The sequence below is a fragment of a genome, unplaced genomic scaffold (genome assembly GCF_019419815.1).
Source record: "Pyrus x bretschneideri cultivar Hongxiangsu unplaced genomic scaffold, Pyrus_bretschneideri_v1 Contig14, whole genome shotgun sequence".
Taxonomy (NCBI): domain Eukaryota; kingdom Viridiplantae; phylum Streptophyta; class Magnoliopsida; order Rosales; family Rosaceae; genus Pyrus; species Pyrus x bretschneideri.
The window spans coordinates 1,950,976-2,073,738 of record NW_025999435.1 but is presented as its reverse complement, the minus strand read 5'-3'; the positions used below and the strand labels follow the sequence as shown (position 1 = coordinate 2,073,738).

At 38.0% G+C, this 122,763-nt stretch overlaps 9 protein-coding genes, 2 long non-coding RNA genes and 2 pseudogenes across 33 annotated transcripts; 5 read left to right on the top strand and 8 right to left on the bottom strand.

Annotated features, from left to right (window-relative positions):
* Positions 1-3,512: 3,512 nt before the first annotated feature.
* On the bottom strand, positions 3,513-25,266 carry LOC103960392 (uncharacterized WD repeat-containing protein C2A9.03). Of its 9 annotated transcripts, none has more exons than XM_048579718.1 (10): positions 24,916-25,266; positions 24,285-24,387; positions 7,789-7,956; positions 7,592-7,678; positions 7,139-7,273; positions 6,807-6,917; positions 5,554-5,645; positions 5,365-5,470; positions 4,592-4,678; positions 3,513-4,189 (listed from the first exon to the last, which is right to left on the bottom strand). In XM_048579718.1, the coding sequence occupies exons 2-10, from the start codon at positions 24,372-24,374 to the stop codon at positions 3,776-3,778; spliced, it is 1,290 nt and encodes a 429-aa protein (XP_048435675.1). In that variant the 5' UTR covers positions 24,375-24,387; positions 24,916-25,266; the 3' UTR covers positions 3,513-3,775. The 9 variants fall into 9 exon arrangements, with proteins under 9 accessions (XP_048435675.1, XP_048435677.1, XP_048435676.1 ...); XM_048579720.1 differs by having other exon boundaries at positions 24,285-24,361; XM_048579719.1 differs by having other exon boundaries at positions 24,920-25,266.
* Positions 17,166-19,531, bottom strand: LOC103960393 (annotated as a pseudogene).
* An 8,953-nt stretch (positions 25,267-34,219) lies between the features above and the next one.
* On the bottom strand, positions 34,220-37,730 carry LOC103960399 (protein WHAT'S THIS FACTOR 1, chloroplastic). The gene is given in 4 exon segments (XM_018650689.2): positions 34,220-34,736; positions 35,050-35,252; positions 35,945-37,125; positions 37,127-37,730. Coding segments are annotated over 2 exon segments (1,452 nt in total). The 5' UTR covers positions 37,541-37,730; the 3' UTR covers positions 34,220-34,736; positions 35,050-35,252; positions 35,945-36,087.
* Positions 37,731-54,050: 16,320 nt separating this feature from the next.
* On the bottom strand, positions 54,051-57,051 carry LOC103960385. The gene is made up of 3 exons (XM_009372856.3): positions 56,320-57,051; positions 55,153-55,975; positions 54,051-54,698 (listed from the first exon to the last, which is right to left on the bottom strand). The coding sequence occupies exons 1-2, from the start codon at positions 56,436-56,438 to the stop codon at positions 55,186-55,188; spliced, it is 909 nt and encodes a 302-aa protein (XP_009371131.2). The 5' UTR covers positions 56,439-57,051; the 3' UTR covers positions 54,051-54,698; positions 55,153-55,185.
* A 2,615-nt stretch (positions 57,052-59,666) lies between these two features.
* On the bottom strand, positions 59,667-65,747 carry LOC103960386. Of its 4 annotated transcripts, XM_018650686.2 has the most exons (4): positions 65,448-65,747; positions 64,452-64,552; positions 63,670-63,822; positions 59,667-62,508 (listed from the first exon to the last, which is right to left on the bottom strand). In XM_018650686.2, exon 4 carries the CDS (start codon positions 62,446-62,448, stop codon positions 59,683-59,685), a length of 2,766 nt encoding a protein of 921 aa, XP_018506202.2. In that variant the 5' UTR covers positions 62,449-62,508; positions 63,670-63,822; positions 64,452-64,552; positions 65,448-65,747; the 3' UTR covers positions 59,667-59,682. The 4 variants fall into 4 exon arrangements, with proteins under 4 accessions (XP_018506202.2, XP_018506203.2, XP_048435655.1 ...); XM_018650687.2 differs by lacking the exon at positions 63,670-63,822; XM_048579698.1 differs by lacking the exons at positions 63,670-63,822; positions 64,452-64,552.
* A 2,430-nt stretch (positions 65,748-68,177) lies between these two features.
* Positions 68,178-69,373, bottom strand: LOC103960425. The gene has a single exon (XM_009372896.3). The coding sequence runs from the start codon at positions 69,146-69,148 to the stop codon at positions 68,390-68,392; it is 759 nt and encodes a 252-aa protein (XP_009371171.2). The 5' UTR covers positions 69,149-69,373; the 3' UTR covers positions 68,178-68,389.
* A 4,808-nt stretch (positions 69,374-74,181) lies between these two features.
* Positions 74,182-96,405, top strand: LOC103960383 (sec-independent protein translocase protein TatB). 9 transcript variants are annotated; one of them, XM_048579695.1, is made up of 8 exons: positions 74,182-74,410; positions 76,106-76,208; positions 83,646-83,728; positions 83,959-84,080; positions 84,187-84,325; positions 84,409-84,470; positions 84,547-84,745; positions 85,361-85,862. In XM_048579695.1, the coding sequence occupies exons 3-8, from the start codon at positions 83,668-83,670 to the stop codon at positions 85,474-85,476; spliced, it is 699 nt and encodes a 232-aa protein (XP_048435652.1). In that variant the 5' UTR covers positions 74,182-74,410; positions 76,106-76,208; positions 83,646-83,667; the 3' UTR covers positions 85,477-85,862. The 9 variants fall into 9 exon arrangements, with proteins under 9 accessions (XP_048435652.1, XP_048435648.1, XP_048435649.1 ...); XM_048579691.1 differs by lacking the exon at positions 74,182-74,410 and adding an exon at positions 75,035-75,187; XM_048579692.1 differs by lacking the exons at positions 74,182-74,410; positions 76,106-76,208 and adding exons at positions 83,073-83,392; positions 96,308-96,405 and having other exon boundaries at positions 85,361-85,484.
* On the top strand, positions 87,851-90,372 carry LOC103960382 (probable aldo-keto reductase 2). Of its 2 annotated transcripts, XM_048579687.1 has the most exons (6): positions 87,869-88,084; positions 88,460-88,660; positions 89,036-89,208; positions 89,278-89,380; positions 89,555-89,639; positions 89,887-90,075. In XM_048579687.1, the coding sequence occupies exons 1-6, from the start codon at positions 87,869-87,871 to the stop codon at positions 89,922-89,924; spliced, it is 816 nt and encodes a 271-aa protein (XP_048435644.1). In that variant the 3' UTR covers positions 89,925-90,075. The 2 variants fall into 2 exon arrangements, with proteins under 2 accessions (XP_009371118.2, XP_048435644.1); XM_009372843.3 differs by lacking the exon at positions 89,555-89,639 and having other exon boundaries at positions 87,851-88,084; positions 89,887-90,372.
* Positions 91,634-95,301, top strand: LOC103960424 (IN2-2 protein-like). Its single transcript, XM_018650662.2, has 6 exons — positions 91,634-91,960; positions 92,383-92,586; positions 92,691-92,863; positions 92,952-92,996; positions 94,534-94,610; positions 95,105-95,301. The coding sequence occupies exons 1-6, from the start codon at positions 91,736-91,738 to the stop codon at positions 95,299-95,301; spliced, it is 921 nt and encodes a 306-aa protein (XP_018506178.2). The 5' UTR covers positions 91,634-91,735.
* Positions 96,406-96,894: 489 nt separating the features above from the next.
* On the bottom strand, positions 96,895-97,628 carry LOC125475148. The gene is made up of 2 exons (XR_007256519.1): positions 97,328-97,628; positions 96,895-97,185 (listed from the first exon to the last, which is right to left on the bottom strand). It is a non-coding gene; the product is annotated as an uncharacterized LOC125475148 (long non-coding RNA).
* A 4,679-nt stretch (positions 97,629-102,307) lies between these two features.
* LOC103960377 (probable aldo-keto reductase 2) lies at positions 102,308-105,449 on the top strand. Of its 3 annotated transcripts, none has more exons than XM_048579685.1 (6): positions 102,308-102,671; positions 103,533-103,733; positions 104,105-104,277; positions 104,357-104,459; positions 104,631-104,718; positions 104,966-105,142. In XM_048579685.1, exons 1-6 carry the CDS (start codon positions 102,456-102,458, stop codon positions 105,001-105,003), a joined length of 819 nt encoding a protein of 272 aa, XP_048435642.1. In that variant the 5' UTR covers positions 102,308-102,455; the 3' UTR covers positions 105,004-105,142. The 3 variants fall into 3 exon arrangements, with proteins under 3 accessions (XP_048435642.1, XP_048435643.1, XP_009371115.2); XM_048579686.1 differs by having other exon boundaries at positions 102,311-102,671; positions 104,634-104,718; XM_009372840.3 differs by lacking the exon at positions 104,631-104,718 and having other exon boundaries at positions 102,312-102,671; positions 104,966-105,449.
* Positions 105,450-106,035: 586 nt separating this feature from the next.
* On the bottom strand, positions 106,036-109,891 carry LOC108866178. Its single transcript, XR_007256594.1, has 3 exons — positions 109,839-109,891; positions 109,401-109,738; positions 106,036-106,221 (listed from the first exon to the last, which is right to left on the bottom strand). It is a non-coding gene; the product is annotated as an uncharacterized LOC108866178 (long non-coding RNA).
* An 8,847-nt stretch (positions 109,892-118,738) lies between these two features.
* On the top strand, positions 118,739-120,592 carry LOC103960378 (annotated as a pseudogene).
* Positions 120,593-122,763: the final 2,171 nt, after the last annotated feature.

The window sequence follows — 122,763 nt, the reverse complement described above, 5'->3', positions numbered from 1 at the left end:
TTTGCATTGTATGTAAGTGGGATAGACCTTACCAATATGTAAATTATGTTTTAAGTGTTTTGGTTGTATAAGTTATACAGTTACGTCTTAAAATTATGTGTCAATCCTAGACCTATCTTGAAATCGGGACATGACATTGTATCAAAAAGAACGTTACACCATTTTCAAAGGAGATGTCAAATATGTCAAATAGGATAAAAAGACATTCAAGTGTTCTCCAATGGATATGTCATATATGATGTGGCATATGAGTCATTTGACTTCTTACTTTCTAGCTGTCTTTTTTTACATCAAACAAAGAAAGAGTCAAATAATTTAATTTATTTTTTTTAGGGGTTTTTTGATATGGGTCCAAAGTAACTAAAAATTGGACCTATTTTAAAAGTTAAAAGTCACTAAAAATTGGACCTATTTCAAAAATGGCCTATAAAATTGGACCTATTTCAAATTTTCCCAATTTTTTAATGCAGAGTCATGTTAACAACCAATAGAATAAAAACTAAAATAATTTTGATTTTTTCAATAGTTAATATAACACTAGGTCAATAAAATAATAAAATAAATATTTGACACATGCATTCGAAAAAAAGAGGATTTAGTACTTGTATTCAATTTGCCACATCAGTCATCAAATAAAATTTTGACATATTATATTTGACATCTCTTTTGAAGATACTTTTAGGAAGGTGTAGCCAAATTTGGATTTGATAGGACTTGATAGTATTTTAATAAGACTTTAAAATCCGGGTTTAGTCAATTAGATTTTAAAAGATTTTGAAATCCATGTATAGTCAAATTAAGATTTTAAATGATTTTAAAGAATACATCCAAATTCATAGTCGATTATGATTTTAAAAAGTCCATAAGAGTCCAGGTGCAATGAAAAATTATCTCAAAGATTTGCAAGGATTTTAGTGAATGATGGATTTTGATGGATTTGAGGGTGGGTGGTATAGATACCAAAACCTTAAATAATCCAAGCTCCACCCATAAGATTTCATTTCTCCTCTATTAAGGCCATTTCCAACCAAATGGTCCAGAGGACTGAAAATAGCCCGAAAACTGCCTCCAACCGAGGGCTAGGACGGAGGGCTCGTGGGCCCCATAGAATCTAAAAGGGCCCAAGGGCTGACCCAATCCAGCTAGCCAGCTTGCTCGGGGCTAGCCATAAATTTAAGAATTGTTGTCGGATATAACCGACAACATTGTTATTATTCTTGTCGGTTATATCCGATAGGAATTCTTAAACAAATTTTTTAATCCAACGGCTAGCTGACGTCAACTAACTATTATTTTTTATTTTTATTTTTTTTACAATTTTTTTTTCCTATAACTTCTATTTTTAATTTTTTTTTATAACCTCTATTTTACAAAATTTGTTTCATATTTTTTTTAAATTCCATTTTTTTCCTATAACTTCTATTTTACAAAATTTGTTTCATATTTTTTTAAAATTCTATTTTTTTTTCCTATAACTTCTTAAGCCATTGTACAACATTAAATTAAATTAAGTAACATGAAACAACATTAAACAATATGAAAAAACATTAAATAACATTAACCAACATAAAAAAAAACATTTAACAACATGAAACCTAAACAACATTTTTTAAAACATTTAACAACATAAAACTTGAACGCCTACTCCATGCTTCTTCTGGCCCAAAGATGTGCAACAAGATCCTGTCGTAAGTACTTGTTTATGGCACAGAAACGTATCATTCCATAGCCCCTCAAGTACTTATTTACAGAGATACTACCAGTTCTTGGATTGAAAGGCAAATTAGGCCCATCATATATTTATAGAGATACTACCAGCCCACTCGCCTCCTCACTTTGCATCGCTGTCAGTGTCACAGTCGAGGGAACGAGTAAATCAAGATCTAATGGTTAAAACATTCGGAGTAACATCCAAGAATTTTTGTTCCATCGACAATCTTAACTAGATATTGGAGCTGTCACATCCCGACCTGGGGTCCACCACATCCCAGGCCCGACCCGAAATGTCCACTATGATCCCGAATCGAGCTATGCTGGGCGACGCGTCTTGATTTCGGTCGGGGTGTGTCAGGAGCAGTGGGGTTCCTCTGTATTTTTACTACAAGAGAACCTTGGCTTCCAGTTCCATTGTGACAGTGCAGAGATGACTCACACTAGTCTTACTCTTACAGATAGATTTGCAGTTTCATCAATTTCATAACCTTACCCTTTTTACATTTCATTGGCACCACAATGAATTAGAGCATGACACCGGATCACGGAGATCAAAGAGAACCCACAAGTGAATACTTGAAGATAAACAACTCGTCACTCTAAGGAATCCACCAAAGAGATAAGAGTTTATGGATAGGAAGAAAAACACTCTTCACTAAACCAAGTTTAAAAGTAATTCCTAATTTCTGAATAATTGTATTTCCATACATAAGTAGTGGTTTTAAATAGTTAGGCATGGAACAACCTTCGACCTTCCATGAAGAGGTTACCAAGCATAAACTTAATGTAAGACTAATCATGAACTTAAATGAAAATATGAACCATTTTAAAATTAAATATGATGAATGCACCATGATAATTAGATGAGTCCAAATTCGATGTCAGAGCATCTTGAAGAGATGCTGCTAAATAACCAAAATTCTATTTTTTGGAAAAACGATATAGTATCTACACTAAGAAGGGTGGAGGAGTAATGTGGTTTAAATTAAAGAGTCAAATTAAAAAAAAAAAAAAAAAAAAAAAAAAAAAAGAAAACACGTAACTTCATAAAAGAATCTCTCTTATGGCAAACTGAGCACTCACTTTTTAAATTTATAGAGTAACTGTTCATCAGCTAAATATTAAAAAAATAATAAGACTCTAGCCTTGAGTTAGGAGAAAAAAAAGAGAAAGAAGATTGTTTTAGAAAATAAGTGGGTTGAGTTTGAATTATTAATAGTAAAATATTCAAAGTTCGTTAAAATATAGAGTGTTGCTATAAATGAAAAGTTGAGTTGAGTAGCTAAATTAATTTTTTAACATTGTTCATTATCTTGTTTAATGAAGATTTAGAGCTTCTCTTGGATGTGCTCTTAAACAATGCAATCCAAGAATTATACTGTAGAACTCTAATCATTCATGATTAGTTAAATGATAGAAAAAGAGAGTATAAAATTACGAGCATGTAGCATTAAGATTAAGAGTTCGTTTGGAAACGCTTTTAAAATAACTTAAAACATTTAAAATAAAAACGCTTAAAAGTACAAAAAATGTTTCATATGTATAGTACAAAAAATAAAAAATAAAAATAAAAACAGTTAACAAACAAATTTTACAATATCACATATTGTATTTCGGCCTTATCTTCAATAATTCGAGACAACTGAATAATTCAGAAAATGAACGACAAAGATGAAAAATTGTTGTATTTCACGATTATTTTCCAGACCACTAAGCGGTCCGGAACCCTTGAACAAAATTGTTGTATTTCACTCTGCTATAGGAGAGAAAAAGGCACAAGGAACAGTGAAAAGAAAAGATTAGGAAAAAGCAAAAAATGGGTTTATCAGGAAATGGTTTAACAAACAAGGGTTTCACATCACTGTACAAATTCTAAATTCTAATCAATCATTGGCTTATTCCAACTTTAAACTTGGTTTATCAAACTAACCTACACACAAAAGAAAAAGTTAAAACAAAGAGTTCAGAAAAAGTAAACCGCAACTTCATAGCACTCTTTCTGCTTTTAACTTCTGAGAAAATCACATTGCCAACACTGATGGACAGCCCTTCGCCAAAAGGATCAAAAATAGGAATCCAGATATCCGTACGTATGCCTTCTGTTATACTGTAGCAAGCTGGCGTATGTTCGGTCCCAGATTCCTATATACAAAGACTCGTCATCGGGACTCATTGATACACCGGATATCTCCCCAAAGAAATCAATCTCTTGCCGCACTTCGTAATCTGCCTTTGTGCTATATATATGCACAAAATCTGCAGGTTCCGCGACCACCATGAACTGACCATCTGATGAAAAGCGAATTGACCTAGCAGCACCCAAGTTATTCTTCAGAACGGCAACTGGCAATGAAAGCTTTCTTATGTCCCAGACTCGGGAAGTCTTGTCCTGGTTTCCGGTGGCAAATATGCGACCATCAGGATGCCATGCTGACGCAAAAGAGTAATCCAGATGACCAACGACCTTAGCAATAGTCTGGAATGACAAAAAAAAAAAAACAGAGTTGTATAGAGTTAGAAAATGGTTCCCATCTTTGAAAATAAAACCTGGAAAATGTTTTTAGATGTAAATTGGGAATTTAGAAGCACAACTGCTCTGCTAACACGAAGTTAAGGTGTACTAAAAAATAAACAAAAAGTAGATTATGCTGAACAATTATAAAAGCAACTGTGTAAGCAAAAATCTGTTAAACGTATCAAAGATAACACTTGTATTGGTATTTTTCCAACATTAACCATTTCCTCAAAGTCTACATGTCTCGCGTTCAATTTTCAAACAGTTTACCTCATCTTATTAGCAATAATATTTCTATGGAAAGAAACGCAACAAAATAAGTTGCAGACAAGAGTATCATGACAAGGAAAAAGATCTTGGTACCTTCCCATTCTGCGAATCCATCAGCAATGCATCTACATGATCACCAACAACCGCAACAAGCCTACGATCTGGGCTTATTGATGTATGCTGCAAATAAGGTCAGCTCCACGTTTAAAAAAAGAGTTATGGGAGGAATAACCACAGAAACCAACACGTTAAGCAATTGCGGATCACTTCCAGTTTACAAGCACTTAAGTATATTGCACTCTTCTATTTCAAAGAGGTAATTTGTATGAAGTCTGCAAAATATTTTCAATACTAGGACTGGTTCAATCAACATTTTGTGCTTTTAAGGAGAGGGTCAATGAAGAAAAATTTTGGCAAGTGGCATCGACCTTAGTTGGAGAGGAAAATTGTTACTATGTCATTAGCTGAAAAGGAAAATTGCTTCAATTTATCTATAAAAGAACGAAATGTCCATCAAGCTAAACCAAAATATGAAATTAGTCTGCAACCTACACCAGTCACCACTTTCCTTTTATTTTAAAAATTGTCCTTGTCCTCAGCACAACCAATTGAACAAAATAAAACTGATTTGAAAGCTTGGCTTCCTAGTTGACATCTCAAATTTCCAAATATATCAGAAATAATACTCTTGAACGCACAACTTATCCTTCTAATATTAATATCTAGGGAGGTTGGAGTCAATGAAAATCACAGAAAGTGAAAGGGTAAAGACAAATATGTAGATTCTTAGTACAGAAATAGAAAAAGGCGGGTAAGTTTATCTGACCAAAACCATCAATATGAATTAAGTTCTTAGGATGACTCACATTCACTGGCCAAGGGAAACGAAAGTGATTCAAAAGCTGAAACTTCTCCATGTCGTATTCTCTTATGCCGCAGTCATTATTGGATGCCATGAAATGCATTCCACCCCTGAAAAAGCGTTTCGATATCAAGTTGTGTTTTATTAAAAGAAACAATTCAGACAAACAGAATTTCAGAACTAGCTAAAATACCCCAATCTATCATATATTTCAACAGCATTTGTGATGGCATTTTCATCATGTGTGGTCCGGGTACAGAAACTTACTCCTTGTTTATCAAGAGACTGCAGATAAAGACAGAAAAATATGATTTATTACTTTAACAGAACATTAACCAGAAAAATAAGAATAAAGCGCTAGTTTGCATCTGATAATGAAAAATATAGAATTACAAGAAACAAATTACATCCAACAAGAAATGAGCGCCTACAATGCCATCAGTAGCAACCACATTAGTTGAACTTAATCATTTCATTAACAATCCATTGCGGAAACCAAAGATATGAATGCACAAAGAAAGGACTAGGTCAAACCATTCTTACTAGTAGTACAACAAAAGAGCTACAAAACTGCTTTGCTTATCCAAAAACTGAGCTCGGTGCGGATCCTAGTACACCGGATTAGATATGCACCTTCCTAATCAAATTCCTAACCAGCATTTGTTCCAGGTTCAAGTCCGGAAGGTGTCTCTCAAGTTGCCTATCCAAGAACAGCTTCCATTACCCTCAACCTCAAGACTATTCCAAAAAGTTTTCACATACCTCAACAATTACAAACACTTGCTGGCACACTGTCACTAATATCCAATATTAGTCGGTTCTTACATTTCATTTAACTTAAATTCAGTCAAATATTTTACAAGATATTTAGACAATTCCCTGTCCATAATAGAATCTCAGCTTCTACATGCAACAATCTTGCGTACAAAATGGTACTCACACTCAACACAACATGTAAAAAATAACTATTAACCACCCCTTTCACAAAGTTAATAATATTATTACAAAATTCATTTTTGTTTTCCTAGGTAGAAAGTATTAATTTCAAGACAGAAATTACGAGCACCAAACAACATAGCTCATAATATAAAAACCAAGCTATTCATGTCTGACTCCCCTGAAAGCCGCTATTGCCAGTTGTTCTGATTGGTAAAGGACAAACTAAACTGGAGTTAAAACTCTGGTAGCGAGGTCATATCTCTACCCATAAAAAAAAAAAGTAATTTTCCAAGATCAAATACAGTAACCAAATTTCCAGCCAGCTAATGGCATTAGCTCTTTTCTTGACAAGTCAATGGCAAAGAAAAATCATCAGAATGGCAGGATCCCAGACAGGTCTAATTGTCAGATTTACCAAACGATACGTCTAATGTGGAAATACTTAACTCTCATCAAACAGACATGCACTGTCAACACGCTATTGAGATGTAAACATTAGAAACTCACTTTACAAGTAAGCTCTCCTTGAAAGCCACCAGCAACAAGAAAATTGTCCTTGACTGCCAGTGTGCTTATCTGAGTCTGCATAAAACCCTCCAATAAACTTCCTGCATGTTTCTGCAAGACCATAGAACTTGGCAAACTTAAACTATGGGCATAAGTAGAGGACAAATAGCAATTATAAGGAACACTTCAACGTATGTAACATAAATGGGAGGGGGAGGGAGAGAGCATAAACCAACAAAAGCTGAAAAAAAATGAAAAACAACCCATTTGATTACTTTATTTTCTTTCAAAGAAACTAGATCATACACATTATGTACAGGAGGTTGTACTACCTCTGTTGGGGCAACATGTCCTGCAAAATTTAGAACCTCAGACAAATTCCCAGATAGAGATGACCAATGCATGACTGAAAAGTTGGACATGAGGTAGACATCATGCTTTGAAGTGGCCCAAACCAAATTTCTCAGCTGCATGTAAAAATCAATAAAGAATGTCAAGTAGGATATAAAGGTAAACTTCATGAACATTATCGTGCAAAAGTTTTATGAACATTAGCTTGCGAAAACAGCTAAAAGGAGTGGATAACTTTATCTTGTTAGAACAAAAAAAAGTACCATTTAACTAAAGCAAAATTATCTAAGGCAATAAGTTCATGCACACAAAACCCATGAGAGAGAGAGAGAGAGAGAGAGAGAGAGAGAGAGAGAGAGAGAGCGGGATTAGTGAAGTATACGATCAAAAAATGTAAAAATGATAAACAGCTATGGCATTACAAGTCCACAAACCTGGAAATGAAGGATTGTAGGTTTAACCAGTCTTGTATTATGGAAGAAGTCATAGTAGTTTCCACCTTTCTGCATTTGTTTGCACTCCTGGTCAAAGTTAACACATATTATTAGTGACGTCTGCTAACTTCAATAGTGACTTGCTAATTGGGGAAATGAAATGAAATGAAGAAAAAGCTCGAGAACAAGAAGAAAACCTTGTCCACAGCTTCCCCAGATAAAGGGATGTTCTCATAATTCTTGTACTGTTCTAGCCTCGTCAATCTGTATTTTTCCCTTGTTATGTTCAATCTGTCCCATGGAATACCTTGAATGTCCTTTCCCTTTCTCGCTTGTGCAGATGACGTATCTGACACTTTGGTAAGCTGCTCAAACTCAAGAACAAAGGAATTTCAAGTCCATTTAGTACAACAGGAAAAAAAACAAAGGATTGAACAATGGGAGCCAGGAGTTGATGGAAACAAACCATGTCATATTCATCAAGACCCATATCTCCACCTTGATTTTCTTCCTCCACATCCTCGACAAAATCAGACATGTCCCCTTCATCCGCCATATAATCGAATTGATAGCCCTGCTGGTAAGACATGCTCTATCTGCATTCAAGTTCACAATTTCAACATCTTCAATACAATTCCAGCACACTTTATAATCACCAAACACACCCTGACATGATTGATCATAATTCATTTCCCACACAAACATATGTACCGATATATATATAAATAAATAAATAAATAACCGAAAAGAAAAACCCAATTCCCATGAAATGAACAAACAAGAACATATAGATATGTATAGAAGAATCTACATATGTTATTGAAAGTCTACAGTTCCTCTGACATCTATAAAGATCTTAAAAATCTACATACCACCAAAGAAAACAAATTTATGGGAAACCCAAGTACTACTTCTAACAAAATATTAATAAAATTTGCAATACTTTCATCACATACACACAAACACAAACACCCCAACCAGAAAGAACATGACTTTGAAAACCATGTCTGAGCGTTTTCAAATCAAACTATTCAAAACAATAAAAGCAACAACAACAACAAACTAAAATTGAATAATAATAATTCAAACTAAAATTGAAACTCTAGGTCAAAAATTGGGGGAAAAAAAAATTAAAATTGATAGAGACTAGCAGAAGGGAAGAAAGAAAAAGCACCTGCCTGAAAAACTGAGATTTGGGCTTTTCTTTTTTGCAAGGGAAATGAATGGATTTCAATCAATCAATCAATCAATCAGGCAACAGCTACCCAGTTGTTGGCATGATTTGAATTGCAAAGCCTGGAAAGAAAACTACACAAATGGGAAAAGAAAACGCTCCTCCTTCAACCCCTCTTTCTCTCTCTGCGTGCGTGTGTCAATTGTGTCGATTGCGTCAAAACTGTATCAAATTGTGTGTGAATGAGAGAGGAGAGAGAAACAGATGAGAGAGAGGGCGAGAGATAACGATGGAAAAATAATAATTTGATATTTTCAGTCGGGGCGATGGATGGATGGATGGACTGCGAAGATATAAATGTCACGTGTCCATTTGTCGGCAGGAAACCCCATTTGCACGCTGCTTAGTGCAAAGCTCCTCACTCATTTGGCAAGCATGCTTCTTTGTGAAAGGTGAAGTGAAATCATACGGGAGGTTTGAGAGGGTTCAAAGATCAAAAGAGAGATGGGGACTTCGACCATGAAAAGAGTTGCCCACTCCATACTTCAACGTGCTACCACTCAATTCTTCTTTTCTTTACTTTTTGTAATTCACTTGTTTGTGTTCTTTTATTTGTGTATGACTCGTACGTTTAAAGGACTTCAGTGTGATTTGTCCATTTTTTTCAGTCACTCTATTTGATGACGACTTCTTGTTGTTGTATAGCTTGTTTATGGGAAGATGTGGTGCGTTCAATGGCAGAGCGGCTTCGATTCATGGTGATTGTTATGATTTAGGGTTATGGATTCATTTAGGTCTCGTTTGGAGGGTTAGATGAGATGAGATAAGCTATGGTCAATTAAAATAGACTTGAGTTCAGTCTGTTGTTTGTTGTGTCAAAATGTGAGATTGACAGAATATGAGTTATAAATCCACAATAGAATAAGTATCTAATATATTATTATATATGCGTTACAAGTCATGTCTTATAAGTTCCTACCAATCCAATCACATCTCTAAGGCTCAATCTCATCCAATCCACCAAACAGGCCCTTAAGGTTTTGGTTGTTTTGAGCTATATAGGCTCAGATGTGGGTTTATGTCAAATTTTTTGGTGTTATGGGTTTTCTAATTGTTAGTTTAGTCATTTGGAGTTATTGTTTTTACAATTACGTTGAAATTTTTGTCTTATACATGTCTTTGATGTACTTATTATTGAAATTGTTTTAATGAATATCGTTATTTCTTTAAAGAAAAAAAAATCACTAGTAAATTGATCAGTAATTAAGTGATCAAAGGTTTCGACACTTGACTCATCAAGTTGACTGAGAAAAGTCACCCGTCCCACACAAATTACATGTGAAACTTGAATTACCAGATAAAATGGAATTACCATAAGTGATACATGTTAGGATCTAAATCAAATGTATTATGTCCAAAACATCAAGTAAGTTGGTAAGTAGAACCATGAAAAGAGTTGCCCACTCCATACTTCAACGTGTTACTACTCAATTCTTCTTTTCTTTACCTTTTGTAATTAACTTGTTTGTATTCTTTCATTTGTGTATGACTCATAGGTTTGAAGGATTTTAAAGTGATTTGTCTATTTATTTTTAGTCATTTTGTTTGATTACGACTTCTTGTTGTTATTACGCAATGCGCAGTTGGATTATGAGAGAGTGACTTTTGCCCATATCCTCTCTTTGTTGTACAAGTTGTATATGGGATGATGTAGTGTGTACAATGGCAGAGCGACTCCCATTCATGGTGATATGGATTCGAGTCTAATCCGTTGTTTGTTGTGTCAAAATGTGAGATAGACAAAACTGAACATAATGGGTTGTGAATCCACAATAGAATGGGTTATCTAACATATTTCTATACATGAGTTACAAGTAATGTCTTATTATATGTCTTTGCTGGTCTAATCATATCCCTAAGACCCAATCTCATCCAGCCCACTAAAGGGCCCTTAGTGTTTTCGTTGTTTTGAGCTACATAGGCTCGGATGCGGGTTTATGTTAATTTTTTTGGTGCTATAGGTTTTCTGATTGTTAGTTTAGTCCTTTGAAGTTATTGCTTTTACAATTATGTTAAAATTTGTATCTTGTACACGTCTTTGATGTACTTATTATTGAAATTGTTTTAATGAATATCGTTATTTCTTAAAAAAAAAAAAATTCACTAATAAATTGGTTAGTAATTAAGCTAATTGAGAAAAGTCGCAGATCTCACACAAATTACATGTGTAACTTGAATTACCAAGATAAGATGGAATTACCATAAGTGATACATGTCAACATTTGAAATTACCGTAGGCTAATCTCAATTGGTTAATTTCATAAATTAAGATAGTATATTTGACAGAGGATCATCGCCGGATCCTCTTTGTAAGGATCCCAGAGATCCTCCAATCACATTCGTTCATCGTATATCGTGCGGTTAGTTTTCACCAAGTATTGTTTATATTCAATTTTAAATAAAAAAACTATAATGATTTCTGACTGCACGATGTATGATGAACGGATGTGATTAAATAATCATTGGGATCCTCTCTCATTATATTTAATGTTAAGATCTTAGATTTAAATCAGGATCTATTCAAATGTAATGGGTCCAAAACATCAAGTAAGTTGGTAAGTAGAATTTGCTTTAGGGAAAATTCCGAAGACTGATGATGCAAGAAAATGGACTCGTCGCCTATACGTCATTGTCTGTTTGTTGTGTCCATAAATGAACCTTGATAAGTTGATAGATCACAAAATGTATCTATAATAATAAATATTATCTTAATTGGAATTTCCCCATATTATATACTTTTTTTTTTGTTTGAATAAATAAATTATCAAGGTTTTTTTTTTTTTTTTTGTACTTAATCTGATTTAGGTGATTAAAATAAGGAAATCCAACGCGAATGGTTTCAGTAAATATCTTAGAGCTTGTTTGAATAATGCTTTTAAATGACTGAAATTATCCTGTTTGAAGTCAATTCTTAGTAAATATGCAAGTTAATTCTAGAAAGACACTCGGAATGCGTGTTACAAGAAACACATAACTAGTGCTTCTTGCAAAAAACACTAAGGATGCGTTTGTTGCACTAGACTATCTTGGACTGGACTGGCTTCAGGAACGAAGCTGAATTGACTTAGTGAAACGTTTGGTGTAGTATCGGACTAAGAAACAGAACAACTATTAAATTTAGATACTATATTCTTTAATCTCTATTTATTAATATTTTATTATTAATCGATCATTTTACTTGTTTCTAGAAACACCTATCTAATGACCAGTATTTTTTGTTCCAAGCATATCACTCCAACCCATTCCTTTTTCCTCCGCAACTCTCTCCCTCCCCTCTCCCTCTTTTCATTTGGTTCATCATTTTCTAGAATTCTCTTCCATTCTCTGTAAACATCTCTATATTTTCCTCCGTCTATCTCCCTCCCATCCCCTCTTTTCCACCGTCCACTCTCTCCCTAACCTCTCCCTTTTTTCCTTATGGAGATGATTCATCAGAGCTCACAACCCAACTCCTCCTCTGATTTTCTGGTGATTTTGTGTTTTTGTTTTGAATTCAGGAGATTCGTCTGCATGTGTTTTTGGGGGAATTTTAGATGTTGAATTTTAAGATTTAGGCATTGGGTGGGGGGTGGGTTTCGAATCTGGATAAGGGTAAGGGAGTAGGAGTTGCAAACGACAAAGGTGTGCAAACGATGTTGGAGACAGGATTAGCAATCCCGTGGTTTTTGGGGGATCTCACTAGGACGACTTAGCAAAGCTCTTAGTTAGAACAAGTCCGACTTAATCCCATTTAAGTTTAGTCCAGCTTGCACCAAACACGGGATTAATAGCCTTAGCAAAGTAGTCCAATTCAGTGAACTTTAACGAGGGCAAATAAACACGTCTTGTATGCTTTGAAACTAGAAACATTTTCTCAAAATGCGTTTTCAAAATTTAAAAACACTTTCCAGACGGGCCACTTAGTATGATAGTCTATGTCGTATTCATTTTCACTTGTAAGTGAGAGATTTTATATTCGATTCTCGTCAAAAATAAATTTAAACCACATTATTCAAAAATAGACACGTGTCTTAGTTTTATCAGTTTCTTACCAATGTGATGGAAAGATAAAAGAGTAAGAGTAGGGAATTCAATCAGATAATCAATGGGACTACGACTCACATCACACATAAGGACTTGTATCTAGGCTCACTTGGTTTGTATTTCGGCCCTACCCACCCTCTTTTAATCTCACTCAAAGTGTCCTGTCCGGCCGGGTGGCCCACACAACGTGACGTTCGGGACAAGGACTTTCTCCATTATCTTTGACGGTTCTCGATGCTAATGAAAAAAGAGGTTGATTGTCTGGTTTTTCATTTTCACACTATTCTCATGCTATTTTATTTGTGTGATCATGGTTAAAACACGTTAATATTTTAATTCTTATTACTTTTTGTTTTATTATTTTTATAAAAAATTAATATAAAATATTGACATGATTTAACCGTGAGCACATATCATAGGAATGCATGAAAAAAGTATGGAAATGAAAAGACAGACAATTCACCTCCAATGAAAAACACTTTAAAAAGAACAAATTATAGAAATGAACCCCTTTCGTTATGTAATGTTGACGTCAGGTACGATAATAGTCGAGTGCAAATATAGTTGGATCCATGGATTTTTAACGATGGGCTGTTAAGCCCTCCTCTCCCGCGCGTTTTGATCTGTCTCCCATTTCCCGAGTTTAGCCATCAGCCCGATTGGAATAGATATACACAGCTCCTCTATCCTACTCTAGTGAGCTTTATATTATATCTCTTTCCCCGACCATCGATGCTCCTCCTGTGGGCAAGTCATCAAAGTCATGAAGAAGTGATGGGCTTGATCTTCCGGTATCGGTATCAAATCCATGAGTTATTTTTGGTTAAAATAATCCTGAATATGCTAATTAGAGTGTGGTAAGTGAACTTATATTTTCTTTCCTTCTCCTGTTCCCCATATATAAAAGGTGAGTAACAAAGCCTCTAACATTTGAGGGATGCCGTGCAATCATAAAACTACTTTACATGGGCATAATATGCGCCTATCAAGAATTAAGAACATTTTTATTCAAAGACTATATCAAAGGAATGTCAAATACTCCATTTATGACTAAAAGACATGTCATAATTCACATGGCAACTGATTCATTTCAATCCTTACTTTTTAGCTGTCTTTTTTTTTTTACAGCAAACAAAGATGAAGTGAAATGCTTTTAATTTATATTTTTAATGCATAAGTCTCATTTACAACCAATAGGATGAAAATTAAAATCAATTTGAATTATTTTTTAATAGTTAACGTAACTATGAATGGGGCCTAATATATTACTAAATAAATTTTAACACATCAATTGAAAAAGAAGATTTAATAACATCTATATAAATTCAATTGCCACATCAGTCATCGAGTATTGACATATTACATTTAACATCTCGTTGCATGTGATCCAATATCTTAGTGAATAAAATGTTGAGTTGCTACTTATACATCTCGGGTTCAAAACTCCAGTCCAGCAAATTGTTTGATTCAACGGAAGAAATTGCATAATTGTGGATTAGGATGACGACTCTATTGTTTAATCTACAAAGTTTATGAAAGTCAAAAGCATGACCATTCAATTAGAGAATACCTTCAAACCGAGGGTTCCAAACGAAAAAGGAACGTGTTTTGCAAAGTGTAGATTAAAAATTGTTGATGCCAAAAGTCTGATCAACGGTCACGCAGCCTAAACACATTCTAACTGGTTAGAGGACACTCAGTTTGAATGTCTTCATCCTGTTTCACTAACTGCAGACTTCTGAACAGTAGCGAGACGGGATGAAGACTGTTTGGTATATAAGAAAATATAATATCACATGGAAGAAGCCCAAAAATAGTCAACCGAATGCCACTCTCGTATGAACACCCTGCCATCCTCCTTCCCCAGCATAGTGCTGCGGGTGCGGGACTAGCTGCTCCACCCTACATTCCTCATAGTCTTCATGAAATCTGCTCCTCGTACCAATCATAGAATTTAAAGGTCTCCCTTGACGCGCACCTAAGTGCAGGACTCCTTTTAGGTGCCACTCTTGACCCAGCATGGCAGCACCCACCATTGGTCTAGTATTAAGAGCAACTCCAGCCCATGCCCAATGGACTGGCACCAAGTGAAGAAAATGGACTGGCACCAAGTGAATCTGCTCCAGCCCGTGCAATTGACTGGCACCCAGCCCGTGCCAGTCAATAGCCCAGCCCAAAATGGACAGACCCAGGAGCCGGTCTGTGTTGTTGGCGCGTGCAACACACGCGGTGCCCAGGCGCGTAGCCGACAGGCTTTGCAGGCGCTGGGGCCTGCGTGCAGGTCCACTTGCTCTCATCCGGGTGAGGTCTACGTGGCCTCCTCAGAGCCGTTGGATTTCCAACGGCTAGTTTTGTAGGCCGTTGGATTTCCAACGGTAAAAAAAATTTGAATTTGAATTTTAAATTGGACCGTCCGATCACAGATCAACGGTCCACGTTTATTTCACCAAAAAAAAAAAAAAAAAAGTCCCAACGGTCAGAAATTTAACCGTTGGCCACATGGCATCGTGTTGGCTGTTGGATTTGATTATTTTTCAAATCCAACGGTCCCGATTAATTACAACATTAAAATTTATTAAAAATTAATTAAAAAATGTCAAAATTTTTTAAAAAAATACAGAAAAATTTTAAAAAATTAATTTTTTTTTCTATAAATACCTAACCCTCATCTTCCACCTTACACCACATTTCAATATTTTCTACACTTTCTACACTTTCTACATTTGAATATTTTGTACACTTTGAGAGAAAAAAATGACTTCGTGGAAGCTCAGTGAAGATGTTACGTTGTGTGAATGTTGGGTTCGCACTACTCATGACCCGATTACGGGTAATGAGATGGATAAGCGAGAAATGTGGAGTAAAATTACGAAATCGTTCAACGATGTACATGGAAAAGATGCCAGATCTAGTCAAGGTCTTCAAGGTCGTTGGAAAAAACTCAACGCATCCTTTACTTGTTGGAAAAACGCCCTCTCTCATGCTTCTGGTAATTTGTGTAGTGGGACAAGTTTAGCGGATGAGGTAACAATATTTTTATTTATTTATATGCATTCCACCCACATCAATATTTTAATTTATTTAATTTCTTATGTAATTTTTATGTCATATGCATTCCACAATACTTATGTAATTTTTACGTAATTTTTTGCTCAGGAAGAAGACCTAGAACATGAAAAGCATCATCTTTTTGCACAAAATATGGATCATGGTTGCAAACATCACTCATGATTTTAGCGAACAAACTTCGTTGCATTCTAAAACGACGTCTAAAAACATGATCAGGGTAAACGCTGTTGGGAATAAAATAATCTTCCAAGAGATCTTTATCTCATCTTTCCCTTCTTCTATCGATGTTTGCCGCACGTCCGGGTTTGGCTATCTGACCCATAGCTTGCATGATACGGCGGGAATGTGAGGCCCTCCGCCTTCTATGGTGATCATCGTCATCCTCCTCCATTGCGAAGGCCTCATCTCCACCTCCACCTTGGTCAAGATTGACCAATTCTTCCTGTTGTGCCAACAACCTTTTCTGCTGCTCTTGCAACTGTTTATACGCTCTCCTTGAAGAAGACATTGTAAGAACTCAAGATTTGAAAACGATAAAGAAGAATTCTGAGCTAAAAAAAAGAATTGAGTTTAGTGTGAGGATGGATGTAGGGATGTAGGGTTTATATAGACAAAAAAAAAGAAGATGAGGTTCTGGACAATGCCACGTGGCACTATGTGATTGGTTGAAAATCTTAGCGGAAATCTATTCAAAAAATAGTACGTTCGGATAATGACACATGGCGTGACGAGATTGGTTAAAAATCCTATTCGAAATTAAAACTATTTTTTTTTATTATTTTATAAAAAAATTATTTAATATTTTAAATGGACTGGGTGCCAGCGCATTTTGTAGGGGTGGAGATCGTTTGTGCCAGCGCATTTTTAGACTAAGTGCCAGCACATTTTTTTTTTGGGTGGAGATGCTTTGGCCTTGAGTCTGTTACTGTTCAATTAAGTGGATAAATGGGCTGGGTGCTGGCGCAAAGTGGATAGGGGTGGAGTTGCTCTAATGTCCAATATTACCATCACAAGTGAATCAGTTTGGCAGTTGCTTCAGTAGGTATATTGCCTCACTGTACCTGAGTTAAGGATATAAGTTATGTCAGCATGCGGAACGGTACCTTTTCCCTTTCCCACGAGTTTTCCATAGATGTTTATGAGAGCTTACGGAAAAATAGTGTGTATATGTGCTTGATGAGTTCTAGTTTTGGCAGCAATGACGAGTTCTTGTGTTGGCCAACAACAATTTGTTGTGTTTCGTAGTAATGAAATAATGTATCAACTATTTCATTCACAGATGTTAATCAAACATTAGGAGTAACAGCATCGTTGAAATATATCACAGTGACTTGAATCAACGTAAAAAATGAAAGGTAATTCCATGATTCATACCTATGCTCATGCTCGCGAAAGGAAATTCCAAGTGAAACCACTTTTTGAGTTGACATACATAGCAGAACGGCACGAAGGTAATGGAGCCATTGATGCAGAGGTTGAGAACCGAGAAGCTGCAGTGGATATACACGAATCAGCAATCTTTATGCATATGTTGCCTCCATGAAGAGCTTGATCAATTATCTGTGCCACTTCTTGGCCTGCAAGGGCAAAAACATTTAATAAGGTAAGGGCAACAAAGGAGTCCAACACTTTCGCAAAGACACAAACAACAACTCTTCATAAGCAAGCAGGCCATCTCTGAGAAAATTGTAATGAAATTATGCACTTGTAAGTTAGAGACTTGACTTTTCCCAAATCCACCAGTAGGTCAGGAAGAAAAGCCTCTGCATAGAACCAAATCCCGGTTACTGTGGTAACAGAATTAGAAAAATGTTTGACCCGTATCTGTCCACATAGTAGGGCTCGTATTATGTAGTCATCGAAAGCCAATTCATCAATTCATCATTTTAGGAGCATAAACTAGGATACAACCAAATTTAGAATGATCCATAGAACACGCTCCATTTTATCAAAGATGATAATTTAATACATTGAAAAGATTAGGGTTACACCTTCAGTTTCCAAACTACTAGAGAAGACCAAGTAAAATGATTACTGATTACTCATCTAGGAAAACTTTTAAACAAAACAGTTATAATTCCTGGAATAAAATAAGAGAATATGAAAAGCACACTCAGCACAAACTTAGATACCTTAAATTAAGCTTCAATTATGTAGGTTGCCTACAATCTGCTTCTTCCATAAGCCAATTTTATTAACAGGAAAGTGAAGTGAAGTGGTTTTGAATTAAGTAAACTTTTCAACTCAGGATAATGTAAGGTATTTCAGAAAAATTACCCTTCAGGTGAAGGGCCATTTGCTTCATATATATAGATACAGACCGTGAGACTTCATTTTTACAGTCATTCATATCACTGCCATAATACTATCCTCGCACTTTGATTATTTTCGGGTAAGATCTGAACAATTGACATTCTCTTCTACCAAGGTTCCATTTGTTGCTTCCTGCCATCATGAACAGAATGAGCATCAACAGTCCAAAACTGCCCCTTCTCCCTGTAGTCAATTGTCTCACCCTTCTTATCACCATCATCATCCCCACAAAAATCTTCAGGCTCAAACAAACTCTGAAAACCATCATCATAGTCGTCGTCATCATCATCATCATCGGACTCAAAGTCATCAGTAGAGCCACCAATCTCAGTGTTGTTAATCCTAGCTTTCTTCCTCTCTCTTCTTAGTCTCTTGCTATCTCTGACCAACTGCATCAACTTTTCCTTTATCACCAAAGTCTCTTTCTTCTCCAACAGTGCACCCTTGTCATCAAAACCCTCCACTAAAAACACTGAATCTCTCTGCCCTTTCAAGCTCACATAGAATAACTCCGGGTGCCGTATGATCATCCCTCTCAACTTGTTGGACAGCACAAAATCATTCCTAAAATGAGTCAAGTGGTCTATCAAAATTCTCTTTTCAACCGTCAACCCAAGCACTTCTCACACCACCAAACAAGCTCTCTTCTCTGCCTCAATCGACTCTTTAGGCAAGTCCGAGATGGGGGTATTGTATGGGCACACATCCGGAATTTCTTTGAATTTGAGCAAAAAATCTTGGTGATGCCTCTTCAACTTTAGACCCTTTCGGAGCGTCAACTGCTTGAGTTTCAAAGGTCGGTCTACTATTAGCTCACATGACTGAACTTCTGGAGATGGTAAAGGCTTTGCAGCTGGGGTTAGACGGACACAGAGTTGTGATGATTTAGTTGCATTGGATGGCAAGGGAGCTGTTGGGATCGAGAAGAATTCAAAAATAGTAGGGTATCGATGAATCATTGAGAGAATGGATCGTGGCTTCGATAGGGAAAGGTAGGCTCGACACTCATTGAGAATATGAATCGGAATATAGCATTTCGGTTTGGAAAGAAGCAGTGTTTGTAGCTTTTGGACAATACGTATCTTGTTTTGCTTCACAACATGCTTGTCCAGTGAAGGACTGCGGACAGTTTTGACAGACAAGCAAGAAACTGAAAAAGGGATATTTTCTGAGATCCCATTGTTTTTATAATTCCTCTTGATTGTACCTAATAAGCAAGGAGGATGCCGAGGGAGGAAGCTGGATCTGAGAGATGTGATGGGTAAATCCCTTTGCAACGAGAAAGGCAAAGACAACTCCATATTTCACTCACAATCTTTACACCCTACACAATACACGTGTGGTGACATTATATGGGGTACAACAATACCATCTGGCTCACTATCCACACGAGGGTTTCCACCCTTAGTGGTTTCTTATGAGCGAGATGAAGCAAAACTATACACACGAGGGTTTCCACCCTTAGTGCCTTCTGTTATACTGTAGCAAGCTGGCGTATGTTTGGTCCCAGATTCCTATATACAAAGACTCGTCATCGGGACTCACTGATACACCGGATATCTCCCCAAAGAAATCAATCTCTTGCCGCACGTTGTAATCTGCCTTTGTGCTATATATATGCACAAAATCTGCAGGTTCCGCGACCACCATGAACTGACCATCTGATGAAAAGCGAATTGACCTAGCAGCACCCAAGTTATTCTTCAGAACGGCAACTGGCAATGAAAGATTCCTTATGTCCCAGACTCGGGAAGTCTTGTCCTGGTTTCCGGTGGCAAATATGCGACCATCAGGATGCCATGCTGACGCAAAAGAGTAATCCAGATGACCAACGACCTTAGCAATAGTCTGAAATGACAAAAAAAAAAAAAAAAAAAAAAAGAAAAAAAAAAGCAAAGTTGTATATGTTTAGTAAACTGTTCCCATCTTTGAAAATAAAACCTGGAAAATGCTTTTAGGTGTAAATTTGGAATTTAGAAGCACAACTGCTCTGCTAACACGAAGTTAAGGTATACTAAAAAATAAACAAAAAGTAGATATCTCCACGCTGAACAATTATAAAAACAACTGTGTAAGCAAAAATCTGTTATCGTATTAAAGATTACACTTGTATTGGTATTTTTCCACCATTAACCATTTCCTCAAAGTCTACATGTCTCGCGTTCAATTTTCAAACGGTTTACCTCATCTTATTAGCAAAAATATTTCTATGGAAAGAAACGCAACAAAATAAGTTGCAGACAAGAGTATCATGATCAGAAAAAAGATCTTGGTACCTTCCCATTCTGCGAATCCATGAGCAATGCATCTACATGATCACCAACAACCGCAACAAGCCTACGATCTGGGCTTATTGATGTATGCTGCAAATAAGGTCAGCTCCACGTTAAGAAAAGGAGATATGGGAGGAATAACCACAGAAACCAACACATTAATTCCAGTTTAAGCAATTGCAGATCACTTCCAGTTTACAAGCACTTAAGTATATTGCACTCTTCTATTTCAAAGAGGTAATTTGTTTGAAGTCTGCAAAATATTTTCAATACTAGGATTGGCTCAATCAACATTTTGTTCTTTTAAGGAGACGGTCAATGAAGAAAAATTTTGGCAAGTGGTATCGACCTTAGTTGGAGAGGAAAATTGTTCCTATGTCATTAGCTGAAAAGGAAAATTGCTTCAATTTATCTATAAAAGAACAAAATGTCCATGAAGCTAAACCAAAATATGAAATTAGTCTGTGACCTACACCAGTCACCAATTTCCTTTTATTTTAAAAATTGTCCTTGTCCTCAGCACAACCAATTGAACAAAACAAAACTGATTTGAAAGCTTGGCTTCCTAGTTGACATCTCAACAATTTCCAAATATATCAGAAATAATACTCTTCAATGCACAACTTAACCCTCTAATATTAATATCTAGGGAGGTTGGAGTCAATGAAAATCACAGAAAGTGAAAGTGTAAAGACAAATATGTAGATTCTTAGTATAGAAATAGAAAAAGGCGGGTAAGTTTATCTGACAGAAACCATCAATATGAATGAAGTTCTTAGGATGACTCACATTCACTGGCCAAGGGAAACGAAAGTGATTCAAAAGCTGAAACTTCTCCATGTCATATTCTCTTATGCCGCAGTCATTATTGGATGCCATGAAATGCATTCCAGCCCTGAAAAAGCATTTCTATTTCAAGTTGTGTTTTGTTAAAAGAAAAAATTCAGATGAACAGATTTTCAGAACTAGCTAAAATACCCCAATCTATCGTATATTTCAACAGCATTTGTGATGGCAGTGCCATCATGTGTGGTCTGGGTACAGAAACTTACTCCTTGTTTATCAAGAGACTGCAGATAAAGACAGAAAAATATGATTTAATACTTTAACTGAACATTAACCAGAAAAATAATCCTTTAACAGACTAAAGCACTAGTTTGCATCTGATAATGAAAAATATAGAATTACAAGAAACAAATAATATCCAACAAGAAATGAGCGCCTAAAATGCCATCAGTAGCTACCACATCAGTTGAACTTAATCATTTCATTAACAAACCATTGCGGAAACCAAAGATATGAATTCACAAAGAAAGGACCAGGTCAATCCATTCTTACTAGTAGTACAACAAAAGAGCAACAACACTGCTTTCCTTATCCAAAAACTGAGTTCAGTGTGGATCCTAGAACACCGGATTAGTTATGTACTTTCCTAATCTAATTCCTAACCAGCATTTGTTCCAGGTTCAAGTCCGGGAAGGTGTCTTTATGTTGCCTATCAAAGCACAGCTTCCATTACCCTCAACCTCAAGACTATTCCAAAAAGTTTTCACATACGTCAACAAACACTTACCAGCACACTCTCACTGATATCCAATATTAGTCGGTTCTTACATTTCATTTAACTTAAATTCGGTCAAATATTTTACAAGATATTTAGACAATTCCCTGTCCATAATAGAATCTCAGCTCCTACATGCAACAATTTTACATACAAAATGGTATTCACACTCAACACAATGTGTAAAAAATAAATATTAACCACCCCCACCCCCCTTTTTCTCCTTTTTCTCCTCTTTCTTTCTTCCCCTTCAAGCATGTTAATTGAACAAATTGTTTTTTTAAACATTTTGGGCAAACACCCTAATACCATCTTTGCCTACCAAAGCATGGCTAAAAATTTTCAACCAGAATGCTACCTAATAAAACTAAGCTAAATCTTATTCAGCTTTGAACTCTTAAGGGGAACATCTGTATCCCTTCCAAGCTCCAAAACTTCCCCTCCTTCAACATGTGAAGTACTTATAAGGTAGTTTGACCAAATTGGTGCTTTTATCCAGATATCAAAACAAGGAAAAGAGCTGTAGTCCAGCTTCAAAACAAGGTGCTTTTGATTTAGTACAAGAAATTCTTGCAAGTACCATTGCGTCAAAGTTCAAATAGGATTATTTAAATAACCTTTCACAAAGTTAATAATATTGTTACAAAATTCATTTTTGTTTTCCTAGGTAGAAAGTATTAATTTCAAGACAGAAATTATGAGCGCCACACATCATAGCTCATAATATAAAAACCAAGCTATTCATGTCTACCAAAAAAAAGTCATTTTCCAAGATCATATACAGTAACCAAATTTCCAGCCAGCTAATGGCATTAGCTCTTTTCTTGACAAGTCAATGGCAAAGCAAAGTCGTCAGAATGGCAGGATCCCAGACAAGTCTAATTGTCAGATTTACCAAACAATACGTCTAATGTGGAAATACTTAACTCTCATCAAACAGACATGCACTGTCAACACGCTATTGAGATGTAAACATTAGAAACTCACTTTACAAGTAAGCTCTCCTTGAAAGCCACCAGCAACAAGAAAATTGTCCTTGACTGCCAGTGTGCTTATCTGAGTCTGGATAAAACCCTCCAATAAACTTCCTGCATGTTTCTGCAAGACCATAGAACTTGGCAAACTTAAACTATGGACATAAGTAGAGGACAAATAGCAATTATACGGAACACTTCAACGTATGTAACATAAATGGGAGGGGGAGGTAGAGAGCATAAACCAACAAAAGCTGAAAAAAAAAATGAAAAACAATCCATTTGATTACTTTATTTTCTTTCAAAGAAACTAGATCATACACATTATGTACAGGAGGTTGTACTACCTCTGTTGGGGCAACATGTCCTGCAAAATTGAGAACCTCAGACAAATTCCCAGATAGAGATGACCAATGCATGACTGAAAAGTTGGACATGAGGTAGACATCATGCTTTGAAGAGGCCCAAACCAAATTTCTCAGCTGCATGTAAAAATCAATAAAGAATGTCAAGTAGGATATAAAGGTAAACTTCATGAACATTATCGTGCAAAAGTTTTATGAACATTAGCTTGCAAAAACAGCTAAAAGGAGTGGATAACTTTATCTTGTTAGAATAAAAAAAAGTATCATTTAACTAAAGCAAAATTATCTAAGGCAATAAGTTCATACACACAAAACCCATGAGAGAGAGAGAGAGAGAGACAGAGCGGGATTAGTGGTGAAGTATACCATCAAAAAATGTAAAAATAATAAACAGCTATGGCATTACAAGTCCACAAACCTGGAAATGAAGGATTGTAGGTTTAATCAGTCTTGTATTATGGAAGAAGTCATAGTAGTTTCCACCTTTCTGCATTTGTTTGCACTCCTAGTCAAAGTTAACACACCTTATTAGTGACGTCTGCTAACTTCAATAGTGACTTGCTAATTGGGGAAATGAAATGAAATGAAGAAAATGCTCGAGAACAAGAAGAAAACCTTGTCCACAGTTTCCCCAGATAAAGGGATGTTCTCATAATTCTTGTAATGTTCTAGCCTCGTCAATCTGTATTTTTCCCTTGTTATGCCCAATTTATCCCATGGAATACCTTGAATGTCCCTTCCCTTTCTCGCTTGTGCAGATGACGTATCTGACACTTCGGTAAGCTGCTCAAACTCAAGAACAAGGAATTTCAAGTCCATGTAGTACAACAGGAAAAAACAAAGCATTGAACAATGGGAGCCAAAAGTTGATGGAAACAAACCATGTCATATTCATCAAGACCCATATCTCCACCTTGATTTTCTTCCTCCACATCCTTGACAAAATCAGACATGTCCCCTTCATCCGCCATATAATCCAGTACACTTTATAATCACCAAACACACCCACAGACTTGATGATTGATCATAATTCATTTCCCACATAAACATATGTACCGATATAAAAAACCGAAAAGCAAAACCCAATTCCCATGAAATGAAGAAACAAGAACATATAGATATGGCAACATAACAGATAGAAGAATCTATACATGTTATTGAAAGTCTACAGTTTCTCTGACATCTATAAAAATCTAAAAAAAAACTACATACCGCCAAAGAAAACAAATTATGGGAAACCCAACTACAAATTCTAACAAATATTAATAAAATTTGCATATACTTTCATCACATACACAACACAAACACCCCAACCAGAAAGGACATGACTTTGAAACCATGTCTGAGCGTTTTCAAATCAAACTATTCAAAACAATAAAAGCAACAACAACAACAACAACAAAAAACTAAAATTGAACAATAATGATTGAAACCCAGAAACCCTAGGTCAAAAATTGGGGGAAAAAAGTTAAAATTGAGAGAGATTAGCAGAAGGGAGGAAAGAAAAAGCACCTGCCTGAAAAACTGAGATTTGGGCTTTTCTTTTTTGCAAAGGAAATGAATGGATTTCAATCAATCAATTAATCAGGCAACAGCTACCCAGTTGTTGCCATTATTTGAATTGCAAAGCCTGGAAAGAAAACTGCAGAAAAGGGCCAAAAAAAAAAACGCGCCTCCTTCAACCCCTCTTTCTCTCTTCTCTCTCTCTGCGTGCATGTGTCAATTGTGTCGATTGCGTCAAAACTGTATCAAATTGTGTGTGTGAATGACAGAGGAGAGAGAGACAGATGAGAGAGAGGCAGGGCAAATTGTGTGTGTGAATGATGGAGGAGAGAGAAACAGATGAGAGAGAGGGAGGTAAATTCTCTGCCCTCCGTGTGCTCCTATTTTGTATGATCACAGTTAAGCTACATTAATTATATATATATATATTTAATAGAGATAATAAGACAAAAATAAATAGTAATATAAAATGTTAATGTGAATTAACTGTGGCCATATAAACAGGAGACCACGAGAAGTGGGAGGGCAGAGAATCTGCTTCTGAGAGAGAGGGCGAGAGATAACGATGGAAAAATAATAATTTGATAAGGAGCAGGATTCTCTACTTCTAATATCTCTACCTTCTCATCCCCTCCTATTTGAACGGTCACGGTTAAGCCACGCCAACATCTTATATTGATTTTTTTTTATAGAGATAATAAAACAAAAAACAATGTGTGAGAGGAGGGGATGGAAGGGGGTGAGAATAGGAGGGTAGAGAATTCTCCTCCTTTTCAATGGCGGTGATGGATGGATGGATGGATGGATGGATGGATGGATGGATGGATGGACCGTGAAGATATAAATGTCACGTGTTCATTTGTCGGCAGGAAACCCTATTTGCACGCTGATAAGAGCAACTCCACTGTTGCTAAGACCCCTGGGGCTATGCACTATTTAATCCAACGAGTGAACGGTAACTATCATTAATGAACAGTAACGGTATTTTGCATTTCCACCCCTACACTAAATAGCCATAACAATGGATAATAAAATATTAGTATTTTATTTATTTATAAAATAATACAAAATAATTTTATTTGTAATTTTGGATAAGATTTTTAATCGTTCTCATTACGCCACGTGTCATTATCTGAAAAGACAATTATTGGTGATGAATTTTTTATCCAATGTCTTCGTGCCATGTGTCGTTATCTTTTCAGAATCGTTGAGGATAGATTTCCGATAAGATTTTTAACAAATGACAGCATGCCACGTGGCATTATCTACAACCTAATCCTTTTTGAATTCTCCATATAATCCACCATCCATCCTTAGAAATCTCACACCAATTTTCTCAAGATCTTTATCATTATTCATAGTTTCTGCTTCCTTCTTCACCAAAATTAAAATTTGTATCATTATTCATAGTTTCTGCTTCATTCTTACAATGTCTTCTTCTTCAAGGATGATGTGGGAAATCGATCAACAAAAGGAAGAATTGTTTAACCAATCAGAAGGAATGTTCGATCTCCAGGTGCCCAAAATGAGATGAAAGAGGATGAGGAGCGTAGAATGAGAGATGTCAAAGCAAAAATGGCCAAAGCCTCACATTCCCATTGAGTTATCCAAGTTGTGGCTCAGATCTGTAGGCCCAGCCATTCCGCAAACCTTAATAGAAGCAGGCAACAACGAGGTATGGATCTCTTGGATGATTATTTTGTCTGTAACAATGCATTTCCTGATACACACTTTAGACATCGTTTTAGAATGGAACGACATTTGTTCAACAAAATCATGATTGTTGTTTGCAACCATGATTCTTACTTTGTGCAAAAGAATGATGCTTTTGGTGTTATGGGTCTCCTTCCTGAGCAAAAAATTAATGTTGCCTTGCGGATGCTTGCATATAGAGTATCTGCAGACCAAGTGGATGAGATAGCGAGGATGGGGAAATTAACTATTCTTAAGTCCTTAATGAGGTTTTGTCGAGCAATCGAATCTATCTGCACCGTAGAGTACCTCTAGAGACCTACTGAGATGAACTTGCAAAGGCTTCTGAAGAAGGGCGAGATGCGAGGTTTTCCTAGGATGATTGGAAGCATCGACTGTATGCATTGGACCTAGGAAAACTGTCCAAGTGCATGACAAGACGCTTTTAGGGACAGAAAATGAGCAAAAAAATATCATTTTTTAGGCAGTGGCATCTTTTGATACATGGATTTGGCACACCTTTTTCGGGTTCTGGGAGCTCAAAATGACCTCAATGCCCTTGCCCAATCCCCAATGTTCAACGAAGTCCTGCAAGGAAAAGCACCAAAAGTCACGTACTGGGTCAACAGACATAAATAGTACAGGCCATACTATCTAGCAGACGACATTTACCTAAGGTGGTCATCATTTATCAAAACAGTGTCATGTCCGCAAGTGCAAAGGAAAAACACTTTGCAAGCTGTTAAGAGGGATGCATGAAGGTTGTGGAGCGTTGTTTTGGTATCCTCCAAGCTCGTTGGACGATTGTCAGGGGTGTTGCCAAAATGTTTGATTTAGAGTCGCTTCGATCCATCATGATGACGTGCATCATTCTTCACAACATAATTATGGAAAATGAGTACAATTATGATGCCGTTGATGAATATGAGCCAGACACAATGAATGTCACATCCCGGCCCGGGGGGGACCACTTCCCGGGCCCGCTCCATTACCGTAGCACGATATTGTCCGCTTTGGGCTTACCATTCCCTCACGGTTTTGTTTTTGGGAACTCACGAGCAACTTCCCAGTGGGTCACCCATCATGGGATTGCTTTAGCCCCTTCTCGCTTAACTTCGGAGTTCCTACAGAACCCGAAGCCAGTGAGCTCCCAAAAGGCCTCGTGCTAGGTAGGGATGAGAATATACATTTAAGGATCACTCCCCTGGGCGATGTGGGATGTCACAATCCACCCCCCTTAGGGGACCCGACGTCCTCGTCGGCACACACGCGACCAGGGTAAGGCTCTGATACCAAATTGTCACATCCCGGCCCGGGGAGGGACCACTTCCCGGGCCCGCTCCATTACCGTAGCACGATATTGTCCGCTTTGGGCTTACCATTCCCTCACGGTTTTGTTTTTGGGAACTCACGAGCAACTTCCCAGTGGGTCACCCATCATGGGATTGCTCTAGCCCCTTCTCGCTTAACTTCGGAGTTCCTACAGAACCCGAAGCCAGTGAGCTCCAAAAGGCCTCGTGCTAGGTAGGGATGAGAATATACATTTAAGAATCACTCCCCTGGGCGATGTGGGATGTCACAATGAATAATTCTAGAAGACAAATATATTGTGCTCATGACGTTAACGAAGAACCCATGCAACACGAGCCATTAGAAAGGGATGGACATTACAATGAAAGACTCATTCGACGATATACTGCACTTCAGGAGCCTTACATGCACAATGCCCGGCAAATTGACTTGATAGAGCACTAGTGGGAATTGAAACAAACTCAAGATACTTAAGTTCATTTAGTGTGTTTGTTTTTATTTGGTGTGTTTGTTTAATTTTATTTGGTGTGTTTTTTTTTTTATAGTTCATTTAGTGAGTTTTTTTATAATTTGGTATGTTTATGTAATTTTATTTGGTGTGTTTTTTTTTAATTCATTTAGTGAGTTTTTTTTATTATTTAGTATGTTTATGTAATTTTATTTGGTGTGTTTTTGTCATTTGAAAAAAGATTCTCTTAGTATAAATAAATTACCAAATTAAATAAATTTACTCTTACTTTAAATAAAATACTAAATTCAATAAATTGGAAACAACATAAAGTACTCTATTCAATAAATAATAAATTACAACCCAAAGTGATTAAAAAATTATGGGCTCCGATTACAAACAAAGTGATTGGAAAATTATGGACTCGTGAATGGATCATCATCACCTAACCAATTTGCGGTGCTAGGATGATCTTCTCTTGTCGTGCTAGGACTATCTCCTCTTGCTCTCGCTTCTCTTGCACGCCTCATTTGCACTACGTCCGCTTTCTCCGACTTCCAAAAATATTTAGAATTCGGAGACTTCCTCTATGAAGGCGTGTTCATAATGTCACGATCTCGTTGAGCCATTATTTCTTCTCTAACATGTTCCCTTTCTTGCCTAAGTAGCTCTCTTTCTCTCTCATTAGCTTGAAATTCTCTTTCAACAGCTGCAGCTTTTGGCTCCTCTCTAGCCTTATCAGCCTTAAATTTAGCCATTTCCCGCGCCAAAGTCAATTCACCTTAGCGAACAAGTTTTTCTATATACTTTGCATAATCATTCTTGGAAGCACTTCATTTTCTCTTTGAAGGCTTCTTACCTTGAGGCCTAATTGGATAACGGGTCGACCCCGACGCTTGTTCAAGGGGCATTTCAGGCACTTCTTCTGCGTTATCTTCATGAACATGTGAGGCATGATCTGGCGTAGAGTGTAGAGGGGTGCTGTTCAAGAAAACTTCTAGACAGACAGGCATAACTCTGAATTTAGGACAATCTTTTGACAATATTCCATCATTCCCACCGATTAAATGCTTTGTTTTTGCTTTTGGTTTTGGCATTATACCAAGCTTGTGCTTGAAGTGCCTACACAATACGGGAGAATAAATAATTATAATCAAAGTAGGTAATGTAAATTTGGGTATAATACAAACAAACAAATAATATATTGTTACCTGATCCGCTAAATTTTTCCCACTTCGAAGATTACTACTAGCTTGTGCCAATACCTCTCTTCACATACTAAACGATTGGCTGAGTATTCTCCAACGACTAGACATCGATTCTTTGGTTCTTTTCCCACCAATTTTCTCAAGATAATTAGCATGAATAAGACTCCACATTTCTCACAACTGCATCTCATTACCCGTAATAGGGTCATAAGTAACTTCAACCAAGCTAGTACACAACGTTACATCTTCAATAAGCATCTAATCCGTACCTGCATCATTGGTCATTTTGTTGGAAAAAAATTGGATTGAAACTTTGAGAGAAAGATAGGAATGTGGTTGAAACTAGTTGACAAAATATGAAATTGTGGTGTAAGGTAGAAGATAATGAGAAGGTATTTATAGAAAAGTAAAATTTTTTTTTTTTAATTTTTCAAATTTTATTTTCTGGATTTTTATTAATTTTTTTAATTTTTTATTCGCATAATTAATCTCTGCCTTTGGATTAAAAAAAAAATTGAATTCCAACACTCCAGATTATGCTACATGGCACAACGGTAAGATTTCAGAATTTTAAACTTTTTTTTTATTAATTTATAAAGCCGAATAACGTAGACCGTTGATCTTAGATCCAACGGCTGAAATTGAATACACTTTTAATTTTTTTTAACCATTGGAAATCCAACGGTCCATAAAATGTTGTGATTGAAATCCAAGGGATGTGGGGAAACCACGTGGCCTTCCCAACGGTAACATCTCAGAAAAGTGTCGAGGACCCCAGCTCTGAATTTGTGTCGGCCGACACTCACTTGAAGCGCACGCGCCTGATGCAAAAAAGAGACAACACGTGGTTGATGTTACCCTGACATTAGCCTTGCATCATACCCACTCCGGGCTCTCAGGCCAGCGATTCCCCACGGGCCTCTCGCTCGGGGCCCTTTTCATCCATATGCTACTGTGGGCTAGAGCATGCAGCTCGGGCCATTGGGTTGATGTGGGAGCCTGTCCATCTGGCTATTACCCACTGTGGAAGTGCTCTAAGTGCTAAGCTCCTCGCTCATTTGGCAAGCATGGTTTTTTTTTTTTTTGTGAAAGGTGAAGTGAAATCATAAGGGGGGTTTGAGAGGGTGCGAAGATCAAATGAGAGATGGGGACTCGACCATGAAAAGAGTTGCCCACTCCATACTTCAACGTGCTACCACTCAATTCTTATTTTCTTTACTTTTTGTAATTCACTTGTTTGTATTCTTTCATTTGTGTATGATTCGTGTGTTTGAAGGACTTCAATGTGATTTGTCCATTTATTTTTAGTCACTCTATTTGATGACAACTTCTTGTTGTTGTTATGCAATTCTTTTCTGTTATTAGGCATAGTCGGATCATTGGAGATTGACCATTCTTCATTTTCTCTTTGTTTTAGAGGTTGTTTATGGGAAGATGCGGTGCATTCAATGACAGAGCGGCTTCGATTCATGGTGATTGTTTTGATTTAGGGTTATGGATTCATTTAGGTCTCGTTTGGTGGGCTTGATGAGATAAGTTATGATCAATTAAAATGGACTTGAGTTCAGTATGTTATTTGTTGTGTCAAAATGTGAGATTGACAAAACTGGACATTATGAGTTATAAATCCACAATAGAGTAAGTATCCAAGGGCTTGTTTGGTATCCTATTTGAAAATTTTTATAATTTTCTCAAAACATTTCTTAAGAATTTTTCTTGAAAACAATTTTCTTTAAAACTCAAAAATCTTATAACTTAAACTGGACAAAGAGATCCAAAAAGATGGGGTCAAGAGAGAAAGAGGAGAGAGAAGGAAAAAGAGTAAGAGATGATTGGAGGAAAGAGAAAGAAGTGAGAGGATCGGATGAGATAGAAAGGAAGAGGAGTGCGAAAAAGAACCGGGAGAATAAAGAGAACGGATTGAAGGAGAGACGAAAAAAGTAAAAAAAAAAAAAAAAAAAAAAAAAGAGAAGGGGGAGAGAGAAAGAAGAAAAGAGAGAAATATAGTTTTGGAGTGAGGGGGAGGAGGGAGAGAAAAGAAATGAGTGAGTTTAAGTTTAAAAACTCTAAAAACTCACTTTTTGTGTTTTTTTTTAGAGAATATACTATATTTTTGAGTTAGTTTTGAGTTCAGTTTTTGAAAATATTCATACCAAACAAATTTTTAAGGCCTAAAACTTGAAAATTGTTTTTGAGTTAAAAAGTTGGATTCAGGTAGAGTACCAAACAGACTCTAACATATCATTATACATGAGTTACAAGTCATGTCTTACAAGTTCCTACCAATCCAATCATATGTTTAAGGCTCAATCTCATCCAGTCCATCTAACGGGCCCTTAAGGTTTTGGTTGTTTTGAGCTATATGGGCTTAGATGTGGGTTTATGTCAAATTTTTTGGTGTTTTGGGTTTTCTAATGGTTAGTTTAGTCATTTGGAGTTATTGCTTTTACAATTATGTTGAAATTTGTATCTTGTACACGTGTTTTTTTGTATTTATTATTGAAATTGTTTTAATGAATATCATTATTTCTTTAAAGAAAAAAAAAATCACTTGTAAATTGATTAGTAATTAGGTGATCAAAGGTTTTGACACTTGACTCGTCAAGTTGACTGAGAAAAGTCACATGTCCCACACAAATTACATGTGAAACCTGAATTACCAGATAAAATGGAATTACCATAAGTGATACATGTTAGGATCTAAATCAAATGTATTATGTCCAAAACATGAAGTAAGTTGGTAAGTAGAGCCATGAAAAGAGTTGCCCACTCCATACTTCAACTTGCTACCACTCAATTCTTCTTTTCTTTACCTTTTGTAATTAACTTGTTTGTATTCTTTCATTTGTTATACTATGTTTGAAGGATTTTAATGTGATTTGTCTACTTATTTTTAGTCATTTTGTTTGATGACGACTTCTTGTTGTCATTACGCAACTCCTTTTTGTTATTATTCGCAGTCGGATTATGGGAGATTGACTTTTTCCCATATCCTCTCTTTGTTCTACAAGCTGTATATGGGTAAATGCAGTGTGTTCAGTGGCAAAGCGACTTCGATTCATGGTGATAGTTATGTTTTAGGGTTATGGATTCATTTAGACCCCGTTTGGTGGGCTGGATGAGGTAGGTTGTGGTCAATCAAAATGGACTTAAGTTTAATCCGTTGTTTGTTGTGTCAAAATGTAAGATGGACAGAACTGGACATGATGGGTTATGAATCCACTATAGAGTAGGTTATCTAACATATTCTTCTACATGAGTTACAAGTCATGTCTTATATGTCTCTGCAAATCCAATCTTATCTCTAAGGCCTAATCTCATCCAGCCTACCAAAAGGCCCTTGGGGTTTTGGTTGTTTTGAGCTATGTAGGCTTGGATGTGGGTTTATGTCAAATTTTTTGGTGTTACGGGTTTTCTGATTGTTAGTTTAGTCCTTTGAAGTTATTCTTTTACAATTATGTTAAAATTTGTGTCTTGTACATGTTTTTAATGTACTTATTATTGAAATTGTTTTAATGAATATCGTTATTTCTTTAAAAAATAATAAAATTCACTAATAAATTGGTCAGTAATTAAGCTGACTGAGCAAAGTCGCAGGTCTCACACAAATTACACGTGTAACTTGAATTACCAAGATAAGATGAAATTATCATAAATGATACATGTTAGCATTTGACATTACCGTATCCTAATCTCGATTGTTTAATTTCATCAATTAAGATATTATATTTAACATTAAGGTTTTAGATTTGAATCAGGATCTAAATCAAATGTATTAGTCCAAAAGATTCAAGTAAGTTGGTAAATAGAATCTGCTTAGGGGAAATTCCAGGGGCCCAAGATGCAAGAAATGACCCGTCGCTGATATGTCAGTGTATGTGAAAAGTGAGTAACATAGCCTTTACTATTTACATGATGCCGTCCAATCAAACAACAACTCCACATGGGCCTTAATTCGCTCATATGAAGAAATAAGACATCAAGTATTCTCCAAGTGGAGATGTCATATGTCATAAATAAAGTGGCAATTAAGTCATTTGACTTCTTACTTTATATTTGTCTTTTATTACAACAAACAAAGATGGAGTTAAATGCTTTTATTTTTATATTTTTAATGCATGAGTCTCATAGACCACCAATAGGATGAAAACTAAAATCAATTTTAATTTTTTTAAAAGTTAACGTAACCTCCTATGGGCCTAATATATTACTAAAATAAATTTCAACACATTCGTTGAAAAAGAAGATTTAACATTTATATCTAATTGCCAAATTAGTCATCAAATATTGACATATTATATATTTGACATCTCGTTAAATATGATTCAATATCCTAATAAATAATGTGTTAAGTTTCTACTACCTATACATCTCGGGTTCAAAACTCCAGTCCAACATAATGTTTGATTCAATGAAAGAAATTGAATAATTGTGGATTACGATGACGACTCTATTGTTTAATCTACAAAGTTTATGAAAGTCAAAAGCATGACCATTCAATTAGGGAATGGTCATGCTCATTTAATCAAAATTTCCACGTAACAAGGGTTATATTTGAAATAATTTCCATTCAAAAAGTTGTATGAACAAAAAATTTAAAACGCAGTAGTTGAGTATACCTTCAAACCGAGGGTTCCTAACGAAAAGGAACGTGTTTTGCAAATAGTGTAGATTAAAAATTGTTGATGCCAAAAGTTTGATCAACGGTCACGCAGCCTACACACATTCAAACTGGTTAGAGGTCACTCGGTTTGAATGTCTTCATCCCGTTTCACTAACTGCGGACTTCTGAACAGTAGCGAAACGGGATGAATACTATTTGGTATATAAGAAAAATATAATATCACATGGAAGAAGCCCAAAAATAGTCAACCAAATGCCACTCTCCGTATGAACAACCTGCCATCCTCCTTCCCCAGCATAGTGCTGCGGGTGCGGGACTAGCTGCTCCACCCCACATACCTCATATTCTTCATGAAATCTGCTCCTCGTACCAATCATAGAATTTAAAGGTCTCCCTTGATGCGCACCTAAGTGCAGGACTCCTTTTAGGTGCCACTCTTGAACCAGCATGGCAGCACCCACCATTGGTCTAGTATTAATGTCCAATATTTCCATCACAAGTGAATCAATTTAGCAGTTGCTTCAGTAGATATATTGCCTCACTGTACCTGAGTTAAGGATATAAGTTCTGTCAGCGTGCGGAACAGCACCTTTTCCCTTTCCCACGAGTTTTCCATAGATGTTTACGAGAGCTTACAGAAAAATAGAGTATATATATGCTTGACGTGTTCTAGTTTTGGCAGTAATGATGAGTTCTCGTGTTGGCCAACAACAATTTACTGTGTTTCGTAGTAATGAAATAATGTATCAACTATTTCATTCACAGATGTTAATCAAACATTAGGAGTAACAGCATCGTTGAAATATGTCACAGTGACTTGAATCAACGTAAAAAATGAAAGGTAATTCCATGATTCATACCTATGCTCATGCCCGCGAAAGGAAATTCCAAGTGAAACCACCTTTTGAGTTGACATACATAGCAGAACAGCACGAAGGTAATGGAGCCATTGATGCAGAGGTTGAGAACCAAGAAGCTGCAGTGGATATACATGAATCAGCTATCTTTATGCATATGTTACCTCCATGAAGAGCGTGATTAATTATCTGTGCCACTTCTTGGCCTGCAAGGGAAAAAACATTTAATAAGGTAAGGGCAACAAAGGAGTCCAACACTTTTGCAAAGACACAAACAACAACTCTTCATAAGCAAGCAGGCCATCTCTGAGAAAATTTGTGGTGAAATTATGCACTTGTAAGTTAGAGACTTGACTTTTCCCAAATCCACCAGTAGGTCAGGAAGAAAAGCCTCTGCATAGAACCAAATCCCGGTTACTGTGGTAACAGAATTAGAAAAATGTTTGACCCGTATCTGTCCACATAGTCGGGCTCGTACTATGTAGTCATCGAAAGCCAATTCATCATTTTAGGAGCAAAAACTAGGATACAACCAAATTTAGAATGATCCATAGAACAAGCTCCATTTTATCAAATATGATAATCTAATACATTGAAAAGATTAGGGTTACACCTTCAGTTTCGAAACTACTAGAGAAGACCAAGTAAAATGATTACTGATTACTCATCTAGGAAAACTTTTAAACAAAACAGTTATAATTCCTCGAATAAAATAAGAGAATATGAAAAGCACATTCAGCACAAACTTAGATACCTTAAATTAAGCTTCAATTATGTAGGTTGCCTACAATCTGCTTCTTCCATAAGCCAAATTTATTAACAGGAAAGTGAAGTGAAGTGGTTTTGAATTAAGTAAACTTTTCAACTCAGGATAATGTAAGGTATTTCAGAAAATTACCCTTTAGGTGAAGGGCCATTTGCTTCATATATATAGATACAGATCGTGAGACTTCATTTTTACAGTCATTCATATCACCGCCATAATACTATCCTCGCACTATGATTATTTTCGGGTAAGATCTGAACAATTGACATTCTCTTCTACCAAGGTTCCATTTGTTGCTTCCTGCCATCATGAACAGAATGAGCATCAACAGTCCAAAACTGCCCCTTCTCCCTGTAGTCAATTGTCTCACCCTTCTTATCACCATCATTATCCCCATAAAAATCTTCAGGCTCAAACAAACTCTGAAAACCATCATCATAGTCATCGTCATCATCATCATCATCAGACTCAAAGTCATCAGTAGAGCCACCAATCTCAGTGTTGTTAATCCTAGCTTTCTTCCTCTCTCTTCTTAGTCTCTTGCTATCTCTGACCAACTGCATCAACTTTTCCTTAATCACCAAAGTCTCTTTCTTCTCCAACAGTGCACCCTTGTCATCAAAACCCTCCACTAAAAACACTGAATCTCTCTGCCCTTTCAAGCTCACATAGAATAACTCCGGGTGCCGTATGATCATCCCTCTCAACTTGTTGGACAGCACAAAATCATTCCTAAAATGAGTCAAGTGGTCTATCAAAGTTCTCTTTTCAACCGTCATCCCTAGCACTTCTCTCACCACCAAACAAGCTCTCTTCTCTGCCTCAATTGACTCTTTAGGCAAGTCCGAGATGGGGGTATTGTATGGGCACACATCTGGAATTTCTTTGAATTTGAGCAAAAAATCCTGGTGACGCCTCTTCAAATTTAGACCCTTTCGGAGCGTCAACTGCTTGAATTTCAAAGGTCTGTCTACTATTAGCTCACGTGACTGAACTTCTGGAGATGGTAAAGGCTTTGCCAAGTCTTGGTCCCAGGAGACAAGCTCAAGTGCACGGCCATAGGAGGTGTCAACAGTCTTGAATTTATTTGGATAGTCATTGCATAGACGAGAGCGAAAATTAGGGGGAAGACCAAGATCTGGAGCTAGGTGAACCAACTTTGACAGAAGTAGTCGATGATGAGAAGAGAGCATAAGAAGTTTCTGGAGTTTTGTGGCCAAGGAGTCAGAGATGGCTGATTTGAGACTTAATTCCTCAGCAGCAAGGGCTGCTGCAGCTGGGGTTAGACGGACACAGAGTTGTGATAATGATTTAGCTTGCATTGGATGGCAAGGGAGCTGTTGGGATCGAGAAGAGTTCAAAAATAGTAGGGTATCGATGAATCATTGAGAGAATGGATCGTGGCTTTGATAGGGAAAGGTAGGCTCGACACTTATTGAGAATATGAATTGGAATATAGCATTTTGGTTTGGAAAGAAGCAGTGTTTGTAGCTTTTGGACAAAACGTATCTTGTTTTGCTTCACAACATGCTTGTCTAGTGAAGGACTGCGGACAGTTTTGACAGACACGCAAGAAACTGAAAAAGGGATATTTTCTGAGATCCTATTGTTTTTATAATTCCTCTTGACTGTGCCTAATAAGCAAGGAGGATTCCGAGGGAGGAAGCTGGATCTGAGAGAAGTGATGGGTAAATCCCTATGCAACGAGAAAGGCAAAGACAACTCCATATTTCACTCACAATCTTTACACCCTACACAATACACATGTGTGGTGACATTATATAGGGTACAACAATACCATCTGGCTCACTATCCACACAAGGGTCACATTAAACGTTTCCAGCCTTAGTGGTTTCTTATGAGCAAGATGAAGCAAATCTGTCACAAAGAAGCACAACCATCCAACTATCCAACTATCCTGTAAAAAAAAACAAATTTAAGTCACATAATCATGTAAAAGGTTCAAAATACATGCATCAGCCCTAAGTTTAGCCACACAGACAAGCAAACACAATTTCAACCAAAGTGCAAAGCAGTGTTCTTAGGAAACTGATATCTATAAGCGGAAAAAGGAACCTGCATGTCCCATATTCAGAAGGAGAAGACATTGTACATCTATGACTAGCAAAATTAGCAGTATCAATTTGCCAGTTTGACTCAACCTAACCACCAGAAGACAGAATTCTTCTCCATAAAGGAATCCTACCTAACTATCCGAATCGACAATGTTTTCCATTGTGTATGAAACAAACACTAGGTTTCTCTGCAGAAAAATTGAACTTTCCGCTGGGTCTTAAGCAAACACCCAGCCATGACCTAGTCATCGAATTCTCATTCTCCAGTTATACAATCACGGATAAAAAAAAGATGGTTCAACAACAAAAACCCTACCAAATAAAAACCAAAACAATAATGATATCGTATCACCAAATGACAGAGGGCAAGTCTTGGTGCAACGAAAAGGTTGCTCCTTTGTGACCGAAAGGTCATGGGTCCGAGTCGTGAAAACAGCCTTTTTGCAAGCAAGGGTAAGGTTGTGTACAATAGACGTTCCTCCGACCCTCGCAAAGCGAGGAGCCTTGTTGAGTTGTGATCGCCCCCTTTTTTTTATCACCAAATGACACAACGACATACATATATACGCATCAACAGGGAAGAGGCGCCAGAGGGAGCGATCGCATCACAACTCACAAGAACATTAAAAAGAATTCAACCAAAAAGAAAGAACTATCATGCAAAAAATAAAAACATGAGATAAGAAAAATAATCATTTGTTCAGAGATTGAGATTGATTACGAACTTATGCAAAATTGAGAGAAAAGCACAGATTTGGCCTTAATCAAAAGGGTTCTTCACACATAAGAAATCAAAAGAAACAAAATTTCTGGTACACAACAACGGTAGAAAGTGGTTTATCCATTCCAATCCAATCCTACATGCCAAACGAGGACTAAGATAACCCACAAAGAAAATATATCAGTGTTTTCAAATGGAAGAATAAAAAAATTGAAATAATAACAATAATATTAATAACCAAACACTGGAAAAAAGAAGGTGGGAGTAAGAGGAAGGAGCAAACACTTGCCTGGAAAACAGAGGGTCGGGAGGGAAGGAAATGAAGGAATTGCAATCCAGGCAGCTAGCTAATCCAATTGCTGTTATGATTTGCAGAGTCTGGAGATAAGTAAAAGACGAAAGGGAACGCTACTCTCTTTTTCTCTCCTCCGCCGTCTCTCTTTCTCTCTCTCTGCGCGGCTCCGCCGTCTCTCCTTTCTCTCTGTGCGTGCGTGCGTGTGTACTGTGTGTGTGAGAGAGGAAGGAGATAAAGTTCAGATGAGGCCCATTTGCACGGATGATACTTAGGTGCTGTCCGGGTAGTACTCACTTTACTCACCGAGCTATGTGGTCCAACAGGAATACAACATCTGTCATTTGAAATTCTCTCCCACACCCCTGCTATCTTAGTAACCAAACAGCCTCAAATAACCAAGCATTCATCTTTTCTTGTTCCTTTCTTTCCATGGCCGATCTACCATGACAGACCACCTAAACCAAAATAATAATCTTCTTCCCATGGCAGATGTAAACCAAAATGATAAAATTCAACAATCGTCGACTCCACCCAGCAGTGAATGCCACCGTCTTCTGCGGCGGTGAGGATGACGAGTTGGGGCTTCTCGCTTGGTGGTGAACAAGGACTCTACGCCGGGTTTGCGAGTGAGGTCGAGACCGTCGCCAGTGCGAGGTTGTTGAATCCTAGAATATGGGGCTTGCAGGATAATGGCAGAGCCTGACGAGGCCGCGGTGGCCGGTTATGAGTATCGTCATTAATTTGTTCGAGCGGAAGGAAGACGAAGCGGCGAAGAAGATTTATGTTTGGTAACAGTTTTAAGGGTGAGGTTGTGTTTGGTTACAAAGATAGAAAAGAATAGGGAGATGACATGTTATATTTTTATTGGGCCATAGAAATTGGTGTGTAAAATGGGTACTGACTTGTCAGTAGCCAAGTATTTTCCCATGGGCACGCTCTTCGCTCCTCGCTCCTCGTATTAGCCATGTTTATGTGTCAAAGTAAAATGTTAATTTACTTTTACCATTGGGTTTTCTACAGTAGGCACTGTTCCAATTAAATCGGTTTCACTCTAAAATTAGACATGATAAACAAGATGTATTTGTCATGTTTGTGTTAATCCGTCATTTTGATGTATCACATCACATCAACCCATTAAGCTAATGGGTGACGAAATTCAAACTCAAACATGACTTCTTAGATAACAGATGACATGACTTAAACTGTGACACACATTAGAAATTATGTTTTTTTTGGCAAATGGAACTTGAAATCTCAAGACAAACGACTAACGCCAAACAACAATCAACAAGACGTTATATCCAACTATAATCTTCTAATCATGCACTATAAAAACCATTTGTCTTTCTAAAATTCAAGAATTAGTGATGGAGTGGTCGGAATGAGCTTGATAGAGGGATATAAAATTATTAAAAGATGCATGCATTTAATGGGATGAAACAAGTACCCATGGGTAATACTAACCCATGTCATGCTAACTGGTCATGTAAGATATTGTTTAGCCTACTAAAAACTACAACTAAATCAACTATAGTATTAAAACTTGGGGATCGCCAACAATATTTACACGTATTCCATATAGCTACCATTTGACGGTTAGATATAATTCTTGTGAATATATATTTAATATAATCATCATTTGATGTTTAAATATAATTCATGTGAATATAAATATTTAATGCAATCACCATCTGACTATCGAGATGATAATTGTATTTTATGCATAAAAGTATTGTACCCAAATCCTACCGTTTGATTTCTTTTGAATTTGACAAAAATCCATAAGGAAAATAAAGCAAACCAAACAAAAGTTCAACGATCGGGTGTTAGTGAGTGACTTGGTTTGGGTCGTTTAGAGCTAGACATTATTATATTTTCATTTGCATATTTCAACTTTGTTCAACGATCTGATCTGAATACCTTTAATAACCGACGGTGGGGATCGACCGAATATAGCGTTTAAGTTCGATTGGCGATGATTGAACATCTGAAAAAGAATTCAGCATGGTAGAATGAGGAATGACAAATTGTTCAAACGTGGAACATCAACCAGGATAAGCAAATGTAAACAAAAACAAACAAGACTATCCAAACCTGAGCCACTTGCATACAGTGTTGCCATTATTTGCAAAGTGAATCAACTGCAACTCTTTCAGGAACCTATGGAGCACTAAATTTTCAACTCCATTTGCAGCTGAATTTATTTGGAACACTTGGTTGCAAAGACGTGCAATGGACCAAAGATCGTTGAGCAACAAAATTTGAACTTAAACAGCTCGATAACACAGAACCTGATGTTGAAAAACGGAAAAAGCATTGCAAATTCACTGTTTAACTTTAATGGAAATGGAGTTAGAGAGAGGGGGAGGACTCTCAGGTGATGAATAGTTCTCTGATCAAGTACAACGGCTTGTTCTACATGATCTTGATTAGGATCTTCGACGTTTAGAGACTAAACAGGTAAACCGTAAATCCTAGGCCCAAAACAAGGTCATTTAGGCTCTAGGGATAATTAAGGTAAACTTTAGCAGGTTTGAGGGGGTTTAGGCTCTCTTCTGGCAATTCCATACACAGCTGTTAATCAAATATAGATGGTTAAAACATAGTTTAAACATGTCGACGTGAGTTCTGCTACTCAAATATGCTTATGCTGCCGCTCAAGAAAGAGAGTGAAAACCACTTTTGAGTAGAGATGCGAAGCACAGAGGCAGGAAAGCAATGGAGTTCAGACGTTGGGAATTGAGTTGCTTCACGGACATACGGGGATCAACTATATGCATTTTAACACTGGTCTACCGTTGCTTCCGTCAAGAGCTTCATCAGTTATCCGTGCCACTTCACTGTCCCGAAAGGGTACGAAATCCTTTAAAGCTTTTGCATACAACAAAGCAACACCACTTGGTAAGCAAGCAAGCCATCTCAATCCGAGAAACTTTGTTGTCAAATTATGCACTTGTTAGTTGGATACTTGATTATACCCAAACATACCAGTATAAATCTAGGCAAATCAAGCTCTCCATTAAGGAAGAGAAGTCGCTTTGAACCAAAAAGAGACTATAGCTATAGGTCAAAGTTCAAAAGAAGACATAAGAACGCTGATTGCTAAATTATAGTCTAAATCTGTTCAAAAACTTGACAAAAGAATCAAAAGAGAGCTTCCCTTTTTTGAACCAAAAAGACAGGGTACATAAAATAGAATGCATACCCCAACAAAGAATTCGACATTCTAAAGGATCAATAGTTCATGGTCGTCCAAATACACCCCCAAAAGAGGCGAATCCACAGTGGGACCAAGGTGGTCCAGGATCCTTCAAAGGCCCAAAAAACACCCATGAAGGTCCTTCGGGGACCCTCCAAATGTTTCGATAGGGGAACCAACTTACGTCTAGGGTTCAGGCCATGCCCAGACAGTTTGTTTATTTTGTTAAACGACATATAGTTAGTCCAATCAAAATTCTGGTGCATGATGCATCCATGGAGGAGGCGTGAAGTTGCAATAGCTTTCCCGCAAGGAAGAAAACTCATGCTGAAACTCATATTTTCTTGGTTCTACGTCGTAGTTTCTTGCTTCATTTTACTAACTTTAATGCACCGTTTCACATGACGACCCTCACTCAATATGGGCCAGCATTAAATGGACTTAAAGGGTGATAAAGCCTAAGTTGAGACTAATGAACTAATCAGGGGTTCTCACAAGGGGAGCAGAGGAACTTGCAAGGTGAACAAAGTAACTATGCTCCCATGTGACAGACAGGGTATGACCTAGTAAGATACCCTCCATTTAGTAACTAGATGAATCTTTAACTTGTGGAGTATCATTACGATTTGGTATGAGATGAGAAAATACAGAATTTTTGTGGAAATTTTAGATAGCTCTTGGTGGTTGACTTTTGCAGGGGAGAAATTATTAAGGATGTGCCACTCAAGAGGACGCAAGAAGGGACGTAGGAAGAGTTATAATCATGTTTTTTTTCTCATAAGCAGGGAGATTATTTGACCTTGCGGAAGCCTTTCCATGGTAATGATGTTTCAAATTTCCTTGTGTGAATAATTTTTCGTAGTGAAATCTGAAGAAAAGCTCCGTGGTAACTAGGGGTGGGTGATGATTGAACGTTTTGTTTCAAGTCAATTACATGGTAAGAGAAATAAAAGATTATCAACCAAGAAAAAGAAAAATTAACAAAAATGCATAAATTCTTACCATTACAACAAACTATTATATTCATATTCTTCAAAATATATTTTTGTGAGTGAAGCTTGACTCGTTTTTTGAGCACCTAGGAGTTCGCCTCACTACATGTGTCGAGCCCGCCTCATCTTGTGTGCCTGAATTCGCCTTGTTCTGCATGTGAGGTGTCTGTAGTGTTTTGCATGCCAGAACCTGCATCTTTTTGCATACACAACGCCAGCCTCGTTTTTCATATGCAGGGTTGTCCTTGATTTGTGCAACGTATCCCACCTCGTTTTCCGTGCGCAGAGATTACCTTGTTTTGCATGCTAGAAGCCCACCCTGTTTTCTGTGAGCGGACACTGCCTTATTTTGTGTGCCATGGTTTGCCTCGTTCTGCGTGAGATGAGTCTGCCTCGTTTTGTGTGTGTTCGCCTAACACCCATGATACTGCAAAATTATCATGTACCAAAATTATAATAGATTTTGCTCGGAAAAATATATTTTGAAGAACATGAATATAATAGTTTGTTGTAGTGGTTATGGGTGGTTCGGTATGGGATCATGTACCAAAAATAGGATTTCGAATCCCGAACCAATCATTTTAGGGACATAAATTAGAAGACTAATCTCATACCGAAATTTCGGTATTTCAAGACGGATCAGGACAAAATGTTGAGTTTTGGGCTTTTGAACTTTTGTGCTGAAACTTGAGATTTTGAAGAATCATATGTTTTCAAGGACACATTTTAAAGAATCCCATGGAAGCTAATCATAAGGTGCAAGGTTCAGAGATACATTCTCATTTCATAAACTAAGGGTTGAAATTAATTACAACTGTAATTAAAAAATATTTATATGTATTTGCGGTTCGGTATAGGAATCCTGAACAAATGAATAAGTAATACCAAATCCTGTATCGAATGGTTCGAGATCGGTTCGGTATGACGTCCCAGAATTTCGAGAATTTCGGTTTGGGACTTTTTTGGTTTGAGATTGGGATTTTTTTGGTTTGGTTCAGGAATTTTCGGAAATTTTTTCCAGCCCTAAGTACATGTTCATGAAGGATGGCCGTGTTTAGAAATATTTAGAAATCTTTGGGCAGACAAATATCTTGAATATGGAAACGAAGATCCAGCCTAGTTCAAAAGCTAGGAAGGACAAGACTCTCGACCAAATATGAGAGAGAGGCTTGGTTTATTAGCCGAGTTCATGGTTTGAGGGGAAAAGCCCTGGAACCAGAGAAGTTTCCTGCGTTCTTCACGAAGCTTATGGAGAGAAGTTACCAGAGAGAAAAGAAAGGTTTTCTGTGTTATTTGGTTGCTAGTCTTAAGTTTGTACCTTGTTGCATTTAATAACTCGATGCAGCTTGAGCTCAGCATCGACGTTCAAGCTTTTAAGCTCACTTGAAGTCGACTCGTATAAAAAGCAAGTCAAGTTAAGAACCAAGTCAAGTCTAACCTGAGCTTGAAAGTGAACCAAACTTAAACAATATTTGCGGTTTGACTAAGCTCGTCTCCGGTCGTACGAGGAACTTGATTTGTAGGTTATAGGTGTTTCGTTGTTCCTCAAAGAAAACCAAGTCTTGGGCCTACGAGTCAATAGGGCCCAGTAGGAGAGCCGAGGAAATGAAAATGAAATAAAATAAAAATAAAAATAAAATAAAATAAAAATTATATTTAAAATGGCAAACCGACTCTATGGCCTTGTATAAAAGCAAAACTAGGTAATTCCTGCAGAAATTATATACCCTCGTTTGATTGTCAGCTAAGTTATATCAACATATATACATGGCGAAGAAATCAGCTCCAGAAGAAAATGGAAGCATGAAGAGAAAGAAGAATATCGTTAAGGAGGAGGAGTACCTGATCGGAAACGGAAGCGGTTATTTCTCGGAGCTTGAAAAAGACGCGGCGGAGCAACTCATACAACTCAGCGGATCACTGTCAACGTCAGACAACAACGTTACCGGCGGCAAAGAAGAAAGCGATGCCAAAAGTGGTCTAGCTGCTGCTCGTGGCGGTGACTGTGACGGTGACCGAGATCGTGATGGTCAGGTATGTTCCTCGAAATATAGAACAATATTTGGAGAGGATGAGGTCGAACAAGAAGAAGAAGAAGAAGATGATGGTGAATTAGATATAAGTTTGGGGTCAAGGAGGAAGACGAAGAGATGTCGATCGATGGCGGAGCTGTACAAGTTGACCAATCCTCTTAATCTTATCAATGTCGTAAATAATCGAAAAAGGAGTCGTGTGCACGTACCTAAATGATATGTAGTATATCATTTACATGTTTAATTTTATGTAATTAAGTTGTAATTAAGGGTATGTTAATTGTAGTGTTGTGTGAATTTCGATTAATTTTCTGTTGAATTTGGGATCTGGCCATGTCAATTGAACATGAGTGGAAATGCTCTAAATGCGATCAATCGATATATATTTTCAAATTTAATAATATCTTTATTGAGGTGTATTGTTCCATATATAGTACGTTTGATCGCCTTGATCAAGGGCCACTGTGTATCATAAACATTGTTCATCTGTGCAGAAACAAAAAGTAAATGCAGCAGATTCAGACATGTTTATTTGGGTAAATTGATTGAGGTTGATCGGTTTTGTTCCAAGACTATTTATCTTTTTAGAAAGACTCGACAAAACAAGCGATATTCATAGTAATTAAATTCATATGAACTACGAGGAGAGGAATTCAAACTTGGCTAATCTAAGGTCTACATCCAAATCGAAAGTACTGTTTGTCGTTTGTATCATCATTCACCCCCACCAAAAAGAACCAGCAGGATGATCCAAACCGGGAGTCTGAATTAATCCTCCTGACTAGCCAAGATTCAGGTATTGTACTTTCGCTGTATATTATGTGTCATATGAATCTCCTATCGAAATTATGTTCACGCATGTATCATTTCCGTCCCTAACATATATATCATATGTTTACTGGTACGAGGAATGAAAGAGTAAGTGGATTTCATGCGCACTGATGAAATTAGGTATGCATATTTCAACCAGGTTTCATACCTAAGGAGCGGTTGTTTATCTCATATATGTACAACTAGGTATCAGTATTATTATTTGCGTATCGTTGTTCCCATATATATATATATATATATAGACACACACACACACACACACATACCAGCTCAAGTGCCTAAACATGGCAGAAGTAAATAATACTGAGAAATTGCTTAAGAAGACAAGACCCCAAGAGTAAATTACAAGCACACGGAAAATGGTGGAGGGCCAAGTCAAACCCAGTTATTTCTTAGAAAACAAGCTGCTACCTCCCAACTGTTAAACGAATGGAGTTGGTAGAAACTGGTTATATGTTATAACTTATAACCAATATATTAATGAACGAATGAAATCACCAAACTGCATGTTTGACTGCTGAGTCATCACTCATGATCAGAAGGCAAATCAAGATTTTATGTAAATTGTCAATTTCTGTAGTTGTATTGAATATTTAATTACATGATTTTAAATTTTTCTTGTCAATGTGTTTATACCTGATTTTGCACTATTGGGACACATGTTTGGAGCCATTAGATCAAAGGAAGAAATGATGTTTAATTACTTTTCGAGATATTATTGTGGTTTTAATAATCATAGTATTATCTGAGGTGTTATTGGAAATTATTTGAAAGTTCTAGACGGATGTAGGATTGTTTAAGGATTAGGATTGGTCTTTGGATGAGATTTGAATTAATTGTTTAAGGATCATGAGTGGTTTTTGGATGAGATAAGAATTAGTTGCGTAGTAATAGGATCAGAATCCTAGTTCGAGTCGAAGAAGGTGAGATTCGGCAATGATAGAGTTTCGGTGGGAGCATGATTTGTGAGGAAATCAGCTAAAGCATAGTATTTCTCCACTGAATCAAAGTTAGTAAATTTGTCATTTCCCTTCCTCTACTCGACCATGAGACTGTTAAATCAGCTAAAGCATCATCAAAAAGGATAACTAAACGCGCCAAAGATGATATGTGTAGTGTAACATCAATCAAAACTAAAAGGAACGGTTTTTTGTGTTTCGACTTGTTACGCTAACCTTCAGGTACAACCTAGCCACAGGCTACAGCTAGAAAATCCATCTTCCTCCGTACGTCAACTGCTTTTTGTGCTTACGTTTGTCTCGTTTTTTGCTTGTGTTTCAGTTCAGCAGCTAAAGTGTCAATTTGGTATGGTAGCAAGTCGAATGCTCAACTGTGGGAACTATGATACTGGAAGCTACATGGGGGGATTAAAGTCAGTAGTGTTTTCTTCATTCGTACGAGTACAGTATTTCAAGGAGATAAATGGCAATGCGCTGAATTAAAAGTTCCGATACTGGTTCCTCAGTGTACAGTTTGCACTCATCTAATTTATCTCCTGCTCAACAGTACGTATCTGGTAACTTGTACTCAAGGTAATCAACATTTTTATCATCTTATTGAGGACAATTTACACCTCCGACGAGCTCCCTGGAGTGATTACATAGCTGATAGCTGAATTATGGGATTGAGGGGGCGGCAACACCTAATTATACAGTGCTGGGCTTGAGAAAATATGCGAGTATTTCTCTGGAAATAGGCAGTTAGAAAAAGACATCTCTAAGCAGGAGCCGGTGTACCTACTGCCTGCTATGGAAATAGGTAGAAATAAGAGGAAGCTTGTTGATTGTTCGAGGAACGCATTGCAACTCATTATTTAACAAAAAAAAAAAAAACCTATCGTCGATCCCAAAATAAGTCCGTATCAAGCATAACCTAGAAGTTTATTTTACTCCGAAACTGTTCATGAAACATTTGAAGAAAACAAAATGTCCAAGATAAGATATAACAAAATGCACTTCTACTAAAAAAAATCTCAGAAAAGTGTGTTAAATAGAAATTTAGAGTGCAAACATGAGAGGGGAGAGAGAATATCAATCAACTTAGGGAAAAAGGACTTCATTTCTGGTTCACCATGAATATTTTTTGCAGCTATATATTTGTTTTTCTGCAGAGGTTGCGAAACCCCAGGATAGACCATAGCGATAAATTAATAAATGATCAAGCACCACAACAGAAACAAACCCAGTTAAAGTTTTAGCCATTGCAGCAATACCGGTTACGGAACAAGAAAGCATGAGGCCAGATGGTTCATAAAATTTAGTAAACTCAGAAGCAACCGGCCAAGAACCGTTTGACCCAGCAAAACAATAGAGAAGGGTAGGAGGAAACTTATTCGATGTCTCGTCTCCTGGATTATACCAGATGATACTAGATTCTTAACTCTTGATGTATTAGAGAATCTTGGTAAGGTTCTGGTGATTCTCAACATAAGTCTGGTGAGGCAAAGGAAAACCAAAATTTCATGGAAGTTAGTTGGCACATAAGAGCCTTTCATTTTCAATTACTTCTCTTTATTATTCTGAGAAACTAAACTTAAACTAATTGGGAATAGTAATTCAAGTTTAAAACGAAAAAAACGTAGGGCTGGTCTAGTGGCTAGGATTGTCGAGGTGAACGAGTTTTCATTTTGACAGAATTAAACATGAAAGAAACTTAATTCTTCTAAGTTCTAATCCTAACATTTTTGCGGCGATAGAGAAGGAATAAGTTTCCTCGGTCGATGTTCAAGTTAGACACAATTTGTTTTCATTTCTTCCTTCAACATAGCTTGGATATAGCGAGTTACCATTCCAATCCAGTCCTAGACACCAAGCGTGACCATGCCCTTGCCATTAATAGAAACATTTCTTAGCTACTTCAGTATTTCTAAACATGCGACCGTGCCAACAGTCCAAATAAGAAATAAAATCGTCCAACGTCTCATTATTCACAGGTGATGATTTTTTAGGCAAGCAATATCCAATAAGTTGTATTCTTCACAAAAATTTATACTTTCTTTTGGCTGATCGATCTCCTTGTTGAATTATAAGTCTATAGCTGATTAAGTATTAGAAATAAGGTGAGTTTTAATGTGTGTATTCACTTGAGCATATCTGCCAAGTGTAAGGTTAAATGATGTAAGGCCATGAGTGCCATGTGGTATTTGATCCATGTAATTAGGTTGATGAGTGACTAAGATTAAAAGTAGTGTTTTTGTGTGGTCCTAAAGCTAAGGCCATCAATTAAATGTAAAGCAGTGTGAGTGCGCATTGTGTGTGCTGTACAAAGATTATTCCTCTGCAATACTTTTGCAAGAGAGAACAGAAAGAAAACTTTTTCGGTTCAGCTTCCTCTGTCTTTTTGTTCTTGCTTCTGTTCAGCCTTCTGGAAATTAAACTCAGCGAAACCAAAGTAACACTAACATGGCCTCAGAGCCTTGTTTCGATTAGATCTGGGCGTGTTTTCTGTGAGCTCAAACATCACCGTTTCTGGACTCGGTGAAGTTTGCCGGAGCTTATCTGTAATCTAAGAACTACGTGTTTCTGGATTCACACAAGCTCACGATGGCTGGATCTGGGAGTGCTGAAGTGAGGACCCCGATCTTCTCCGGTGAGAACTACGAGTTCTGGAGAATCAAAATGGTTACAATTTTCAAGTCATATGGACTGTGGAATCTGGTGGAAAATGGGATTCCGGTTTCTGATTCGAAGAAGAAGAAAGCTAAGACTGATGAAGATACAGATGTTGATGCTGACGATGATGAGAAAATGGCTGCAATCTTCATGAAAGATGCAAAAGCTCTCGGAATCATTCAAAACGCAGTCTCTGACCAGATTTTCCCTCGAATCGCAAACGCAGACTCAGCAAAAATGGCATGGGATCTGTTATATGGCGAATATCACGGTGGGGATCAGGTAAGATCTGTGAAACTCCAGAACCTTAGACGAGAGTTTGAATACACTAGAATGCGTGATGATGAATCCTTGACTGGGTATCTTACTCGTTTAAATGATTTGATAAATCAAATGAAGACGTTTGGTGAAATTCTGTCAAATGAGAGATTAGTTCAGAAGGTGTTAATCAGTCTCACTAAGATATATGATCCTATATGCTTAGTGATAGAAAACACCAAATGTTTAGAATCTGTTGAACTGCAAGAGGTACTAGCTATATTGAAGAGTCAAGAGCAGAGGTTTGATTTGCATTCCTCAGATGTAGCTGAGAGAGCATTTTCTTCTCTTACTGTTAGTTCAAAAGGGCAGAATCGAAGTTATGCTCAGTCTAGTACTTTTAAACCACAGAAAAATTGGAATCAAAAGGGTAAGAAATGGGATTCGAAACCAAAGTTTCAGCAGAAATCATTCACAAATGTTGCACAGAATAGTACTTCCTCACAGGTTATGGGTCAAGAGGGTGTAAAACCTCAGTGTAAGGTCTGTTCAAAGTTTCATTATGGTGAATGTAGATATAAGGGGAAATCCAGGTGCCATAACTGTGATAGATTTGGTCATTGGGCCAGAGAGTGTACTGTTGGAAAGTCTGTTCCAAAGGCAAACTGTGCAAGCCAAATGGAAGTAACAGGAAACTTATTTTTTGTAAATTCTGCAGTTGCTGAGACTAAGGTTAATGGAGATTGGTACATAGATAGTGGCTGCAGTAATCATATGACAGGAAATGTTGATCTTCTTGTTGATGTGAATACAAATGTTGCAGGGAAAGTTCAAATGCCAACAGGAGGGTTAGTTAATGTGGCAGGAATGGGATCACTGGAAATTGAGACTAATAGAGGAAGAAAATACATTCGAGAAGTCATGTACCTACCTGGGTTGAAAGAGAATCTATTAAGTGTAGGACAAATGGATGAGCACGGATATTATCTTGTGTTTGGTGGACATATGTGTACTGTTTTTGATGGTCCTTCTCTGAAATGTCAAATTATCTGTGTAAAAATGAAAGAAAACAGGTGCTATCCTCTATCTCTACAGCCTGAGAAACAACTTGTGTTGAAGACCAGTTTTGCTCATTGTTCTCTGACTTGGCACAGAAGATTAGGCCACCTACACTTTGGTGGAATCAAGAAATTGAAGGATAATGACATGGTTCATGGATTACCATATCTGGATGAGTATGACAAAGTGTGTGAAGGCTGTCAATATGGTAAGCAACACAGAGAAAGGTTTCCTAGTGGTCAAGCACAAAGAGCTAGTGCTCCACTTGAATTGGTTCATGTAGATCTGTGTGGACCAATGAGAATCGAGTCTACTGGAGGAAACAAGTACTTCATGTTGCTTGTAGATGATGCAACCAGGATGATATGGGTGTATTTCCTTAGATTCAAATCTGAAGCTTTTACTTGTTTTCAGAAATTCAAGGCCATGACTGAGTTGCAAAGTGGAATGAAGGTAAAATGTGTAAGGAGTGATAGAGGAGGGGAGTTCTTATCAAATGAATTCAAGCAATTCTGTGACACAGAGGGAATCCAAAGGCAACTGTCTCTCTCTTACACTCCACAGCAAAATGGAGTGGTTGAAAGAAAAAACAGAACTGTGATTGAAATGGCCAAGTCTATGCTTCATGATAAAGGAATGCCTTACTATATGTGGGCAGAAGCTGTGCATACTGCTGTCTATCTGTTAAACAGATGTCCTACCAAATCACTGGATAGTATAACACCTTTTGAAGCTTACAGCAAAAGGAAACCTGGTATTGCTCATTTGAAAGTTTTTGGCTCGGTTTGTTATGTTCATACTCCATCCGAGTTAAGACACAAGCTAGAACCCAAGAGTATAAAAGGAGTCTTTGTTGGATATGCAAAATGTGAGAAAGGTTATAGAGTATTTGATCCACTCTCTAAGAGACTGATTCTGTCAAGAGATGTTGTGTTCGATGAAAACTCAGCTTGGAATTGGGAAAGAAGCACAGAAAGATATATGTCACTGCCTACTTATGAAATTGACACTGTGGATACACCAAGAAGTGAGAATGCAGAAAATGACACTCAAGGTTCAAGTGGTTTATCACCTGGTATATTGGAAGAAGCTGCAAGTGGTATTGATGATACACAGGACAATTCTCAGTCAAGTGCAGGTGTGAGTGACACTCAGACATTTGATCATACTCCATTAAAATGGAGAAAGCTGGATGATGTACTTGCTCAATGCAATCTGTGCATTATAGAACCAGAGAAATTTGAAGATGCAGTTAAGGATGAATCTTGGATGAATGCTATGAAGGATGAGCTTTCCATGATTGAAAAGAATGCAACCTGGGAGTTAGTAGACAGGCCAAGTAACAAGCCTGTAATTGGAGTAAAATGGGTGTTTAAAACCAAACTCAACCTGGATGGAACCGTGCAAAAGAACAAGGCAAGGCTTGTTGCAAAGGGATATGCTCAGAAACCAGGAATAGACTACAATGAGACTTTTGCTCCTGTTGCTCGGTTAGATACAATCAGAACCCTTATAGCATTGGCTGCACAAAAGAGGTGGAAACTCTATCAACTTGATGTCAAGTCGGCTTTTCTAAATGGTGTTCTAGAGGAGGAGGTTTATGTGGAGCAGCCTGATGGTTTTGTAGCTAAAGGGGAGGAAGACAGGGTATATAAACTTCACAAAGCTTTGTATGGCCTAAAACAGGCACCACGGGCCTGGTATGGAGAGATCAATACATATTTCTTACAATGTGGTTTCACAAGAAGTTTAAGTGAACCAACACTATACATCAAGGCAGAAGAGAAAGACATTTTGATTGTGTCGATCTATGTGGATGACATAATCTATACTGGGAGCAACAAACAAATGCTTGAAAAATTCAAGGAAGACATGACACGAAAGTATGAGATGACTGATTTGGGTCTTCTCCATCATTTCCTTGGAATGGGAATAATTCAATCAACTTCAAGCATTTTCATCCACCAAAAGAAATATGCAAGCTCTCTGTTAAACAAATTTGGTCTAAAGGAGTGCAAACCTGTACTTACTCCATTGGTTGCAACTGAGAAGTTAACCACGGATGATGGAAGTGGTGCAGCAAGTGAAGAGTTATACAGAAGCATGGTGGGAAGTCTCTTATATCTCACTGCAACCAGGCCCGATATTATGTATGCATCTAGTCTGTTAGCCAGATTTATGCACTGCCCTACCAGTAAGCATGTTGGAACTGCTAAAAGAGTGCTAAGATACATTAAGGGCACACTTGATTATGGTCTGGAATATGTGAAAGGTAAGAACTCAATGTTAATTGGGTTCTGTGACAGTGACTGGAGTGGATCAATTGAGGACAGTAAGAGTACTTCTGGTTATGCTTTCTCCTTTGGCAGTGGAGTATTCTCTTGGGCATCTGTGAAGCAAAATTGTGTTGCTCTTTCCACTGCAGAAGCAGAGTACATTAGTGCTTCAGAAGCAACTACTCAAGCCATTTGGTTGAGATTTGTTCTTGAAGATTTTGGTGAATTTCAAACTGAAGCCACTCCAGTGCACTGTGACAACACCTCAGCAATTGCAATCACCAAGAACTCTGTGTTCCATCAAAAGACCAAACACATTAACAGAAGATACCATTTCATCAAGGATGCACTGAAGGATGGCATCATTGATCTGGTGTACTGTCCAACTAATGAGCAACTTGCTGATATCTTCACAAAACCTCTGCCTAAAGATCGGTTTAATTATCTCAGGAGCATGCTAGGAGTGAAATCAGCTCAAGACTTAAAGGGGAGTGTTGAATTATAAGTCTATAGCTGATTAAGTATTAGAAATAAGGTGAGTTTTAATGTGTGTATTCACTTGAGCATATCTGCCAAGTGTAAGGTTAAATGATGTAAGGCCATGAGTGCCATGTGGTATTTGATCCATGTAATTAGGTTGATGAGTGACTAAGATTAAAAGTAGTGTTTTTGTGTGGTCCTAAAGCTAAGGCCATCAATTAAATGTAAAGCAGTGTGAGTGCGCATTGTGTGTGCTGTACAAAGATTATTCCTCTGCAATACTTTTGCAAGAGAGAACAGAAAGAAAACTTTTTCGGTTCAGCTTCCTCTGTCTTTTTGTTCTTGCTTCTGTTCAGCCTTCTGGAAATTAAACTCAGCGAAACCAAAGTAACACTAACACTCCTCAGATTCTCAATAATATTAGAATGTAAATAAGAATCAAGACAAGGAGTAAAAGATGACAAAGTGTGAGCAACCCTAGTACAAGTACATTCTCTGGGAATCCACTCAAAAGAAAATAAAAGAAGAAACTGCTACGGTAACACTGTCTCGTCAATAAGATTGTTAACTGCTTGAGGGCAATGGAACCATCTACTTTGTTGAGTTATCGTCGAGTCATAGAAGGACATTTTGAGTGAGCAAGTATAGGTTTCTGACATGTCACAACAGGTGCATTAGCTCGGTGGCATTCATCAAGGAAAGAAAATGACTTGAAAAGATGACCATGACCACTCAGCTATCTCAATCCCGTGGAACTCAACGATGAATAAGTTGGCATCATATGGCAATGGCAATATTTTGTGGCGTGCTCTCCGGAGGAAATCTGAACCTTGGCTGGAAATGCAAGAGGCCATATGTGTTTTCCTTAGCTTGGATATGGTTTGAGATAAACAGCTGGATGCACCCCACCGTCGAGCAGGCATCCTTTAAATAACGTACGTCACGCCCAACCGAGAAGTTCTTGGTGCTGGACTTTCTAACTAAACTATACTAAAAGAATAAATTTTGACAAAATCCATTTTCTTGCACAGAGATCTTAAGCCATGAAGGACAAACCTGCATAAGTTGACAGATAACATGACTTACAGCAGAGCTAATGAGTTCGGAACCACTACAACTAAAGTGAAAATATGAAGTCTGATAAACAAGAATTTCACAATATTCAAAGGGAAAGCTGGAAAACGTACATGCTTTGAGAATGTTTATCAGTGTTAGCTGTATCATGTTCAAAGGGAAGGCCGGAAAATATACATGCTTTGAGAATGCTTATAGATGTTAGCTGTATCATTATTGTTTTTGTTTATAGGAATATGTATTAGATAACAATCTAGGAACACAGTTTTTGAAATGAAATATCAAATCAGACATTTCTCGTTTCAGACCATTTTATAAACTGTACGACTATGAATGGGTGCATGCAGATGCAATCAAATCAAGTGTAACTAAATCCTTCAAACTTATGAGCATAGATAGTCAATCAAGGGAGACAGATAATGAAGCTGAGATTTACCTCATAGAATGTGCGATATTTTTAATATATGTTTCAGACATTCGATTTGCAACCGCTAAACGTGAACTTCACTACAAATTTTTTGCTGGACTGCATGCTGAGATTCGCTGCTTCACTACCATCTCTCTCAGGCTTTTCACTCGAGTAATCCTTGGTTAGATCAGAGTTGCAATCTTGCTTAGCATCGATCAAAGTCTCAATTCCTTCACCCCCGTTCTCAAGAGGTACGCTTGAAACACAGCACAATCTTTTAATTCTAAGGAGATCCTCCGGTGTACAAGGCTTGGCTACATCTAAGATATTCCCCATCGACCTCTTCTTATGCTTACCCTTGTGTCGTTTTTTCATATGCCTTGGCTTCCTAGAAGAAGTCAAAGTTTCATTGCACCCAACAACATTAAGGTGTGAACTTGGTATTGTAGTTGAAGGTTGATCAGTTGAAACTATGCTATTGGATGATATGTGGGAACTAAAGTCCGCCTTGTTTTCTTCACGCTCACGACTACTATTCGAAGGAGAGAAATGGCAGTGCTGATTTGAAAGTTTTGATATTGCTTCCTCATTGTCAGAGTATAGTTTACTCCCATCTTCAGTCTCCTCAATGATATCTGGTACTCCGCTTTCAAAGTCAACAGCATTGTTATCATCTTGTTGAGTACTATTCAAACCTACCGCTCCTCTGATCGATTTGATAGCTGAAGTATGGGATTCAAAGGGCGGCAATGCATCGCTAATACCATGGTCGAGACAAATTTGCAAGTATTTCTCTGGAAATGGCCAGTTAGAAAATACATCTTTCTGGCGACAATCAAGAACATACTGTCTGCAAAACCAAATTGAAATGGTTACAAACGACGTCAACCTAGTTGACTTTTATGAGCAAACAACTTTGACATGCAACTCATTTCATTAACATGCATATGTTACTATTGCACACAAGGTGAATGAAAATTTTAAATGAACTTCAGCCTTGAAAATTTCACCCAGAAAGGAACAAAGTAATATACAAATGGAAACCTAGTTGAAATGAAATACCGATTACAGTGAAAGTTCTGATAAACATACACAGCATAGACGAGAACCGAAATTTGTTCACAAGTGTAACATATTCAACCCATTCCATAAAAAGAAACCCACATATAAATTATAGATGGGAAGAACAATCACCTTATGGAGAAGGGCGATTCTGGTTGACCAGGGTTATCATTTGGAGCCACTTGTTTCTGCAGAGATTGTGAAACCCCAGTCCCGGCCCGAGCTGGGTTTTTCAGCTGAGATTCAAGCATGAGTGATCAATCAAAATATTAATTTTGGGCACAAACAAAACAAACCCACTTCAAATTTACGGAGCAATATGGGATAATGGAACAAGAATTAGATCCAAAGCAACCCAAGAACCCTTTGAGCCAAAGAAACGATCGAGGATTGAGAAAATAAAGCGCAAATTATGCCACAGCTGGTGAGGTGGGGTTGAGGAGAATACAAGGAGCGTTATCGATAATTAATTAAATTAATGAAACGAAATAAGATAAGGGAGAGAAATGTGTGACATTGGGTTGGAAATTACAGAGGAAAAACAACGGTGATTAAGCTCAAAAGGGTTTGGAATTTGGAATGGAAAGGGGGTGTGTGTAGCTCAAGAGAAGGAGAAGGAGATGAACATATGTGGAAAAATAGATGGAACGGAAGAATTTAATAGAGAGAGATATCTTCAGAATAGTTGTGCAAGAACCATTTCTGTTTCTGGGAAATCTGAAGAATTTTATAGATGGAAATTGGAAGAGAAATTTGTATGGACTGAGATTGTTTCCTTGTGAGTCGACTTTGAGAGAGAGAGAGAGAGAGAAAGAAGGAGACGAAGTAGAAGAAGAAGGTCGAAGAGGCGCTACTTGTAGTTATTTTTCTCTCTTTTTTACTTATTTGGGTTGGGGGCTTGCTTTTTTTTTTTTTCCTTCCTTTTCCTGGAAAATAAAAATAAAAATAAACGAGAAGACAGACCGAGGGGTGGTTGACAATATAGGGGCACCCAGAAATGGGGTCAGGCCTAACTTGTCCTAGCCTCCTCAAGTGGAGAAATTCTTGTGTCCGAACGGCATATATGGCCACCCGGCACAAGGGCGTGGACCGGAGGGCGGGCGAGAGCAAGATATGGAAAGTGAGGTGTTTTATACGTGCTGTTGGATGACCATGCGGTCCGGTTCTCAGCACGGTAGAATGTCTCCTCACCTTGAGCTTCTTTTTTCCTCCCTTTCAATCTCCATTTCCGTTGCTGCCACAGATCCATTGGAGAAAAAGAAATTTAGATTTTGAAGGACATACATGCAAGGGAAAGAGCTTCTGCAGATGTCTGCAAAATATTGATTGGAAACCACATTTCTGCATAAGATTAGCACCAAATAATACTGAATAATGCATGCCATTGCCATTCCATCACTCGGATAGCTAGAGAGAAATCGATCCCGGAATTCTGTGGTTGTGAGTCTTGTGACTGTGAGAAGCAGAGCTAGTTTACTTGTATGATTGCATTAGGAGGTCCTGTTTGTTTTGTTGTTTTAACTTTGCGGTTATGTCTGCCTCAGGTTGGAATATCTGTAGCCTGTTGATTGCATGCTTGCTCAGGCATTCGCATTTGGTGCTTATGATTTTATCTTTCTTTTGGTACCTCAGTCCTGACAAATCAAAAAAGTTTCATCCATCCCACATCCACGAATATACAGGCGACAAGCTGCTAGCGCATCTGATATATATATTCTCCTCCATCCGTTATCCGTTATCCGTATGACGAAGTGCACGCCCATCACATTTCATCTTCAAACTTGTCATCGATTGTATGGTTCCATTCGGTGTCTACTGGTGGCCTTTGCAAATTGCATGGCAAAATTTGTTGGACAAATGCCTGCATTTGGTGATGGAGGATCTGTAGCTCCGGATCTCATATTCTGTGCAATATTTGTGTGCGGTGAGGCTGAAATGAGAAGGCTGTCAATATTATGGGTACCCAACGTACATCGGCAAAAAGTTTAACAGATATGAGACTATATAGCTAGGAAGGAACAAGGGATGCCGCGGCAACTTTGGTGTATCGTCCTCTGATGATACTGACTTCTCCCAAGTGCAGAAGGTTAAGATCTCTTCTCCTTGAGGCACATTTACACCTACATCACATATATGTGGTTGACAGGTGCCCACATTTTGTGCTCCCCCAAGCTTACTCTAATTTTCAGCTTTCGGATGAACGATTACCAGAAGATGAAACGGGTAATGGCCTGTGTATAGAATCTTGATATTTGAGTCTGTCAACTGTTCCCTACTCTCCATCCCTAGCAGTATGGTATTTTGTAAGAAGGTACAAAAATGAAACTGCATCCGCCGAGAGTCTGTGAACTGTTGGAATATTTGCAAGAAATCTAGGGCGTGTGATAAAATGTTATAACAAGGGGGTGGTTGTTATGCACTTGTACTCAGGATCTTCAAGCTTAATTTAGGAGCAGAACCAAAGGAGGCGAGGTTAACGATTGCTCCCTCGATTACTGGTGACGTTGCCAACAGCAACATACTCATTCTCCAAGGTCTTTCTATAACTAACTAATCCTCATTTACTTTGATTCTGTGAATACGCTAAACTCTTGACGGCTGAACCTTTAAGCTGAATATCGTACGACGAGTTAAGGAGAAATTGCATGTTTGAGCTGAACGTAAATGATTAATTGGGTTCTTTGTGTACAAGAATTTGTTTAGGATTATAATTGATTCTCCACTCGATACAAGAAGGCAAACTGATACACTCTATGAGCTGCTCGGGTAAATGTTGTAGGACGAAACTGCAAAGAATTAGAACGAAACCATGAAAAGAGCATGTAAATCTCCTTCACCATACGGCATTACAATCCAACGTAAAACAATCATTTTGGGAAGGAAACTGCAGAGCTTGCAAGGAGCCAGATTCAAGGACACAGTGAGTTGAACCAATATCGGAAGCGAAGCTGAAGCTCAGCAGATGATGCCGGAAAAGCTCGCATAATAAACAACAACGAGCTTGCACGAAAATCAAAAGGGCTAACAAAGAACGGAGACCAAAATGCTAAAAGTGCAGAAGGCAAATTGCGTATCATTGTTCTCGTCGTTGAGCGACCCTTCCCCCCCAGGGCCGTGGCATATCATTGTTCCCATCGTTGAGCGAACAGCAGCCCTGTCGTTGCCATGGATGCACATGTGTGAAATCTTGCGTTTGCTTGAAACAACCGTTTTTTTTGCAGCAATTCGAAAGCATGACGGTTTGCTCACTTTCAACAAAACTTATGAGAAATAAAAGATAAGAATTGTATCTTTCTTTTCCTCTTAAACCTGCTTCCACTTCTCAATTCATCTTGTACAAGTGAAATTTTACTCGTATCGATAACATCCACCTGCGTTCTTCCACTCATCGTTACTCCAAAACTAAAGCCAACAAGAACAAGTCGACAACGGAGGTTTAAAGAAATGGAAAGAAAAAAATTGCAGGAACACGAAAAAAATTCAGAGAGTAATGTATTAGCTATTTGATTCAATATGGGAGCGGAATTCTTTGTACAAGTCAAAACTGTTTTGCCATTCTACAAATTGTTTCTTCAATACATTATATGCACTCAATTCCTTCTGCTTAAACTTCATGTCAGATGCATCAAACTTCAACTCTACTGGACAAAGATCATCAAACAGTTCCAGTCCGACGTTATCCTCACTACCGTTGGGAGCAGGATTCTTCTCAGACACTTTAGAAATTACGGTGTCAAATCTGTCATCCTTAAAGACAGATTTGTCCCCGTATATGGTCCATTGGAGATCCTGTACCTGCAACTGGCTGGTATGAAAAGAAAGGTTTCGGTTGTTGAGTGCATCTCCATGTCTCTCTCCATCATTAGCTAGGGATGCCGCTTGTTCATCAACAATCTCAGGGTCCAGTTTAGAAACAGTCATTTCACTGGCGACCTGCATGATCTCATTACAGCTGCGACTAATTTCTACCTCTACTGAAAATTTACCTGACTGTTCATCTTGCGAATTCAGACACCCATTGCGAAGTTCATGAAGTGTAAGCAATATAGGAAGAGGAAGAACTGGACCGACAAGGGCATCACTGGGTTTCACTTTCTGTGACCACTTACTGCTGCGGCATGAAGGCTTCCTTAAAATAAAAGGAGGCAACTGGGATTGGTCCGGTACGGCAGAGAATTCCAAAGCCGACCTCTTTTCGTCCACAAGCACTTCAAGGATTTCAGGGTAGTTAGAAAAGGCCAGTTGCAGAAGTTCCATTGGTAATTCTGACCACAATCTCTTCAAAACAACTTCATGTATGCTTGCTGGCAAGCTGATGTCATTTAAAACACTTGTGACTGCAGGAGATGATCTAAACTGACCAAAACCACAAGCCCGTAACTTTTTACATAAAAGCTCATGGTATTCTGGGCTAAAAAGTTCTGTCCCTTGAACAATCTTAGAGGGAACTTTCATTTTTGTATCTAAGACTTCATCAAGCTTATCATTTAGATAAGCACAGAGGTAGTCCAGTTTAAGGTACTTAAATCTCCTAGGGAATTTGTATTCCTCATCAGCTAGGGAATCCAGAAAATAATCCTTAAAATGCAGTGATTCCCTATGCGATTCTTCTACCTTTTTTACAGGATCCCACGATGCACAGTATCTCTGTAATTCTAGCTTCCCTGAGGACATAAGCCTGATCAATGTAAAACCACCGAATTCATCTGGCTCAGAAAGCAGAGAAGACAATTCTTTGTTTACAATGCCAAAACCCAAAACTATTTCTTTCTTCTGTTGCAAATTAACCCATTCAGGAAGAGCGTCTTTTACAAACTCTTCTCTTAATATACAGTTTCCACAATGACACTCGTGGCCCGGCAGTAAAACATCTGAAGGTAGCTCCCATGCATAAAATGACTTCCGAAGTTCTGCTACTTTGGAAGCAACTGATCCTACTGGAGTTGGGAGGGAAGGGCCATAGCAAAAGGTATTAAACTGACAATTCCAAAATGACCCCATCACAATGCAAAAACCTGAGTCAGAAGCCCACTTATACATGTCCTCCCTCGAGTGTGACCTCAATTCTGACAGTCTAAACACATCAAGATAGCTTGGTTTATCAAGGCCATGAGCCCATTGCAACACCGGCATCAATGGTTTGCGCACGTCACAAAGAAGTAATAACATGTCAGAAGCTAAAACAAAGTGAAAATCATCAGAAGCAGTTCTTGAAAGCACAAGGAATTGCTCCTTTTCAACCGGGACATACATATGCAACATCTCAATCTTCATCAGACAAGTCACGCTACATTCATGGGACCTCAAATCAACTAAGAAAACTGCATCCGAACGCGCAACAATCAAAACTCTAGGATGCCAACTGAATTCACAACTCAACCACCTATAATTTCTTGAAGTACTCGAAACATCGCCATTATCCCATACTACTTTCAATCTGGTCCCTTTAAACTTAAAATTATGGGTTTTCGGACGAGACTCCAAATCAAACAAAAACAAAGCACCATTTTCTAACAAAACCACACTCTCTTCCTGTAAATGTGGACTCCAAGAGGCATGTACAACACAGCAAGTCTTGAAAACCTTACTGCCCAAGTAATTTAAACTAACTTTATTACCCAAATTCGAACTTGTATCTCCAACCTTTACAGTAAACCACTGGACAGAGTGCATAGTAGAAGCCAACAAATACCCAATTGTAACAGAAGAACCATTACCTCTTGAACTTGAAAACCCAGGAACCGGGTTCACTGAAATCCTCGAAATCCGGTAATTGGACGGACCCCTCAAACCCAAAACCTTGCCGCTTTCATCAGCTTTGACACCAAAGGTCGAATCTTTTAGCACCAACTGCAAGAACCCAACTTGGTCAGAGTTCTGGCCAGTGGGGAAGAACACAACAATGGAGTTAATCTGCGGGCACTGGAGGAGCTCAAGGCGGTTGAGGAGGAGGGAAGAGACGACGTCGTGTTTGTGGTTGTGGGGGCCCAATAGAGAGGCGATGGAATGGGAGGTGGAGGGAAGAGGGGCGGAGTCTGAGGAGGAGGTGAGCAGGAAACGGGGGAGAGAGAGGTGGGGTAGAGGAGGGAGATGGGGGAGGAGGCAGGAGGAAGAGAAAAGGACGGCGGCGGAGTTCGGTTTAGGGTTGAAGATGAGGGGACCCAGGATGGGTTTAAGTGAAGGGTTTGAGAGGAGGAGAGGAGGCTTGAAGACTGATGAGATTGGGAACAGAGATTTCCATTCCTCTGGGATTATGTTCATGTCCACCGTTGATTGATTGATGGACCGATCAATCAGTTTCAAAAGTCCCTCCAAACGCTTCTGCAAAATTAGAGAATTTTTTAGGGTTTTAAACTCGTAGTTTACAGCAACTATAAATCATTTCCAAAAAAGGAGACAAAGTTTGGATAACAGCACATAATAATGAATTGATATCAAAATCTACCAACAGCTTAACTGCATTCACAAACACATATATACATAATTTGCTTCTGAAAATTCCATAAACCACAAATCAATACATTCATCTAAATAATTCAAAAATTAACAGAACAGCTAAACCAACATGGTAAAATAAGTCTTTAAGTTACATTAACATTCTATTTACTTTACATCAAGAGCATATGTGCAATCCAAAGGGGAGATTTCTAAGTTAAAGTTATATACATTTCCAAAAGTTTCCCACATTGATTAGCCGTTCAGTTTGCACCTGCATTTTACTAACTCTACGTTTAAGAGTTATATGTACAACCAAAAAAAGCAGATATCAACGATTAAAAAAACTAATACACATTCCTAATTTTCTAGGAAGATAACATCATGACAGAATATTCTAAAACAATATGAGAGCATTAACATGCAAAAACATTCTAGGAAGGAATAGCAACACATATAGTCTTCATACAGATAATCTTCACAGAAGACTGCAAATTAACATGTTCCATCTAAAAAGGATCACCATAGTCTTCTTCCTGCCATTATGTTCACTTAGTCATACCGTGTACTAAAGTACAGACACGACCAATCGCATAAGATATGACTTGAAAATGTAATAATATTCAGATTAAAAGCAACCAGGTTCCGACCACAGCGATATGCCAAAGAAAATATCATTCAAGACCACAGCATACATCCCATCTCGTCGTTCCAAAATTTGTGAAAAAAAAATCAACTGCAATCAAAATTCAAATGCCAAAATTGTCCAATAGTGTTTTAAAAGATTATAAATTTTTTTAACTTAATCAATTAGTTTAGTTTCAATGACCTCCTCAACATTTTGGAAAGGCAAGAACTTTGCCCAGAGAGCCAATATCTGTCTACAAAAGCTCTACCTCAAGTAGGCAAACTCCCAAAATAATATGAAAATAACCCAAACCCATAAACCCTTCCAAAACCCTAGCAATCGATATAAATTTGAAACCAAGAAAAATTGGGGGATAATCAAATTTACTTGAGGAGATGAAGAGGGCAATTTTCGCTTACCTTCGGTGAGGAGGAACTTGTAAAACGTGGTGGTGGATGAAGTTGTGGCGGCGGCTGTTTGGATTTTGGATGAGCAGACAGCGGTCTGGGTTTTGGGTTTAGAACGATGTGGAAGAATATGGTGGTGAAGGAAGAGGTGTGTGTCGATTCAAACTGGAGCAAGACGGAAGAAGCAAAAGGTGCTGAGCAATGAAGCCGCAAGTTTGTGCATACTCTACTTTTTTTTCTCTCTAGCAAATCAGCAATAGTGAAGAGGGGGACTAGCACCCTATACATATTTGTAAACACCTATTTGTCGATTTTTCTTCCAAACTTATAAGGTCAAGTGATTTTTCAGTGTTTTCGGCTCCGGAACACTAGGTGAAAGGGCTGGTTCGGTATGAGATACCGAACCGAAATCCTTGTCCCGATTCTCAAACCGAAGTTTTTGGGAATCCTAATTTCAAGACCAATTCCAAACCAAATTTTCAGGAATTCTAAAATAGTTTTGGGCTTTTAGGCTATTGGACTAAAACTTGACATCTTGGACTAAAATTTAACTTTCTATATTGAAATTCAAATAAAGGAAAGATTATTAATCAATTAATTAACTCCGGCACACCAACGCCGTCTCCACATTTTTAGATTTGCTTTTATTATTATTATCTCTATATAATTCTTTCAAGATAAGGCTGACTGGCTGTGACTGTGATGTATGGCCAAACAAATTTCAAATACGTGAGATGCCTCCCATTGCCACAGGAGACAGAAAAGAAAAAAAAAACTGAATAACTTGTTATTACCTGTGATTTATTCACAAGGTCCTCTTCTTTCCTGTAAAAGGAGGCAGCTTATGGCTTCTCAGTTATGATAGCCCCACTGGTAAAATCCATGGCAGAATTCCCTAAATCATCACACAAAGGTGCACCTTAGTAATTTTACATATGACTCATTTGACTACTTTTGGCATACTCAAAGCAAACAAAGTAATAGAAGACTTAACCGTAGTCACCCTCTACACCCAAGTTCGAATCCCCCTCCCCATAGTATATATTAGATTAGAAAATCGATCGAATACAAATAAAAGAAAAACAAAGTAATAATTCATGTTCTTTTCTTAAACCATACCTGCTATTATTTGATAAAGAGAATGATCTAGTAGTTTTGTGCACAATCTATTTAGCAAAATGTGCTTGGTGTGCTAGACACAATGTCTCCAACTCTTGTAGAGAAATTAAAGGGGTTTCTCATGTTTCTATTAGAATCGGGCACGCTACGTTAGGGATACATAGAAAACACTCCTGATTTTAGTTCATTTAAATGACATTAATATTTGTAGTTTTATAGACTTTCAAATGCACGACACAATGACTGCAATAGGATAAATAGTTCTCAAAATAGCTGCTGGAAATGAAATTAAAGAACAGAGACCAATATATTGGTGTTGTTTCCATATTCATATCGACTTTCTTTCCTGTTTCTTATATTTGAGAACAAACCAACTTGTAACTTCCACCCCATTTCCTCTTTATAATTCAGCTGCCAATGGGAATCAAATTACCAAGATTGATAATTATAGTGTAAAAGGACTCATCCTTCTGATCTATACAAAGCAAATGAAAATCACAATCCGCAAAAAGTTCTAAACGTTGGTGAGAAGAACATGTTTAGAGGGTAGAAACGCTAAAATTTCTAATACTATCGTTCAGCCATTACATATCTTCTACCTCCATATCAGTTCCAGGTGCTAAATTTCACAAACCCTAAATTTCAAACCCTAAATTAATTCCAAAATTTACCTGGAATCTGGATGAAGAAGTCGAGAGAGATCAGAGAGGTGAGCGGCACCGGTGGCCGTGGCTCTGCCTCTGTGCCATGAAGGAAGGCTCCTCCACAGTGAGGAGGGTCCGAGGGATGAGAAGTCGAGAGAGAGAGAGAGAGAGAGATCAAAGAGGTGAGTCACTTGTGTGATGTGGGTGTGACCGGATTCTGAGGTGAGGTTGTCTGAGGTGAGGTCGAGTCGAGAGACGGAGAGAGAGAGCGACTGAGCTGAGTTCTCTGAGGGTTTGAACTTTGATTTGTATTTATCGGTTGAAATTAAATCTCAACTAAATCGGACGGCTGTTACAATTTTAAATATATATTTAAAATTAAATAATATATATATTTTTTTCGGTTCTGACGAATGAAAGTGTAAGACCAATTCTCATACCGAAAATTTCAGGATCAGTTCGGAATTGGGTACTGAAATTTTTGAGATTTTTAGTTCAGAATCGGGATTTTTTCGGTTTGGTTTGGAATTTTCGGTAATTTTTCCCACCCCACATCACATCCTTGAAAGACACTTGAAAAAATAAAGGGGCTTTTAGATCCAGGTCCAAAATCGTAGAGTGTTTTTAGGAGTGAGTCCAGTTATCTAATTATATGTTTTTATTTCTTTTATACTCATTTTATATTTTCTAAAAATATTAAAAATCAATTAAAATCTTCTAATATTATGCATTTTCCAACTCCAAGAGAATATATTTAATATCTTGTAACAAAACTAAAATAAATTTATCTGCAAAACATTCTACCCTAACTCAAGTAACAAATATATGAATGTATATAATATACCTACACGTGAGATATGAAACCTAATTAAAGGGTAGAAAAAACATAACATACCTACAAGTAAGACACATTAATCTGTGACAGGTTGATTATAAAAAAAAATCTGTCATATAAGTAGATAAATATAATTAACCTGTAATATAGGTCGATTACAAAAATTAAAAATAAAATCTATAAATGGGGTTTAAAGTAGGAGGAAGAACGAGAAATAACAAAAAGATAAATAAAAAGAAATAAGCAAAGAGATAATTGGAAAGAAATTTGATTTTTATAATAAATCTTATCATTGAACAGATAATTATTGATAATTAAATAATTAAATATAACAAATTGGACTTATTTTAATAAACTGGACTATTCCTACTATTGGCTCAAAAAATTGGACTTATATCAAGTTTCCCCAAAAATAAATTCCTCCAATCATATACTGACATATATATGGGATATTCAGCCCTGTATTCCAGACATAGTAAAAAGTCTCCCGTTAACATTACCAATTTCTTCCTAGACTTTAATTTTAGTCCATTACCTCCAATTTCTCACTGCGGTTAGATTTTCTAATTTCCTATCTAACAATTCGTCCATCTTGATCACGTGATGTCCACTTGAGAAATTTATAAGGACATAAACGTTATTTAAAATGCAGATTGACTTTTATCTCAGTCTCCTCTTACTTAATACTCTATCTATTAAAATATTGAACAACAAAAACATGGTTTATGGTTAAATAGTGGTCATTTTGGTATTTTCGTTATAACATCATATTCGTCCATTTTTTTTGTTACTTCAAAATATCTTAATAATTTTGAATATGTTTAATTTTTGCAATAATGATCTAAAAATAATAAAATAAATTATACACAACTTTGAATCATTTAAAAAAAAAAAAAAAAGGAATGAGCCTTACTTGGTGACCCTTAGATATCTTATTCGATGGATTCTTGACCTAGATGAGGATTGATACCATACATGTCGCATTGTCGTTGTTCATGCGATCTAGCGAAATCCCCCTAAGTGGAATAAAAAACGAGAAAGGATTGACTCTTTAAGATGAAAAAGGAGTTCCTCCTCAAAGATACTTTGCGACTGATTTATGAAATTTTGCGTTAATAATTAGAACCGCTTATAATATAAATCAATTTATAAAGATCATCTTTGTAAAAAGTCAATAAAAATAAGAGATCTAACAAAATAGATAGATAGTTGGTAGTAACCCCTTGTCTCGCCTTTATAGACTCTCCTTCTCGTTTGCTTGCTAGCTCTTGTCTAAGCGACTCTTTCTCTTTCTAGGTTTTTACATGGATGAGATCGATCACATCTGATCAACGAGAAATTCTGACACCAATAATTTACACGTGAGTATTTTTTATCGAATTTGTTCATATGTTTTCATATAGTTTGATGACTAAACGATCGCGTATTTGTATAGAAGATCTTTATAGAGTGATTAATAAGAGGAGAGTTTTGATCATGAGCACGAAATCACGTAAATCTGAGTAACTCCTCATTAATCTTAAAGGGCCAAGTTAACTCCATTACTACTGTAAATTAACAATTTCTTTTATGCCAAATTTCATCCATTTATCATAAGTAAAGTTCTAAAAGACATTAGGTGTTAGTCGGGCGGTGAGCTAAGGTTTAGAGCCTACATAGCTCGGCTGGGACCTAGGCGAACTAGGCGAATTTAAATAAATTTATTATATATTGTATAAATAAGTGTGTATTTATACTTAAAAGACAAATAATTGTATACTTAAGTTGCAAAATAAAATAACATATAGATTATAAAGTATTAAAACATATTGAAAACATGAGAAACAAATATATAATGAGTGTTCATCTAAGTATTCAACAAGTCTCTTACATTTTATTGAAAAAATAGAATGCAAAATAAAAGTTATTGATTTTCTATTTAAGTGAGAGTTATGACCTAGCGGGTGTCTAGGCCAGTTTAGGCAGCTAGATAGACACCTAAGCGAGTCTAGGCGATCTTTTTTAATTTTCAAACGCCTAAGAACTAATCGTGACCGTGACCAACCACCTAACGCCTAAGTGGGGCTTAGGCGACGCTTGCCGGTAATTTTGACAACAGTGATTATAGGGTGAAGAATTGTTCCAAGAAGCATGACTATTGACTAGTACAATATTGCTCTAATTCTTCCTGGAGCTTCTGGATAATCATGTCCTTCTCAGCAATGATCTCAGCAAGTCTCCTATTCTCCTCCCTCAGCACCTCAAACTGACACACCACACTAGCAATCTGTGCTTCAATGGCCTCATCACTCAACTCAAAAGCACTCTCAACCACCCTAACAACACGCCACAAACTGGCCACAACAAGCAGCCCGCCACCTTTTCTCTCAAAAAACGCTTCTAAAAACAAAGCACCCATCAAAACAACCCCGTCGACCATGTACCCCGGACGCCTGAAAAACGTGGACATACCGAGCGCAACGGCCTGAGCCACCGTCTTCGCCGAAAGCAGGGCGAGAATAGCAATCCCCACCCAATGGTACCAGATTTCTTGTGTCCTACTGCTCTTGTTTAGTGGTGCTGTGTTGCACTTGGTAAATAAAGATGAGGAGAGTTCGAGGATGGTGAGGATGAGATCAGTAATCAGCAACGAAATGCAAATAGTATGAACAGGTTTGGACTCGAGGAAATTTGCCAAGTGAGTCCTCCATGGTGCTCTATTAACATTAAGGTCTTGAAACTGTGTGGAGTTGTTGCAGAGAAACTTCTGCCATTGTTGCCTTCTGTGCCAGCTCCTTGTGAGATGTTGGATTGAGGATTCAATGGATTCAATGGAGAATGATGAGGTGGTGGTTGTGAGAGGGCCAGGTGGTTGTTGTTGAATCTGAGATGATGAGGACCCTTTGCTTTTCATTTTTTTGGTTGATTGGAATTCTTTTAAGTTTGTGTTTGGTTGATTACGATGATATTTATGAAGGATAAGTTTTATGTTTGGTCCTTGTAGTTTGATTTCTTGTTCACTTGAGGCCCCGCCATTTCAACGTTAGCGATTCTAGTCATCTAGTTTTGTTTGGTTTGGTTTGACGTACTACGGGCCTATTTGCTTTCTTCTTGGTGAACTTGGGGTTCGGATGACTTCTCCTATTTTACTGCATTATGATAATTTGAGTGCCACTTACCTTGCAACTAATCCAATTCATCATGCTTGCATGCGTCATATCCATCTTGATTATCACTTTGTACGTGAAAAAGTTGCTATTGGTAGTCATCGTGTTTGTTATATTCCATCAGCTGATCAACGGGCCAATCTTCTCACTAAAGCTCTTCATTAGCCTCGTCATGGTCTACTTTGTTTCAAACTTGTCTCATTTGGCTCGTCCAGTTTGCAAGGGAGTTAGACTAGTATTAATTGCTTCGAAATCCTCTCCGTGATTGTAGCATGTAATATAGGAATGTAGTTTCTAATTGTAATAGGGTAAAATTCCTACCTCATTAGAGATTAATACAACCCTATATGCTTTGTAATAATTTTCACACGTCAATATAGTGAGTCATAATTCTACATAAAACCAAGGACTTGAATGCTTACTAAAAAAATTACATGGCTAAAATTGCCAAAATAAAATGTTCAGGTCTAAAATGATGAAAAGGTCAAAACTAGAAAGGTGACAAATGTGATTTGCTAAGAAGAGACATCCATACTTGAAGTGTAAGCTTTATATGCTTTGCGGTCACGTTGAATGCCATACCGCAGTTGTACTTGTATTGCATGCAACACCAGGAGTTTGGAGAATGCGTCAAGCATCGTGCACCGATCAAGCTTGAGCCTTTTTCAGTTTTTGTTTTTGTTTTCTTCAATTTTAATACCAAGTAGAAAAAAATAAGATAAGGGAAGGGGAAATGAAAGAAACAAATTGATGATAAAAGCAAATTCATCGAAGAAAGTTGAGGGTTCTATTTACAGAACTCTAAAATCAATTGGCAATATGAGAAGTAACTTAATAAATTCAACAACTTACAAGTATGTGTAAGGTCTCTTATACTCAATAACTTATAAGCATACGTAAAATCTCATCTTTTGTCAGTTCTCAACAACCATATTATTTCGGTATGAAGGAGAGATTTTCTCTTAAGACTAATTTATCATTTTAGTGATGTCGTTTGAAAATTAATAATTGCTAGTTGTTACTTGCTTAAAACGTGAATTATTCGTCCAATAGTAGCTTGTCACGTGATAAATTGGTGACAAAAGAGTATCCCCGTTAAGTAGGAGAATTGATCAAATATAGCAAAAAAATAGCCCTTATTCAAAAATGTTAATTTTTTTTAAACTTTCAAATATATCTAAAATCTCACTTAAATAAATACAAATACCCTCAATTTACATAAATAACAAGTTGTTGACTAAAAGACTTCTTGTGCTATGTATAATCAAGTGTTGATCTCACTAATATTTTTCTCCTTTTCTTTTTCGAAGAAGGATTTTCTCAAATTTATTTTTTAATAAATAACCAAAGAAACCTTTCTTGCATGGTTCCCACAAAATATTAGAATGGTTACATACTTTATTCATATAGCAGAAAGTGAACTACTGGAGTAAAGAAATAAAAGTAAATTTAACTTTAGTTGTCTTCAATTTAAAGGATTGTAAGTACAAACAAAATAAACAATAAAATGATCAAAAGAAAATATTTACTCACCACACCCTAAATTTAAAAAGAGTTTTATAAAGTAGGATGAAGTGGAACAAGATTTTCAACAATGGCCATTCGAACCATGTTGATGCACGAAATCGGGTTGATCTTGGACCAACCTAAATCCAACCATAAATCATAGCCATACAAGAACACAATGATATATCATGGTTCACCCCAAGTTGGGGCTACGTCCACATTGATGTAGATTCAATTTCACCATGTAAACTGAGAGTTACATTGTACATAGAGGTTTGTTGCTGGAGAGGTTAGGGTTTGCCATCCTTCTAAAGTGAAGGTGAGAGGTTCCTTTTATAGAACTAGGGTTTCCCTCCCCTCTTACATACTACATGGGCGTAATAGGAAGGGCCAAATATTAAGTCCCAATCTATGGTACAAAAAAATCAAATTTTGAACACTTCCGAGTTAAATTTTTCTTATCCACGTGATGAGATCCTCTTTTCATTTTGCGCCTACCATATCTTCTTCATGTAACTAGTGGAAGGACAATTCTTTCCTGCACATCATCAGTCACTGTCCAATCGATCTGATCACCAACTAGCCAATAGCTTTTTCTTTTTTTTTTTTGGTCAAAGTGCAACTTTTATTACAAACCAAAACTAAACAAACATACAACAAAAGACCCAAAACAAACACATGGAAAAGCAAAAAGTGGGCCAAGACAAAACACAATACAACAGGACCAACCAACTGTTGCAGCCCAAACACACAAACAACTTTACAGATGCTAGAAGCATCCACGGCAACCGTCGCCACTGCATCAACCTCAATCCGTCTAATATCTCATCCCTTACCGATTATCTCCTCTTCAGATACAACATCCTACCCCGATCTGCTCCACGAGCACAGCCACAACGAATGGATAGCCAGCAACAACACAAAGGAAGCTAGCTATCGGGATGAAGTCCGTGGAAACCTACAAACAACACTACCGAAAAAGATAGATAAGCCGGAGAAGGTGGTGGTGTTGGAAACACCTGAGCCGATGAAAACGCCGAAGCTCGACACACGATCTCCACAATATTCATGACTGAAAACCAGAATAAAGAATAACAGAGAAGAGGGACACCAACTGGGCAAGAGGGATAGACTAAATCAAGGTTGAAAGCAGGGGAAGAGAGCAGTAGAAATAAAAAACAAAGAAGAGAAATATGACCAAAAGTTTGTAGTATAATAATGAGAACACATAGGATAACGTGAAATTTGTCAATATCTACATCATGTAGGGATGGCAATTTAACTCGTCAAATCTGATCCCTACAGGTAACCGATCCGAATGGTTCGGTTTTGGGCATAAAATTTCGGGTATTTTAAGGTTATGGGAAACCGTTGGGTAAATTTTTCGGTTTCGGTTTCGATTTCGGGCTTGGTTATGGTTATTGGGGTATCCGCCCCAAACCCATTCTCGAAACTGAACCATTTCATCTATGAATAAAAAAATATAAATATTTATTATATGAAAATGGGTTGTTATTAATCATGCATTATTAAATATGAAATTAATTATTTACTTTTATATCATTAATAATAGGAATTATATGCTTATAATTTTCAAGAGTGTAAATGTTTTCTTAGTAATATAAATTTTTAATCTTACTTATTAGATGCATTGTATCAATTGTATTAATAGTAGCAATTTATTTAATATCTTTTTTTTTAATATTCTTCATTTAGTTAATAATATAAATAAATATATAAATATCATAAAGGGAAAACCATTCCCCGATCTAAAATCAGTCACCCGACAGGTTCGGTTATGAGGAAAATCCGTTCGAGGATTCTACAGGTTTGAGTTTGGAGAAAAGAAACGAGTTCAAGTATGGGAATGGCACATCCGAACCTAATCCGCCTTGTTACTATCCCTACCTACATGCAACACAAGCATGTGAGCAAGGTAGTTGATCAAGATCAAATTGCCTGCATGTATAAGTACAACTCTTTCCTCTAAATTCACAACTCCAACATGAGATACATCATGTAAATAAAATGAGTAACTGTGATGGACAATACCTACATAATCACATGCATATACATACATATTGCTCAAACAAAAGAATAACTGAACAACAAAAAGAAATCTGCATAGAAACAATAAAAGCAATTTGCACATAAATGATCTGTATATTAATATAATGATCAACAATAATTCTTGTTAAAATGATATGCTGATTGAGATTAAAAAAAAAAACAGACAAGTGAGATAAAAGATGAGATGTAGGACTTTTCTTCTTCTAATAGGGTTTTGATTTTGCTGTCAGGTTCTCTAATTGTTCACCTAATAGGATTTTGGTATTTTAGTTTATTTGATTATTAAACTTAATGGTATTGTAATTATTTAAGTTAGATTTTGAACATATTTAAAATTTTCGATAAAAGCTGATATTTTGGAAAATTGAGCACTAGTTTTTATCTATATTTGATAGAGAGTTTTAACAAAACATTTCCGATACTATTTACTTTTAATGAAAAACCATATTTTCACATTTTCCTAGTACTATTCACTACACTTTTATTTGTCATTTGTCATTAAAACTAAAGTTTTTTTTTTTTTGTTAAATTTTTTGTTAGTTTTCCTTATTTGATAAACACCCATTAAAAAGGGTCTAATTGAAAAAAAGAAAAAAAAGACTATAGAAAAATTCATTTTAATTCTTAGAAAATATCACATAAAATATGTTACTCTTATCATGTATTTGTACTATCTATCTTTAATAGAGATGAAACTTTCAAGCGTTGGTGAATCCTACCTCTATTAGAGAGATAATACAAATGGTAATACCACTAGATACTAAGTGTAGCATTACTCATCACATTTAGACTAATAGCTCGTCTAAAATGGATAATGCTAGGTAAATTAATATTTTAGACTAAATTATAAATCGATGATGTATCATTAATAAAAAAAATACGTTAATCAAAACTTAATAATAATCTAGTTATTTTGGTCACTCATCATTAACCCATCTGAACGAGGATCTTCTCCATCTTCTCTTTGCGATAATCCAAATGATTCTTTAATTGTATCTATTTATCGTAAATCGTGTAATCAATTTTCGTTAGATACTATTTATTTTTAATTTTAAATATAAAATTTAAAATGATTTCTAAGCGTACGTTTACTACCAACGGACTATCCTCACAATGAGGATCCCCATCCCCCGTCTCACCGTTTTTCCTCTTTCTTTACTGTACCTCCGGCCCACCCCACAGCCACCATGCCCGCACCGCTACGCAGACTGGCATCTCAGTAATTTCCCAATCCCATCTCCCCTCCGGTGAAGCTCCTCCCTGACAGGTATTTGTTTTTGCGTCGCAGTTTTCTGGACTATTGATGGATTTTTTTTCCTTGTTTTCTTTATTTTATGTTCTTCTGGTTAGATATTAAAGTTAAAGGCGCAAAATGTTCGGTATTTCGTACGGAGAGCTCTTCCTCTTGATCGGTGCCACAGCTGCTCTAGTCGGTACACACAGAAACTCTCTCTCTCTCGCTCTATATATATATATATATCTTATCTGTATAGCTACAGCATTATTCTCAAAATTGGTTCAGAATTCTTTTACTTTTCTTTGGTAAGGTCAAAGCTTTTCTGGGTTATCTGAGATTTTGGTGTTTTATCTAAGATTGCTAATTTTACTGGAAACAGAAACTGAAAAATTGATCTGGGTTTGGTCCTACAACCCATTACACATCAAACCCAGATCAATTTTTCAGTTTCTGTTTCCAGTAAAATTAGCAATCTTAGATAAAACACCAAAATCTCAGATAACCCAGAAAAGCTTTGACCTTACCAAAATCTCCGAAATGATCCTGAAATTTTCGGTATGAGAATTGGTCTTACACTTTCATTCGTTCGGTAATGCCGAACGGAACCGAAAAAAAATATATTATTTAATTTTAAATATATATTTAAAATTGTAACAGCCGTCCGATTTAGTTGAGATTTAATTTCAACCGATGAATACAAATCAAAGTTCAAACCCTCAGATAACTCAGCTCAGTCACTCTCTCTCTCCGTCTCTCGACTCGACCTCACCTCAGACAACCTCACCTCAGAATCCGGTCACACCCACATTACACAAGTGACTCACCTCTTTGATCTCTCTCTCTCTCTCGACTTCTCATCCCTCGGACCCTCCTCACTGTGGAGGAGCCTTCCTTCATGGCACAGAGGCAGAGCCACGGCCACCGGCGCCGCTCACCTCTCTGATCTCTCTCGACTTCTTCATCCAGATTCCAGGTAAATTTTGGAATTAATTTAGGGTTTGAAATTTAGGGTTTGTGAAATTTAGCACTTGGAACTGATATGGAGGTAGAAGATAAGTAATGGCTGAACGATAGTATTAGAAATTTTAGCGTTTCTACCCTCTAAACATGTTCTTCTCACCAACGTTTAGAACTTTTTGCGGATTGTGATTTTCATTTGATTTGTATAGATCAGAAGGATGAGTCCTTTTACACTATAATTATCAATCTTGGTAATTTGATTCCTATTGGCAGCTGAATTATAAAGAGGAAATGGGGTGGAAGTTACAAGTTGGTTTGTTCTCAAATATAAGAAACAGGAAAGAAAGTCGATATGAATATGGAAACAACACCAATATATTGGTCTCTGTTCTTTCATTTCATTTCCAGCAGCTATTTTGAGAACTATTTATCCTATTGCAGTCATTTTGTCGTTCATTTGAAAGTCTATAAAACTACAAATATTAATGTCATTTAAATGAACTAAAATCAGGAGTGTTTTCTATGTACCCTTAACGTAGCGTGCCTGATTCTAATAGAAACATGAGGAACCCCTTTAATTTTTCTACAAGAGTTGGAGACATTGTGTCTAGCACACCAAGCACATTTTGCTAAATAGATTGTGCACAAAACTACTAGATCATTCTCTTTATCAAATAGTAGCAGGTATGGTTTAGGAAAAGAACATGAATTATTACTTTGTTTTTTTTATTTGTATTTGATCGATTTTCTAATCTAATATAGACTATGGGGAGGGGGATTCGAACTTGGGTGTATAGGGGGAAGCATATTGTTGTAGCTAACTGTGACTACGGCCAAGTCTTCTATTACTTTGTTTGCTTTGAGTATGCCAAAAGTAGTCAAATGAGTCATATGTAAAATTACTAAGGTGCACCTTTCTGTGATGATTTAGGGAATTCTGCCATGGATTTTACCAGTGGATTGCTATCATAACTGAGAAGCCATAAGCTGCCTCCTTTTACAGGAAAGAAGAGGACCTTGTGAATAAATCACAGGTAATAACAAGTTATTCAGATTTTTTTTTTTTCTGTCTCCTGTGGTAATGGGGAGGCATCTCACGTATTTGAAATTTGTTTGGGCATGCATCACAGTCACATCCAGTCAGCCTTATCTTGAAAGAATTATATAGAGATAATAATAATAAAGCAAATCTAACAATGTGGAGACGACATTGATGTGCCGGAGTTAATTAATCGATTAATATAGAGGGTTAAATTTTAGCCCAATATGTCAAGTTTTAGTCCAATAGCCCAAAAGCCCAAAACTATTTTGGGATTTCTGAAAATTTGGTTTGGGATCGGTCTTGAAATTGAAATTCCCGAAAACTTCGATTTAGAAATTGGGACAAGGGTTTCGGTTCGGTATCCCATACCAAACCAGCCCTTTCACCTAGTGTTCCGGAGCCAAAAACACTGAAAAATCATTCGACCTTATAAGTTTGGAAGAAAAATCGACAAATAGGTGTTTACAAATATGTATAGGGTGCTAGTCCCCCTCTTCACTATTGCTGATTTGATAGAGAGAAAAAAAAGTAGAGTATACAGAAACTTGCGGCTTCGTTCCTCAGCACTGTTTCCTTCTTCCGTCTTTTTTTTTTTTTTTTTTTTTTTGAACACCAGAACCCAATTCATTAAAGGCCTACAGAGAGGCAAACACAACAACAACAAGAGAAGTGACAAGGGATAAAACACAAGGACCCCTCCACCCAGAAGAGGCGTCACCCCCAGCACCCCCACACCCACCTTAATGAGGACAAGGAAGTCCGTCATTATTCAACACAAAGACCAACGAAGATGGGGGCCTATCGACCCACACAACATCACACATCTCCGTGAAACCAAACGACGCAATCGCGTGAGCCACGCCATTAGCAATTCTAGGCACCTAAGACCATCTGCAATCAAGAAACTTTCCCCCCAACTGCTGAACCCGTGCCAGCACGGGGAAAGCCTCCCAACTACCCATGGACAGCGAGCTAGAGAGACACTTAATCGCTTCAAGGGAGTCCGATTCCAGAATGACATACCTTACACCCAAGTCAGCACCGAATTGGCACCCATGCAACAGCGCAGAAGCCTCCGCAGCAGCCACCGAAGGAGCATTGATAGCATACCACGCTGCAGCCACAAACTTGCTCTCCATTTCCCTCACAACCATCCCGACAAAACCCTTCTTAGAGGCCTTGGACCAACTAGCATCCACATTTATCTTAACAAAAGGAGAGGCCGGAGCGCACCACCGCGCACCCGGGGAAATCCCTCTGCCGACGCCCCCCTTTCTAGCCCCATCCACAACCCTCGCACCAAAAAAAGAGCTCACAGCCGCAGAGATAGCAGCCAAGACTTTAGAAGGGTTAATGGACGCCCCGTTGAACACAAAATCACAGCGAGCCTTCCAAATACACCAATAAGTAAAGACAATATAAGATCGCCTCCAATTGGAATCACCAGAGATGCAAAAATTCGGAGAGAAGACCGCCAGAATCCAATCCAACCAATCGGGGAGAGACAGACGATCCACTTTATAACCCAAAGCCCCACCAAACCAAATTGGAGCAACCCAAGAGCAAGAAAGAAAAATGTGCTCAATAGTTTCATCATGACAGCAGCAAATAGGACAAGTAGATACCTGAGAGGCCCTTCTACGGAAAAGGGCATCCCGAGTAGGAAGACAATTATGCACAGTAAGCCATAAGAAATGTCGCAACTTGGGGGGGACCTCCAGCTTCCAAATCCCCTTCCACAACGCCTTGGGAACCCCACGAACAGAAGGCCGCCGCTTATCCCTCACTGCAATCGATCTGCTTTGCAACCATCTGTAGCCCGACTTGACCGAATAACACCCATTCTTGCTCAGATCCCAGATAAGCCGATCATTCCTACTTAAATCCCCAAGAGGTGTCTCCTCAATAGCCTGCATAGCCTCCCCTGAAATGAACGGCTGCAGAAAACTAATATTCCACCGCCCCGAATTCGGACAGATAAGTGCACTGACCCGTAAACTCGGAGTAACCGCAACCTGTCCAACCGGCACCGGGTGACCAAGGGGTAATGAAGGAAGCCATCTATCCTGCCACACCCGCACCTCCTGACCACTCAAAATCTGCCAATGAGAACCCTCCCTGATTAAGTCCCTGCCAATTAAGAGGCTGCCCCACGCCCAAGAGGCACAGCCCCCCTTCTTCGCATCCCAGATCGAGCAGTGAGGGAAATAACGAGCCTTAATCACTTGAGCCCACAACGAATCCGGTTCAGTCATTAACCGCCAACACTGTTTAGCCAGCAGAGCATCATTAAATTCCTGAAAATTTCTGAAGCTTAATCCTCCCAAGTCTTTGGGCAAACCCAAAACCTCCTTTGCAACCCAATGAATCTTGCTGGCTCCCTCCTTGCATCCCCACCAAAACCCAGCTACCAACGCATCCATTTCCCGACAAACACCAGCTGGGAATTTGAAAATGCACATAGGGTACGCCGGAATCGCTTGTATAACAGCCTTAATTAACACCTCCTTACCGGCACGGGATAGAGTACTTTGCTTCCAACCTTGGAGCTTTTCCATAATTCTCCCTTTCACATAAGCAAGACCTCGCTGTTTCGATCGACCCCATATAGCAGGAACCCCCAAATATGTCCCCGGATTGTTAACCACCGCCATTCCAAGAGCGCTTCCCATCTGATCAGCATTCACCTTCGGAACATTTGCCCCAAAGAACACACTGGATTTCACCAAATTAACCTTCTGCCCAGAAGCCTCACAAAAATTGTCCAGCAAATTCCTCAGATTCCGACAGTTATTCATATCAGCCCGCAAAAACAAAAGGGTATCATCAGCAAAGAAGAGGTGAGAAATCATGGGTCCAGAGCCGCCCATCTTGACCCCTGCCATCCTACCATTGTCCACCTCACTCTGAATAAGCTTGGAGAGAACCTCCCCCACCAAAATGAATAAATAAGGAGAAAGAGGATCCCCCTGACGGAGACCCCGCGTGGGCGCAAACGTCTTCCCTGCCTGCCCATTTAGGAGGACATCGAACTTTACAGATGAAATACATCCATTAATTATCGATCTCCATCTGCTGCTGAACCCCATTTTTTCCATAACAGCATCCAGAAAGTCCCATTCAACCCGATCATACGCCTTCTGCATATCAAGTTTAATACCCATCTCGTATCGAGTCCTAGCTTTCCTTCCCTTCAGATAATGAAAAATCTCATGGGCTATGCCAATGCAATCCTGGATTTGTCTACCCGCCACAAACGCATTTTGGGTAGGAGAGATGATATTTGGTAAAAATACCTTCAACCTGTTAGCAAGAATCTTTGACAGAATTTTGTACGAGTAGTTGCATAAGCTAATGGGCCTGAATTGCGACACAACTTCCGGATTAGGGACTTGGGAATCAGCACAATGTGAGTCTGATTTATCAAACCTGTACCCGCAGAGTCCAGAAACAGCTCCCTGACCAAAGCCGACACATCTGCCCTGACAATCTCCCAATAGCTCTGATAGAAAATGCCCTGGAACCCATCAGGGCCAGGAGCCTTGAGACCTCCCATTTGCACAGCAGCGTCCTTTATTTCATCATCCGTGACCGGCGCAATTAGCGCCTCATTCATTTCATCAGAGACCGAGGGAGTAATGCAATCTAACAGCGAACCCCAGGTACGACTCCCGGCCGAGCTAAAGACTGAAATAAAGTGATTATCCACCAATTGGCGTACCTGAGGCGGACGATCCACCCAATTCCCATTCTCATCCCTAAGCTTCACAATCTTATTTCTCATTCGTCTCTGAAGGGTTGAAGAGTGAAAAAACTGAGTGTTAGCATCCCCCTCCCTCAACCATTTTACCCTCGACCTCTGGCACCAATAACTCTCCTCTTGAAATCTTAACTCATCAATTTGCCTAGATATCTCCCTTATCTCGTCAAAGTTTGGACCCCAGTCTCGCTGGAGAGAATCAAGCTTGGAGAGAAGATCCTGGATCCTGTAGCCCCGCCCCTTAAATTTAGTGCGATCCCACCTACTTAATCGATTACGGCAGTCGTTTAAAGTTCTCACCCATTTATTCACACATCTGCCATTATGCCGCCATTCCCAGCACTTCTCCACTAACTTCTTGCACTCTTCCTCCGCCACCCAAAACGCCTCAAACCTGAACATCTTCCTACCTCTCGGCCCTTCAAGATTAGAATTGAGAATAATTGGGTAGTGATCCGAAGCAATAGCCGTACCGTGCATAACAAGGGAGTTTGGCCAAATTTGCTGCCACTGCTCATTCGCCAGGACCCTGTCCAACCGCTCCTCCACCCAATCCCCTCTTCTCAACCCTCTCCACGTAAAAGCCGGCCCTTGGAAGCCCAAGTTCATCAACAGAGAGGAAGACATAAACTCTCCAAGAAACCTAGGCTTGTTGTACAAAACCTCCACTCCTCCAGACTTCTCATGATCCCACATGAATTCGTTGAAGTCCCCGCCGCAAATCCAAGGAATATCCGTAGGGGTAAAGTGATTAACCATCCATTCCCAGTACATACTTTTCTCAGCTCTATACGAAGTCCCGTAAACCGACACCATTGCGTTTGCCCTTTAACTCTCATCACAGCATCAATAATATTTTTGGACGAAAGAATAATACTAACCTCCAGATTGTCCTCCCACCACAAGCTCAACCCACCAGCATTTCCAATTGGCTCAACATCAAAGCCATTTGCATAACCCAGACGCCTCCTCACCCCAATAATTCTATGATCTTTCATCTTAGTCTCGGATAAAAAAATCATAGAGGGCCTTTTTTTTCGAATGAGCCCATGAAGAGCCCTTACTGTCGTGTCCGACCCTAGCCCACGACAGTTCCAGAAAATATAACTCATGGCTGGCCTGCGGCTGTTGAAGGCCAACCGCCCCGAGCCATCGAACCCGTCATCTTTTTCACCATCTTTCCTGTAGCACTATCCGACCCCCCTTCCACTACTGCCTGTCGTCCATGACTCTCCCTTATGTCTTCCTTATTTGCACCCGCCTTAAATATCGCCCGTTCCACAGTCAGGCACCCTTCCTTGAAGTTTAAACTTCTCCATAATTCGGCCACCCTATCTTGGCAGTTCTCCTCCGTGTCCGAGCCCTTGAGTTTCTTCATTGGAGCTTGAATTAACCCCAAATGCTGCGATTCCCCACTTCTTTTACTACCCCATAGTGGGTCTACACCCAAATCGGCCAGATTGTCGTCGACCCCTTGGAACTCGCCCAACTGTCCTTCCCCTGCTGTTTTTAAGCTTTCCATAACAGAGCATGCCGACGTCTCCTCTCCCTCCACCCGCATTCTTCTACGCCATTTCTTTTGACCTGTGCCATGACTTCTAGATGCTCCCCCAGTCTCCAAGGTTTGAGTACTCTCCTTTCCTTGCATAATCGCTGCCCGTAGACTGCCATGATTCAGAACGGACGTGATGCCATGTCCTCGCACCGCACCCGCCTGCCGGCGTTCCCCCCTGCCCACATGCTCCGCTCTCGTAGATATCACCACATCCCTTACCGGCGGCGCCTTCATCCACTCTCCATACGCCACCGCCCCTTCTTCAGACATCTCCGCTGAGCATTCAGTATTGATATGTCCTATCCGCCCACATTTGTAGCAGAAATCTTGGAGCCGTTCATACCGAAATTCCACCCAGGTTTCCTTATTTGAATCCCTCCTAATCCAGCATCCCTTAAATAACGGCTTCTCCGTATCCACTAATAATCTTATTCGCGCAAATCTTCTGGCGTAACCGGGATCCTCCATAGCTAAACATTTCCCAGCCTCCTTGGTTACACGCTGAATGTTCTCTTGAGAAGCTAAACCCAGTGGTATTCCCCTAATTTGAACCCAAAAAGGTACAACATCCAACACCAGTTCCTCCAGAGCTAGCTCCGGAGGCCATTTCACAACAGAGAACACCTTCTTCATCACTGCCCAGGGAACCTGCTCAAGGATTCTTGAGGCTACACTTTCATCTCTGACTGAAATAATAAAGACATTCTCCCTTGCCCATTTGATTTCCACCTCACCCAACTCTTTCCAAGCCGCTCTGAGGATATTCCTGACTCCCCACTTATTCACTGGTTTTTGCGTAAGGACTTTCCCCACCAATTTGACTCCCTGCTCCATAGTCGATAACTCCAGTGTCTGGTTCAATTGTACCACCAGCTCATCCACCCCACTATTCGCCATCACCTTGTAACACTGCTGCCACACTCGCCCAGTCTGATACGTAGAAAACCCTTTACTTTCAGAACTCGCCCTCAGACTGTACAAAAAAACCACCCAGTTTACCAGCTGATTCTTTTCTTCGCTTTGGTCAAGTATGCACCCCATCACTAAAACCCACATAAATGCATCCAACCGGCCAAATTTAATTCTGGTACACCAAACTTGTTGGGAAAGACCCCCTATATGCCTTGCTTCAATGTTCCGATCTACCCTGTATTTATTTCCACAAAGCCCCCTTGGCAGTTTCCCCATAACTCCCTACCCACCAAAACTCCTCACAGCCTCTGCAAACCCCTACCCCCAGCCTAGACGAAACGAATTTAAAAACCCCCCCCAAGCCCCACCAGCAAACCCAACAATCCTTGAACAGGAAATCAGTCAAATAGAGAAGCCCCACCCCTTGCCAACACCTCAACCCTGCCCCCGCAAACTCAAGTTGACTGAAATTTTTCCCCCAGCCACTTCCAAGATTTCACCCCATCACCCTTCCACGCGAAGTCAACCTTACTTGAGAACCCCACCCCTTGCCGTACCCTTTCCTTTCAGCACTCACCCTTCAATTCGTCTGACAGACACTTACCCACCCCCACAGACAATAACACCTTCTCTGAACCCACACGGCGCAACATACCCACAGCCCCAAATTGACAGAAAAGACTCCCAACAAGGGCAAGGCAACACCCCTGCAGCCCACAAGGAAAAAAGTACCTAGATTTGAAAAGCCCCAATCCTGACCGAACCCTAGATCCTATCAGCTCAGCACCACCCTCTTCTCGGCGTTACAGACCACCCTCCTCCCAGCAGACCAACCCCCAAGAGCATAACCCGAGAAGCACAAACACAAGATTCGATTCGACCAACCCCCAAACAGCTGCCGCCACAACTTCATCAACCACCACGTTTTACAAGTTCCTCCTGACTGAAGGTAAGCGAAAATTGCCCTGTTTATCTCCTCAAGTAAATTTGATTATCCCCCAATTTTTCTTGGTTTCAAATTTATATCGATTGCTAGGTATTTGGAAGGGTTTATGGGTTTGGGTTATTTTCATATTATTTTGGGAGTTTGCCCACTTGAGGTAGAGTTTTTGTAGACAGGTATTTGTTTTTGCGTCGCAGTTTTCTGGACTATTGATGGATTTTTTTTCCTTGTTTTCTTTATTTTATGTTCTTCTGGTTAGATATTAAAGTTAAAGGCGCAAAATGTTCGGTATTTCGTACGGAGAGCTCTTCCTCTTGATCGGTGCCACAGCTGCTCTAGTCGGTACACACAGAAACTCTCTCTCTCTCTCGCTCGCTATATATATATATATATCTTATGTGTATAGCTACAGCATTATTCTCAAAATTGGTTCAGAATTCTTTTACTTTTCTTTGGTAAGGTCAAAGCTTTTCTGGGTTATCTGAGATTTTGGTGTTTTATCTAAGATTGCTAATTTTACTGGAAACAGAAACTGAAAAATTGATCTGGGTTTGATGTGTAATGGGTTGTAGGACCAAAGGATTTGCCTAGAATTGCCAGAGCAGCAGGGAGGTTAGCGGGTCGGTCCATCGGGTATGTTCAGTTAGCTCGAGGCCAATTCGATAATGTTATGCAGCAGTCTCAAGCTCGCCAGGTACTTGATTGATAACTATGCATTGTGCACAACACCGTAATGATAACTTCAATGTTCTTGAACCAAAGGCCGTTGTGTTAATTTATGTCCCTTGCTTGAGCTTTAGGTTCATAAAGAGCTTCAAGATGCATTGGCTCAGCTAGAGTCGATTCGTTATGAAGTCCGAAGCATATCACTTATGAACCCCGGTCCTATGACTCGAAAGCTGATTGATAATATTCAAGACCCGGCTCCTTTGAGTAGTGGTAGTATTCTTAGCAGCCATACATTATTTCCAAGTAGTTTTATGCTTCTCTCATGATTACAAGTGTATATGTCAACTTGTTAGGAACCAACATTTCACTTGAGAAGCCCAAGGAGGAGCGGAAGTCAATAAATAGTGTAATGAAGGTTTCAATAATACGATTTCTTTTTATAAATGGTGTACTTCGCATCGCCTTGAATTCCTTGTACCTGTCTTTGACAGGATAGTACTTTGAGAACCTCCAACGCACCTAATTTTCATAGTCAAGCAACTGCGTATGCAAAATTGGCTGAATCTGATGCTGTGAAGGCTGGCACTTTAAAAAGCGGTGCAGTGAAAGATGACCTTTATGATGAGAGTGGTCTTTTCATTGTTCTCCCAATTTCAGCTGAAAGCACTGGGATGCTACCAAATCGCAAGGGTAATAGTCTTCTTGATTATAAAACTTAGTTTTGTTATCATTTATTTTATCCCCCGGGAACAACTTATCCTTAAATTTTCTTTTGTAGATCACTTACTTTTCTGTATTTCCCAAATTATCTTGAGTTATAGAGGTCAGGAATTTCTGTGCTGCACATATTATGGTTTCATATCAATGGTTGTGTTTAGTAACCATTTTTTATCTATACCCTTGTATGGTTTTTCGACAAAGGTGTTGCTCTTACTTTTAGTCTAGTTGTGCATGATTCCCCATATGAAATTGATTCGCTATTGTTGGTGGTTCTTTCGGGGTTGTTGAGTTTCCCACTTGCTGGGCTTGGGCTTAAATACGCGTCACAGGAATACTCTTCAAATATTTCCTGATTGCTGAGTAATACTCTTAAACACACATCATAGGAATACAATTCTTGATTGCTTAGTGTGTAAAATCTTGCACATTAAACTATTTCCACAAACCTTTATTCTGACACACACACATATACTATTGTTATTTCATAACTTAACATACCTAAGAGTTTCCTGAGAATTTGTAAACAGTTTTCCTTTTCATCTCAGATATGTATATCCGAATAATAACCAGTGGTTGTGATGACAGAGAATGTTAAAGGATCGGACCTTGTGTTGGAAGCGGTAGTTGAAGCAGAGGTAGCACGTAATGCCAAAGATTTCTTTTCACAACCTGAAAATCAAATACAGGGAACTGAAAAGTGACTGAAAAGGTGAGGACCTTCTTCTTTAAAAAAAAAATCATCACTTTGTTTGTGTTTGGCATTGTTGGCACAGAACCGAGCACAATGGCGTTCTAGGATTCACACAACCAACCCTACTTAGTGGGAAAAGGCTTTGTTGTTGTTGTTGGCATCGTTGGTCTTAAACAACAAACTTTACTTCTTGTTGCAGCGTCATTAGGAACAACTAAAATTGTCATGTAATAGAGGAATTTTGTTCCCATTTAAAGTGGTTGGTTTATTAGTATGTGGGAATGTTTAGGGTGTAGGGGATAAGGGCAGGGGTATATCAGATGCGAGTCAACTTGTTTTTGGCTGTGCATATTAAACACATTAGTTGCTCGTTGCAATTTTCAGTTTGCGTTTCCACATGTTTGCAGTACAGAATATGTTTTATGTTTACATGAAACTTTTTTAGCTAGGTTTCCTCGAACAAGCAGCTAGTGAAACATTTTAAAAAGGAAGTATCATCTGGATGCAGAACTGCATACCCTTTACCCTCTAGGGGGAAGTTTTAAAAGTTCAGCAGGTGTTTAATAAAAAAAAAAAAAAAATCTTGCTTGATATGTTATTTGTACGTGTTTGGGGATGTGTACGTTAGTAATATGTATGTAGTCGTATGTGCTCATCACCTTACGGAAATGGAAATTAAGAATCACCCAATAGAGACCTTGCTCAATTTCAAGTGGATGAATTATGCCAAAAACTTCCGGCGGGCCAATATGTCTATTTAACATTCTCCGTCCCACCCGTGCACGAAATTCTAAAACTTGAAAACTTGCCGGAGCAGTTTGGATTTCTATGGATTAGCAGGTGGGAAAATAGCCATGTCAGTCAACCTGAAGTTTTTGATGTAGTTCTTACACTTATGGGGCTATGAAAATTGTCTTTCTATATCTATGCTAATCTTTTGTACTAACAAATGCTGAGAACATCTCAAAATTGGAAAGGAAAAGGGAGCGCAGCGCATTTAGACGAAGCAAAAATTATGAAGACGGGTTCATAGCGATTGTTTGAAGTGGCTTTTAAAACCTGAAACGAAGAAAGATTGTTTGAAGTTGTAGCTTGGTCTAGGGTGACTCAAGTTTGTGAAATGAATTAAGTAGACACGAATAAGTTACAGACAACGAGATTGTCAAAAATTATAGGGCGTTTAACAAAACATTTCCGGTACTGTTCATTTTTAACGAAAAATCACATTTATACCTTTCCCTAATACTATTCACTATACCTTTAAAAAGGGATTTTTATTAAAAGGGAAGGTTTTTTGGACTTTTCGTTAGTTTTTTTAAAATTCTATTGTGCTCCGTGGTATCAAATCCCCGATGATTTGTACAACACGGTCTTTTGTGTTATTCACGTCAATCAAAACCTTACGTCTGTGTTTTTTTTTTTTTTTTTTTTTTTGTTCCAGATAATCTAAACGTATGATGAAGAGATTGACAAGGCTAATGACAAATATATTACAAGTAGGCATCTAAAGCCATACCTCTAGCCCAGAGGTTTTTCAATGTATTGGGAACACGGTTTGGTAGACTAAGTGTAATTTTACACTTGGCTGAAAACTTGGAAGGAAGCAAAATTCAACCAATTATATTATTATACCGGGTTGTGTTCCCTATACTAATATTTTCTCCTTCTAGCCAACTCATTGAACATTTGAGGAGTTGACGATGCAAAGGGCCACAGAGGAACCCCCTCATTCCCCTGGAAGATAATCGAATAGACAGATTAAACTAAAAATATACTATTTGAACTAACCCCAGATAACTCTATCATGAGGACTTGACGTCATCCTCACCTCTTTCCGGCTTATCATTGGCAGTCCGCTCATGATTCCAAACTCAACGGTGTTAACTAAACACAAGGGTTGCGTTCGGTGTGGGACTTAACCGATGTCGCTAAAATGCATGATGGCAAATATTGCCTGCAATAATTAAACCACAATTTGTGGACTAATATATTTATAAGCATAAATGTATTTATATTTTTGTCCTTATTGCACATGACAGACATCCCACTGACCGCTAGGGCCGGAAATTGTGGCAGCCACCGTCATTGGTGTCAGAAAATTTAAATTTATATACATCACTCACTCAATCAACATCACTGTTACGCAGGCCCTTACGTTTACTTATGCTTCTAGAAGTGGAAGATGACTCGCTCCGCTTACGACTCCACCAACTACTCCACCACCGCCGCTGCCACCACCACCATCCTTCCTGATCCCTCATTTTACCAAACTGCCTCCATTCATATCACACACACACACACACATATATATACACGTCTCTCTCTCACACATACGCACACAGAGACACTCTCACTCCTCACTTTGCAATTCAGACAAAAACAACAACCGCAGTTATCAAGCAATGGCAGGAGTAGTGAGGAGGATCAAGTTGGGATCGCAAGGCCTGGAGGTTTCGGCTCAAGGCCTTGGCTGCATGGGTATGTCCGCCCACTACGGCCCTCCGAAGCCCGACCAAGACATGATCACTCTCATCCACCACGCCATCGACGCCGGCGTCACCCTCCTCGACACCTCCGACGTCTACGGTCCCTACACCAACGAAATTCTTCTCGGCAAGGTAAAGTTTTGTTTGACTTTTTTGCTCACTAGTCACAATCACAATCAGTCACTCTGAGTTTCTGTTAGTAACTTTTGGGTTTGGAATTGTTTGGATTGATGATGAAATGAACTGGGTTGGCTTCATTCTTGTTCTTCTAGAGAGAGAGAGAGAGAGAGAGAGAGAGAGAGTTAAATATAAATTTTACTTTGTGGGTTTTGTTTGGATTGTTGAATGGAATGAACTGATGATCAAGTGCATTGGGTTCAATCGATTTACTCTTGTTCCTGTAGTGAATTTATATGTAATTACTTTGTGGGTTTTGTTTGGATTGATGTTGAATTGAGTGGACTAATGATGGAGTGAATTGGATTTTGTTGGTTTAATGAGGAGCAGGCGCTCAAGGGAGGGGTGCGAGGCAAGGTTGAATTGGGCACGAAATTCGGTTGCAGCTCTGTGGATGACAAGTGGGACATTCGAGGTGACCCTGCGTATGTGAGAGCTGCTATTGAGGGTAGCTTGAAGCGCCTTGGCATTGACTCCGTTGATCTCTATTATCAGCATCGCATTGACACCCGTGTCCCTATTGAAGTCACGGTTTGTTATCTTCACTCACAAGTTTTGTTCTCCTTTTAATTGCAATTGCAGAACAATGTGGTTAACAACTTCATAGAATATTATGAACTAAGAAAACATGACAGGTGTATTTGTAAGAACGGTACTCGAAGAGAACCAACTCTTATCCAGCGTGAGTAAGCATCGGCATTTTCAGGAAGTTATTTGGAGATTTACGATGTCTTCTATCATTTTAACAAGTCACATATTTTATCAATTCGTCAACTTGATTCCGTTTGTCTCCAAATCATGTATTGTATCCAAATTAGTTTAAACAAACCACTGTATAATTGCTTTTTTTTTTTTTACTAGAGCGTTTGCATCATGATTCCTTAAATTTCTTTATGTCTTTACAAGGTTGGGGAACTCAAGAAATTAGTTGAAGAGGGTAAGATAAAGTACATTGGTTTATCCGAGGCCTCAGCTTCCACAATAAGAAGAGCACATGCTGTTCATCCAATAACAGCAGTGCAGTTGGAGTGGTCGTTGTGGGCTAGAGATGTGGAGGAAGATATAATTCCAATTTGCCGGTGAGGCTTATTAATTGTTTTATTAAGGAGGTGGCGATAGATGTTAATCTTGTTTTCCTATTTTCTCAGGGAACTTGGCATTGGTATTGTTGCATACAGTCCTCTAGGAAGAGGATTTTTTTCATCAGGCGCTAATTTCGTCGACAATCTAGCCAATGATGATTTCCGAAAGGTTTGTTGATATGCACATTAGAGAACATTGTAGCATCCTCATGCTACTATTGTGAATATCCTTATGTCCTCAAATTAGGAAATTACATTGTAGCATCCTCGTGCTATTATTGTGAATACCTTAACTCCTCAAATTAGGAATGATCTCACGAAGTTTAGTAATCTCTCCTAGCAGGCTATCCTCTTGCGGAATCCATGCTGTAAAAATTTGATTTCTAATTTAAGTAGCGAAGTGGACCTGATTTGTTTCGACATTAGAGGTATAAACATCCTTAATATAATCATATTTTAAGGTTATGTGTTCATCCCAGGTAGATCAATAGTTTAGTGTCAGGTGAACCTCCCTTAATTGATTTCTTTACTACAATCCGAGGAATCTGTATTGTGTTGTTACAAAGTTACGTTGTACATGCTTATGAAGGTGTACGAACTGTGCTGGCCCTTTATCATGTCATTTTGATAAAGTCATTAATCCTGTTGCTTATATATGTGGTTTATTGGTTGCAGTATCTACCCAGGTTCCAAGCCGAAAACCTAGAGCATAATAAAACAGTATTCGAGCGGGTTAGTGATCTTGCAGCAAGGAAGGGGTGCACGCCATCTCAGCTAGCACTGGCCTGGGTTCATCACCAAGGGAATGATGTGTGTCCCATACCCGGAACCACCAAGATTGAGAATTTTAACCAGAATATTGGAGCTCTGTCTGTGAAACTGACACCAGAAGAAATGGCCGAGCTTGAATCTTATGCTTCAGCCGATGCCGTTAAAGGTGACAGATATATGGATGGCACTGTTACTTGGAAGGACTCCGAAACTCCGCCACTGTCTTCATGGAAAGCCGCATGAGCATGTGCAGTGCCACTGTCGTATTAGTGATGTCTCTTTGTACTTTACGCTCTTCTGAATTTCCTCGTGGTTCCGAGAATAAGTAGTGTATGCTACATTGTATGTAATTGCTTTCTTTGAGACAAAAACATTTGGTATATTTCAACTTGCTGTTTGAGTATCAAAACTGGCAACTCTTTCCCACTTTAGGAAATGATTTGAAATATTGCTTGCGTTGCTGCGGGATTAGAAACTGCACGAAAAAATATGTTTAAGAAGGATAAAGGATTGTTATAGATGGTTAATGTTATTTACACTGAAAGATGGATTTAACTTTTTTAAAGGAACTTTTACATGAAAAGTATAAATTGGTACAACTGAAAATGAAGAGTTTAATCAAACTTCATGAGCCTAATTGAAACAAATTAATACCTTGACTAACAAAATGAACCGAAAATGAAAATATCTAAACCAACATTATGAAACTTGTGGAACACTATGAAAGAATATGAAAACATAATTTTTTTTTTTAAATTACTTTAGCCGTTCGATTTAAATTTGGACCATTAGATATTTTTTTTATCGGTGGTTTTGATCATATTAGAATATTAGTAGTTGGATTCAATGAATTTATAAATATTAAATTTTTTAAAAAAAGAAAACTAATGAAAATGGCTTGAAAACTTTGAATTTTAATAATAAGGACAAAATAAAGGGTAAAGTGTATAGTACATGATTGACTTTTTAGTGTAAAAATGTGGTTTTTCGTTAAAGTGAATAGTACCGTAGACTTTTCATTAAAACTCCCTTAAAAAATACATATATATGGTGGGCCAGCCACACTAACTCTTTGCCCCATAAATGAGTTTCGGGTTAAAACTCATATTTGCTCCAAGGATTGAAGTAAGTTGGGATAAGTTTAGAACCTAAATTTGAGTTTTACTTCAAAGATTGGAGTAGGTCTTTAGACTCTTAGGTTAGATAATATCGTTTATTCAAAAGCAAAAACATATTTTTTTCGAAAGTCACTATTGGACAGGTCAAAATACGTAATACCATTGATATTTAAACTGAAAGATCGCATTCCATGCTCGGAGCTCCATAAAAAAACTTTTGTGATTACGAAATAATGTTTGTTTGACTTGAATCTTTGCAGTCCTGATCCCGACAGAGAATACAATACAAACAATATCCTCCATTTTGGTCAATATCAATGTAACGCAGGCCCTTGCGTTTGCTTAATACTTCTAGAAGTAGAAGATGACTCACTCACTTCACTTACCACTCCGCCGCCGCCGCCCCTCCACCACCACTGCCGCCCCACCACCGCCATCTTTCCTGCACCCTCATTTTACCAAACTGCCCCCATCCTTCAGATCACATATATACATACATACATACATATACACACACATCTCTCTCTCTCTCTCTCTCTCTCTCTCACACACACACACACACACACACACACACACACAGTCACACTCCCCCACCTTGCAATTCAGTCATAAACAACAACCGCAGTTATCAAGCAATGACAGGAGTAGTGAGGAGGATCAAGTTGGGTTCGCAAGGCCTGGAGGTTTCGGCACAAGGCCTTGGCTGCATGGGCATGTCCGCCTTCTATAGTGCTCCGAAGCCCAACCAAGACATGATCACTCTCATCCACCACGCCATCGACGCCGGCGTCACCTTCCTCGATACCTCTGACTTCTACGGTCCCTTCACCAACGAAATTCTTCTTGGCAAGGGCCATAACGTTAATTATGTATATGATTCACTTCGTCACTTGTAAGTTTCAATCTATCTGAACTTGCCGGTTTGTTTGGATTAAAGGATGAACTGAATTGGGTTTGATCGGTTTGCTTCCTGTTTCTTTTTGCTTGTACAAGTGTTTTCTGGAAAAGCGCCTGCCAGGTGCGCTTCTTTAAGAAGCTCTTCCAAGTACTTTCAAGGAAGCAGTTTTTATAGTATAAGTCACTTTTAACAAAAACACTTATGAGCAAAAATGCTTCTGTATAAGCAGCAGTAGTAAACGATATAATTTCTTTGTGGGTTGTGTTTGGATTGTTGCGTTAATTGTACACTCTATACGTCCCGCATTTAGTTGAATTTACTGGACCAAGAACATGGTATTTAGGTTTGTTTTGGATTAATGCTGAATCGAGTGATGACGAGCAGGCTCTGAAAGGAGGGGTACGAGATAAGGTTGAATTGGCCACCAAGTTTGGTATCAGATTTGCGGAGGGGTACAAGAAGGAGGTGCGAGGTGACCCTGCTTATGTGAGAGCTTCTCTCGAGAGTAGCTTGAAGCGCTTGGGTGTCGATTCTGTTGATCTCTATTATCAGCATCGCATTGACACCTCCATCCCCATCGAAGTCACGGTTTGTCTTCTTACCTCTTGAATTGTGTATCCTTTTAATTACAACAGAACAATATGCACATGCCTTTGAGGTCTGTTAAATTGCTTGATCACATCTTTGACAAGGTTGGGGAACTGAAGAAACTAGTTGAAGAGGGTAAGATAAAGTACATTGGTCTGTCAGAGGCCCCAGCTTCAACGATAAGAAGAGCCCACGCTGTTCATCCTATAACAGCTGTTCAGTTGGAGTGGTCCTTGTGGTCAAGAGATTCGGAGCAAGAAATCATTCCTACTTGTCGGTGAGGGTCATTGAAACTACCTTAATTTTGTTACAGAGTCCGTAGTAATTGTTCATTCTTTCTAATCTTAGTTTCCTAAACATCTCAGGGAACTCGGCATTGGTATTGTTGCATACTGTCCTTTAGGAAGAGGTGAGGACCTTCTTCTTTAAAAAAACACTACAAAAAAAATGGGCTATGGATACAAAATTGAGGACACAGATAAGGAGTTTGTGTCCCTTTGAACACTAAAAAGGTGGAACAGTGCACATTTTATAAAGGGCACCAAGTATTGTGCCCAAATGTTAAAAAAGTTGACACAAACACATTATTGGGCACGAAAATCAAGACTTTTGTGCCCAAATGTCCCTTCAATATCAGAAATGAAAATTTTATATTAATTTACAAAGACACGATAGCAGTTTTCGTGCCCTCTAATTTAATATATTTAAATAAAAAATACGTTTTTTTGATGTCCTTTACATATTTACTTTTTCCTAGTCCATAATAATAAGATTGTTTATTAATTTCAAACTGACACACTAATATTTTTGTGCTTTTGTTTTAAATAAAATAAGAATACCACCCTCAAATGTACATTTTGAATTATTTGCACTATATACTTTTTAGATTTCAAACGGCGCGTATAAAAATAATTGTGCCTTTTGTGCAAAATAACAATAAAAAAATATGAAAAACTTGAAGATGAAAAAAGGATATTAGTCTTCTCTCTCATCCCTTCATCCTGTCTCTTCCTTCCCCTTCACTCTCCTTTCCGTATCCTTCCTGTCCATATATTTTAGGCAACAGCGCCGCCTTCCACTTGTCACCACAGACCGTCAAATTATACCTTCATAATCCTCTTCCCATCATCTTTCCGATCCTCAAGTTGGCTTCTACAAATTCATAGCCAAATTTCTTCAATTTCAGATCTAAGAAACATATGATTTTGTTCGGGTTTTTTGTGTTTTGCAGGTATGAGAGCGGCGTACGGGACGGCGAAGAGAGAAGTAGCAGTGGCAGTCGATGGGTGATGAGGCCCGAGCTAGTGATGAAGCCGATCGTTTCTCTTGGTGACACACGACACAAACGGCCTCGCCTCCGTCCTATCCTCATCTCGCTGCCGATTCCCTTCTCTCGCCTCCGTCGCCATTCTTATCCTTTTTCCACCTACCTTAACTTGTTGTAGCTAACGAGACACGAGAGTCTTAGAGCTGTTGAACCAGTCCAGCTCCACCTCGAACTGTGGCGGCGTCCTCCAGCTCTGCTTCTTCACACGAGCCTGAGGTGAGGACTCCATATTTCCCTCTTGCTTTGCTGTACTGGTCGTGTTACTTGATGGAACTGCGGCAGTGCTCTTCAGCTGCTGTGTTCTTCAATCATGATATGTTGCTTTTAATTTTTGGTGCAAAGCTTAAAGGAGATTGTGAAAAACTGCGCTCAGGTCCTCCCCAACGAAGCCGTCAATGGACTCCTTGCCCAAGGTCCTCCGCCTATTACTCTCTCCTCACTTTGTCTCTCTAAAATTTCAGATTTATTTCTCTAATTTTTTAACTTGAAGTTTTTGGTTGTTTCGATTTTAGGCCAAATGAAAAAAAAAAAAAATTGGGCTGAGGCATAGTTGTATTAATGAATCCCTAATTCTAATAAATTCCAATTTCTCAACCCTAATATGATTTTGGTTCTGGGTACTTTCTCTCACTCTACAAATTTGAGCAGCAAAGCACAAATCTTTGTGTTCTTCACTTCAGCCAGTTTCGTATTACAGGTACATCCACTTTCTGTCCATTCTTTTTTTAGGTAAAGTGATTAGAGTTGTTTCGGTTATAATTGTGTTAAAAGTTTTAGTTAGGATTGAAATTATTGATTGCCCAGCTTTTGCTATGTGGAATTGGAGGTGGGCTTTGTGTTAAAAGTCAAGAATTTGTGTGCAATAATAGGGATTGAGTTACAAAGTTGTGTGCGGTGTGCATCAATTGGTGAATGAATTTGATTGGTTCTGTTTTTTGGGATTGAAATTTGAAACAAAATATTCATGCTTTTGTGGCTTACGTAGGTGAATGAATTTGATTGGTTTTGTGTGCCTACGCTGTTAAAGAAAAGCCGAAACCAAACCAAACGAAAAAGAAAATTAACAAGAGTGATCGAGCAATGATGAATAAACTTAACAGCGTCGGTGACCCTGAGCAACGTGAACTCGAATCATACGTACTGACCTTTTCTTTTTATGTTGAATTTTATTTTATTTTATTTATGATTTAGGGTCAGATTTGAATGGGGGAGTTGCTGCGATTATAGGAGAGCTTGATCATGGTGATGCAAGTACAAGAAAAATGGATGCTTGGGGTACTTGGCGGGGCCATTCAAAACAACCCAGTTCAGAAGCAAGCAATCATTTTTTTTCCCTCTCTATACGCGATGGCCACATCGAAACCCATCAACCACCAAAGCCACCCTGACCAGGTTGCCGACTCAAACATGAGAAAAGAACTGTGCGGGTTCACTTAAAACCTTAATATTTAATGTTCTTATTCCTGAGAGAACCGATATTCACTTAAAACCTTTATAATTTTAGTTTTATTTTAGTTGGGGATAGAACATGTAAAATTCTAGTTGTTTTTATATACAATGGTTGTGAATATCTCTGTAAATTGTAATATTATAGATGCTTGTGGTTGTGGGATGTTTTAATTATATGAAAAAATAATTTTTTGTTTAGCCTCAATCTCAATTTGTAGGTGATTTCGGTTTTTAATATTTTTTTTAAATAGGTGACATATTGGGCACAATAATAATAAATGTGCTACCAGGGGTGGCTGCAGCCATCTGACAATTTTGTCAGAACTGGGCACACAAAGACCTTTATTTGTGCTTACGTGTTTCAGCACAACATACATTATTGTGCCCTTTTAGCAATGGTGACGCCCATAGAGGGCACAGACTCTAAGATAGTAGCTGCACTGTTGCTATTGGTCTATGGACACATATGTTGGTGCTCTTTGGCCTCAAAGGGCACAGATAATTTATTGTGTGCAGTGACCATTTTTGTTGTAGTGAAAAAATCATCACTTTGTTTGTGTTTGGCATTGTTGGCACAGAACCGAGCACAATGGCGTTCTAGGATTCACACAACCGACCCTACTTAGTGGGAAAAGGCTTTGTTGTTGTTGTTGGCATCGTTGGTCTTAAACAACAAACTTTACTTCTTGTTGCAGCGTCATTAGGAACAACTAAAATTGTCATGTAATAGAGGAATTTTGTTCCCATTTAAAGTGGTTGGTTTATTAGTATGTGGGAATGTTTAGGGTGTAGGGGATAAGGGCAGGGGTATATCAGATGCGAGTCAACTTGTTTTTGGCTGTGCATATTAAACACATTAGTTGCTCGTCGCAATTTTCAGTTTGCGTTTCCACATGTTTGCAGTACAGAATATGTTTTATGTTTACATGAAACTTTTTTAGCTAGGTTTCCTCGAACAAGCAGCTAGTGAAACATTTTAAAAAGGAAGTATCAGCTGGATGCAGAACTGCATACCCTTTACCCTCTAGGGGGAAGTTTTAAAAGTTCGGCAGGTGCACTACTACAATATAGGTTATCACCGGCGGACCAAAAACCGACAAGAAACCCGATTTCTGTCGGAAATTTGGCAAAAATCCGACATAAAACACTGCAATGTCGGATTGGAATAGCGACGCCATTGCTACCGTCACTAAAGGGCTTCAGCGTCGCTTTGTTCGCTTAATCCGCCACTACGCAGCGTCGGTTTAAAGCGACGCTGATGTTAACGTCGGTTTAAAGCGACGCTAGTCAACAATTAACTAAATAAAATATGCAAACTAGTGACGGTTTAAAGCGACGTTAGAGAACAATTAAATAAATAAAATATGCAAACTAGTGATGATTTAAAGCGACACCACATTTGATAATAATAATTAAAAAAAAAGTCCAAATCTGTTTCTGGATTCGTTCTCAAATAATTATAACTCAAAAAAATTATATAATCAAAATAATAAATTTCAATTTTAGGCCAAAACAAACAATAATAAAAATAATTCAAAAGAAAAATAGTGCCATAATATACAAATGTTTTACATCTAACATTCCATATAATTTACAAAAATTCATCCTCCATGCTTTCCTGTGCTTGCCTTTGTCGAAGACCACATATTTTGTAGCTCCATAGTGCCATATATAATACTAGCAACTCCATGCTGCCATGCTTGCCATCAGATCAGTGCTCCAATACTTTACTACTTCAACATTAAGGCTCTAATCTCTATAGATTAAACTCAGGTTTTATACCTTTAAAAAATTATGGATCTGCGATTTCCAGTGTCCTTGCTCTTCAGATCCAACATGCATAAATACAAAAAAAACAATTAAAAACCAAGAAACAAAAATAAATTTTCAATTTAAGCATAAAACTATTTAGAATACAAAATAGAAACTAAAATTAATAATCATAATAATTTAAAAATGAACCACCTTCAAGCTCTTCCTCCTCGAATTGGAGTTCTTCAGAATGTTGATCTTCAAACTGGTGATCCAAAGCAAACGGGGAAGGAGTTGAGGAAAAAATGAAAAGGAGGAAGAAGGGGACGCACAGATGAAATGGGGAAGGAGAAGAAGAAAGTCTGAAATTGGGGGAGAAATGAAAGCACGGTTGAAATGGGAAAGAGAGGGGTTTAAATATGGGTACTTAGTTTGCGTCTGTTAAAACCGACGCAAACGTCTGACACTTTTTTTGAAATTCACATAGCGTCGCTTTAATGAAACTCGCGTCGCTTTAATGAAACTAGCGTCGCTTTAAACCGACACAAACTTCTGACACTTTTTGAAATTCACATAGCGTCGCTTTAATGAAACTAGCGTCGCTTTAATGAAACTAGCGTCGCTTTTAACCGACGCTAACTTCTGACACGCTTTTTGAAATTCACATAGCGTCGCTTTAATGACACTAGCGTCGGTTAAAACCGACACTAAGTCTCTCCATCCATTCAAACAAGCGGGAAATTTCCCGCCTAATATTTCAAATACTATAATTTTATATATATTAATTTTATAACGCTAAAAAATACTATAATAATTATATATATTAATGTAACAATTTTATACCCCTAAAAACTATAATAATTATATATATATATTAAATTAAATTTTAAAAATTGGTGACCGTTGGATCAGTTTCAATATACATACCATTCAATTTCTTTAAGTGTTATACATACAAAATAAATAAATTTAAATCTACTTAATAAATATATATATATATATATACACACACCATTGAACTTGATGGGATACAAATTCTATGGAACTTTTCGATGGTTATAAAACGAAAAACTAATTTAAATCAATATGTCGCTTAAAAGCGACACTGGGTTTCAAAATATTTAAAAAAACTAATTTAAATTGAAGATCAAATTCATTCATTCTATTCATATAGGGTCAAGGAATGTAGCTGTAAAAAATCATCAAAATCGGAGTTAAAATAACCTTTAAATCGTGATTTTTCGTTTATAACCGTCGAAAAGCTTTGTCCCGTTACTTGATCTTTGAATGTTTGTTTTTTGTGATTTTTTGCTGATGTGATCTTGAAGCATATGCAAACAAGTTTGACGGTTGGGATCGTTGAAATTAGTTTCGGAGAATTCGTATCCCATCAAAACAATAGATTGACTAATACTTAGAGTTTATTTATACTTTCATTAAGTATAACATAAGATTTTGTGGTATCTACTTGTGTAAATATTTTAATTTGAAGATCGAATTCATTCATTGTATTCATATAGGGTCAAGGAGTGTAGCTGTAAAAAATCATCAAAATCGGAGTTAAAATAACCGTTAAATCGTGATTTTTCGTTTATAACCGTCGAAAAGCTTTGTCCCGTTACTTGATCTCTGAATGTTTGTTTTTTGTGATTTTTTGCTGACGTGATCTCGAAGCATATGCAAACAAGTTTGACGGTTGGGATCGTTGAAATTAGTTTCGGAGAATTCGTATCCCATCAAAACAATAGATTGACTAACACTTAGAGTTTATTTATACTTTCATTAAGTATAACATAAGATTTTGTGGTATCCACTTGTGTAAATATTTTAAATTGAAGATCGAATTCATTCATTCTATTCATATAGGGTCAAGGAATGTAGCTGTAAAAAATCATCAAAATCCGAGTTAAAATAACCGTTAAATCGTGATTTTTCGTTATAACCGTCGAAAAGCTTTGTCCCGTTACTTGATCTCTGAATGTTTGTTTTTTGTGATTTTTTGCTGATGTGATCTTGAAGCATATGCAAACAAGTTTGACGGTTGGGATCGTTGAAATTAGTTTCGGAGAATTCGTATCCCATCAAAACAATAGATTGACTAATACTTAGAGTTTATTTATACTTTCATTAAGTATAACATAAGATTTTGTGGTATCTACTTGTGTAAATATTTTAATTTGAATATCGAATTCATTCATTGTATTCATATAGGGTCAAGGAGTTTAGCTGTAAAAAATCATCAAAATCGGAGTTAAAATAACCGTTAAATCGTGATTTTTCGTTTATAACCGTCGAAAAGCTTTGTCCCGTTACTTGATCTCTGAATGTTTGTTTTTTGTGATTTTTTGCTGACGTGATCTCGAAGCATATGCAAACAAGTTTGACGGTTGGGATCGTTGAAATTAGTTTCGGAGAATTCGTATCCCATCAAAACAATAGATTGACTAATACTTAGAGTTTATTTATACTTTCATTAAGTATAACATAAGATTTTGTGGTATCCACTTGTGTAAATATTTTAAATTGAAGATCGAATTCATTCATTCTATTCATATAGGGTCAAGGAATGTAGCTGTAAAAAATCATCAAAATCGGAGTTAAAATAACCGTTAAATCGTGATTTTTTGTTTATAACCGTCGAAAACCTTTGTCCCGTTACTTGATCTCTGAATGTTTGTTTTTTGTGATTTTTTGCTGATGTGATCTCGAAGCATATGCAAACAAGTTTGACGGTTGGGATCGTTGAAATTAGTTTCCGAGAATTTGTATCCCATCAAAACAATAGATTGACTAACACTTAGAGTTTATTTATACTTTCATTAAGTATAACATAAGATTTTGTAGTATCCACTTGTGTAAATATTTTAATTTGAAGATCGAATTCATTCATTGTATTCATATAGGGTCAGGAGTGTAGCTGTAAAAAATCATCAAAATCGGAGTTAAAATAATCGTTAAATCGTGATTTTTCGTTTATAACTGTCGAAATTAGTTTCATAGAATTCGTATCCAATCAAGTTCAATGGTGTGTGTGTGTGTATATATATTAAGTAGATTTAAATTTATTTATTTTGTATGTATAACACTTAAGAAATTGAATCGTATGTATATTTAAGTCAATCCAATGATCACCAATTTTTTAAAATTTAATTTAATATATATATATATATATATATATAATTATTATAGTTTTTAGGGATATAAAATTTAATTTAATATATATATAATTTAATATATATATATATATATATATACACACACTTTATGTCGCTTAAATGCGACACTAGTATTTAAAAATTATTAAAATAATGTTTACGTCGGTTTAAAAGCGACACTAGTATTTAAAAATTATTAAAATATATGTTTACGTCGGTTTAAAAGCGACATAAACATTTAATAACGCTTATAAGCGACAGTAAATCCGACGTCATGTTCAGTTAGTGTCGCAACTGCCTAATCCGCTACTATATTAGATTAAAGCGACACCACCCTCCGACACTATAGCCCCCTTTTGTAGTAGTGGTGTTTAATAAAAAAAAAAATCTTGCTTGATATGTTATTTGTACGTGTTTGGGGATGTGTACGTTAGTAATATGTATGTAGTCGTATGTGCTCATCACTTTACGGAAATGGAAATTAAGAATCACCCAATAGAGACCTTGCTCAATTTCAAGTGGATGAATTATGCCAAAAACTTCCGGCTGGCCAATATGTCTATTTTCCATTCTCCGTCCCACCCATGCACGAAATTCTAAAACTTGAAAACTTGCCGGAGCAGTTTGGATTTCTATGGATTAGCAGGTGGGAAAATAGCCATGTCAGTCAACCTGAAGTTTTTGATGTAGTTCTTACACTTATGGGGCTATGAAAATTGTCTTTCTATATCTATGCAAATCTTTTGTACTAACAATTGCTGAGAACATGTCAAAATTGGAAAGGAAAAGGGAGCGCAGCGCATTTAGACGAAGCAAAAATTATGAAGACGGGTTCATAGCGATTGTTTGAAGTGGCTTTTGAAACCTGAAACGAAGAAAGATTGTTTGAAGTTGTAGCTTGGTCTACGGTGACTCAAGTTTGTGAAATGAATTAAGTAGACACGAATAAGTTACAGACAACGAGATTGTCAAAAATTCTAGGGAGGTTTAACAAAACATTTCCGGTACTGTTCATTTTTAACGAAAAACCACATTTATACCTTTCCCTAATACTATTCACTATACCTTTAAAAATGGATTTTCATTAAAAGGGAAGGTTTTTTGGACTTTTCGTTTGTTTTTCTAAAATTCTACTGTGCTTTGTGGTATCAAATCCCTGATGATTTGTACAACACGGTCTTTTGTGTTATTCACGTCAATCAAAACCTTACGTCTGTGTTTTCTTTTTCAGATAATCTAAACGTATGATGAAGAGATTGACAAGGCTAATGACAAATATATTACAAGTAGGCATCTAAAGCCATACCTCTAGCCCAGAGGTTTTTCAATGTATTGGGAACAAGGTTTGGTAGACTAAGTGTAATTTTACACTTGGCTGAAAACTTGGAAGGAAACAAAATTCAACCAATTATATTATGATACTGGTATACCGGGTTGTGTTCCCTATACTAATATTTTCTCCTTCTAGCCAACTCATTGAACATTTGAGGAGTTGACGATGCAAAGGGCCACAGAGGAACCCCCTCATTCCCCTGGAAGATAATCGAATAGATGGATTAAACTAAAAATATACTATTTTAAATAACCCCAGATAACTCTATCATGAGGACTTGACGTCATCCTCACCCCTTTCCGGCTTATCATTGGCAGTCCGCTCATGATTCCAAACTCAAAGGTGTTAACTAAACACGGGGATTGCGTTCATTGCGGGACTTAACCGATGTCGCTAACATGCATGATGGCAAATATTGCCTGCAATAATTAAACCACAATTTGTGGACTAATCTATTTATAAGCATAAATATATTTATATTTTTGTCCTTATTGCACATGACACACATCCCGCTGACCGCTAGGGCCGGAAATTGTGGCAGCCACCGTCATTGGTGTCGGAAAATTAAAATTTATATACATCACTCACTCAATCAACATCACTGTTACGCAGGCCCTTACGTTTACTTATCCTTCTAGAAGTGGAAGATGACTCGCTCCGCTTACGACTCCACGAACCACACCACCACCATCCATCCTGCTCCCTCATTTGAACAAACTGCCTCCATTCATATCACACACACACACACACACATATATATACACGTCTCTCTCTCTCACACAAACGCACACAGAGACACTCTCACTCCTCACTTTGCAATTCAGACAAAAACAACAACCGCAGTTATCAAGCAATGGCAGGAGTAGTGAGGAGGATCAAGTTGGGATCGCAAGGCCTGGAGGTTTCGGCTCAAGGCCTTGGCTGCATGGGTATGTCCGGCCACTACGGCCCTCCGAAGCCCGACCAAGACATGATTACTCTCATCCACCACGCCATCGACGCCGGCGTCACCCTCCTCGACACCTCCGACGTCTACGGCCCCTACACCAACGAAATTCTTCTCGGCAAGGTAAAGTTTTGTCTGACTTTTTTTGTTGAATTTTAAAGTTTCCAATCTTTTGTATTTGCTCATCGTACTGAGAACACAAACAAGATACAAATATATAGGGGAGTTTGAGTGAGTTGCAAACTACACTCAACACTCAAGACCCTAATCTAGGACTCCTTGAATCACGCTGAGGAGCCGGCAATCCAAGGAGATGACAATCAGATAAGACCTTTATACAAGTTAAGAACAACAAGAAGAAAACAAACGACTATTAACTAGGTAAAACACTACTAGGGTTGACACAAACCCTATTACCCAGATAATACCGAGAAACCCTAATCCAGAGAGACCCTAAATACCCAGAGGACTTTCAATATTTTTGCTCACAAGTCACAATCACAATCAGTCACTCTGAGTTTCTGTTAGCAACTTTTGGGTTTGGAATTGTTTGGATTGATGATGAAATGAACTGGGTTGGCTTCATTGTTGTTCTTCTAGAGAGAGAGAAAAAGAGAGTAGAATATAAATTTTAGGGAGTTTTAACGAAAAACTTACGGTATTGTTCACTTTAACGAAAAATTACATTTTTACCCTAAAAAGTCAATCATGGTACTATTTATTTACCCTTTATTTTATCCTTATCATTAAAACTCAAAGTTTTCAAGTCTTTTTCATTAGTTTTCCTTAATTTTACTTTGTGGGTTTTGTTAGGATTGTTGAATGGAATGAACTGATGATCAAGTGCATTGGGTTCAATCGATTTACTCTTGTTCCTGTAGTGAATTTATATGTATTTGCTTTGTGGGTTTTGTTTGGATTGATGTTGAATTGAGTGGACTAATGATGGAGTGAATTGGATTTTGTTGGTTTAATGAGGAGCAGGCGCTCAAGGGAGGGGTGCGAGACAAGGTTGAATTGGGCACGAAATTTGGTGGCAGCTCTGTGGATGACAAGTGGGACGTTCGAGGTGACCCTGCGTATGTGAGAGCTGCTATTGAGGGTAGCTTGAAGCGCCTTGGCATTGACTCCGTTGATCTCTATTATCAGCATCGCGTTGACACCCGTGTCCCTATTGAAGTCACGGTTTGTTATCTTCACTCACTAAGTTTTGATCTCCTTTTAATTGCAATTGCAGAACAATGTGGTTAACAACTTCATAGAATATTATGAACTAAGAAAACATGACAGATGTATTTGTAAGAACGGTACTCGAAGAGAACCAACTCTTATCCAGCGTGAGTAAGCATCTGCATTTTCAGGAAGTTATTTGGAGATTTACGATGTCTTCTATCATTTTAACAAGTCACATATTTTATCAATTCGTCAACTTGATTCCGTTCGTCTCCAAGTCATGTATTGTATCCAAATTAGTTTAAACAAACCACTGTATAATTGCTTTTTTTTACTAGAGTGTTTGCATCATGATTCCTTAAATTTCTTTATGTCTTTACAAGGTTGGGGAACTCAAGAAATTAGTTGAAGAGGGTAAGATAAAGTACATTGGTTTATCCGAGGCCTCAGCTTCCACAATAAGAAGAGCACATGCTGTTCATCCAATAACAGCAGTGCAGTTGGAGTGGTCGTTGTGGGCTAGAGATGTGGAGGAAGATATAATTCCAACTTGCCGGTGAGGCTTAGCAGGACTTATTAATTGTTTTATTAAGGAGGTGGCAATAGATGTTAATCTTGTTTTCCTATTTTCTCAGGGAACTTGGCATTGGTATTGTTGCATACAGTCCTCTAGGAAGAGGATTTTTTTCATCAGGCGCTAATTTAGTCGACAATCTAGCCAATGATGATTTCCGAAAGGTTTGTCGATATGCACATTAGAGAACATTGTAGCATCCTCATGCTATTATTGTGAATATCCTTATGTCCTCAAATTATGAAATTACATTGTAGCATCCTCGTGCTATTATTGTGAATACCTTAACTCCTCAAATTAGGAATGATCTCACGAAGTTTAGTAATCTCTCCTAGCAGGCTATCCTCTTGCGGAATCCGTGCAGTAAAAATTTGATTTCTAATTTAAGTAGCGAAGTGGACCTGATTTGTTTCGACATTAGAGGTATAAACATCCTTAATATTATCATTTTTGAAGGTTATGTGTTCATCCCAGTTAGATTAATAGTTTAGTGTCAGGCGAACCTCCCTTAATTGATTTATTTACTACAATCCGAGGAATCTGTGTTGTGTTGTTACAAAGTTATGTTGTACATGCTTATGAAGGCGTATGAACTGTGCTGGCCCTTTATCATGTCATTTTGATAAAGTCATTAATCCTGTTGCTTATATATGTGGTTTATTGGTTGCAGTATCTACCCAGGTTCCAAGCCGAAAACCTAGAGCATAATAAAACAATATTCGAGCGGGTTAGTGATCTTGCAGCAAGGAAGGGGTGCACGCCATCTCAGCTAGCACTGGCCTGGGTTCATCACCAAGGGAATGATGTGTGTCCCATACCCGGAACCACCAAGATTGAGAATTTTAACCAGAATATTGGAGCTCTGTCTGTGAAACTGACACCAGAAGAAATGGCCGAGCTTGAATCTTATGCTTCAGCCGATGCCGTTAAAGGTGACAGATATATGGATGACGCTTTTACTTGGAAGGACTCCGAAACTCCGCCACTGTCTTCATGGAAAGCCGCATGAGTATGTGCAGTGCCACTGTCGTATTAGTGATGTCTCTTTGTACTTTACGCTCTTCTGAATTTCCTCGTGTTTCCGAGAATAAGTAGTGTATGCTACATTGTATGTAATTGCTTTCTTTGAGACAAAAACATTTGGTATATTTCAACGTGCTGTTTGAGTATCAAAACTGGCAACTCTTTCCCACTTTAGGAAATGATTTGAAATATTGCTCGCATTGCTGTGCGGGATTAGAAACTGTACGAAAAAATATGTTTCAGAAGGATAAAAGATTGTTATAGATAGTTAATGTTATTTACACTGAAATATGGCTTTAACTTATTGAAAGAACTTTTGCATGAAAAGTATAAATTGGTACAACTGAAAATGAAGAGTTTAATCAAACTTCATGAGCCTAATTGAAACAAATTAATACCTTGACTAACAAAATGAACCGAAAATGAAAACATCTAAACCAACATTATGAAACTTGTGGAACACTATGAAAGAATATGAAAACATAAATTTTTTTTATTTAAAATTACTTTAGCCGTTCGATTTAAATTTGGACCATTAGATTTTTTTTTTTTAATTTTTTTTTTTTACCGGTGGTTTTGATCATATTAGAATATTAGTAGTTGGATTTAATGAATTTATAAATATTAAATTAAAAAAAAAAAAAGCTAATGAAAAATGCTTGAAAACTTTCAGTTTTAATGATAAGGACAAAATAAAGGGTAAAGTGCATAGTATTGACACACCCCGTCCCGAAGGAGGGCATGCTGGCCGTCACGTGAGAGTGACGTAACCATTTACACAGTACGGAAGCTTTAAAGATACAATTTCTAAGATGAAACACCCAAAAGTGAGTCCTAATTTTTGTCCATTCTGTCAGAACACCGTTGGATTCCTCGTAGCCACCAAGCTCTGATATCTTAAACCTGGAGGGGCGCAAAACAAAGTTGAGTGGGTCAGTAAAACAAACTTATTCAAAACCTTCTTTTCTCTTTGAATATACTAACCCCTCGCCGTAAAACAAGTATACTTCCCAGAAAATAAACATATATACTTATGTATAGATATGCCAAACATGCTCAAGGGTATATCATTCATGCTCAAGAATATGCCATGTCGGAAACTCATAATGAAATGTAAGTGCTCAAGCATAACTCATATCAATAACATATAATCTGGCAGCCGGGAGTCACCTAACGTGACCTGTACGGCTGCATATAGAGCTCCAATCTCAACTCAATAACTGAATCTGCACACGAGTCGGAACCACCTAACGTGGTCTGTACGACAGGCTTGGTGTAATATATATACGCTCTAGTGCTACGATCACGTGAAGCTGTGCGATCAATCGCGGGTCACCTACGAGTCGGAACCACCTAATGTGGTCTGTACGACAGGATGTGCACCTAACTTGGATCCAAGCTGAGCGTGTGGTGCGGGAGGTGAACATCACGTGAAGGCTATGCCCTGGCCACGGGCGGGAGCACTAACACCGGGGGTGCAGATTATGAGCTCTCTAAGCATCTCAAGCTACTACTGAATACAAACATGAATACCACTTACCTGGCACTTACCTGTGCGTCCACTGATGCGAGATTTACTTGACACTCAAATTAAACCCTCGTTTGACAATTGTAGTAGAATGGATAAGTGAGGGATCGTTCTAGACCGGGGATTAGGAGGGCTTGCTAAAACCTTCTAAATTGACTTAAAAACGTAAAAACAATATAAAACACTAAACTAGACTCAAAGAATGCAAAACTAAAATTTAAAACATTAAGACAAACCAAAAGACTCAAAACTAATTTTGGATGAATTTAAGATTATGGCTTGATTCAAAATACTTTAAAACATAAACTAAACAGATTCTAAGCACTAAAGAACAAGAAAGTAAAGGGGGGGGGGAAAAGTTTTGATTTGACGAAAATTGAAATAACAAAATAAGTTAATAAACTAAGCGGAATGTAAATATGAATTTGTGATGGAATGAATGGAATGAAGGCTAGCTAAGGGGTTCTTCTCCACACATGTTATACTTGCATACAAGATTGATTCTCAGTTGGTCTTTCGATAAATTATGAAACTCAACACTCCGGATTAATTAGGTCCGCTTAAATTAACCGTCAAGTTTTCCTTGAGTTAATGAATTGGATGGGTTTGCGCAACGCAATTCACAACATTCTCCAAAAGTTCTTTACGTGAACAGCACAATAAAGATACAATCAAAGATCATTAAGCATTATGAAAACTATAAGTGTTGACGAGGCATTCGTTACTATGATGAGCATGAAACTCGTGCCAAGAATTCATTTAACGCGATTGTTTATAAGCAACCTCCACTACTTGTGAATATAAGTTCATAACGATTAGGTGAAATTCACTTATATTCTAGCGTCATATTTATGCATGAAAATTAAGCGCGCATTCTTAATAAACATTCATAAATAAGTTATCAATCAAACGGTTAAACAAATTGAATCCACAACTTATGAAATTCCAACGAAAGTTAATCAATTCATATTGCAAATATAAACATAGTTTCGAATCACCCCCTAGCTAAAGGGGGTTTAGTTCCTCATAACTTTGAAATCAAAGAAACACCTAAACATTCCAACAACTCAAAACTTGAATTGTATGAACGTTTAAGCACTCTTCTCTTCCATTCCTTATACGTACAAAACAAAGAGAATTAAAATGAAACTTTGAAATCAAAGAAACACCTAAACATTCCAACAACTCAAAACTTGAATTGTATGAACGTTTAGGCACTCTTCTCTTCCTCGTTGTTGTAGCACAAGGTTTAAGGATAGGTTGGTTGGGGGAATGGAAGTGTGGAATGGAGTGGAAATGGAGAAGATGGAGAAGGGGAAGTGTTTGTGTATTACAATGGAAAATGAGATATTTGGTGAATGGAATGAATGGGTATTTATAGGAAGAGAATGGGTGTTAATGGATGTTTGTTTAAGGTATTTGGTGGATGGGAAAAGGTGTGGATGGTGGGAATTATGGTGGATGGATGGTTTAGTGGATGTAATTTAGGGTTTATTTAGGTGAATGTGGATGCATGGTTTAGTGGATGTAAAGGATAATGGGATGGTGTGGAATTAAAAGCTAAAAAAAATGGGATAATGGGCATTTAAGTGTGAATGGAATGGTGGGATGCACTAATGGAAATTATGGAATGGAATGGAATGGTGGGATGCACTAATTAGGAGGAACAATTAGGGTGAAGGGCTTAATGCATGGATTTGGGCCAATTAGGGTGAAGGGCTTAATGCATGGATTTGGGCCTAAAATGCCCCCCCTTGCATGGCAAGGGAAAGGACTTGGGCTAAAGCCCACGGCAATGGCTCTAAAATGGGCTAAGGTTAGGGTTTAGGTGCGGCATAGGCTTAGGGTCCACAAAGAGTTAGGGTTTAGGTCATCTAAAAGCCCAAAGCCAAGAATAGAAACTCACGACAATGGAAACCTCCAAGAATAGAAACTTCCAACTTTAGAAACTTTGGTTACCAATTCCGACTTCCTTGCTCTTCACTTTCATTTCTTCATTTCTTAAGCTCCTTTGACCTTCAACCTCGTTCATTCCTCGTGCTCCATTTGCATACACCACATTCCAGCTCAGTTTTGCTCCAAAAGCTCCCAATTGCATCATTTCATGTAATATGTCCTTTAAACCTGAAAACACATGAAAGTAGCTTAAAAGACTACTTTAACGAATAAAACATAACAAAAATGCATAAGAACTAGCTAACTAAGGCGCATAAATATGCTCCTATCATCCACAGCACCAAATACGCATATATAAATGTATGCCACTACTAATGCATGTGATGATAGTATTTCAATCGTATTCCAAACGTATTTCATACGTATATCAAATGTATTTAGTACGTATCTCAAATGTATTTCAAGGTATTTCAAATGTAGCTTACCTAGGCCTCCTCAGCACCATGCAACAGTATGCATAATTATGGTAATGCACATATTAAAATATGATGCATATATGACAGGATATTTAATTCGTATTTCTTTTAAAATACGTTTTCTAAGAAATACGTCAAGCATACGTATATATTTATATACTGAAAAATAACTGCCCACTCACTGATCACATCGACGTCTCGTGGGTCCCTGAGCCTCCCCTAGATTGGTTACATTCTTCTTCTGTATAATTTTCACCTATACAAAAAGTAACCAAATTATCGTTATTTAACGCGCATACACCAAACATTCGTCAATAACTTTCTCATACGTTGCTCGATTTGAGTGTGTGAATATACCACGGTGATCTACACGACGTCACGAACACGTGACAATTTTCAGAACGCAATTTGGAGCTCTCACGCGCCTCCACGCGCCCAGTCTACGCGCTGCCCACGCGCGCGTCTTCTTCCTCGCGTCGCCGGACTGGTTTCGCCGGAGGTGGGTGTTTTGCCGGAATTTCTGGGTAAACTTCAAAGTGTCATAACTTCTTCATTTCTTAACCATTTTCGACGTACTATATATCAAAATGAAGGTATTGACGAGACGAACACATCAATACCTGCCTCGACCCCTAACTCGCCGTGGATTCGCCGGAAAAAGCCTCGAAAGCTCCGGCCAACTTTGAACCAAGCTATCCCGACGTCCAAATCCTTCAAACGAAGCACTCCGAGCTTCCTTAGGACCTCACCAAGCTTCCTATAAGCTTCAAAATCCCAAAAACATCAAGCTTTACGTGTGCATGAACAGTGCACACGCACAGTGAAATTGAAATCCATGTTTTCCGAAGTGAAACTCACCTGAAATTGGTACCATCGTGTTCGTGTGGTCCTCAGGAGTACGATGGTGGTCTTAGATCCTTCGTTGGTATAGTTTTAGGGTGGTTTGTGGGTGGTCTGTGTGAGTTCGAAGGAGAGAGAGAGAGAGAGAACTCTGAGATTTGTGAGGGAGGAGAGAGAAAGACAAGATGCAGAAATGGGGGAGAGATTTGAGGAATGTGGGATCCTACCCAATCCCCAAATCATCAAGTTACAACATATTTTACGCCCCTTAGTCCCGTTTAAGGGCATTTTCATAACTTCACGTCCTCGAAATTAAAATTCCGGGACGGGTTGTGACAACCTTCCCTCCTTATAGAATTTCGTCCCCGAAATTCCAACAACCAACTAAATCATCTAAACTCATACAATAGCTTCGGATAAATCTCTCTCATCCGATTCTCCTTCTCCCACGTAATTTCTTCCACTGAATGCTTTCTTCACAAATTCTTTACCAATTACACTGTCTTAATTCTCAATACATTCTTTTTCCCATCCAAAGTCGTCCTTGATTCCTCAACCAGTCTAATCCGGATTAATTCTCAATAGTTGCACCGGAACTCCATGTGACGAATCTGCCACCTAGTGACAACGCATCGAAATATAATACATTATGCACCTTAGCCAATTCTGAAGACATCACCACTTGTATACAACTTCACCTACTCTTCGATGATCACATAAAGTCCGAGGTACTTAGGACTTAATTTGCTTTCCTTTTCAAGCCGAATCATACTTTTCTAAAGTGAAAACTTCAAAATTATAAGATCATCTACGTTAAACACTCGATTAATGACATGTTCAACTATTAATCTCTTTTGCCATTCTTGGCTACTCTCAGGTTAAACTTAATCACCTGAATACTTTGAGAAGACTCATCCATAGTTTCAGGGCCTACCAAAACTCTTTCGTGATCGAATCTTTTATATCCAGAAGCATTTCTTCCACAAATCAGCCAAAAATCGACATATTTCATAGTCCTTATGGCGTTACATCGGAAACTGCGCAACCAACATACTTAAGAAACTTAGCAGTTCCGTAACCCAAATCTCTTCTCCATAAAACATATAAATACTGTTGCATTGTGGTTGTTACTCAACACTGGAGTAAATGTACTAACTTGGTACATTGATCAACTATCACTTCAAGTTCAATCATAACTATCCTATTCTCGAACTCAACAATCTTTCTTTTTCCCTTCTTTCTTTGTCTTGGTTAATTCTTAATTTTCTTAATTAACCATTTGAGTCTTGAGTACGACCTTACTAAAAAGACTTAACTTGAAAATTAGCAATTACAACTTCCTCTCAATCTTCCATTCTCAACTTTACTTCAGTTGATTTCCAATCCACAAGAAGACAATCTTGGCAAGCGTGCCAGACATTAACTCTTACCACAGTCTTTTCACCAAGTGCATCAGCTAGAACAATTTTACGATTTCCCTGGTCGTACAATCATGTTCATTAAACAATTCAATCCACCTTCGCTGCCTCATATCAAAATCCTTCCAAGTAATGGATATTAGAGACTTTTTGGATTCGTAAAAATCTTGCATTCTTACCAAATATAATGTCTTCATGACTTCGCAACAAGAATGGTAATCATGACTTCCAAATCACCAGTAGGGTAATTCATTTCATGAGGTTCCTTTTGTCGTGAAATGTATGTAATCACCCTAACATTTACATCAAAATGCATCCAATACCATTTAAGAAACATCACTAAAAATTTATGATTACCACCATTCTCTGGGAATACTAAAATACGTGCATGAGTGAGGAAATACTTCAACTGTTGAAACCTTTACTCATAATTATCATCCCGCTCAAACTTAACCTCTTTTCTTGTCAATGGCAAGGCAATGACTGAAAAATCTTTCACGAACCGTCCATGATAGCTTGTTAAGCTAGGATAACTCTGAATCCCAATCACGATTCGTGGTTGTTCTAAATTCTCAATTTCTGCTACCTTTTAAGAATTCACTTGAATACCTGAAGCAGATATAATAAATCTTAGAATGCCTCTTGATTCATTTAACTTTAGCATTTGCTAAACTTAGTAGACAACCAACGTTCTCACAATCTTTACTTCACCGACTTAATATGTTTACATGCTCTGCTCTGGCCCAGAATGTACCAGAATATCGTCCATGAAAATGATAACAATTATCAAGGCATTCCTGGAATACTTCATCCATCAACTTCATAAAGTAGTAGATGCATTCGTCACTCCGAATGGCATCACCAAAACTTGAAATGACCTTAACGAGTCTTGAAAGTTATCATAAGGACATCCTCACCGATAATCTTCAACTAATAATATCCAGACCTCAAGTCAATCTTAGAAAATATACAAATACCTCTGAGCTGATTCATTAAACATCAGTACACCATCATGGATAACGGTTCTCAATCGTTACCCAATTCCATGGTCTATAATCAATGGATAGTCTTTAAGGTCCATTTTCTTTTTCACCAACGAAATGGGCTCCTCAAAAGTGTTGTATTAGGTTGAATGAAACTTTTATCAACCAATTCTTTCAACTAAATTTCCAATTTTCTTAACTCATCATGAACTAATCTCTAACATAAAATTTTATACCTGGAAACAAATCGATATTGATCTTCACATTTCTGCCTAAAGGCAATCCAGGTAAACTCTCAGGGAAAACGTCAGGTAAATGTTTGACTCTTCCCACTTCTTCCACAGTACTAGAAGTGATATTATTTAGTACCACATGAGATAAGTATCCTTGGCAGCCTTTTGATAATAATCTCTTTGCTCTCACAGCATAAATAACGGCCTGCCTCACTCCACTTTACATATTTACAAAAGTAATCTCTAGTCATCCAGACCGATGGAAAATAACTAGTTTCCCGAAAATAAAGTATATACTCATATACGTAATATATCTCAAATTATGCTAGACAATATGAATGTATGTCATGCCAAGTATCATAACAGAATGCTCATCATCTCTATGTGAATATGATGGAATAACATATAATCAATTCAACATTCGGCTATAAACATAGTTCATACTCTTTCATTCTAATCAACTCATCATATCATGTATATTTTGCACACATTCAGTACCACCTCGCGTGGTCTGCAACTCATCACTGTATATAACATAATATGCTCTAGAATAACATCGAAATCCACAATCTAATGGAACAAAAGTAGCTGGCAACAATACATACTCTACTATTACTGAGCACTCTGAATAAGTACGATACTAACATAGGATAACCTACCAGTTTACTTGCTTAACGAATCCACGAATAAATTATTAATATTACGGTCTGCAGCCCGCAATACTGATAAATCATCGTTGTCTCGATAAGTAAGCAACAACTCTCGAGGGTGTAATATTACTATTTTACCACTCATTGGGAAATACATACACACGTCTCAACCGCGTTTAATTACTACTTTCTAGGCAATATCATTAATAACGTAAAATTTCTACATTAATAACAAATAGACTCTAGCTAAGTCATTAAGAATAATTATCGTACTACTAATCAAATCCGAATAATTCTGAGTATCTTGCAGTGACGTGTGGTTAACACATCCCTGGGCTTGTTGTCGTCTCCCACAACCTCTATTAGTGTAAATACTTCGCTCATATACACCACGGCTTAACTGACCATAATTAATAGATCCAGGAACTTGCTGGATCGGCGCTAGTTGTGGCAAAGAAGACTGCTAGGGCTTCTGTTGGCTTTGGACAAAATTTGCAGTTCTATGTCCCATCTATCCACTTGTAAAGCGTCCACTGCTTTCTCGCCTACATTCTCAAAGGTGTCCATTATTGTACCTACAGCACAAAGGTACATTTCCTTTACCAAAATCACCTTGTCTCTGAGATCTGGGATTGCCAATACATCTATCACTTCGCCTCTGGTCAATGACATTAAAACCTTTGCCAAAAGAACTAGAATTAGCTTCACTTCTTTTGAAGTTCCGAATCTTTCGAGGTTCTCGAGATGACTGGCCTTTATCCTTGTCATCATTCCTCTAATTCCCATTCTTTTATTCTTCTTCATCATTATCGCTGGACATAATCTCAGAGTCCTTAATTCTTAATAAAATCTCGTAAAACTCCTTGTAATAAGTACAGTAGGTAGTGGTCGCCAAAGAACGCCACTTCTTCTTATTACACAGCCTAAAACGACGAGACATCTTTGCCGGATTATCAACAACGTCCGGATGGTAATAAGGCAAGTCCGTAAACTTTCTATAATACTTATTCGCCGTCATCTTTCCTTGTCTCAAATCGCAAGCTCTTGCTTATTATCATCCATATATGCCGGAGGAATAATTCTTTTCTTTAAACAAGTCCTTAAACAATTCTCAATCGGCCGTTTCCTCCGGTGACAACGAATTATACTCCTGTTTCCACCAGGATACAAGTTCATAACTCAAACCAGTTAGTCGTCTCAACCCTTCTGTCAAAAGGAAGATTCCTTTGACTTGCATAATCTAAAACATCTTTTCTAATTGGTTAATTCATCACTTTGCTCCCTCAGGTTCATCATTTCATAAGGTGATTCAAATTCAACTCATAACCCATCTTAAAATGTCCCTTTAGATAATATACTGAATCACCAAAATAATAGTTTCACCTAACAGCTAAATCAGGGAGATTAAGTTCCTCTAACTACGTGGTTTGCTACGAGGCGGTGTAGTTCTGACAGAATTCACTAGAACTTCTCAAGATGTCCAAGATTGAAACTAAGCTCTGATACCAACTGACACACCCCGTCCCGAAGGAGGGCATGCTGGCCGTCACGTGAGAGTGACGTAACCATTTACACAGTACGGAAGCTTTAAAGATACAATTTCTAAGATGAAACACCCAAAAGTGAGTCCTAATTTTTGTCCATTCTGTCAGAACACCGTTGGATTCCTCGTAGCCACCAAGCTCTGATATCTTAAACCTGGAGGGGCGCAAAACAAAGTTGAGTGGGTCAGTAAAACAAACTTATTCAAAACCTTCTTTTCTCTTTGAATATACTAACCCCTCGCCGTAAAACAAGTATACTTCCCAGAAAATAAACATATATACGTATGTATAGATATGCCAAACATGCTCAAGGGTATATCATTCATGCTCAAGAATATGCCATGTCGGAAACTCATAATGAAATGTAAGTGCTCAAGCATAACTCATATCAATAACATATAATCTGGCAGCCGGGAGTCACCTAACGTGACCTGTACGGCTGCATATAGAGCTCCAATCTCAACTCAATAACTGAATCTGCACACGAGTCGGAACCACCTAACGTGGTCTGTACGACAGGCTTGGTGTAATATATATACGCTCTAGTGCTACGATCACGTGAAGCTGTGCGATCAATCGCGGGTCACCTACAAGTCGGAACCACCTAATGTGGTCTGTACGACAGGCTGTGCACCTAACTTGGATCCAAGCTGAGCGTGTGGTGCGGGAGGTGAACATCACGTGAAGGCTATGCCCTGGCCACGGGCGGGAGCACTAACACCGGGGGTGCAGATTATGAGCTCTCTAAGCATCTCAAGCTACTACTGAATACAAACATGAATACCACTTACCTGACACTTACCTGTGCGTCCACAGCACCAAATACGCATATATAAATGTATGCCACTACTAATGCATGTGATGATAGTATTTCAATCGTATTCCAAACGTATTTCATACGTATATCAAATGTATTTAGTACGTATCTCAAATGTATTTCAAGGTATTTCAAATGTAGCTTACCTAGGCCTCCTCAGCACCATGCAACAGTATGCATAATTATGGTAATGCACATATTAAAATATGATGCATATATGACAAGATATTTAATTCGTATTTCTTTTAAAATACGTTTTCTGAGAAATACGTCAAGCATACGTATATATTTATATACTGAAAAATAACTGCCCACTCACTGATCACATCGACGTCTCGTGGGTCCCTGAGCCTCCCCTAGATTGGTTACATTCTTCTTCTGTATAATTTTCACCTATACAAAAAGTAACCAAATTATCGTTATTTAACGCGCATACACCAAACATTCGTCAATAACTTTCTCATACGTTGCTCGATTTGAGTGTGTGAATATACCACGGTGATCTACACGACGTCACGAACACGTGACAATTTTCAGAACGCAATTTGGAGCTCTCACGCGCCCCGACGCGCCCAGTCTACGCGCTGCCCACGCGCGCGTCTTCTTCCTCGCGTACTATATATCAAAATGAAGGTATTGACGAGACGAACACATCAATACCTGCCTCGACCCCTAACTCGCCGTGGATTCGCCGGAAAAAGCCTCGAAAGCTCCGGCCAACTTTGAACCAAGCTATCCCGACGTCCAAATCCTTCAAACGAAGCACTCCGAGCTTCCTTAGGACCTCACCAAGCTTCCTACAAGCTTCAAAATCCCAAAAACATCAAGCTTTACAGTGTGCATGAACAGTGCACACGCACAGTGAAATTGAAATCCATGTTTTCCGAAGTGAAACTCACCTGAAATTGGTACCATCGTGTTCGTGTGGTCCTCAGGAGTACGATGGTGGTCTTAGATCCTTCGTTGGTATAGTTTTAGGGTGGTTTGTGGGTGGTCTGTGTGAGTTCAAAGGAGAGAGAGAGAGAGAGAGAGAACTCTGAGATTTGTGAGGGAGGAGAGAGAAAGACAAGATGCAGAAATGGGGGAGAGATTTGAGGAATGTGGGATCCTACCCAATCCCCAAATCATCAAGTTACAACATATTTTACGCCCCTTAGTCCCGTTTAAGGGCATTTTCATAACTTCACGTCCTCGGAATTAAAATTCCGGGACGGGTTGTGACAAGTATCATGGTTGACTTTTTAGTGTAAAAATGTGGTTTTTTGTTAAAGTGAACAGTACTGTGGACTTTTCATTAAAACTCCCTTAAAAAATACATATATATGGTGAGCCAGCCACACTAACTCTTTGCCCCATAAGAGCAACTCCAGCGTTGGAGCCCTCCCCCACAGGCTATTCACTATTCAATCCACCTTATGAACAGTAACTGCCCTAATGAACTGTAATAGCCCTGGCAATAAGCAATAAAATATTAGTATTTTTTTACTTATAAAATAATACAAAATAATTTTAATTATAATTTCGGATAAGATTTTTAATCGTTCTCGTTGCGCCACGTGTCATTATCTGAAGTATTATTAAATAATACAAAATAATTTTATTTGTAATTTCGGATAAGATTTTTAATTGTTCTCATTGCGCCACTTGTCATAAAATCTGAAAAGACAATTATTGGGGATGGATTTCCGATAAATTTTTTAATCGTACTCGTTATGCCACGTGTCATTATTCGAAAATACAATTATTGGTGATGGATTTCTGATAAGATTATTAACCAATCACATTGTGCCACGTGTCATAATCTTTGGTTCTTTTCCCACCAATTTTCTCAAGATAATTGGTATGAATAAGACTCCACATTTCTCGCAACTACATCTCATTACCCGTAAGCGAACTATGAGTAACTTCAACCCAGCTAGTACACAACGCAACATCTTCAAGAATCGACCAATTCGTACCTGCATCAGTAGTCATTTTGTTGAAAAAATATGGATTGAAACTTTGAGACAAAGAAAGGAATGTGATTGAAAGTAGTTGAGAAAATATGAAATTGTTGTGTAAGGTAGATGATAATGAGAAGGTATTTATAGAAAAGTAAAAACAATTTTTTTAAAAAAAATCAGATTTTTTTTTTATTTTTTTACAATTTTTTACAATTTAATTAAATTTTTATTCAACTAATTAATCTCTGCCGTTGGATATAAAAAAAAATTGAATTCCAACACTCCAGATTGTGCCACGTGTCATAACGATAACTTTTCTTAATTTTAAAACTATTTTTTCTTTTATTTTTTTATTTATAAAGCATATTAATATCCACCGTTGATCTCAGATCGAACGGTGGATATTAAATAAGACTTTTTTTTTTTTTACCGTTGAGATCGAACGGTCCAAATTAAAGATCCATTGAGATTGAACGGACCGTGGGAAGCCACGTGGCTTCCCAACGGTAACTGAAAAAGCACTGTTTTTTTTTTTTTTTTTTTTTTTTCTGATTTTGTGTCGGCGACACGCCCCCACTCGCGAGTGGGGTGCACGCGCCTGATAGAAAAAAAATTAAAAATGGCCTGACGTTAGCGCTGGCATCACATCCACTCGGGCTCTCGGGCTAGCAATTCTCCATGGGCCCGGAGCTCAGGCCTCCACCTCCACTCGGACTCTCCAATGCTGAAGCCGGTCCACAGGGCCTCGAGCCCCTTTTCTCTGGCCCGTCCCTCGAGCACCCAACAACGCTGGGCTTGCTCTAAATGAGTTTTGGGTTAAAACTTATATTTGCTTCATATTTGCTCCAAGGATTGGAGCAAGTTAGGATAAGTTTAGAACCTAAAATTTGAGTTTTACTCCAAAAATTGGAGTAGGTCTTTAAACTCTTAAAGTAGATCATATCGTTTGTTAAAAAAAAAAAACATAATTTTTTCCAAAGTCACTATTGGACAGGTCAAAATACGTAATACCATTAGTATTTAAACTGAAAGATCGCATTCCATGCTCTGGAGCTCCATAAAAAAACTTTTGTGATTACGAAATAATGTTTGTTTGACTTGAATCTTTGCAGTCTTGATCCCGACAGAGAATACAATACAAACAATATCCTCCATTTTGGTCAATATCAGTGTAACGCAGGCCCTTGCGTTTGCTTAATACTTCTAGAAGTAGAAGATGACTCACTCACTCCACTTACCACTCCGCCGCCGCCGCCCCTCCACCACCACTGCCGCCCCGCCACCACCATCTTTCCTGCACCCTCATATTACCAAACTGCCCCCATCCTTCAGATCACATATATACATACATACATACACACACACATCTCTCTCTCTCTCTCTCTCTCTCTCTCTCTCTCTCTCACACACACACACACACAGAGTCACACTCCCCCACCTTGCAATTCAGTCATAAACAACAACCGCAGTTATCAAGCAATGACAGGAGTAGTGAGGAGGATCAAGTTGGGTTCGCAAGGCCTGGAGGTTTCGGCACAAGGCCTTGGCTGCATGGGCATGTCCGCCTTCTATAGTGCTCCGAAGCCCAACCAAGACATGATCACTCTCATTCACCACGCCATCGACGCCGGCGTCACCTTCCTCGATACCTCTGACGTCTACGGTCCCTTCACCAACGAAATTCTTCTTGGCAAGGGCCATAACGTTATTTATGTATATGATTCACTTCGTCACTTGTAAGTTTCAATCTATCTGAACTTGCCGGCTTGTTTGGATTTAAGGATGAACTGAATTGGGTTTGATCGGTTTGCTTCCTGTTTCTTTTTGCTTGTACTAGTGTTTTCTGGAAAAGCACCTGCCAGGTGCGCTTCTTTAAGAAGCTCTTCCAAGTACTTTCAAGGAAGCAGTTTTTATAGTATAAGTCACTTTTAACAAAAACACTTATGAGCAAAAATGCTTCTATATAAGCAGCAGTAGTAAACGATATAATTTCTTTGTGGGTTGTGTTTGGATTGTTGCGTTAATTGTACACTCTATATGTCCTGCATTTAGTTGAATTTACTGGACCAAGAACATGGTATTTGGGTTTGTTTTGGATTAATGCTGAATCGAGTGATGAGGAGCCGGCTCTGAAAGGAGGGGTACGAGATAAGGTTGAATTGGCCACCAAGTGTGGTATCAGATTTGCGGAGGGGTACAAGATGGGGTGCGAGGTGACCCTGCTTATGTGAGAGCTTCTCTCGAGAGTAGCTTGAAGCGCTTGGGTGTTGATTCTGTTGATCTCTATGATCAGCATCGCATCGACACCTCCATCCCCGTCGAAGTCACGGTTGGTCTTCTTACCTCTTGAATTGTGTATACTTTTAATTCTAATGTCATAAGTATTTCTCAGGTGCTAAGTTCGTCGAAAATCTTGCCCCCGATGATACTCGAAAGGTTCCTCAATGCCACAGAGTTTTTCATTCTAATGTCATAAGTATTTCTCAGTTATAGAAGCGCTTTCTTAAGAAGCACATACCATATGCTTCTTCAGTCTAATGATTCATTGGCTGCAGTATCTAGCCAGGTTCCAACCCGAAAACATAAAGCACAATGAAGCACTATTCGGGCGCGTTAGTGAACTTGCAACAAGGAAAGGATGCACGCCATCTTAGCTAGCGCTGGCATGGGTTCATCACCAAGGAAATGATGTGTGTCCCATACCTGGAACCACCAAGATCGCGAATTTTGATGAGAACATCGCAGCTCTGACTGTTAAACTGACACCGGAAGAATTGGCCAAGATTGAGTCTTATGGTTTAGAAGATGCCGTTAAAGGTGATAGAATGCCCTCCCATAGTACTTGGAGGAACTCCGAAACTCCGCCATTGCCTTCACTTTAAGCACTTCTGTAACGTATGTTCCTTCTGTTATGTCATTGAAAATGAGTAATGGCTCTTTGTTATTTCCTTTCCCTCGTTGGAATCAGTCGTTTATGTCAAACGGTACATACGTAACTTCCTTAGTTTATATGGAAATGAATTGTGTCAAATAGGATTTGAACCGATACAGAAAGGGGTAGCCACTTTCTTGGGTACAATTATTCTTTACTTGACAATTTTCAAGTCTATTTATTATTTCTCTTTCCGTCTAATTAGGCGTGTGAGGATCTTTGGCTCATGTTGCACCGGTGTGAAAGAGAACTCCGTTGGAACTTTTTCATCAAGGCATATGTGACCTTCTATTTACCTCCCCCACTCTTATGTGGGAATGCAAATGTGGTTTATCTTTGTCGTCTTCTTTTTATGTTGTCATCTTCATCAAGGTGCTAAGAGACAATTGAGCTTACTTTTTCGAAAATATATTGTGATTTTGTTTTTTCTAACATACGATTATCTAAATTGATGATTATGATCATATCAGAGTAGACTAAGCTTACAATAAATTAATTGTAACAATTTGGTTTGTGGCGATAATCTAACCTAAAACTTCTTACTTATGATCGAATAGAAATATTATAATACTAAGCGGCATAAATTTGAGTTAAACTCAACAAATATATAAGAGAAATGTTAGAGCATCTTCAAAAGAAATGTCAAAATATCCAAATCAGCAATAACTGTAAAAAAGACAACAACAATGTTTTCCAACCAAGAAGTCAAATGTGATGTAACATAATATGGAATAACATCTCTCCCTTGCTTCCAAATTTGATAGCGGTTACAATTTTTTTTTAATTAATCATTAAATGCTTTTTTCGTTTGTTCAAAAAAATTTATTAAATGTTTTTTTATTGATTTAAAGCATTGCGTTTTAATTTCTTTTCAATACCGATTTAATGTTTAAATATTTTTATACCTTTTAATTTATTTCCTTTCATTATCAATGCAAAGAAAATAAATAACTGGGAAATTTTATTTGAACCCTCGTAACCTCTTTTTACACCCAACTTATTCTTTACACCCTTGTTATTTTTAATTAAAGGATTAATATATTTTTAAACCCAATTTTATTACCTAGACTACCCTCCCAAACCCAATTCAAAATGTAAATTTATCTTTGCAGCCATTTAAAAAATGAAATCCCAAATTGAAAATTTGATTGAAGTTTGTATCCCTGCACCAAGGGAAACAGATCTCCAATGTGTTCCTGAAAAGTTTGAATCTGTTGAGGAGTATGTTAGAATATTTGAACTGCTTTTGTTTAAAGAATGCCGGCACAACTTTATAGCACCTAGGAGAAATTAACAGAGGGTGTTTCTAAAGATGCTCATATGAATGTTTGTGTAAGAAGCATTGAAGGGAGAAGGAGAGAGAGATGTCCCATGTCCAATTTGTTTCCTCCTACTTTAGTGATACATCTAGGTACAGATTTTAGAATTAATGAAAATAAAATAGGCTAACCATGTACATAGGGTTGGCCAATGGCCAGTATAGCTTATAGTACATATGCTTTTTTCGTGACTCTATGATTCTGTGAACCAACTAAGGTGTAACTTTTGGTGGTTAGGGTGGTATGATGTAATAGTCCATCAAGTTGGTGAATGCAAGTAGACATTTAAAGAGGGGATGTGGCAACTCTCTCAACTCCACGGCCTTCAGGAATTCTTCTCTATATATCCATGTCGACAAGGGGTCAATAAATTCAAGAGGCATATAATTACCATTCATCGATAAATCCATGTCGGCAAGGGATTAAAGCTTCAAAATCATGATCCATTGATTAAAAAAAAAAAAAAAAAAAAAAAGTGATGGTAGAGTTTAATTATAGTGTTTGGGTTTATTGAGACATTTTTAGTTTTATTATTAATTTCATCTTATACTTGATGGTAATTGTACAAGAGGGTCAAAAGGACAATTAATATTTAAAATTTAAGTTGGGTGTAAAAAGAAGTTATATGGGTTTAAATAAAATTTCTCATAAATAACGTACGTTCCTTTTGTTATCTTCTTATATATAAAGCTAATGGAAAAGTGAATAGTGGTTTTGGTGTCACCAAGCTTCAACAAAAATATGTGGACAAAAATGCCCCCAATGCAAAAAAAACTTCAAAAGTATCCCAAAATAATGCATCAAATAAGGCAAGGGCATTTTCGTCATTTTAACAGTATTTTTTTTTATTATTAATTTTTTTTGTG

Bases quoted from the DNA above. Each gene is read 5' to 3' on its own strand.
- LOC103960392 (XM_048579713.1), bottom strand. From the start codon at position 8,180: ATGTCTTACCAGCAGGGCTATCAATTCGATTATATGGCGGATGAAGGG. The intron at 7,274-7,591 runs GTTTGTGGACTT...TTTTACATGCAG, and splicing joins CTACAATCCTTCATTTCCAG to CTGAGAAATTTGGTTTGGGC. The intron at 4,679-5,364 runs GTGAGTCATCCT...CCTTATTTGCAG, and splicing joins GTTTCCCTTGGCCAGTGAAT to CATACATCAATAAGCCCAGA.
- LOC103960385 (XM_009372856.3), bottom strand. From the start codon at position 56,438: ATGCTTGAATCTCAGCTGAAAAACCCAGCTCGGGCCGGGACTGGGGTT. The intron at 55,976-56,319 runs GTGATTGTTCTT...TTGGTTTTGCAG, and splicing joins GAATCGCCCTTCTCCATAAG to ACAGTATGTTCTTGATTGTC.
- LOC103960386 (XM_048579697.1), bottom strand. From the start codon at position 63,945: ATGTATAGGGTGCTAGTCCCCCTCTTCACTATTGCTGATTTGCTAGAG. The intron at 62,509-63,669 runs GTAAGCGAAAAT...CTAATTTTGCAG, and splicing joins CAAGTTCCTCCTCACCGAAG to AAGCGTTTGGAGGGACTTTT.
- LOC103960425 (XM_009372896.3), bottom strand. From the start codon at position 69,148: ATGAAAAGCAAAGGGTCCTCATCATCTCAGATTCAACAACAACCACCT.
- LOC103960383 (XM_048579692.1), top strand. From the start codon at position 83,668: ATGTTCGGTATTTCGTACGGAGAGCTCTTCCTCTTGATCGGTGCCACA. The intron at 83,729-83,958 runs GTACACACAGAA...AATGGGTTGTAG, and splicing joins TGCCACAGCTGCTCTAGTCG to GACCAAAGGATTTGCCTAGA. The intron at 84,746-85,360 runs GTAATAGTCTTC...TTGTGATGACAG, and splicing joins GATGCTACCAAATCGCAAGG to AGAATGTTAAAGGATCGGAC.
- LOC103960382 (XM_009372843.3), top strand. From the start codon at position 87,869: ATGGCAGGAGTAGTGAGGAGGATCAAGTTGGGATCGCAAGGCCTGGAG. The intron at 89,209-89,277 runs GTGAGGCTTATT...CTATTTTCTCAG, and splicing joins GATATAATTCCAATTTGCCG to GGAACTTGGCATTGGTATTG. The intron at 89,381-89,886 runs GTTTGTTGATAT...TATTGGTTGCAG, and splicing joins CCAATGATGATTTCCGAAAG to TATCTACCCAGGTTCCAAGC.
- LOC103960424 (XM_018650662.2), top strand. From the start codon at position 91,736: ATGACAGGAGTAGTGAGGAGGATCAAGTTGGGTTCGCAAGGCCTGGAG. The intron at 92,587-92,690 runs GTTTGTCTTCTT...ATCTTTGACAAG, and splicing joins CCATCCCCATCGAAGTCACG to GTTGGGGAACTGAAGAAACT. The intron at 92,864-92,951 runs GTGAGGGTCATT...TAAACATCTCAG, and splicing joins GAAATCATTCCTACTTGTCG to GGAACTCGGCATTGGTATTG.
- LOC103960377 (XM_009372840.3), top strand. From the start codon at position 102,456: ATGGCAGGAGTAGTGAGGAGGATCAAGTTGGGATCGCAAGGCCTGGAG. The intron at 102,672-103,532 runs GTAAAGTTTTGT...AATGAGGAGCAG, and splicing joins ACGAAATTCTTCTCGGCAAG to GCGCTCAAGGGAGGGGTGCG. The intron at 104,278-104,356 runs GTGAGGCTTAGC...CTATTTTCTCAG, and splicing joins GATATAATTCCAACTTGCCG to GGAACTTGGCATTGGTATTG.